The sequence below is a fragment of the Watersipora subatra genome, chromosome 7 (genome assembly GCF_963576615.1).
Source record: "Watersipora subatra chromosome 7, tzWatSuba1.1, whole genome shotgun sequence".
Classification (NCBI taxonomy): domain Eukaryota; kingdom Metazoa; phylum Bryozoa; class Gymnolaemata; order Cheilostomatida; family Watersiporidae; genus Watersipora; species Watersipora subatra.
The window spans coordinates 46,199,631-46,310,087 of record NC_088714.1 but is presented as its reverse complement, the minus strand read 5'-3'; the positions used below and the strand labels follow the sequence as shown (position 1 = coordinate 46,310,087).

At 36.3% G+C, this 110,457-nt stretch overlaps 2 protein-coding genes across 5 annotated transcripts; both read left to right on the top strand.

Moving 5' to 3' along the window:
• Window positions 1-4,998: 4,998 nt before the first annotated feature.
• LOC137399916 (serine-rich adhesin for platelets-like) lies at window positions 4,999-33,026 on the top strand. The gene is made up of 10 exons (XM_068086178.1): window positions 4,999-5,084; window positions 7,997-8,089; window positions 12,957-13,009; window positions 16,695-16,862; window positions 19,828-20,016; window positions 21,678-21,961; window positions 24,513-24,741; window positions 25,654-25,827; window positions 28,922-29,090; window positions 32,103-33,026. The coding sequence occupies exons 2-10, from the start codon at window positions 8,059-8,061 to the stop codon at window positions 32,783-32,785; spliced, it is 1,980 nt and encodes a 659-aa protein (XP_067942279.1). The 5' UTR covers window positions 4,999-5,084; window positions 7,997-8,058; the 3' UTR covers window positions 32,786-33,026.
• A 26,905-nt stretch (window positions 33,027-59,931) lies between these two features.
• Window positions 59,932-110,155, top strand: LOC137399863 (calpain-9-like). 4 transcript variants are annotated; one of them, XM_068086110.1, is made up of 22 exons: window positions 59,932-60,015; window positions 61,312-61,497; window positions 75,806-76,015; window positions 79,392-79,581; window positions 80,562-80,698; window positions 82,204-82,273; window positions 84,673-84,801; window positions 86,704-86,824; window positions 89,508-89,676; window positions 90,378-90,498; window positions 92,582-92,717; window positions 93,190-93,359; window positions 93,701-93,864; window positions 94,697-94,908; window positions 95,860-95,893; window positions 98,216-98,354; window positions 101,717-101,775; window positions 102,221-102,368; window positions 104,271-104,387; window positions 105,339-105,365; window positions 107,940-107,992; window positions 109,692-110,155. In XM_068086110.1, exons 2-22 carry the CDS (start codon window positions 61,312-61,314, stop codon window positions 109,716-109,718), a joined length of 2,619 nt encoding a protein of 872 aa, XP_067942211.1. In that variant the 5' UTR covers window positions 59,932-60,015; the 3' UTR covers window positions 109,719-110,155. The 4 variants fall into 4 exon arrangements, with proteins under 4 accessions (XP_067942211.1, XP_067942212.1, XP_067942214.1 ...); XM_068086111.1 differs by having other exon boundaries at window positions 90,378-90,502; window positions 92,586-92,717; XM_068086113.1 differs by lacking the exon at window positions 75,806-76,015.
• The last annotated feature ends 302 nt before the right edge of the window (window positions 110,156-110,457 follow it).

Genomic DNA, 110,457 nt, shown 5'->3' with positions numbered 1-110,457 from the left:
TGCAAAATTATTCCTTCTGCTTAGTGAAACAGTTTCAGACAAGGTCTCTCATTACCAATTTGCTTCTTTTAGTTGATTATGAGTTTAGTTGTACAGAAGATCATATAATGCTATATATAATTACCATCCACAGTTTTTGGCAAACTTAAACACGTCAAGGTTTATATCTGAATTAAGGAGACCTCAAAGCAACCTTGCGAGGTGATACATGTATATAGCTACTTGGTATTGAAAGTTTTATAACACAGAGACTGAGGTCAAGATTGTTTCATCACTGTGAACTAGAATTTAAATCTTTGATAAATAATATTCTTTCATATTTACATAAAACTAAGGTTTTAAGTTACATCGAAGAAGAGTTTGTCTGAAGCTCTCATAGCACAGAATCAATAAAATAAGCACATTCGAGCTGCAGCCTGGGGCTTAGAAGAGCAGCTGTCGGGCAGCCTATTGACTCTCTAGTGAAGTGATACATTAACATTATTGATTGACTGCAGTGTTTATGAAGCTCGGCATGAGTCACTCGGGGTGGGAGACTGAACACGTATTGATCTCAATCTATGTCTATGGGGCTAAATCGAGTCATTCTCATGCTTGGTGTTTACCGAGCTACCAGCCAGCCCTTTGTCTGTCGCGACGTTATATCACAGATAACTCTCAGGTATGTAGGCAGAATAGAGAAATGTATTTTCTGACGTGAAGGAAGTAGGGAGAATAGTATAACAGAACTGGGTTCGACTAAAGTTTACGCTTTTTAACCGCTAGAGTCATATGAGCCATTCGTAGACGCTTTGGCTGCACCTTTTGAATTATATGATGAAAAGGTGAATGTAATATAAAAACGATTTTTTTAAATAAGAAGTTGGCTGCTCAGAAAATAAAATACAATTAAAATAAACCATGTTAGGAAATACGATTGAGAGTATTTTTGTTCTGGTTTACGGCACATTAAGTCATGCTTCATCTTACCATATATGTTTTTTACAGATGCAGAACCTACTGCAAAAAGGGTTTATCTATATTTGCTAAGGTTGTATGTAACGGAAAAACAGAATCATGGAGGTTGACAGCTGTGAAGAGTTTTTGGCCAACAATTGGAAAAAAGACCTCTGCATCAACTGCCAGAAACATGTCAGCGAGCATAAAGCTGCCCGGAAGTTATCCACTTCGCAGGTATCCAACAACTTCCTTTGACGATGAGATGATTTGCCTTTTATGAATGTTTGTTTTTATGGCTTTGACGACGCAAGAGTGAGCAGTTAAAGGTGAACTTTCACAAATGTTTTTGTAGATTTTATCATAAAGTATCGGTATTTTTCTATCAGTTGTGATTGTTTTTTATATTTGAGGTGATCTGATTGCCGGGATGTTTTAAGATTAACAACGATAAAACTGGATCACAGTTCAAGGACTCAGAAGAAAAATATGTACGACATGATGTCACTAGTTGTTATCATTGTGATAGTTGATATCAGCGCTTGTGTTCAAGTTGGATCGCAATGCGTCTCTATTCTGTCATCCTCTTTGCAATTATGTACGTCAAAATCGCACTTTCGATTGAGCTGAGCGGTTAATCGTGATCAAGTTTTATCGACTTTCATCTTAAAACATCCTGGCAATCAGATCACCTCAACGATCAAAAACTATCGCAAATGATTGAAAAATATCGATACTTTCTGATAAAATCTACAAAATTTCTGTGTAAGTTCATCGTTAAAGGTATTTCATTCAAGGATGCCAATTGGTTGGAAGTCATTTAAAAGCTAAACTCAAAACCATGTAATATAACTACAGCAAATTTTAAGATGAACCCTTGTAAACAGCCAAACTAGATTTTTGAATATTTTAGCAGAAGCCAGGAGTCAACAGTCCTGGTAGATCTAGGTTGCCCACAAGGACAGTTTCTAACACAGATACAAGTGGAATTAGCAAAACACTCCCGCCTGGTGCCTCTCCTCCCAAGCCAAATCGGTTCACTCCTGATTCAAAACTTGCTGTCAACAAACTGTTAACAACAACCATAAAACCACCCCCTAGTATTGGTACATTGGGAAACAAGCCAGCTACACTCAATAAACCACCCACCGCTAAGAAGCCTGGAGGTATAACTAAACCAGGAACATTGTTGAAACAGATTGAGAGGCCTAAAGCAAAGTCAGTGAATGAATGTTCCGGAAGGGGTGCAGGCACATCACCGCTGAAGGAGGATACATTGACTGTTGTAGAAAATGTAAGAAATCCGAAACCATTTCCCAATGAGACCGACAGCTCTCATTACCGTAAACCAAAGTCAACACCTGTTAAAGGTAAAGCCTTCCCATTGCAATCAGTAACTAGGTCATGGATGTTGTTAGCAACTAGCCATAGTATAACAAGATCATAGAAGTAGCTAGTAATTTGTCAGATCATAATAAGATCATGGAAGTTATTAGTAACTAGTCGTATCACGACCAGGTCAGAAAGGTAGTAACTATTCATACCCCATATCAAGGTCATGAAAGCTGTTAGTAACTAGTCATATCATAACATGGTCATAAAAGTAGTTAGTAGCTAGTAACAAGGTCATGAAATCTATTAGTAACTTGTCGGATCATGACTACATCATAAAAGCTGTTAATACATTAACTAGTGATATCATAACAGGGTCATAAATGTAGTTACTTTCAAAGTTCTCCCTAAAAGTATAAAACTGCAGAAGGCTACTTTGACATTGCAACAGTGAATCAGCATTTGTCAATAAAATGCACAATATATAGGTCCCACAGGATACAAAAGAAGTCCATTTAACCCCTAGTTGGAGTTGTTCAAATGTCCAACTTTTTTCTCCAATAGTATTTTGGATAAAATAAGTATCAATAAATGAAAGACTGAAACACATTAAAAGTGAATCATTTTATTTTTCTTCAAAAGTATAGTTTACCTGTCAAAAAGCACTAAAATTACTTGATGGAATTTTAAACCATACCGCATAGGCTTTGTAAACAAACAATGCAAATATCAAAGACAGTATTTAAGGAAAAGTGGATTTGAGCTATTAATTGACTGCATAAAAAGAACCATCCAAAACCTCATTAAATTTGATGTAATAAATGGTTCCAAAATCTGTTACTAATTTTAAGGACAAACCATTTTTATTTTTATAAATATTAAAAGACTTAAACTGCTGACATTGGCTTTACTCATCTTAATCTACTGTTATCTGCTGACAGGTCTTCACTGCTTAACAATGTTTAATGGAAGTTTTTGAGCCACAAAGTAGACAGATGACTGGCTAACAAACATAATTAACTTATGTATTGATCTTCTTATGTTATTATATAGTAAAGTACTTATGCTGCATGCCAATACTGTATAGAAAGCATTTATATAACTGATGCCAACACCAATTTCCTTAGCTCTGGTGCAAAGATCTTTAGTTGAACTTGTCTATATGTCTATCTGACAATTGAATTATACATCTTCAACGCTGGAGCACAATCTATATATATATATTTCTCAGTTTGTGTGTTGTTCCAGCTATAGCTATTAAAATCTTGGAATAAAGAATCCGTTTTGCAAAAGATTTGATCTCGGATCCACCGGTTCACCAGTCTGATGCATTATCAATTCAGCCACACAAGCTTAATATATGCCGCTATATGGGAGCAAATACGCTAGCGATTTCGGTCACGACGCAAAGCGATGGCGTAATGTCCTGAGAAGCTAGTAGCTCTTATTAGTAAGCTTACTCCAATTATCCATTGACAGTGTGCCAGGCTGATAGAAAGTGGCAAGCAACTCCGATTACTTCTCATTGTTTATAAGCTGGTTTTAATACCCGGGCAACGCCGGGTAGCACAGCTAGTCTATATATATAAATTGATGGGTCTGTCTTTTCATACCTTTGTTAAACCCTGTGTCCAGCTACAGCAATTTAATCTAGCAATGCAAAATCTACACGGTACTAAATTTTATCTCAAGACATCCATATCTAGAGGTGGCAAACTTAACCATTTAAGATGTAGTTGCGTCAAATTTAAGTTGATCATAAAAGAAAGCATTTTTTTTTCTCTATCAGTTGATATGTTGTTTGTTGTGTTACGCGATCGCATTGCCAAGATATTTGAATCTTCGAGATCACAGACAACGCGTTTTACGAGTGATAACATTTATTATGGCCTATATAAAAATTTCGCACGCATGATTGGCTAACGAATCGACCTCATATTTATTGCTCGTGGTTTCGTTTCAGATACCTTGCTTGTGACGTCACGAAATAGGCACCCGCTGGAACGTGAGCTTTTTAAAAGAGGGCCTCATTCAAACGCATATATCTCTGGACAGGGTTGGTCTACAAAGACAAAAATAGCATCAAATTGTAGCTGATGTTTTAGCCTTTTATGGGTCCTAATTGACTTTTTTGACGCAACTACACCTTTAAGCTGTGTGAAATACAATGGACACGTTGAGCAAATAGCCATTGCTTGGGGTTAATAACTTGCATTGTTGGAGCAAATAGCCATTGCTTGGGGTTAATAACTTGCATTGTTGACCATTACAACTAACCATCGTTAAGCTGGCCCAAAACGAAGGTATTGTTTTAGTAAAGATTTGAGTAAAGGTCTTGCTTTCCAGGTAAGTTACTTAAATTTATTAAGTAAATTATTCTATTGCCCTTACAATGCCAGGTGTTCGGCTAGTAGAATTATATTTTAATGTCATCTTGTTATAACAACTAATAGCCATCTTAAATCATCTAATTGCAGATAATCCAATAGAATTCATAACCCAGAAGCATGCTGCTGCATCAGAAAAGTCAGCCGATGGCAGCGCTCGCCTATCTGATGATATACAAAACGCTTTTCTATATGACAACGCTTCGCCTAAGATTAGCGCTGATACAGATCAAGATTCCAACAGTTTCTCCAATGGACAGTCTAGCCCTAAATATGACCTGGTTGCACAGAGACCTGACAGTGCTGTTGCCTTCGTCCCCGCAGAGGAGGTGATGACCTGCTCGGGAGAATCTAACAAAGCTGAAAGAATCTATGCCGAAGTCACAGAAGAATATTTACGACCATCCAATAACCATGGTTACGCAAATGGTAAGTACGATAATCTACTCTTTAAAAAAACAGTGTAGATTGAAACATTACTCGATAGGCATTTAATGGCTTCAACAATTGAAACATTACCCGATAGGCATTTAATCACCTCAGCTTAGTCATTGAAACATTTTGTCTACAAAGTTAGAAAATGGTTCAGTTAAAACTGCAAAATATATATCACTATAAAGACCCTGAAACCTGATATTTGCAGTAACACATTTTGCAAACAAACACAATCACAATGTTAAAAGGTGTTGCCATGTTGACAATTACACACAGATCAACAATTTGATTTATGTGGGAATTAACCGTATTTAGAAATTGACCATATTTAGATGTGACCATATTTAAAAATTGTTCATATTTGGACATGATCATAGTTACACGACCATATATGACATGACCATTTTTGGACATGACCAAATTTGGACAACCATATTTGTGCATGACCATATCTATACATGATCATATTTATACATGATCATATCTCTCCGTCTCTCCGGCTCCCGCCTCCCCCTTCCCACCTCCCCACCTCCTCGTTTCTCCATCTGTCCATCTCTCCATTATTGAAACTGTTGGCAAATTGGCATGTTATTTTAGCATCTGAGCCACCATTAAATAAGAAGGACTATCTTTTAAACTGGACATCTCTATTTTGTAAAATTAAAAGTAAAGTTTAAATAAAAATACTAAATCTAAAATAATTTAAATAAAAGCCAAAATTACTGCCCACTGAATGCTTCCGTTACATGATCTATCTAACTGCTTCTAGCTTAGAAAAGCCTCTTATAGCAAAAGTAAACTTAAACCTTTGCATACGGCACATGAGGAGCCAAAACATTTACTTTTCATAGTCTTGGTCGGCATGCCATGAAAACCATAGACATCTTATTCAAGTAAGAAAATAAATCAAATAACGTGAGTAACCAGTAAGTAATAATTAAATTAATTAATCAGTTGATAGCTATGTTTGATGCTAGCGCATCGCTCGTTGATGAAGTATCCATGTAACAGGCACACAAAGCACTATATATTTAGGTTTTATGTTTTATGATCTTGTTATATTAATCATATCCGTTTATTAACTCTGACATTTGAGTGAAGTGTACGGTTATGAGCAGAGCTACTGCATGCTAATCTCCCAACTTACCTCTAAGCAACAATTGGCTCATGGCTCTAAATAAATAACTCGAGTGGCCACTCTAAAAACAAGGCGTAGGAGTAAAAAGTGTTGTAAATAATATGTATAAGCAAGGAAGTCTCAAAACACCCGTCTGTATTCTTCAGATCTATTCAGTTCATCCGCTGCTGAATACGAGGAGCTGAATGACTTTAGACTTGAGAGTAACATCAACAGCAAGTCGCTGAGTTTGCCCCAGGGCTGTAAGTTCTTATACCGCATATGTGGTAAACTCATGCTAGGAGTTACCTTCTCACAGGAAGTAACTTGACTTTTAAATACTGCCAAGAGCAGACAAGTTCTCTTTTGGCTCATATGTTTTAATTAAGAACTAAATAGTTTTGAATTAATCAATCCTGGTGCTAATATTAAAGAATACAGAGATATACGTATATCATGATGGACAGCTACTTATCTGTTCATCGTCGTCACATGTACATTCAAGTCACGTGGTCAAGTGTTAATCAGACTGAGAAGGAACCATTAGTTCTTTATAGCATAATTGGTTTTAAAATACAAATACATGTATAGTATAATAAAGATAAACATAATTACACTGAAATATACTTCTAGAAACGATTTTACACAATGAGTTACAATCAATTAGAGAGCTTAACATATCAGATTAACAAAATTAAGCCTCTTTAAGCGCTTGCAAGTTGTATAATCATCAGCGTGTTTTATAAACTAAAAAAATAACAAATTTCATTATGTTGTTTCTAAACAATTATTTTAGAATTTTTTAAACTGCCATCATTACCTAAACATAAAAACTGATTGTAATTTTTTTCCATTTTAATTTGCGTACTGAAGGCTACTCATCGGTTGTCATGCTTCCTCTATAACATGTTGTAGCAGTTCACTGTCAACACATTCCCAGTTGTTTTTATTAAGTAATCAAGTATTAGAAAACGGAAAATTGGTAGTAATAAATGTGATTATTTTAGCTGTCTGACTGATTAACTTGTTCTTTATGGTACTTTTCACATTCAGCAGTTTATCCTTCAAATGGCACATGAAACCGAATTCAAACGATGCTGTAACATTAAAAATCATTCCTGCTGTCTTAAATATGCTTTTGACAAATTTGCGACTTGAATCGTATTGTAATGTACTGCAAGCAGTTCAAAACATACTTAACATGTACAAGTATAACGTCAGCTAGTATTAGACTTTCTATCCGAAGAAATTTCCATCATGTGACCTTCACAGATTGGTGACACATTACAATTTTTGAATTGAGAGTGAAGTGGCTAGTGGAAATTATTAAAGAAAATGCAAAGAAATGCAACAGTAAGTCAAGTTAGGTTAGACTTTTGAGTGTAAAATACACGTGTATTTCTATCACCATTTCTAGCTCCCAACTATTTGCCTGTTTCTACTGTACACAAATAATTATAGAATATTAAAAACTTTTCATTTGCTATAATGTTATTAATTTGTTGTAAAGTTTGCATTATCATCACCGATTGTAGCGTACGAAGCAAATCTTGGTTTCCTGAACTCAGACTGTGTATATCTTTGGTCTAAGAACTCGTTAGGCTGAGATGGCATATGGTAATAAATTTCACCATATGTAGATGAGGTAGCCTTAGGCCCTCGAGCCAACTTCATTACAATGTAACAGTATAATGCATCTCTACGGGGTAATGACATTTTAATAATGGATTTGGGCGTCATATATTAGTGTACAAGATTAATTCTCTCTCTGTTGTTCATCTGCATATAGACAGCGGAGCTGGTGTGGATGCAGAATCTCAGCTTGGAGTCATTCCTAGTCAAGGAAAAAAGATGTCTTTTCTAAAAACTCTGCTCAAGAAAGGTGAGTGTAGCATGCTGTGAGAGTGATAAAGCATGCTGTCATAGTGGTATGGTACGCTGTCACAGTGCTATGGTATGCTGAAACAGTGGTATGGTACGCTGAAACAGTGGTGTAGTATGCTGAAACAGTGGTGTAGTATGCTGGAACAGTGGTATGGTACGCTGTCACAGTAGTTAGGTATGCTGTCACAGTACTGTATTATGCTGTTGCAGTTGTCTTCCAGGGATTATTAACAAAAAGGTATGAAGGGTTTGAGTTGATATGCTGGTTGTAGCCATTATTGTTAGTCGATAAATCAATAAATCAATACCTAAAAGCTTTTCTTAGTGAAGTTGTAGTTTAAAGTTTAACACATCTCACGGCAAATTTTTGAAGTTTTTTTGTTTCTAAAAATCAAATACGCTCTCTTATAGTCCCAGATATCATGTCATGGCATTAAAAGTACAGACAACATGAACTATGAAATTAACTTTCTCTAGTTAGACAAAGGATGTAGCAATGCTTCGAGTTGTAAACCAATGCATTAAATGTTTTCATCTTTAAAAAGAGATCAGTGTTTGCCCACTGTTTCCTATTATTCGACAAGACTTGTAGGAAAGTATAAAGACAAAAACAAAAGCTTCTAATAGAGAGCATTGTGTGTGGTGATACAATAGTGGTAGTAAATAGCCTTTACCATACTATCTTAGTTTAGCTAGTGTTCTTGATAAACCATGAAGGTGTTTTTGTAAATAGTTGGTCGCTGCTCGCTGACTTTTAATGAATAACATCGGAGTTATGAGTAACCGTCTGACATTTATATTTTAATAAGTTGTCTTTCGTATCTAAGCTCCGCAATAAAGAGAAGAACCACAATTGGTGCTCCATTATCTTTAAAAAATAAACCATAATGTTCATTTTCTCATTTGAGTATGTAACTACCAATTGACATACTCGTTGAGTGAAAATATGATTTTTTCTTGAATAGAATGGGTTGAGTTGAACAATGAAACTATTATCATATTTAGATTGAACTAGTAGATTCTTGACTGCGTCACTAGATGAACAAATTCAACACAAAATAAGCCACAATTAAGTTTTAAGTAAGCTGTGTGAATGGTGCAGAACTACTCTTACAGTGAAAGTGAGGTCACTCGAGATGTCTGAGCTTGTTTCAATAAAATGGCCGCCATTTTTTATTATTTCTTACATATGTCAACTGTTCCTTCTTTTTACCATAACTAAAACTGAAACTGGTATCATTGTCACATCTGCCCTCGAAAACTAAAGTGCAGAGAAACACATCACCTTTTTCTCCCACAAAACTGCCCTGTTGATGAAGTACATTATTAGTAGTAAGCCAAATGGTTTGTTCATCCAAGAACATTCCAGAACAATTTTTTCTTCCAACCTGGTTCGTTTCAATTTTGACCCCTTTTGGATGGTCCAAGTAGTCCAGTTATATAATCATAACCCGTGAATGGACTCATCATCACTGAGGTTGAATATATATGCTCGTTCTTTGCAAATAGCGCTTGTCTTTGCGTAAAAAGCAGAAAGGATCGCTTTGTGACACTCCCTTGTATGATATCAAAAACGGATGTATACAGTACTTGTCTTAATTTTGATGTGTAAATGTCGAACAGCCCAAACATATGAAATAGCTTGATTGATGATCAAGATGTAGTGTATAGCCTGACTGGACTCTCAACCTCTACAAACTAATGTTGCAGGCTAAATAAAATGATCAATTCTCACTGATGCTAGTCACATTGTGTTTGACATATATCTTCAATTCACATTGAAACAAGGTTCAGCAGCAAATTGTTGTTTGTTCAAAGCTCTTTTGCATCGCTCGCACCTCAACAGTTAACCTATTTTGGGGCGAGTTTATATTGCGCACTTCAACTGTTTTCAACAATGGTAACAGCATTGTAGTAAGTTCACTAGTACATTCCTAGTCTAGGCAAATATATGTCATTTCTAAATACTCTGTTCAAGAAAGGTGAGTGTAATATGCAGTAACATTGGTATGATATGCTGTCATAGTAGTGCGGTATGCTGTCGCTGTGGTAGAGTATGTTATCGTAGTGGTACGGTATGGTGTTGCAGTAGTACAGTATACTGCCATAGTAGTACGTATTGTTCAAATGGTGAACGCGGAAAATAGTAGTAAAAATAGCCTAAAAGAGTGGGTTGTAAAGCAATTCATTTATCACCACAATTTATCTCACCAAAAATTGGCACTTTAAAATAATGGCTCATTTTGAAGGATTTTTACACTAAAAACAAAACAAAAACAACTCTGTAGAAGTTAGATAATTCTGCCTAAGTCCTACAATTGGCTCAATCAATCATTAGTTTGCTGAGATATAAATACATTCTTTAGATCAAGTTTTATTGCAGTCACTGTGTTGTACAGAACACAAATTAAGCCCATCTGACTCAACATTTCCACATTAATTATCCCTTAATTAAAGGCTTGGATAGTAGTTTTATCAGAAATACTTTTTAAAATTCCTTTCACTAAATGAATTCTCTATCAACTTCCAGTGCTATTTGGGGAGGAAACCGCCATACATTCTATCAGGCTTAACTCAAAGCATTCCTAATATAATCGTTGTACAGTATTGCAAGTGTAACATGCGTCGATGAGGCGTGGCATAGCTGAAAGCTTAGCGTGGAGCGATTCTTTTCTGATAAATAATGAGCCACATCGAAATCACTGCTAACGGAGTTGAAACAAGACTTACTTGGTGTTTTAATAAAAGTTAGATTAGATCATTGGGTCTTTTCATGTGATATCCTGCAGTATATAAAATGAACTTAATTTTATTAAAACATATTGGTATTTACTATCATTTGTGGTTGTTTTTTGTTTAAAGTGATCTGACTGCCAGAATGTTTTAAGATAAAAATCTACAAAACTTGATTATGGTTAAAACACTCAGAAAAAAACATGCAAAATGACATCACTAGTTGTTTTCGATGTGATAGTTGGTATCGGTTATTGTGTTCATGTTGCAGTGTCAAACGACTTTCTTCGGTCAGCTTATTTGCAACTATAGAGGTCATAATGGTTTTTTCGCTTGCTCTGAGCGTTTTCGCTGCAATCAAGTTTGGTCGACTGTAATCTAAAAACATCCTGGCAGTCCGCCAACCAAAAACAATCATAAATGATTGAAAAATATCAATACTTTTTGGTAAAACTTACTAAAATTGTCTGCAAGTTTATCTTTAAGATTGCTTTCGAACTTGCTAAAGTGTATGTGTATTGTATACGTATAAAGCATTCTAATGATGAACTTCCCACAGTTAAAAACTGATTTCCATAGATTTTTAATAATTAAGCTATAAGCAAAAGCATTCTTTTAAATGCACCAGTAAAATTCGCGACTTGACATTTTTGGAAACCGTTATGTTTATAAGCTATGACATCTGACAGCTCATGTATTACGTACACGTTTGGTAGATGCTGAGATGTTGTCATTGGATCTATTTGCAAATCATCTTTTAATGAGAGAATAACTACCCTGCTAATAACTTATCGTTAAACTTCACATTCATAGGTCTATGTTAGGTCCCACTCTATGATAGATCAGTTTCACTCATACTCTAAATAGCTGACTTTGATTAAATTAACCTTGACCCTTGGCCGCTCATGGATCACCCAAAGTTATCCAAGATGATTTGACTGAAATAGTAATTAACCTATACCAGTTTTGCAGTAGCTCATGGAACAATGGATAAAAAGTAAGCGTGTCTGTGATAACTGTACAGAGCTTTACCGACTTACTGACATGCTGGTTCTGAGACTTGATTTGAGTATTTTTGAAATAAACTTTTGATGAAAAAAGGACTCACAGGGTCTAGAATATAAGGTTAGATCTAGACACACTGGTTGAACTCAGAAAATAGGTCTGAAAATTTCGTTTTCGTTGTTCTTACTTTTGACAAACGTAAATGTGACATGAATGATGTAGGGTTTGTGATAAGTGCAACAATAATAAGAACGATGGCTGGTGATAAAATTAAATTGCTTATTAAAGATAAACTTACATAAAATTGTAGTCGATTTGATCAGAAAGTATTGGTATTTTTTTCCCATTTATGATCGTTTTTGACATTTGAGGTGGTCCGCCTGCCAGGATGTTTCAAGGTTAAAATCAACAAAACTTGATGGCAGTTAACATGCTCCGATTAAGCGAAAGTACGATTATGACGTCTATATTTGAAAAGAGACCGACAGAGTAGAGATGCGTAACGCTGCAACTATAGCAACATTAACAGCTAGTGACTTCGTTTTTCACGTATTTTTCTTCTGTGCATTTTCAATCTTGAAACATCCTGGCAGTCAGATCACCTCAAACATAAAAAACAATTGCAAACAATAGAAAAATGCTGATACTCTCTGATAAAATCTACAAAATTTTATTCATCTTCAAGTAGGGTACTTTTATTTCCCTATTGTACCGTGTAATAATTAACATTTGTTTTTCAAATGAGCATCTCAAACTTCGTGCACTTTTTGTTCATATATTGGTCATCTTCTGCACAGCTGTCCAAGAATGTCTTGAATCTTAAATATGCCAATTATCTTTTACTCATCATCGAAATTATTTTTCTTTATTATTCAGCATTTAAAAATCTCTCAGCATCAGTTTTAAGGCATGCACGACCTCTCATACTAGCTCTAAAAATAGTGCTAAATACGATATCAATAACATTCATAAGAAAAGAATTTTCACTGTACCACTCACTCTACCATTAGCCATCCCTGCGATCTTCTCTTGCGTTACTCCGCCTCTCCTATGCTTAGTATGGGTCGGCGCACAAGCTCTCGTACTGCTGATGAAATCAGAACCATGGCTAATTATCTTTTTTGTAGGAAAGAAAGCTGACAACGCATCAGTAGGTGCAGGACAAAGGCTTGAAGGACTGGTAAGTGCACATTTAAATTATTCGTAAGGGCATGATTGCTAGTTTACAGGTTCCTTCCTGTTTACTCTGAGCAAAAGAGTGGTCTATAGAGAGACTTGAAGTGTTTTAGATCTTAAAAACACAACAATGAAGGTGATTGTGAAAGACCAAAGCTTGGTAGAAAGGAGAACTTCAACTGAACGAATGTAGTAAATTCTCACTAGTTGTTGCAAGTGAATTTTCTAAATATCTTAATTGAAGCTACTATTCTTGGTCACAACTTACTTTGGGACTTAATTCTATGAGTTTCTCAACTTGATGTTATAACCTTTCTGATCCAGCTTGAGACATGTTTGTAACAGAAGACATGCTAAAATCAGACTAAAACATAGATGCTCTTACCCTGTGAACCAGTTATTAAATGTTTACTTTGACCTTGACCCATAACAGTGAGTAAGAAAAGTCTTTAAAGATAAATTTGCACAAAATTGTTGTTGATTTGATCAGAAATTATCGGTATTTTTCTATCATTTGCGGTTTTTTTATGTTTGAGATGCTCTGACTGCCAGGATGTTTCAAGATTAAAATCGATAAAACTCCATTGCGATTAAAATGCTCAGAGCAATCGAAAGTGCAATTATGACGTCTATAAATGCAAAGAGACCAACAGAATAGAAACGCGTAGGCTAATGCTACAACATGAACGCAATATCCGATATCAACCATCGCAGCGATAGCAACTAGTTACATCATTTTGCATGCATTTCTCTTCTAAGCAGTTTAATCATGATCATGTTTTGTTGATTTTAATCTTGAAACATCCTGACAGTCAGATCACTCCAAACATCAAAAACAACTGCAAATAATAGAAAATACCGATATTTTCTGATAAAATCTACTAACATTTTGTATAAGTTTATCTTCGAGACATCATTACAGTAACCACAGGAGATGTCTGTGTTTCTGATTGACCTTACGGATTTTATTTGACCTTTATAAATCATGAAGAAAATTCTTATGTTTCAACTGATATTAGCATAATCGTCTTTGTGAATGCAAATTTCCTAAGAGTTGCCAAAGAGACTAGAGGAGACATGTAACATATTGCGATACCACAAATGCGCTATTGTCATGCTATAACAATTTCCTGATGTTTTATTTCCTCCCTTTTAGCGTAACAATTGATCAAATTAAAACGTTATACGATAGAAAAGCAAAAATTAGTAGCGCCATGGCACTAGACTATCAAAGCCTATGTATTAGTGAGGAGAACTTGGTCGCAAGAGATCTTTTCCTAGAAAGCCAGCCCTAACTTATTTGGGTCAGATGGTATTTTTAGTGTGCAAAAAAGGATTTAGCTGGTTCTAGCTAGATGTTGCTAGAGAGAAACATTCCACCTTTAAGGCATCCTGATTGAAGTTTTATCAAAGGCTTTGATACATTTTTTAAAGATCTTTCCCAATATCATTGCGTTGGTTTAAATATATGACCCAGTTATATGACCCAGTTCCAAGAACAATTCAATAAACACTTCAGTATATGAAAAATGTGTTTAATATGATTTTAAGTACCATAATATAAAAAGCAATAAAGCAGAAAAAATTAGCCAATCAAAGAACGCCGACTAACGGCGCTGTTGGCGGAAGATCAGCAGCAATTAGTGAGATAATAACGGAATGTAAAATAGAGCCTCCCTTTACTAATTATGGGTGTCAGTCTATCTAGCTAGTCAACCAAAGTTTATCTAAGCCCTAAATGTTTTTCAGCAAGTGTAAAAAACTGCTGATGGGCCTGAACAAAAAGTAAAAACTCTATCTTTTCGTTTTTCTTTGCCATTTCACATCAGTATCTTTTATAAAAAAACATCAAAAAGAGTTTTTAAGCACCTCCGTGATAGAGACGATAGTGAACACCAAGATGTTATTGTTCATCCAGGCCAGTAATTGTGAAGGTATATGAGTTTAACCATCTTGCCAAAGTATACTATCGCGTTATCAATACCGTTTGATCTTCTACTGTCTACTGCAACACGAAAATTCATAAATAACTCCATTGTATGTTTTTGGGCTATTGCTGTTGATTGACTAGCTTGCTGGCTTCATTTTCAGGAATAGGCGTAAATAACTTTATGGATATTTAGCCAATGAGGAGTTCCTCAAATGGTTTTATAAATTAGGTATTTTAATGTATTCTTTACCATGATTGCCTATGGAGTAGTTCTACGTGTTCTCTTATACAAACATGTGTTGAATAGGTCAGTTGACAACTGACGTAATGCTTATCAAAGAAGCATACATAACATCTAAAAGCAAAGGAAATTGTTGTATTTCGTGTAAGCATGGCAACTGATGTGTAAGAACAATCCCCTTCAATATATTGATGTTGTATAAGCATTGGATAGACGAAGGCTTAATCCTTTTCCAGTTTGATATAATCAGGTACTTGGAAGGGACAAGGCCTCCTATAATCCTCAGATGGCCGTGACAGCTTAGAGGGGATTAAATGTTACGCATGGAGCTCAACAATTCGTTCATTATGTAGCGGGTCTCAGATGATGAGATTAGCTTCTGCTGGCTTCATTACATCTTATATCAGCTCTACTTTGCTGGTTCTTGCAAGAAATTAATTATGCTAAAATGCTGCCAAAAGCTGTCAAGCGATTAGATAAGTTGTTGGCAAATGAAAATTAATTGGGCTATACTAAAGAATTTTATGAGCGACATCTGCCAAAATGCGCCTGTTAGTTTATCGGCTAGGTTGGAGAAGCTCAAAGTTTGGCATATTCCTAGCTGAAAACAGTAAAAACATTTCATATCATGTTAACACTTCTATAGATGTCATCAGCTAAAAACTTGCGGTTAAAGTGATTGTCTAAAAACATTAGTCCAGCTACGTGACAGTAGTTACAAGATCAAGCTGGTTCATCCATCAGCAGTCAAGTTTCCCATTTGAACGAGAAAACGGTTTAGACATATTTAGTTTATTTTAATCAGAGTTTGGTAAGATTTTTTGAGTAGTCATGGCTCGGTGGCTAGTGCGTTAGCATACAATCAGTAGGTCAGCGGTTCAAATCCCAGAAGGACTATTGGTGGTGTTAGGAAGGGTATTCAGCCACAATTGCTAGACGGCCAAATCTCATGAGCAAATGGTTACAATATATTCTGTACCAAAATATATCATTTACTGTGGCGACTCCTAAATAGAAAGAATAATAAAAGCTGTAAGACGGTCATAAACATACATGAACACCTTAAACTAGATGTAGTTGAATATTGAATATATAAAAAAATTTTTGGTTTAGTCATGTATCGGCTTAATGAGCTATGTGCTGGAAATAATAATTTGTAAATAATATCGATAGTTCTCTCTTGGCAAAAAATATGTAGACTTGCTATATATTTTATTATTACTTTTATTATTTTTTGGTCATATATATAAACAGAAGCGACTGTAACGTGGTGACAATATGTATGTAGTGAGTACCTTTAGACAGGTCTTTCATAAGTAGAAAGCTCTGCAGTTTATTCAAAGTAATACATGTATCATGTTTTTAAACAGCTTCAGGCTCGTTTTTCGCATACTGAAACTTCTCGTTATAACATCTACTTGTGATGTGTTTTGTGAACATTATCTTCAATGAAAAAAATTCTGTGAGTTTCATTTGGCATGAATTATGAATTCGCTATAAGGTTCTGTATGTTAACAGGACTCTATGCCAGCCACAAGTAAAGGGAGACAAATGGCTGCTGTTGATAACTGGGTAGCTGAACAAAATAGCACCAATAGACTAGGCAGTGCTGCCTCTAGAGTCTCCTCCTCCTCAGCTCTACCTGGAAGTTCTAAAAGAAGCAGTCTGTCGGTGTCTACAGATAAGGTAAGGCTGTTAGCCATTGCCGAAGTTGTCTCATTTCTAGGTCTTTTGTGGCAGTACCAAAATGAAAAGAACTGAACCGATCGCATGATATGTAAAGAAAAAATTGCAAAAGTTGGCCATGTAAAGGATTTGCTGCGACCCTTTACTGCTCTACGAAGAATCACACCATTTGAGGATATAAAGCAGCATATATATAAATTTTTACAAGTATATAAATATGTACAGTGTATGTACGCTCAATAGACAACTGCATAAAATGAGTCTTTCCCGAGCTGTGCCAAGCTCTTGATGGGCTTCTTTTATATCGTAAGCGTTGGCAGGAATCGTCCATTTGCCGGGGAAGGCCGACTTGGTGGGTCGGTCCTCACAGGGCTGGCTCAGTAGCAGGTCGGTCTTTCTCTTGCGGGCTTAGTGTTCGGCTTAGCTGTCCTTACCGGTCAGCTAGGCCGGTAAGGACCTAGCTGGCTGTTCTACTGGCTGGATTGAGGGCCAGCTCAATCCCTCCTTGACTCAGCCCGTCAAGGCCTATTTGAATCTCTAGCAGCTTGAAGGGCGAGCCGCCTCTTGGCCTGGGTACTGCCGCTGCCGATAAACCTATATGACCCAAAACCCGGCTATTGTCCACCGCCACATAGGTTCTTCTAAAACTATAGTTAACTAATCAAACGTCATTTACTTGTCATGGTTTGTGGACTCATTTTTACAGACAGTTACAGATTTTCAACTCATTTCAACTTACGTAATACAAACAAATTGCATACAACCTTCAATAGTTATTTTGAAACTTATCGTTTATAGCTCCTGTAACAATGTTCTACTTAACACAGAAAGGTATCAAGTATCATATACCAAACCACTTATTTGTTTTGTTTGACTAACTGTTGCCCTTTTTTGTTTTATGGTTGCGGCATAGCATAATTTGAAAAACATTTTTGTTCGAGATGAAATTATACCCAGCAAAGTAAATTATATATAGAACTGTTTTGAAACCTACAAAGTTACCAATGTGACAGATTCATTCGGTTTGCTGTATCCTTTTCCTAAAAAGTGATAGAGTGTGTGTTATCTGAAGAGGATTTATTCTTAGTTTGTGTGTCTCCGCAAGAAGCTGAGATATGCTTAGCCTTCTTTTAGTGTTTTGCAACTTTCTTAGTATCTAAAAACAGACCTTAAAAAACAAGTAAATCTGCTAACATTTCTCAACCCACAGGTTTAATCTCTGCTTATGAAATATTCTGACTCTCTCGCTTATTTTTAGCTTTGCGATTTTTTTGGTCACTTTATAGAGTTTTAAGCAGTTTTGCAAGATGAATTACTTGTGAGTTGCCATGCACAAATATTCACTGTTGGAAGAGAGTTTTTTTACAAAAGAAATGGAAAGCTATAATATTGTACCTATTAAAAAGGAGCTGGTCAAACTTCTGGAGCCATGTCAAGTATCTTACATAAGACACAAGCTCACTTCAAGATGGACTTATACAAAATTTTAGTAGATTTTATCAGAAAGTATCAACATTTCTATCATTTGCAACAGTTTTTTATGCTTGAGGTGATCTGACTGCCGGATGTTTTAAGATTAAAATAGATAAAACTTGATCGTTATTGAAACGATCCGTTAAATAAAATCATTTTGCATGTATTTCTCTTCCAAGCATTGTAATCGCAATCAAGTTTCATCGAATTTACTCTAAAAACATCCTGACAATCAGATCACCTTAAACATAAAAAACAATTGCAAATAATAGAAAAATACTGATAATTTCTGACAAAATCTCCAAATATTTTGTCTAAGTTCATAAATAAGATATACTAAAAAGAATTGAATGACAAGTCCAAACTCTTCGGTTTCATTTCATTAAGGCTTTATGAAGTTGAGTTTTTACTACAGCTGTAACAGAAATACATAAATGGTTGTGGCACTCTGGTAGGCAATACAAACTGAACTACAACCATTTGGAATTGAAGACAGTGGACCATTGATCGGACTCGGTTTAAAACCTGATCGATAGCCAGCCCAAACAACCTTTTTTTATTTTATTTACACATGAAGTTCGGTTTATCTAAAGGCTTCAAATGTTTGCTTCCCAATGTCAGAGGTCAAAGGTCAGAGGCCTATTCTTGACAATACAGTCCTCATTAGTAAAACCTTAATCTAGCTACAGACAAATGGCAGACTGATCCATTTATGAATTGATCCAAATTTTCTTTTAACTTTTTAAGTCTAAATTTTTTTAAACCTTTTTTAAACCTTATTTTAAAAATGCACTAACAGTATTTTCTTGATCTAGCTTTTAGCTCAACTTTTAGTCTGTGTCTCTTAAAAGTTCACTCAAGTTGTACATGTTACCAATTCTGTACAGTACTGCTAGTATCACGGCATGTGAAAACAGGTTTTCGTCGTGAAAACATATAAAGAGAAATTTTGTTAGTTGGACTTGTTGTCCATCTTTAGATCTCTCAGGGTGTTTACATTGAACCATTACCAGTGTTATATGACCAGCTCTTCTTTAGCCTATAGCCTGGTTCCCATATCGATTGCGAGGCTCCGCGGTAACTTGCGCAGAAAAACGCTTGCGACGCAAGGCTCGGCGACATCTATTCACATACAAAGCTGCATCACTAATAATTGCGTAAAATGTTTGCTCGCCATGCCGTTTCGATAATGGTGACTTTCACTTGTACAGTGCATTTTGGGAAGGTTTTGCCTGCGGTTTTTCGCAAAATTTGAACAGCACTAAACTCTTGCGTTGGCCTCCGGCAACTACCGGCGGTACCCGACGTGTAGGTTCACACTTCACCACAATAGCCTGCGATGCTGTCAGCGATGCTGCCGGCGGTGCTTTGTGACGTATATGAAAACCAGGTTTAAGCCCTTGCTGCCCTTAATAACTCAAGTAAAACAATAAAAACAATTATACATTGAGCTTGATTATTTCTATGATTCTGATAACCTTTTCTAATTCAGCAAGTAGATGGCAGAGGCAGCAGTAGAGGCAGTGTGTCACCGAATCAGTCCATACAGAGACCAGATGAGAAACCTCCGCCTCCTCCAAATGCCCAGAGTAAATCTTTAATACAAAGTCTAAGTTCAACAGAGAGTGAAAGAAAACAGTCAGCTCTGCTCACTAACAATAACGTACCTCTGACTGATAAGGTAGGCTGGTCTTTGAGGCTGTCGGTCATACTGCTGACCAACAGATATATTACAGTACATGGACCTCTAAACTGATATATCAAGTTTGGTTGCTAACTAGTTCAAACTGTAAGTCCAGCGATGATTGGTATTTCTTTTATTCTCAAACAGATATCCAGCGGGTGGGTGTTTAGTAGGCTAGTTTTCAAGGACCAGATCGAATTTTCAAACATAATCTTTAGCGATCCGGTGAAAGGCACGGAGCATATGGGTGTGAAGTTTGAATGAAATCAGTCACAAAATGTGTAAACGCAAAGAGTTTTCGCGAACTAACAGACATGCACACATACTGACAAAATAATTCCATTAATATTAGTCTACATATAGATTACAAAAGAATTACAGCTAGCAAAGTGAGTTTCTGAGGCGTGACAGCCAAGTAAGACAGCAGTGAGTTAACGTCTTATGTTAACATTTGGATCATGTGTAGTTCTCTGATAGTTTGAAGTAGAAAGGTAAAACTACAACTCGTTTGGTCCGGTTGAAAGAGCATATTTTATCATCTACTACCATGTGCGCCAAAATGCATATTTTATCATCTACTACCATGTGCGCCAAAATGCATATTTTATCATCTACTACCATGTGCGCCAAAATGGTTTCTTAAAATTTGTTCAGGTAGGAAAATGACAAGATTAAGTATGACCTAGCCAGTAGCAGTGAAGTTCACAGACACAGGAAAAGAAAACAGCCCAATAGAGCAAAGCAGTTTTGAAATAAAAACAAAAACCAAACATATACTCCCCTCGAGACCTTTTTATTGACTCATCTACTAAACTGTTATACATGTTAGGAAAGCTTCATTTCGGTATCATTCTATTGGTCGTTATTTTTATAGATGAAAACTCCGGATTAGTACAGTATTTAATCGTATTAGAGGTGATAAAAGGATGCTGTGACTATGCTGTGACTTGTAACGACTTCTCCAGCTGAACATTTTAATCAACTCACAGCCACAACTCAACCACTGAGCTTGTAGATTAACTTGTACTTGATGTGTAAACCCTACCTACATACAAGGAACATTTCTAAAGAGTTTTGCGTATCAATCTATTTTGAGCAATGGTGGAAAGCCTGCAATTAAAGTCTCATTTAAGGATGAAGTTAACCGTGTTTAACCGTAATGGTTGTTGTTCATTTTAAGTATGGTTGTTGTTTGCTTGTTGCGTAATGAGACACTGATTTGCAGGAGATAGAAAGATAGATACATGATAAATGTTGTAATGTGATTTTTCATCATGGTTTGAACCAATGACTTTCAGCATAGATTGTGAACAATTTGTCTCATAGTCTACAGTCATCAAACAATCAAAAAGGAGCTTTGTATGACAAGTGCAACTATGAATATACAGACACGTTCAAGATATATTTCTAAAGGATCAATAATTTTACTCATGCTAACCCATGTTTTCTAATGCAACGGCCCATGCTGAAAAGTTTGGAGATAACAGGCATGTTTATTTTGCTGTCGCACGAAAGAGATTGCTAAGTAAAGGGCATTAACAATATATGATAACCAGAAAATCTATCTCTAACATTTTTGTCAATATGAATTATAGTGAGTGTATTGAGGTGAGGGTCTATTCCTTATGTAGTGTACATCTATTTATTTATTAATGCAGAAAGTGCAAGGGCTGTCCTCAAACCTGCACAAAAACGAAAGTGTTGGGCCATCTCTCTCCTCAAATATTCACAAAGTCAAAATGAAGACGGACAGCAGACCAGATGGCCTCTACGACACCCCTTGGGAGGATGTGGATACGGTTATCTCAAACATACTCAGTAAGGCGAGCAACAAAGGTATTCCTGGCAAGGAAGTTCAGCCCAAAACAGACGCGTCATCAAAAAGCAATTTAAAAAAATTACCAATCCAGCACAGCCGGCAGATCTCATTACCAGATTCAAGGTAAGATGTTTCCTTGTGCAATCCTTGTAGAAAGTAGAAGCAAGTTACTACTAGTTGTATTAAAATGGGTGTGTTATAACTTTTGGGTCTAAAAATGTGAATAAAGACTTAATATTTGACTCATTGCTTTTCTTGATTTGCTGACCTGATTAGAAGCAGCAACAGTAAAAATGATCAACAATTCAAAAAACTGCATCTATAATAGTGTAATGTTTAGAAAATGTTAATAATGGAAACAAAGTTTAGTAAGAGTAAGCCTGGTTCCCCTTTCCCGTTGATTTACCCTTCATTTGATAGAGACTGACAAAGAAGATATAGAGTGATTTCAAAATTATGTTTTAGTGTTATACAACCTGATATGGACAGTTATGACCAGCGTCTAACTGCAACTAATGCTGATGAGTCAACTGTATTACTAGATATTTGCTGTCTAAAATACTCATATCTGTCAGATCATTTATCACGTTCCCACTTTCTCCATTTCTCCTTTTGTTTCTCTAGCACAATTTTCAGTACTTTCTCCAGAAATTCTGCTACATTTAGAATATTGTTAAGTTAAAACTACACAATATATATCACTATAAGGATTATGAAACCGAGAAGGACTTTAGAAAACTGATATTTACAGTAAGAAATCCTGCAAACAAACGTAATCACAATGTTAAAAAGTGTTGCCATGTTGAGGATCACACACAAATCAACAAACGGATTTATGTGGCAGTTTACCTTATTTAAAATATGACTATATTTGGACATGACCATATCTAAAAATTGTCTATATTTAGACATGACCATATTTGGACATGACCATATTTGGACATGATCATATTTACACGACCAAACGCCAACACATTGCTAATTTACATTATCGTACAATGTTATGCAAAAAGAGCTTCTTCTTCCATAATAAATAATTTCACTTCGCTACGCTTTATTTTATTGTACTCTTTGTCTCCTGATCTAATTTGCTGTAAATAGCATTGACTGTTGATAATATACTTCATATCTATCAATCTCTCCCTACTCTATCATCTTTCTTTCTCTTTTTTATTTTTCTTTCTAGTTCCCCTTTGTCTTCTTTTCTCGTTTGTCCTTTCTCTTCTTCTTCTTCTTTCCTTGTTCTCTTCGCCTTACACAATCAAACCCCCTTGCATTAAACAGCGCATCTCTATGGTCCCCCTAATGAGATTCATTAGTATGGCTCGCACTTGGCATCAATAATTCTCCCCTACTAAATGTGTTATAATTAAATGCAATTGGGTCTGAGGTTGTCAACTTTGATTACCATCTGTGTGACACGCATTAATGCCTGTCTGTCTGCTCTTATCGATTAAAACTGTTCACTGACAGGCTTATAGTTAACAATAAAGAGGGCTGGCGGGTCTTTATTGTGCAGTACACAAAAAGAAAGACATAGACCATTCTCTTTTACATGTTACGGGCTTACCAACCAGTGTCCAACAGCTACGGCTTCTAAACAACCGTGGATGTAAGCTAACAGTTTAAGGCTAGTTCAGGTTTTATCGTTTGCGTCAAGGTTGTCCTCTCGCCGATTATTCGTCGACTTTGTGCATCGTAAAACTTATGACATGGCCGATACAGCACGGATATGTCGGAAAACACCGCAGCTGCCAAACTTTCTTAATATTTCGCTGAGCATCCACTACAGTCTGTGCACCGCTTTGACAATGCTGATTGGTCATCGCGAGTTGTGTAAGTTGTATTTCCTTTCACGATGGTTGCTGCCGAACTAGGATTACATAGTTTTAGCGAATGCTTTGTTTGATGGGAACACTATGCTGCTGACTATGCATTAATGCAAATGTAGATAGGTTTGCCATAGTTTAAACAATGTTATGACAAGTGATCACTGTTGTACTGTGGGAATAACACCGACATACTGCAATATAGTTTGTACCAGTCCTTAATGAACATGTTAGAATAACATACCAAAACTGCATCGACTTCAAACTTCTTTTACTCTCACCATATCGCATCAGCTCATATGGCTAGTTCCTCCTAGCATGATATAAGGCTTAATTTACGCTAGGCTCATATGGTAACTGAAAAACATAGAGTTGTCTTTAGTTACTTTTGGAATCAGCAAGCATCAAAATGGGCATTTTTATGCTTGCTGATTACATTGCTGCAACGGGGAGGGGGGGGGGGTGCGATCTGCATGAAATAGCAGTGAAGTGGAAGCTATTAATCCAACTTTAAGATGTGTTAACTTCATGATAAGGGGCGGAAAATAATCATTTGGTTTCGTAACTTTTTTTAACTTTAACAGGCAAGATTATGAAGTTATCATCAATTTTAGCTCGTAAAAAGGCACTCGCAAAATGTTCATACACAGGTGTGCTCGATTCAACAACATCGCTTCGATTTTACAGATATCAAAGACATAGAGTTATTATGCTTTAAACATCTAAGCATGAAACTATCTTCGCTTGCTTTTATGCATAGAAAAAATATTAAAGTTAGTGCGATGATTTATGATGTAACATCCTGTCGATGTTGTCATACTCAGGTACTGGTCATGTGTTAACAGGCATAGTGATCCCATGAGATCAGTCAGATCTGGTAAAGTTTCACCTACGAGTGCAACTGACTCAGGCTATGAATCCACATCCACAACTAGAACTATAAGTCGGGGACAGAGCTGCGCCTCTGATCAAATCAGCCTACGCTCCAGGGCTAACAGCACCAAACCTACCCCTTTAGATTCCGTATCTCTCTGCCTTGAGCAGATCGGAGCTATGAACAATCAGACCTTGCAGGTAGACTTTCTTGCAGGTAGACTTTCTTTCATCTCTTTTGTTAAACATGCCAAGAAGGAAAGTGAGTCTATTTTTTCCTCATGTGTAGTACTGGTAGTACTAAAACTTCCTTGTGGAAATTATTGTCAACTTTAGACTTCTGAAAAGTTTAAATTGGTGAAATTGGTTTTTAAAAAATTCTGAGAATAACTTGATGCTTGCAAAAAACATCAAGCATGCCTGTCACGCCTCACAAAAAGTATGTAGTCGTCTTACCGATTCTAAAACCTTTTACTCTGAATCACATAAAGTATCAAAACATGAATTTATTGGTTGAGCTGTCGCTGTCAAAAGTAAACAAGCTTCAAATCATTTAAATTCTGATAGGCAGTTTGGATAAAAAAAATTATTTATTTTTGTCCCATTGAAATATTTAAAGTCAAGTTTATGGAATCAGCTTATTTTAACCTAAAACTTTGCCTAAAAGTTCTCTTAGCAGACAGAAAAGATGATTCACCATTAAATATCTCATATTTAGTTTGTGGTTGTTTCTTAATAAATTTCGTATTGGTTAATTACAGTATAACACCTGCCAGCCATGTCAAAAAAGATTTTGTTTAAAATATATATAACTTGCACAAGTAACAAATTGAGATGTTCTAATTTGTATTGTAAATATATTTTGCTCTATATATTTAAAGTTCAACTAAATTAATAGGTTATCATAAGTGAATCATTTGAAAAACATCAAATCATAGAAATGTATGGATATAAATAATAATGTAACGTTTTTGCGGTTGCAAAAGATAATTCCAGGTCTCGTAGGCGGGCCAGAGCAAAGTGACTACTCATTGTAAAACTATGTGTAAATGAGGTATCAAACTCTGGCACACTGCCAGCACCATCAATTGAATTTTGTGTGCAATATTTCAGAAATTAGTCAAAGTATACCTTCAAAGAAAGAACCACCTGCTCACAGACGTCAAGGATTACACTTGGGATGACATTTCACTTGCGTCTGATGCTGCTCCAACACATCATAACAACAAATGTGTGTTTTACTCTATGCACCTTACAGATAAGCCTGGTCAACCATTGACAGCAATGGTAAGCTGATATATATATTCCTGTTTATGCTTATCTATTGGTACTTGCAGGGTTGAAATGCAAAACAAATTTAGTAATTGTCTTCTCTTACACTTTTACATAGATCAATTTCCTTATTTCATTCTATATAAAAATCTCAGTGTTTGTCTGTCTGCCATTTGCTTACTTGTCCAGTTATAGCGATAGAGTTTTAGTAAGGAAAAATTCAATTCACCAAGGGTTTGAACTCACATCACTCAAATTGCAAGTCAACAAACAACAGAGCATAACCACCAGGCTATGGCATCCTTATGGATATCAGCTATTCAACTGTGCCATTACACTCATATTTTTGGTTTTTCCTAAGGTTCAATTGCTAAATTCATAAAGACTAAATGCTTTTCACTTGGACGAGTGTATTATTTCAAATAGGAACTGCGTCTACATTTTCTCTTTGTTTGGTCAGACAAAGTACCAGACAAAAACAGTACGATATCTCAATTTACATTTGTACCAATATTGAGAGGTATCAGTATCGTCCATCAAAACTTTGAATACAACAGGCCTCTGCAGCAAAAATCACCTTGTTTATACACTCTTCCAGGTAGTAATTGCTATTTTTAATCCAGCATGTTCATAATTTTTATTTTGTTTTTTCGGTTTGTATTAAATGCATCAGTATCAAATCGTTTTATTGTAATCATTGTAGCAAAACAGACTATCTAACTATTACTTGCTAATTATTTCACATTTGAACGCCTTTACAGTTTTTTTATTTTTTTCCTAATTTATTCGAACGGCCCAAAACACTCTTCTTGTGATATGAAGTTTAAAAATTAGCATGGTAAATGTTGTAATATGTTGAATAAAAAAGTTTTATTACCCTGGCATTCAGCTAGTCTTCACTATAGTAGAGTTATGTTCACCTGTAAGAAGTAAGATTCAAACTCACGATGTTCAGTATAATAGCCTGATGCCCTACCAATTGCATCACTCAACCATACACCAATTGTTTTAACTAAATAGTTGTACATATAGTTGTTCTACCTGATTATCTCTTATGGCTCACTGGACTACCATAGTAACAGTAAACTATAAAAGATATACAATAATTGTTGAAAAATAACAAAACATTACAATATGAAGAGAACAACTTAATCTGAGGAATTGAACTATCAAAGTTATGTAATAAATACTAAAAAATTACAATAGAATTCCAATAAAATATAAAAATGCAATGCGAATAAAACAACCTAATCTGAGGAATTAGCTACCATATTTGTCTGACCTAATTCTAGAATATTAGGATACATGTCAAGGCACCTGTATGACTCATCACAAGCAAGTCATCAGTTTCCTTATTTGGCTATTTGCCAGTTATTCAGAATATTTGTGTAAGCTTTTTTAAATTTTCTATAAATAAACGAAACCAAAGTTCTATATACAGACAAGTTAATACAAAACAACAAATTCTTGATAACTCTATGCGCTTAGTCACATTATCTGTTATTATATTGTTAAACGAAGAACTTACATGTATGTCTGTAGCTGTTTTTAAAGTAAAACTCTAAAACCTTCCTAAATTTTTGAATAAAAGTTTTGAATAAAGAATCTGATGAGTCATTCTTAAGGTCTGACTAGACACAGTGATGAAATGCGTAGTTTGCGTAGGTAACACGTTGCTGACACGTAAGTAATGCGTGGTCGATTTGTTGATTTGAACATGTTTGTCTATGCAGGTAAAGGTAAAGATGACAATTGCCTTGTAATCGATCTATAATCGACTACAATTGTTGGATAAGTGAATACCCTGACAAACAGAATTGACAGTTTTTGTAAAATAACACAATTAAAGAATATGTGTAATTAACAAAATTGCTACAAATATTAGTTTTATACTAGACTAGCCAAATGCCCGGCGCTGCACGGGTATCAAAAATCAGCTTACACACAGCGGCAGGTAGTGTAGTTGCCTTCCACTTGCCGTTAGCCTGGCACATCGCCAATGACTAATTTGAGTACACTACTATCCGTATAGCTAAACTTACTAATAAGAGCCGTGAGAGCATGCTTAGGGCGTTGGGTAATCTAGGGTGCTATGCGTATTTTAGCCAGCATAACAACTCATATCGCTCAATGAAGCATTGCATCTTGCATAGCTCAATTGGTAAGGATATTGCCTTATTATTGGGAGGTTCTAAGATCAAATTTACCTCAAACCGAATTTTTTATTCCTAGTTTTGAATAGTTTTGAATCTGGACACACCAAACGATAGACTTTGAGATTTATATATATATGCGTAATTAACATCGATCACCTTATGTCCAGATCAGCATGTTTTCCTTCTATAACAGTCGTCATATCTCGACAAATGAAGTTAATAAGTTCTTTCATATCTTAAAGCAATATTTTCTATATAAAATAACTAAATACAAATTAATCCATTCCCACCCTCTGAAAAACCGCCTAAAAACAGGATAATAAGATGGAAAAACGTGTTTGTAACTGTTCCAATTCACCAATTACGCTTCAAAAGTAACAAACATTTATGTGGTGGTTATGGTATACAATAAAATGTAACATTATTATGTACACTACTGTATGGTGTTCTTACCTTCAGATGGTAGCCGCTAACGGCAGTGTGAGAGTGATTTGACAATAGCACATTCGGTACACTACACTTGTGTGACGCTAACATAACATGAACTTTGAATTTAATTTAAACAAATTTAGCTTACTTAACACACACTTAAAAACAAGTTTTAATCTTACACCAATCTTAATTATTATCTTGTCTTCGTTTCTATTTTTTATCATCCTCCTTCTGCTTGTCTTTTTTATGCTTCACTTTTAGCTGACCTTTTTAAATCTTTTCTAACTGGCCTGACGAGAAAGATCAAGCAATTCTGCTCGGGTACTCGGCCACCTAATGGCAGCATTAATGACCATCTCGTATGCTCATATCTCAAATTTGTCTCGTATCTCAAGGCGGAAACTTCCTCAACATTTTGTCCGTGCCTCAATTTTTTTGTTTGTTGGGGCACCCTATCAACGTATTACCGTATATATAGCCTGCTCATTAGCTTTCAATAACTCATAGTCTCTCTCTCACAGCTCTCTCTCAAAGAGCCTGTACTGTGTGACACCTACTCGCCCAATCAGCTGCCAGTCAGCCATAGATTTAAGGCTAACATAGAAGCCAGTCTGCTGCCGGCACAGATGATGAAAGCTGTGGCAGCGAATGAACCCCAGATCTGCAATGAAACATCGAGTAGCAGCGGAGGTATGGAAACAATAGATACACATATAATTAGAAGGGTTAAACAATTTATGCCGAGGAGAGGAGGCATTTTGATGAAGATTAATGTTGTTATAATATATTTTTTAGCATTTATATTGATTTAACAAAGTTATTAGTGGTGAACCACATAATTGTTTATAAAGAATGTTTTTGAGCATTCTGTGTTGGTATACACTGGTCAAAAATAAGGACATTTAAACTGCTCACCTGTTCTAAAAAAAATTGTCCAGCTAGTCAGAAATAAGTATACTTGTCTAGCAGGCCAGATAGAAGCATGTTTTGTACAGCTGTCCTAGTAAATGCGTACATTTACTGCTTGCCAGGTAGAAGCGCATCTGCATATGACCAAATGGAAGTGTGTTTGTACAACTGGCCTGATCTAGATGAATTTATACACTTGGGCTGATAAAAGTACAGTTGTATCGCTAACCAGATAGAAGTGCATTCGTGCAGCTGTAATTGCACTTGAATGTCTAGACAGATAAAAGTGTACTTGTATGGTTGCACAGCTGGAAGTGAATTTGTATTGCTAGCATGATAAAAGTTTATCCGTACAACTAGCCTGAAGAAAGAGTAACTGTATGATTGGTTTTATATAAGCGAATCTATATAGCTATTCAGCTAAGGGTTTATCTGTACATCTTACCTGATTAATGTATGTAAGCATTGTTGGTCTGATATACAACATACATAAGTATCAACAACTATCATCCACTACCTGGCTCAACATTTGCTTTTGGTTTTCTAGAAAAATCTAAAGAATCAGCCCTATAAATAGACTTTAAACTTGACCTCTGACTTTTGAATTCCTATTGAACAGGACAACCAGGCTAACCACTAGCACCAACAATGTGCATATGGTCAACTGCTATATTTAACTTGTATGTTGTGGGTACGAGGTGCCAGTGATCAGCCATTAGTCGATGAAATTGCTGAAATTCTTGGCTTTGATACAATTTGAAAAGCTTTTGAACAAAACTCCTAAATATGCTCATTTGGCGATGAACATAATAGATATATTTATGTAGAGAGCGAAGGACTAACAGATATAGGAGCAAGTGTACTTCTAGCAGAAACAATATAACTCATTCTTAGCCTCTTTTTGTTCTAATACTTTAATATTTATAAAGTTATAGCAAAGTATTGTTTTAATACTTTGTTAAAAAAGTAAAGTTACGCAGTTTGCTTCAAAATACATTTGATGTTAATAATTTTGGAAACCGTTAGTGTGATACAGAAGAATGTGAAAGGTTGACTTGCAACAAAATTCACAGTACAGTTATTTGGTATCAAAAGATTCACCATGTCTTACTCTGCTGTGTTGTAGGTGCAAAATATGTGGAAATATGATTACAAGCTCTTAAAAGCTCAAAAATGTACAGTTAATCGCAGCCATCACGAAAACACTGTAGATTGGAATCCCTTTCTAAAACGGCTCAAATGGGACGTAGTTGAACACAATGGCTTCTGTTTACACTTTCATGCAGCCTAATTCGTCGAAATATGTTAACAAATATATTTCACGCATTCAATAAAGCTATGTCTGTTGTTCTTACGCGTCTATTTCATCATCATTGTAATGTTGTCACTTTGAGCACTGATATCCTATAACCTACAGTGAAAATTTGTTCAATTTTTTAAACTTAGCTCGAAGGAGTACATATCATTATCTGATAAACATGACGAGCCTGTTGATTACCTGTGATAATCAAAACATGCTGCAGAAATTAATCCTGAAGTATGGGTCACATGATCAGATTACGACTAGACGATTAGACCAGGCTGAAACGAAACTGTAACGAAGCGAGTGTCTATATTTGATACAGTCTTTCCAATAAAACCCGAAGTGTTTGTCATAAACTAGTGCTACGAGACGTTTTATATTGAGCCTTATATTGGCCTGTAATTTCACGTGATAACATCACATGTCAAAGCAATAACCACAATGTTTGAGAATGTCGTCGAAATGAAGAGATTCCAAACTACAACGTTATCATGATGACTGCAATTACCTGTTCGTTTTTGAGCTTTTAAGAGCTTGTAATCACATTTCCACATATTTTGCACCTACAACACAGCAGAGTTAGACATGGTAAATTTTTTGATACCAAATAACTATAATGTGAATTTTGTTGCAAGTCAAGCTTTAAAGTTAATAATTTTGGAAACAGTTAGTGTGATACAGAAGAATTTTAAGCTTTTTTGGTTATGGCTGTCAATTTTTTATTAAACACATAAGAATCAAACCTGGCTTTTTCTTTCCACCACTTCCTTTTCTGATCAGTATTGTTTCTACTCAAATGAAAAATAATCAGAGCAAACAAGTAGCTAGGGTAATATGTATAAAAATTTATAAAAACATTTCTGATGTTTTCTGGCATATATAATAGTGCTTCTAGTGACACTGCATCAGTGTTTCTCAAATTTTTCTTTATTGCGCACCACCAATTTATATGTTACAACACTGCATACCAACTGGCTTCGAAATAATTAATATTGCTCAAATCTACATTTATTATACCAAAACAAAAACAAATAAACAAACAAAAACAATTTAATGTGATAGATCATTTACATCTTGGTTGTAAAATAATATGATCACATAAAGGCAGATCATATTGGAATAAACACTGCCAACTGATATGTTCATGTACCACTTATAAAACTATGGTGCACCACTATTTGGTAGCAACAGCTTGTGAACCACTGAGCTACATATTAGGTTGATATTAAAATAAACATCTTGTTACCATTTTGCAGCTCAGTAAGAAAGTTAGAGTATAGAAATTTTATCCTAGCTACGTAATACTGCTTGGATGATTTTTAAAATCTTTGAAAATTAATATGAAAACCACCTGCTTCCTTCTTTGGCTTAGAGAGATATTAACTTTCAGAAACTTGATGCAAAAATCTGTAACTTTTTTGTTCATTGCTAACTTACCAGTATGGACGTCTGGTAATAAATTTATTAATCACCTCTGTTGGGTCTTTTAGACAAGAACACTGGAGATAAAAAGCAGATAAGGGTCTGTGTGACAATCCTCCCTCACTATTCCAAACTGATGTCTGTCATGAGCTACGTCAGACGTCAAGAAAAGGAGGCCAAATCAGACCACCACCTCCTCATGGACTCACTGTTCATCCTTCTCCAAGTTATAAACATCGTGTTTTCACTAGCCGAGAGACACAAAGAACTGGAATCTTTGAGTGCTGGAGATTTAGTCGTCTCTCTGGATTCTGACTCTTTGAGCACAGTCTATTGTCACATGATTTCCGTTAGAGAAGGCGTGGCTGACTATAATCTGGCCTGTGAAAAACTAAAACTTTTTATGATTCAGCTAACTCACGCCTCCGAACGTCTGGTGAAGCTGAAAATATTCAGAACTGTTGATGATTTGGTACAGAACTCTTCAGATGCTGGAGATCTCAAAACGATAGCCTTGATCCTTCATTACCTACTGTGGGGGCCCAAGGATGATGAGATTATGGTTATGACAACAGCTGAGAATAAAAAACAGGCTTTTGAACTCTGGCTTCACCTTTGCAGGGCGACTCTATTAAACCAACTTGTCCTCCAACCAATCAACAGTCTCAAAACACAAATGATGGCAAACTTTTTGACGAATACAAGTGGTAATGAAATACACAAAATTACAAAACTACTCAGTACGTACTAGCCATGGGAGGGTAGCGCAGAAAAAAGCTATGTTTGTGAAGTTTATATCGCAAATTGATTATTTATTTTTAACGTCTATGATGTTGTGAAACGATAACAGCCTTCAAGGTCAAAATTATGGGGCTCGCATGTTGCATATGAACTCTAGTATTAGATTGCAGCTAAGTCAATATTTTTTTATTTTGTGATATCTTTGTCTTATATCTATTTTGTGGTGATTATTCAGAAATATAGTTCGCACTATCTATAATAATTATTACTTTCATATATAATTATTTATAGTTAGAAATTAGATTTAACAAAAATAGAGTTAAACTGAATAAAATAGAACAAGTCACAATGGGCAGTGAACTCCCACAAAATGAGTGATCTACTGTTCTCATACTCGACCTTGTCGCAATAAAAGCAATATTGTTTTGTCATCTTAGTGCTCCCTAGAGTACTTCAGAAATTGAGACTATATGACATTCTACAATAAAGAGCCAGAGTTTATTGCATTACAGCTCATATTTTTTTAATCTTCACATAAAAGTAAATTTAGAATTACAAGTTTGTTGAAAAGAGAAAAGTTGAAATAAAGAAAATATTAGCTTTATTATTTGCTTTATATCATCGGCCGACAGAACCTTTGTAGTTGTTTTGTTTGTAGAGTATATTTTCACTTTATGGAACCATTTTTTACAGTTTAATATGTTCATTGTTATTAAAAGCAGGTGTCTCACTATTTATTTAACTAGCAGTTTTTAGTTAACTCTAGGAGTTCCAATAGGTATGCTCTAATATGCTTAAGTAAACTTCGGTGCACTGAGGTACACTTGGGAACAGTTTGGTTTGAACAGATTGGAATTATCTTTTCTATTTATTTTGAGTACCTTTTTGAAACAACGATATCAAAGTTAGTCATACTATAATTGACCTGTCTGCAAAGAGAAATATAAATGGTGAGAAGCATACCTTCCAATGATGGCTCTAATATGACAATATGACAAATCTCAGTGAAATGGCTACACCATCAAACAGATAGGTATTACTCTCTACACCTAAGCAACTGACACACTTAAAAGTAGACAGACAGGCAGCTAGTCTAACAATGACACAAGGTGTTTAATAAATACTAAAGGCCCTAGGTAGAGCGTAACGTCTTTCAGCACGTACTGATGCAAATAGTTAGTCACTTCTTGAGACAAGATGATCCATGAACAACTTATCAGGATACTCGTATGTAGACCTATTCTTACTGTTGTTATCACTCTTATATTACAAGGTTAGTATTACTAGTTCAGTATACTCTAAACTTTAACAATAAACTTCATGATATACATGTAGTAGAACTACTTAGGATACCTGCACCTTGCTTGACTATGAGCTGTGAAGGAACTACCAGAAAATGCCTTCTATTAAGAATCTAACTTTGGAGAGGATAAGTATGTGTTGAGAAGACAAGATAACAATGATCTCTACTGGAAGTATCACTCAAAGCCTCATCAAACTACTGTGCAACACTGGACAACTCAGAGATGAATTAATGAATGTCAATGCCTACATCAGGTTAGTACAAGTATCAAAAGCTTATTCTCTCCACCCATCTGCTACAAACCAATCATGTTAAAATTTCGGAAATTTTATCGGAAGGACAACTCCAAATATATTCTTTGCTCCAGCATTAGAAAATGACATGCTTAATATAGGCCACTATCTGATGGCCTAACTCTGCTTCAACTCAAGTCTAAAAGAGAAGGGAATATAAGTGGTATACCTACAGTTATAACACTGGCTCTCACTCTACCCGCTTCGGACTTGAAATATAAAACACCTGATATGAAGAGGTTGGTACCACTTAGATGCATAGATACATCACACAGGTTTGGCTGTGTTTCCTGTATTTCTTAATACACATAACATGAAGACACACATTTTAACAAGCAAGTAATTTCACAAATTTTGTTTGCATAACTTTTGTTTTGAACAATAGTGATTTGAACTGTTGAGTCGGGGTCGAATCTCAGGCAACATGATCATTCTCTTCCGTACCTCGGCTAGACGATCTCTACTGAGCACACCTGGTAGTTATCTTAGTGCCAATTCTTACGAGAGGAACCCTTTGAGTCTTTAGAAGCGGGGTGCCACTTTAAAAGCATTTAGGCTCTCTATAGACCAGAAGTGTTTTGCCTCGAAGTTGCCTCTGGATACTTGTTCTCCCTGGGTTTCTTGATAATAATATTCCCTAGTTTTTGTGAGTATTTGATAGTCTCTGTTATTATTTCGTAGTCTCTTTTAGTAATTGATAATAAGATGATTTATGTTTTATACTTGATGATAGAAAAAATTTTATTTCTTCAGACCATACGAATGTTCTATTGAAACGCTTTTTTAACTTGCATGTACGATTTTGACACAATCTGATCATTAAAGGTTGACTTGCAACAAAATTCACATTACAGTTATTTGTAATTTGTCTTAGTATCAAAAGATTCACCATGTCTTACTCTGCTATGATGTAGTTGCAAAATATGTGGAAATGTGATCGAAACCTCTTAAAAGCGAAAAACGAACAGTTAATCCCCGCCATCACGAAACTGCCGTAGATTAGAATCTCTTTCCAAAGCAGCTCAAATGGGACGTAATTGAACGAGATGGCTTTTGTTTACACTTTCATGCAACCTCATTCGTCGAAATATTTTCACAAATATACTTCACGCATTCAATAAAACCATGTCTATTGTTCTTATGCATCTATTTTATCATCATTGTAATGCTGTCACTTTCAGCTCTGATAACTTATAACCTACCGTGAAAAATCGTTTAATTTTTTTAACTTTAGCTCGAAGGAGTTCATATCATTCTCTGATAAACATGACGAGCCTGTTGGTCACCTGTGATAATTGAAAAATGCTGCAGAAATTATTCACGCTGTTTGGCAGGAAGTATGGGTCACATGATCAGATTACGACTAGACGATTAGGCCAAGCCAAAACAAAACTGTAAAGTAGCGAGCATCTATATTTGATACGGGATCTTTGGTAAAACCCGAAGTGTTTGTCATAAACTAGTGCTACGAGAAGTTTTATATTGAGCCTTTTGTTGGCCTTTCAATTCAGGAGAGAACATCACATTTCAAAACAATAACCAAATGGATTGACTACGTCAGGCTTTTCGTTTTTGAGCTTTTAAGAGCTTGTAATCACATTTCCACATATTTTGCACCTACAACCCAGCAGAGTAAAACATGGTGAATTTTTTGATACTAAATAACTGTAATATGAATTTTGTTGCAATTTAACCTTTAATTCAAACAATACTTAATTTCTTACTTTTAATTGTTGTTTATCATTAACTATCTTTGCCATGTAATACTGCCATTTGCATTTTCTGAAGGCAGTAATCTGGCTTACGCATTTTATTCTATTTCTCTGTTGGCATGTAATCGATACTCTTGTTAGTATTTGACACGTTGCCTGCTACTTGTTCATTTATAACAAGCAACACATTGACTGCTCAATTGCATATAACAGCCAAAAATTAATTTGGCTGTCATCTATGAAAATGTTCACTAGCCGTTACAGCGATATTAAAATGCTAATACCCTGCTATTCTAGCGTTCTAGCAAGAAAACAGCTTATAACATTTAAAACTGATAATCAATAATATTATCGTCTCTTGGCATCTTCTGTCATATTAATTATGTAATTACAAGATATACATCAGAATATGAAAAATACAAAGGTTCTTGGTACAATCTAAGCTGCAGCAAGGCTCAGCAAGTTAGAATTGTAATCTAAGGCAGGAAGGCATCATCCAAAACAATGTGATTGTTGGAGAAGTCATTGGTAACCGTAATTATATATTTGACACTTGAAAACGAATGATTTCCATTGGGCTTTGACATTATCAGCAGCAATATTCAGCGTTGGTGCAAACCTTTTCTTGTAGGGTAATTTTATGCTAACCATTGCTAAAATTGAATTTTAACAGGTGTTATTTTGATTCAGTATATTTTATACCCTTAGATGACAGTTTTTTCAGTCATGTGTTATACTGTAACATTGTAAAGTAGTTAGAAAATTGTGACAAATGAATCATGCAAACTCAGTTACTGTCACTTGACAAGTTTAGTTAGAGCTCAAGCACATTATGGTTTTGGTCATCAAACGCACCTGTCCCAGCATGATGGCTCTTTATAAGAACACTAGCTGCATTACCCGTCAACGGGATCAGATTCTTGTACAGCAAGAGGTTTATTGAGAGTTGTCTTTCATACTGTAAAACAACGCCAACTATGCAGTTACATCTCCCTCTCTCCGTCTCTCCCCTCTCTCCCCTCTCCCTCTCTCCCCTCTCTCTCTCCCTCCCTCTTTCTCTCCCTCTCTCTCTCTCCCCCCCCCCCCCTCTCCTCCTCGCTCTCCCTCTCTCTCTCCTTCTCTCCCTCTTTCCCCTCTCTCCTTCTCTCCGTCTCTCCCCTCTCTCCCCTCTCTCTCTCTCTCTCTCTCTCTCTCCTTCCCTCTTCTCCCTCTCTCTCTCCCCCCTCTCCTTCTCGCTCTCCCTCTCTCTCCCCTTCTCTCCGTCTCCCTCTCTCTCTCCCTCTCTCCCCCTTCCTCTCCTCCTCGCTCTCTCTCTCTCTCTCTTCCTTTCTCTCTCCCTCTCTCTCTCCCTTAGTTCAACGCAACACATGCGGATAGACAACATTTTTGGTTTTTCTGTCGGGCGTATGAAGAAAAAGTTTTCGGCGTGTGCCTACTTTTGAGCAGGCGACGTATAGCTGATCATGGCTGATGCAGGGTGACAATAAGTCGATAGTAGCTGCTCTCTTTCTTTTCACAATAGCGTATCGCAACCCTCGGAGTACTCGTGAAAGTTCTGTAATAGTAAGTTACAGTAGGCCTACTCAGAGCTGGAAAAAAATTAGTAACTCGGCTGCTGAAGGAAATGAACATGACCCACTATCACGAACAGCGGCAAATCCAACGTTATTAAGTAGTGGAGATGTGGCAATTCATAGACAATACAACATCGTATAAGAAACACTTACCTTTTTGATGTGGAAATTTAGTAGGTGAGAAATGCGTTTTTCTAGTGGCTCCAAGAAACAAACGTTTATGTGACCTTCTCGGTACACGTTGGCAGTAAATATGAATTGCATGTAAATAACTACTCATTAATTTATTTAATTTAATGAATAGTACATTTGTATAGCTGTATAGACACCTTTGTATAGGCCGCAGAACTCAGGAAAGGTGCTTTTTAACACGGCAGAAAATTTGCTGTTTAAAAAGCGTGCTAACAGGGGATTTCGGTTAATGCGCTCGAGCGGTGAAAGAAAAACAACAGAACCGCCACACCTTTATATAAGCCGCTTGGCTCAAATCGTCAGAGAAAAGTAGCGGTTAATAGTCCATATTACGAAATTACGATATTACGAAATTATGATAATTAGTACTCATATTAATTCGGTTGGCTTCGTTCGACCGAATGGAAAAAGAAAGACCGCTCTATAATTTATTTACCGTTACTACACATATTAATTCAGTTCGCTTCGTACGACCGAAATTCGTACGACGATAAAAGAAAAGACCGCTCTATAAGGCGGACAGACAGATAGACAGACAGATAGACAGATAGACAGACAGACAACGATTGCCGTTTATATAGTAGATTTACGAATAGCAAAAGGTAGGGCTATTTATGATAATCTCATGACTTTGAATGAACTACATATTGTACATCACTACTAGTTGAAACTATAATATCCATTCATTATTGATATTATTCAACATGACAGCAACAAAATTGCTGTCGTTTTCAATTTCTTATTTTTGATTATGTTCTTGATTATATTTAACTAGGTGAATACCTGAGTAATAAAAACGTTTTTGAACAAAAATTTAATTTTATTTAACATATACAACATTTACCATTCTAACTTTTAGACTTCATACTATAAGAAAATTGTTTTTTTTTGTGCAGTTCAAATGAATAAGAAAAAAATATAAAACAACTGTAAAGGTTTCCAAACTTTTTCGAGCAACTGTAACTTTTAAATCGCACATCGTGAAAGAAGTGTTTGTTGAAATAAATTAGAAAAAAAACTGTAAAGGTGTATAAATTTAAATGTGAAATCATTAGCAAGTAATGGCTAAATATAGTCTGTTTTGCTACAATTACAATAAAAATTGTTTGGTATACAACTATTTGATATAAGTTCATGTCAGTGTTGGTATCATGAGGCCAAAATATTGTACAGACGTATTGAGTGGTATAGAAACCAATAGTAACTATCTAATGCAATCACCTCCTGGTAATCATAATCAAAATCATCATCATTAAAAAATAGTAACAAAACAATATGTTAACCTTAGTAACTATAGTTACTTACAATGGCTTTAGTGCATTTTGTGGTTATGATCTGCAATAAAATGTAACATTACAATGTACTACGTGCAGTACATACCTTAGGGAAGTCATACCTTCGAGACAGATGTATAACATAAACGATGAATTTAGCTCAAATGAATTTAGCTTACTAAACACATACTTCACAAAGTTTCAGTATGTATTGTAGTAAATTTCAAACTTTGAACTAAAATTTCATCATTTATCTGTTTGCAAATCGATGTTACCATAATGGGTAACACTGAACTGAGATACAATCGCCGAACTTTAATTTCGCGAGCAGTTTTTGTTATGTTGTATAGCGGAAAAAAAATTGGCCCCAGTATGGCGAGAACGAAAAAGCATCGTGTTTCATAAAGTTAGGCAAAAACAAATTTTATAACAGAAGCATCGTAACTCGTAGGCGCAATTATCAATGTATCAATTAATACGTCATTTAACAGGTGCAATCTAGAAAGGGGTATATTTTATATGATAAGAGCAAATGAATTTGAAAGACTGTGTAGCTCAGTGGTCAAATGTGTGGTTAGAAACTCGCAGTTGCAAAGTTTGTGAGTTCAAATCCTGCACAAGTCGAGCTTTTTATTCCAAGATTTTAATAGCTAAAGCTGGACACACCGACTCAAAGAATTACACACGACACACAAACTTTGAGATATATGTATATAGATTAGGTCATCAGAAAATTAACTGTAGAAACTCAGTTTTAGATGGATATGAAGCATGTATGGGTAATTAAATACAAGATAATAAACAAGGAGAAAAACACAAGGCTTCCATACACTCGACACTTTATTTTACCCTAGGACACTTATATTTCGCTAGTATTTAATTTCGTGAGTAGCATACAGAGTAAAATTTTGCTGCAACTTAATTTCGTATCTTTGATAAGTGCGAAAATATAGGGATGTAAAAATAAATGCAGTGGAACAAACGTAATTAGATTCCTCAGGTTCGGTTCACCGGTAAGAAAATTTTTTTTAATTTGGAGCTAGTTTGTAACGGTGAACCGCAGGTAGAATTGTGTGGACGAGATCGATAATGCAATTTGATCGCTTGCTGCCATTTGTTTCTTGGACTAACAATGAACAAAGCTATTTACTTCCGCGTTTTCGCTTGTTCGTTATGATAGTTTAGTTCCGTTCATGAAATTTTCGCGAGAGGATTACTTCGCGAAAACGCGAAAGTTAGATGAGGCGAATACATAAGTGTCCTAGGGTATGTGACTATCAATTTAAGCAATGCATGTCAACAATACTAAGCTGTTCAAATAATATTAACAACACAGCGACTGAAAGAAGAGAAATAACAAAATAGTAAGATTTATTTAGTCGTATTATTTGGAAAGTTGAGAATCTCATATAGATAATGCCAAAGAAGATTTACATTAATGAGTGACCTTCTTGCACGCCTTAACAACATTCATATATTAATTTACTATATTCCTCTGAATGTAAATTGGTACTTGAACAACAAGCCTTGTTGCGTTGACAATTTATGATATGTTAGAAAAGAGTCAATCATCCTGGCACTGAATTATTTTGGTTTTTATTTTGATTTGTTCTGCAGAAAACCTTTTTGACTTTCATCACACACTTTGGGTTGTTAGCAGCATAACACAAAATATTGCATATGCCAAACAGGTTCTGAAATGACCCAGATGTTTGGGTCATTGCGTAAACAATTTTTTCAGTTTCAAAAACTGAAATGGACTGTAAGAAGAATGTTAGAAGTAATGGCGCAATTGAGACATAAAACAAAATAAATGTAACAGTTATGAATCCAAAACTATTAGCCAGTTCTCTGTCTTCCTCTTTTAAATTGCGTCTTTTCTCCATTTTCTTTAATTCTTTGGAAGTTAAAAACAGAAATATTGTAGGAATGAGAAGAATGAGAATAGAGCTGACACTCATTATAACCAAAGCGAGTTTCATGTTGTTGCTGCTTGAGCTGATTAGAAGTTGTCCTCTCAAGACGCAGCTTACGCCAGGTAGAAGTTGAAACATGGCAATGGCATATGTCAAAGTGATGACCCAGACGAGTAGAGAGATTTTCCCAACGTTATTCAGCATCTTTGAAGACTCGTACTTGAACGGTTTACATATAGCGTAGTATCTGTCGTAGCTTGCTATCGCTAATAGAACATACCGACAAATAATAGTCGCAAAAAACAGTTCATCAATTATGTAGTACTCAGTTATCTTGTTGAAGTAATGGAGAAAACTCGGTAGAGTGAAGATGAAATGTATAGTTACTATACAGCTATAGACGACATCCGCGATTGACATGTGCAAGAGTATCCAAAAGTAATTTGTTCCTCTCAGTTTTCTTGATCTACATAAAATGAGAATATGAAATATATTCATCGAAATAGAAATAACGTTTACTATCTGCGTTGTCACTACTTGTGCGATATGATATTTTTCAAATTCGCACCAAGTCAGTTGTGTTGTCGTATTGTTCCGCTCCATTGCTTGTTGTTTAGTCCATGAAGTCGTTGTGAAAGTTGATTTTTTACCTTGTGATAAATATTATCCTATTTAAGTAAAAAGTATTGATTAAAAATGCCAAGCGTTACACAGGATAAGATGTACGTATATTCTGACGTTAGCAACACATTCATTTGGATGACTTGAGCAACGGTATGACATTAACTGCAAACCGAACCTTTGGAATAGATCATCCAGGAAATTTATTGAATTTTCTATTTACAGTAAAAATTTTATAAAAACGCATGACTTGAAACTGTTCATCATTAATTTAGGTTTCTTTATATTGTAGTATTATAAACGCTATACATATTCTAAACATTCGTATGTAATCCATTTCATATCAACTACCGTAAAACCTCTATTTGAACGCCACCTTTATTTGAACGCCACCTCTAACAGAACGCCACTATAGAAGAACAGTTGGAAAAAATACAATGCCTCCATTCAATGTAACACCACGCCTATCTGCTTGCCATTTTGACATTTGTTGATCTTTACGAACCCATAATAGAAAGTGATCAACAGAAAAGTATCCAAAAAATAGTACTAGTAACGACTCCGTTACATCAATAACAATTGATTTGTTGTTGTTGCTGTAGTGATGGCCATGACTTTAGTGATGGTGTACATGAGAAGATCGATCGTCACAATTATCAGAACTACACTTTAATTCAAAGTCACTATGGTCTAAAATTCTAAATCATATTCATTGTTTTCAGATTCGTTCATAATGGAGTTTACAATCTTACCTGAAGACTTTAAAGGGTTTTGATGATTGATGAGAATACTCTTCTGTAACGCCATATGACGTAATAGTAGCCATTGTTATGGCGTATTATTAAAAATGTTATGAAAAATTGAAAATTTTATGTCCATTTTTTAACTCCAAAACTTTTCGGTACTTTCTTTAAAACTTTGAAAAACACACCATCGAAATACTTAATAGCATCATGCTAATTTTATGATCAAAGTGGTTCTTTGTTTAAACCGGTCAGACGAATTCGACATGGATGAAAAACATTTTAGAAAAACCGGTGAGACCGACGGCATAAATGTCAGTTTTCCCAAAGGAGAATGTAAAATATAGATGACATTAGCATCGCTTCACCAATAAAAGAGTGAAGCGCTTTTATGGGTAGATTTATTTTTCTAAAAATAGGATGAGCTAGTCGAAAAATACCGCGCCATCCTTTATTTGAACACCACCTCTAATTAAACACCACTATAGGGAAAGGGCTGAAAAATAGAGCGCCATGGTGTTCAAATAGAGGTTTTATGATAACTCCTTTCCTAGAGTTGCATGCTTACTCATGCATGTATGAGCGACATGCGGCACCCTCAAGTAATGATATGAAAGACTTCTATATCCAGTTGCAAACTCACTTTGAGATTTATAAGAAGTTGATAATTATAATTTGGTTTTAAGATATTTCATTTATACTTTAATCAAGAGAAGATGGTTCTATGAAAAAAATACGCACACTTTTATCAATAAATTTTGACAATGCCACAATATTTAGTTTGTGTCTATTTGTGTTTATGCAGACAGCATTGGATTCAAAGATAAACCTAACTTCAGCACTTGTGAATATTATTCATGCTGGAATATTTGTCAGTCCAGTGCACCATGAGAGATAGTAATGAGTAGGCCTTAATCAGTATATGCAGAATCAATTTGTGGAGTGGCAAGGCGGTTGACTATTGTACTGGTTGAGCATTTGGTATGACTAGCATATGTACATACATATAGCATAGTATATAAGTACTAGTGGAATGCCCGGCGTTGCATGGCTATTAAAATTGCTTATAAAACAATAGCAGGTAATGTAGTTACCTGCCACTTGCTATTAGCCTGGCACATTGCCAATGACTAATTTGAGGAAGCTAGTGTTGCAAAACTTACCAATAAGAGCCGGGAGAGCAAGCTTTAGTGCCGTTGTACCGTAACATAATGCTATCCGTATTTTCACCCACATACCCCGCATATAGCTTAATTGGTAAAATATTTGCCTGGTGAACAGGAGGTTCTGAGATCAAATTCAGCATGATACGGATATTTCATTCCTAAATTTTAATAGTTGTAGCTGGACAAACCAAACTACACGCATACAAACACATAAACTTTGAGATTTATATATATATATATATATATAGATTAGTGTAATAATGATTGATCCAAATCCAATTCAGCTAATAGATCAATTCGTCTAATGATTTGTCTAAAGTTGCAGTAAAGACAATGATCAAAATACAAAAACTTAAATCAGAGACTTGTACTTAGTACACTAGTTAAAATAGCAAAACTTTTATTGGATTTAATGTGAATTCGAGTGATGTTTGTGTACAAAAAAATAACAATACAAAAAGGAGATAAAAATTCAAGATGACCAACTATAATTTTGTTAGGACATTTATTTATATTTATTGATTCTTCGTCATTCTGACACAGTGGAAGATGTGTTTGTTCCATATTCAGTTTCATAGTCGCCAGATCGTAGTTAACTGTCATTTTGTTACTCTAAAAAACTGTGAAAGGCGCATTTGTATATATTATAAACTGTTTTTGAGACTACCTTGTTTTTAAGTACATGTAGCTGGTATTGCTATTATTAATGATAGAGATTTTTGCTCTACGTTGTAAACCTGTGACACTTTTATCACTGAGATAAAGCTCAAGATATAATTGTATATGCTAATATGCTGGCAGCCCCATGAGCTGAGAGAGCTCATCATCAAGTGTAATAATTATGAGCACAATTATTCCATGTTACTGCAAGGTGGAGAAGTTGAACGTGTGCTTGGCAGCAAAACTTGTGTACCTGAGTTTAATCCCTGCTTTACGTGCATTTGCTTAACGCTTTAGGCGGAGCTTTGGACAGATGGACAAACGAACATGACTCCTATTGTAGGAAATATCGACATAGCAAACTTGTGTTGCAAAATTACAAGCAACTTGCATCAGTTTTTTTTCAATTTTTTAATTACACACAGTTGAGCTGCTGCCTACACAATAATTCTGATGAATAGAGGAAACCATTATTCTTCTAAAATATCTAGTATCAAGGAAAACTAACTGTTAGCTTTGTATGTATATGGTATTGAGGTGCAGCTTAAAATCACCTTGCTTCAATGAACTGTTTTACTAAGCATTAAATAAATGGTTTTTAGCTGTACATGATCGTACATGCATAACTTTGCTGAATACTCTCCTTAAATTTCTATTGCAGTAACGCGCTGCAACAAAGGTTAGATAACTCCCCACACATGAGGCCAGTTGACGACAAGCCATACATAAGAAACATTTTTACATAAATTTCAATTTTATAATCAGCACAATACATTGAAACATAGAAATTTTAGATTTTGGCATTATATCGCTAGGAAAGAAATATTTTGGAAACATAAAATAGAGCAGACAACTCTTTAAATCGTCACAAAAAATAATTGCTGCAGATAAAAAGACTTTTAGCAGACTATTTTAAAATGATTCAATAGACGTAGACTCTTCATAAACTTTAAAAAGGCAGAATATATGTTGTTGGCTCTGTGAACAGGCTACGCACCACCTCATACATGTGCAGTATGTGCAGTATGTGCAGTATGTGCAGTATGTGCAGTATGTGCAGTATGTGCAGTATGTGCAGTATATCTAGTATGTGCAGTATGTGCAGTATGTGCAGTATGTGCAGTATGTGCAGTATGTGCAGTATGTGCAGTATGTGCAGTATATATAGTATGTGCAGTATGTGCAGTATGCGCAGTATGAGCAGTATGAGCAGTATGAGCAGTATGTGCAGTATGTGCAGTATGTGCAGTATGTGCAGTATGTGCAGTATGTGCAGTATGTGCAGTATGTGCAGTATGCGCAGTATGTGCAGTATGTATAGTATGTGCAGTATGTGCAGTATGTGCAGTATGTGCAGTATGTGCAGTATGTGCAGTATGTGCAGTATGTGCAATATGCGCAGTATGTGCAGTATGTGCAGTATGTGCAGTATGCGCAGTATGTTCAGTATGTGCAGTATGTGCAGTATGTGCAGTATGTGCAGTATATATAGTATGTGCAGTATGTGCAGTATGTGCAGTATGTGCAGTATGTGCAGTATGTGCAGTATGCGCAGTATGCGCAGTATGCGCAGTATGCGCAGTATGTGCAGTATGTGCAGTATGTGCAGTATGTGCAGTATGTGCAATATGCGCAGTATGTGCAGTATGCGCAGTATGCGCAGTATGTGCAGTATGTGCAATATGTGCAGTATGTGCAGTATGTGCAGTATGTGCAATATGCGCAGTATGTGCAGTATGTGCAGTATGTGCAGTATGCGCAGTATGTTCAGTATGTGCAGTATGTGCAGTATGTGCAGTATGTGCAGTATATATAGTATGTGCAGTATGTGCAGTATGTGCAGTATGTGCAGTATGTTCAGTATGTGCAGTATGTGCAGTATGTGCAGTATGTGCAGTATGTGCAGTATGTGCAGTATGTGCAGTATGCGCAGTATGTGCAGTATGCGCAGTATGCGCAGTATGTGCAGTATGTGCAATATGTGCAGTATGTGCAGTATGTGCAGTATGTGCAATATGCGCAGTATGTGCAGTATGCGCAGTATGCGCAGTATGTGCAGTATGTGCAATATGTGCAGTATGTGCAGTATGTGCAGTATGTGCAATATGCGCAGTATGTGCAGTATGTGCAGTATGTGCAGTATGCGCAGTATGTTCAGTATGTGCAGTATGTGCAGTATGTGCAGTATGTGCAGTATATATAGTATGTGCAGTATGTGCAGTATGTGCAGTATGTGCAGTATGTTCAGTATGTGCAGTATGTGCAGTATGTGCAGTATGTGCAGTATATATAGTATGTGCAGTATGTGCAGTATGCGCAGTATGTGCAGTATGCGCAGTATGTGCAGTATGTGCAGTATGCGCAGTATGTGCAGTATGTGCAGTATGCGCAGTATGCGCAGTATGTGCAGTATGTGCAATATGTGCAGTATGTGCAGTATGTGCAGTATGTGCAATATGCGCAGTATGTGCAGTATGCGCAGTATGCGCAGTATGTGCAGTATGTGCAGTATATATAGTATGTGCAGTATGTGCAGTATGTGCAGTATGTGCAGTATGTGCAGTATGTGCAGTATGCGCAGTATGCGCAGTATGCGCAGTATGTGCAGTATGTGCAGTATGCGCAGTATGTGCAGTATGTGCAGTATGCGCAGTATGTGCAGTATGTGCAGTATGTGCAGTATGTGCAGTATGTGCAGTATGTGCAGTATGTGCAGTATGCGCAGTATGTGCAGTATGTGCAGTATGTGCAGTATGTGCAGTATGTGCAGTATGTGCAGTATGTGCAATATGCGCAGTATGTGCAGTATGTGCAGTATGTGCAATATGCGCAGTATGTGCAGTATGTGCAGTATGTGCAGTATGCGCAGTATGTTCAGTATGTGCAGTATGCGCAGTATGTGCAGTATGTGCAGTATGTGCAGGATGCGCAGTATGTGCAGTATGTGCAGTATGCGCAGTATGTGCAGTATGTGCAGTATGTGCAGTATGTGCAGTATGCGCAGTATGTGCAGTATGTATAGTATGTGCAGTATGTGCAGTATGTGCAGTATGTGCAGTATGTGCAGTATGTGCAGTATGTGCAGTATGTGCAATATGCGCAGTATGTGCAGTATGTGCAGTATGTGCAGTATGCGCAGTATGTTCAGTATGTGCAGTATGTGCAGTATGTGCAGTATGTGCAGTATATATAGTATGTGCAGTATGTGCAGTATGTGCAGTATGTGCAGTATGTGCAGTATGTGCAGTATGTGCAGTATGCGCAGTATGCGCAGTATGCGCAGTATGTGCAGTATGTGCAGTATGTGCAGTATGTGCAGTATGTGCAGTATGTGCAATATGCGCAGTATGTGCAGTATGCGCAGTATGCGCAGTATGTGCAGTATGTGCAATATGTGCAGTATGTGCAGTATGTGCAGTATGTGCAATATGCGCAGTATGTGCAGTATGTGCAGTATGTGCAGTATGTGCAGTATGTGCAGTATGCGCAGTATGTTCAGTATGTGCAGTATGTGCAGTATGTGCAGTATGTGCAGTATATATAGTATGTGCAGTATGTGCAGTATGTGCAGTATGTGCAGTATGTTCAGTATGTGCAGTATGTGCAGTATGTGCAGTATGTGCAGTATGTGCAGTATGTGCAGTATGTGCAGTATGCGCAGTATGTGCAGTATGCGCAGTATGCGCAGTATGTGCAGTATGTGCAATATGTGCAGTATGTGCAGTATGTGCAGTATGTGCAATATGCGCAGTATGTGCAGTATGCGCAGTATGCGCAGTATGTGCAGTATGTGCAATATGTGCAGTATGTGCAGTATGTGCAGTATGTGCAATATGCGCAGTATGTGCAGTATGTGCAGTATGTGCAGTATGCGCAGTATGTTCAGTATGTGCAGTATGTGCAGTATGTGCAGTATGTGCAGTATATATAGTATGTGCAGTATGTGCAGTATGTGCAGTATGTGCAGTATGTTCAGTATGTGCAGTATGTGCAGTATGTGCAGTATGTGCAGTATATATAGTATGTGCAGTATGTGCAGTATGTGCAGTATGCGCAGTATGCGCAGTATGTGCAGTATGTGCAATATGTGCAGTATGTGCAGTATGTGCAGTATGTGCAATATGCGCAGTATGTGCAGTATGCGCAGTATGCGCAGTATGTGCAGTATGTGCAGTATATATAGTATGTGCAGTATGTGCAGTATGTGCAGTATGTGCAGTATGTGCAGTATGTGCAGTATGTGCAGTATGCGCAGTATGCGCAGTATGCGCAGTATGTGCAGTATGTGCAGTATGCGCAGTATGTGCAGTATGTGCAGTATGCGCAGTATGTGCAGTATGTGCAGTATGTGCAGTATGTGCAGTATGTGCAGTATGTGCAGTATGCGCAGTATGTGCAGTATGTGCAGTATGTGCAGTATGTGCAGTATGTGCAGTATGTGCAGTATGAGCAGTATGTGCAGTATGTGCAGTATGTGCAGTATGTGCAGTATGTGCAGTATGCGCAGTATGCGCAGTATGTGCAGTATGCGCAGTATGTGCAGTATGTGCAGTATATATAGTATGTGCAGTATGTGCAGTATGCGCAGTATGTGCAGTATGCGCAGTATGTGCAGTATGCGCAGTATGTGCAGTATGCGCAGTATGTGCAGTATGCGCAGTATGTGCAGTATGCGCAGTATGTGCAGTATGCGCAGTATGTGCAGTATGCGCAGTATGTGCAGTATGTGCAGTATGTGCAGTATGCGCAGTATGTGCAATATGTGCAGTATGTGTAGTATGTGCAGTATGCGCAGTATGCGCAGTATGCGCAGTATGCGCAGTATGCGCAGTATGCGCAGTATGTGCAGTATGTGCAGTATGTGCAATATGTGCAGTATGTGCAGTATGTGCAGTATGTGCAGTATGTGCAGTATGTGCAGTATGTGCGGTATGTGCGGTATGTGCGGTATGTGCGGTATGTGCGGTATGTGCGGTATGTGCGGTATGTGCAGTATGTGCAGTATGTTCAGTATGTGCAGTATGTGCAGTATGTGCAGTATGTGCAGTATGTGCAGTATGTGCAGTATGTGCAGTATGTTCAGTATGTGCAGTATGTGCAGTATGTGCAGTATGTGCAGTATGTGCAGTATGTGCAGTATATATAGTATGTGCAGTATGTGCAGTATGTGCAGTATGTGCAGTAGGTGCAGTATGTGCAGTATGTGCAATATGTGCAGTATGTGCAGTATGTGCAGTATGTGCAGTATGTGCAGTATGTGCAGTATGCGCAATATGCGCAGTATGCGCAGTATGCGCAGTATGCGCAGTATGCGCAGTATGCGCAGTATGCGCAGTATGCGCAGTATGCGCAGTATGCGCAGTATGTGCAGTATATCTAATCTTTTTATAGATCTTATGTCTACAGTTGCTCATCAACTTCAATCCTCAGAAGATATAAAGGGCTTACTTTATTTTAAACAGCACAATCTAACACATACAAGCATGGTTCCCTGCGAGACCCTGGCGGTTATCTCACGCAGTAAAACATTTGCAGCCCTAGGCTCGGCAGCTTATGTTAATATTAAGCTGGGTCACTGGTGATCGCATAAAAATGGTCCCACACCATGCCATTTCAAAAGTGCTGACCTTTACCTGTACAGTGGATTTTGGAAGAGTTTTGCCTGCGGCTCTTTGCGAGAGTTGAACTGCGCTGAACTCTTGTGTTGACCACCGGTTGTTGCCAGTGCATAGGTTCCTATTTCACCGCCGATAGCCCTAAGATTTTGACATCGGTTCTTGAAGCATATCTGAAAACCAGGCTTAAGCAGTCAAATTATCCTCAAATCTGCCAAATAACCATGTTTTCTTGTCTAATAGTGCATTCACCATACACCACACAAATCAAAATCTGATTTATAAAGTGCCATCATTGACAGGTGGAATAAGGTGAGAATTTTTACCCTGCAGAATAGTTGTGCAAATCTGTGATTTTGTTCTTGACTAGTTTTTAATAAATACACTATTGTACTAGGAATTACTAACCTCCCACTCGCTCATTAATAACCTAGCCTGTGCTCCCTGTTTAGTTCTTATAATTACTTGATTATCCTTACATCATCTCCTGAGTTTCTCTGAATCAACTTGTAATATTTACCGAATAATTCTTTTTTTATTGCTACTGCTTAGCATTGAATGGATCTCATCATTTTAGATTTACTCTAGGGCGTAGGTAGGAAATACATGCCTGGCTCTACAAGCTTATAGTGAGAGCATAGCTTTTATCCTTGTCAAAGCTAACATGATTGCCTTACATACAATCACAGCTGAGGTAAGTTTTGCTAGTTTTGGTGGACTAGCTGCTACTACTACTAGCTACCTTCCAACCAATTATTTGTGAAATATGGTTAGTCTTCATTTGAATATGTGCTCGGCTATTGACAACTCAGAGCTACAACGGTCTTTAAAACTGCTTGAATATTTGTTTCCCACAAATCTTTAGTACCATTAAGTCTTTAGTATCAATTACTATTATGCGGAGTCAGCGCAGTTAGGATCGTAGCTTCTGTCTTGTATGTACGATAAGTCGGCCATGTTCAATACTCTTATACCCCTTTCAAATGTCGGAGAAAACAAAGTACTACTTCTCAAGGATCAATAGATCTATAGTAGGCCTATATATAAATACTGTATATAGTATAGAAAAAGTAATAAAAAGTAAAAAATACTATCTGTACTGTAGTACATCACCGTACACATCTTCGAATGATGGTAAAATGGCTAGGCCCATTCACTACTGATATTCTAGTTTAGCCTAGGTTTTTAAGATCTTTAAATTTAAGGCTAAAATATTAAATAAGACTTTAATATACAACTAAAACAGTAAATAAGGCTTTAATGTTTAAAAGAGCAAAAAAATAAAAATACCATATTACTAAAAGATTATAAGATGGCTTAACCTACTTAACAACGAAATCGTTTATCAACAGGCTTTCTAGAACAAATTACCGTTGCAAAATCGGACGAACTACCTCTCTGTACTTCAAACTTAAGTGCAAGGAACATCTCTACAGATCTAACAATACTATTTCTGTACCTCACCAGTTGAAGACATAAAACATAGGCCTACTTTAATTAATTTAGGAAAAAGAGCACATAACTCTAAATATATTTTTCTTATTTGAACTTCATTGTAAAAATCAAACAGGGAGTCATCATTGTTTACTACAAGTTGTTTTTCAAATAAGGCGATAATTTATACAGCCTTTCTTATGTTACTCGGACATTAGATGATAGGTTGTCATTCTGTAGACAATATAGAACACAGGCTACAGAATACAATGGTTTTGTCTCACTTACAATCTATGATAGACACTTTCGAATGCAACATTTCTGGTCTAGACAAAGCGCTATATGCAATACTGTATACTTGGTGAGCCTACAAGACCTTATATTTCACTGTAAAATACAATATGAGATAATTCCTTGTTGCACTACATTTGAGAAGTTGGTAAACAATGTACAACGGGAGCTCTACCTGTTACAAAACATTTTTTTGGCAAAATATTGTCTCTTGTTGTAGAAAAAATTTTAGGATGCGAAAGGCGAAAATTTTAAAGTGGGTGCTGCTACTCCCAATACAAATATAAGCAGATAAAAAGATAAATATGTTGTATTTTATTTTTCATCTTTTTATATATAAACCTCAATGTTTGTCTGTCTGCTGTTTGTCTGTCCAGTTATAGCAATAAAGTTGTAGCAATGAAAAATCCCCTCTGTACTGGATCTGAACGCATCACATTCAAATCTCAAGTCTACTAACAAGCGCGTAATCACAAGGCTAAACCAATCTTATCACACCAGTCGCTCTTACCATATAGTGCAAATCTTTTTTGCAACTGCACTCCCTAAACATAGAATTTTTATTATTAATTAATATTACCTTTTGCACTTGTTTTGCTTTTTAACAATTTTTAAAAGCCACTTAAAAGTTCATCACCTATTTTTTTAATTTGTATTTTTAAAATGCGGCATTTCAGTTTCCAATACCCTATTACTAGCTCCAATTTCCGAATCTTCCTCATGGCGATCGCTAAGAACTATTAAATTTAAAACTTTCACACCTGGACTATTATATTATCTTGAGTAGGAAATGCATCTACGTTTTCTTTCCGTTTGGTCAGACAAAATATTTGACAAAAAGAGTACGATATCTCATTTTCACTGTTTTCATTTTCTCGTTTGTACCAGTATCGCGAGGTACCAGTATCGAGAGGTACCAGTATCATCATATTCAAAGGTTGGGTAGATAGCTTTGGCTACAACAGTAACCTTTTTTTACACACACCTCTATGTAATCATTATCATTATTAATTCAACATATTCCTGATTTTTATTTATTTTTTTTTTAGCTCGTAATAATTGCATTAGCATCAAATTATTTCTCATTTTAATCATTGTAGCAGAACAGATTATCTAGCCATTACTTGCTAATTATTTCAAATTTAAACATCTTTACAGTTGTTCTATTTTTCTGAATTGACTTGAACTGCACAAAACTTTTTTCTTATAATATAAAGTTTAAAAGTTAGAATGTTAACTGTAGTTATGCATTAAATGAAAATAAGTTTTCTGTCCAAATAGTTTTTATTATCCGGGCAATGCTGGGCATTCAGCTAGACAGCTAATAAAGTTGACACATTTTGTAAAACAGGAGTTTGAGTTGGTTTGGTCTAAAGTCTTTCCAATAATGTATTTCAATTCAAAAACAGACTAAAAGCCAATCTAGCTTTCTCAGGGGAAACACAACTCCAACAAATCCTCCTGGTGTAAATGCACCTTCACATGTTTTCTCATCAAAATTTTAAAGCTTTAGTTATGGAACTATCACACAGTAGACTGGATACAATTAGAATTTTGGGCTGCTAGCTAAGCCTGTGTTCCACTTACAGATGCACCAGTCTGGAGAAATAATAAAGAAAGGCGATTTACCCTCAAGATCATCGGAGAATATCGTAAGTGTGAGTCGCATCTATTCTTTTTCGGAGTTGTCCCACTACTGTTAAACTATATTTTAGTAATATGATGTTTTTATCAAATGACATAATTGTAAAAATAGCCACAAAAACTCTTAGACAGAGTCCTAGCTTAACAGCTTTGAGCATCTATCTCAAAGCAAAGAGATACGTATGCCAAAATGTGACATGTCTTACCAAGTGAGTCATGAAGCATTTTAGTTGGTTGTCATTTTCATAGATTATTACATTATTAGAAACAATCTGTTATAGTTTAATGAATAACTACCAATTTGTTACCTGCTTTTACTTAATCATCCAAAACTTATCATTGATATCAGCCCACTGAGGTCGAAGTTTTTTACCCGAATATGAATCTAACAACAAATGATTTATAATATCTGAACAACTCAATGTTTATTGAAGTTTTATAAATATGCTAAAATGCATTTATGAATTGTACAATTTGTTATCGCTATTGTCTCTTTTGTCATTATTTTCTATCAATTTTCACTTTGGTACATAACTCACGCTTGCTGTTACTTTAGAAAGTTAAATTCTCAGAAAGGCCACTGATGTTGGCAAAAATAATATCCAGCCTCAAGTTGAATTTTTTAAAAAAGAGGAATATTCCAATTAAAAAAATTGCGTTCTACTAATTTGAACAATTCATGATAAAATATGTACTTCTAATTGATATTAATTTTTTAACTAATGCAATTTGCTTATAAAAAGTGGTACCAAGATATTTGCCAAATTCCCAATACTGTCTGTTGTACAAATATGATGCAGGAATAAAGTCAAGGTCATTTAAATAAATAAAATTTCTAAATAATTAATATTTGGTTGATATAATTCAGCCTCTTAGTTGCCTATGTTTTAGTTTCATAATAAATTAAATTACGCTACTTTGAGATGCTGGCGTAACGCATTTCAAAGTTCAAATACTCAAAAGTGAATGTAACTCCATAGCATCGAATCAACCCAAATTTATTGTAACTAGTAACCTGGCAGCTTCGTGCGCTGTGAGAGATCATCAGGTGTAGCCAGTATGTGCACAATTATTCCGCGATACTGCAAGGTGGTCCAATGGTGGAGTTAGCAGTGCGCCTGGCTGCAAAACTGGATGTTTGAGCTCAAATGCTGAGTGATGTATTCTTTTGCCTAACCTTTAAGCGTTGCTTTGCACAAACGAATGAACAGACAGACAGATACAGTTCTAAAGATTGCTATACGCATCACAAACGAGCAAAAAAACTAAATTTATTATATTGTTTAAATCTTTTTGCAGGCTCAGCCTAAGAAAAAGAAATTGCCATGGCGAACTCAGTACATAGTCAGTCTCGTATCAGCAGTGATTTGTTTTCCCTTTCCATGTGCCATCATAGGATTGGTACTCTTTGTACAAGCCCAGCTTTTGCAAGCGGGTGGACACACAAGCGAGGCTAGGGAGAGAAGAGAGAATTCTAAATGTTGGACTTGCTGGAGCATGTTCTTAGGAGTTGCTGCTGTCTCCTCCATATTGTTAATCGCTTTGATTCTGCACCTCAAGTAGATGAAATAAACAGTACTCTCTACTAGCAGCAGATATCTATTGACTAAAGAAATCACAGCATTGTTGTCTGAGTGGAACTTGTATTAAACACAAAAAAATTCATTTTACAGTTGATTATTTAACTATATAATAGTTTTAATCTAATTTTATATAAAATATACTATTTTTGATATATGTAAGTTATTTTAGTTTGTGTGGCGATTAGGGTCTCATTTGAAATTTGCAGTAATATCAATACGAAACATGAATTTTTTAACAATAAACTGTTTTGTGATGACTACTTAAGTATTAGTTGTTTGTTACGAGTCAGCGCCAATAATAATAGGTAATGTGCTGAACATGGATAACTTGTACTCATTGTACAACTAAACTATATGCGGTCCAAGTTACAAGTGACAAAACATACCGGATTACTCTTACATTGAGTACCGCATCACGTACAACGTAACGTCATACCAAAAATCAATGCGTCACGTACAACATAACGTCGTACGAAAAAGCAATGCATCACATACAATGTACCGTCATACCAAACAGATGGTAACACCTCCAGCAAGCCGACATGCACAAGGCAACGTCATGGCAAATGAATGGTAAAACAGAACTGGTATTTATTATGATTCTAAACTACAAAACGTTTCAGTATTATTCTTTTTAAGGTTTCAAAACATGTGAGTATTACTTTTTTAATGTTTAGAAACAAGCAAATATTAAAAAAAAATGTTTGAAAGTTTAAATATTAATAAATGCATTAAAACAATCATCAATTTAAATGTATTCATGATTGTTAGGATGGCTTTGCGGCTAACCACTGTGTCTCCAGACAGTGTGTCAATACAGCTTCTAATCACATACCTGAGTCAAAATCACTCCTTTGAGCCATAAGCTCTTACAACCGATAGAGACAAAGAAAAAAATAACCTAGCTTAAAATTATAATTTGTAATATTGGTCAAAGTGATCACTTAAATTATATCTTCATTGACAGAGGAATTGGCTACAATCTAATGCTAGGTTATTGGTTAGTGTACTGTAGTTTTCCAGGCTGAGAAAGCAACTCCTTATTTGAGGTGTACTACTTTTTCGGATTTTGTTCTGGCCGATATGCTACCAATTGAGGTGAATAACCACCAGATGCTATGATCAGACTACTTAGCAGTACAGTTTATGACAAAGGTTTTCTCCAGTAGCGGAGCATTCTTAAACATAGACTGCATTCAGAGGAATATAGCAGAGTATATTTCAAGATGCATCACAATTGTAACGTGTATTTGAGACAATGCCAAAATAACAACCACCACGTAATGTAATAATATTAAATATAATAAAATCCAAGGTATTTAATATACTAAATTATATAAAAGAGGTATATCTGCATATTCTATCTAGCTAGGATTATCTCGCTGTCGGTTATCTCGCTGTCTTTTACAATGAAAGGACAGTCAATAAAAAATAAAAGATACTGCAAGAAAATTAACCGAAACATTGGAAGACAACTATTCCAGTTTACTTAGTTTAGTACATAACAGACAGTACTTCATTAAGGCAACACTGCAGAAAGATTTAGCAGATGTAAACGAGGTAAGACAACTCTAAGGAAATGGAGAGAATTAAATTTTACTGTTAGCCCTTTGTTTCTGCCTCTTTATTAAAGAGAATGCAATTTAACATTTGCATCTAATCAGTATACCAATAGCGCTACACAAATTTAATTTGTTGTTTTATTAAAGGTTGACTTGCAACAAAATTCACATTACAGTTATTTGGTATGAAAAGATTCACCATGTCTTACTCTGTTGTGTTGGTGCAAAATATGTGGAAATGTGATTACAAGCTCTTAAAAGCTAAAAAACGAAAAGCCTCCGTTGATTGGAATCTGTTTATTTCTCTGACGTAGTCATTAAATTTGGTTAATGTTTTGTCACGTGATGTTCTCACGTGAGTTGAAAGACCCATAAAAGGCTCAATATAAAACTTATCGTAGCACTAGTTTATGACAAACACTTCGGGTTTTACCGAAGACCCCGTATCAAATATAAAAGATCGCTACTTTACAATTTTGTTTTGACTTGGTCTAATCGTCTAGTCGTAATCTGATCATTTGACCCAATACTTTGCAAATAATTTCTGCAGCGATTTTCGATTATCACACGTGACCAACAGGCTCGTCGTGATTATCAGACAATGATATGTACTCCTTCGATGTAAGGTTAAAAAATTAAATGAATTTTTACTGTAAGTTATAAGATATCAGTGCTAAAAGTGATGGCATTACAATGATGATAAAACAGACGCATAAGAACAATAGACATGGTTTTATTGAATGAGTGGAGAAAATTTGTAAAAATATTTCGACGAATAAGGTTGCATGAAAGTGTAAACAAAAAACCATCTCTTACAACTACGTCACATTTGAGCCGTTTTGGAAAGAGAATCCAAACTACGGCAGTCTCGTGTGGCTGTGATTAACTGTTCGTTTGTTAGCTTTTAAGAGCTTGTAATCACATTCCCAGCTATTTTGCACCTACAACACAACAGAGTAAGACATGGTGAACCTCTTCATACCAAATAACTGTAATGTGAATTTTGTTGCAAGTCAACCTTGAAATATTTGCCTTATGCTATTTTAGAACATGACAGAAAAGTTGTACACATGCCTAATGTTCTGTTAGATTCTTCAACTAAGCATGTTTGCCATATTTCTAAATTTGCTGAAACAATGGAACATACAAGTAAATGTTACTTCACATGTAAATCCTGATTCACATCCAGCTGCAACATAAAGAAATATAAATAACAGTAACACATAAAGTTCCTGTATCATTTATTCTCTGTGTAAATACTGTGGTCAGGAGGATTATAGGTATTGCTTAAAGGTTGACTTGCAAAAAAATTCACATTACAGTTATTTGATATCAAAAGATTCACCATGTCTTACTCTGTTGTGTTGTAGGTGCCAAATATGTGGAAATGTGATTACAAGCTCTTAAAAGCTCAAAAACGAAAAGCCGCCGTAGATTGGAATCTCTTTATTTCGATTACGCAGCCATGAAATTTGGTTATTGTTTTGTCACGTGATGTTCTCACGTGAATTGAAAGGCCAATAAAAAGCTCAATATAAAATTTATCGTAACACTAGTTTATGACAAACACTTCGGGTTTTACCGAAGACCCCGTATTAAATATAGATGCTCGCTACTTTGCAGTTTGGTTTTGATTTGGTCTAATCGGCAAGTCGTAATCTGATCATGTGACCCAATACTTCGCAAATAATTTTTGCAGCACTTTTCGATTATCACAAGTGACCAACAGGCTCGTCATGATTATCAGACAATGATATGTACTCCTTCAAGCTAAGGCCAAAAAAATTAAACGAATTTTTATGGTAAGTTATAAGATATTAGTGCTAAAAGTGATGGCATTACAATGACGATAAAACAGACGCGTAAGAACAATAGACATGGTTTTATTGAATGAGTGGAGAAAATTTGTGAAAATATTTCGACGAATAAGGTTGCATGAAAGTGTAAACAAAAAACCATCTCTCACAACTACGTCACATTTGAGCCGTTTTGGAAAGAAAATCCAAACTACGGCAGTCTCGTGTGGCTGTGATTAACTGTTCGTTTGTTAGCTTTTAAGAGCTTGTAATCACATTCCCACATATTTTGCACCTACAACACAACAGAGTAAGACATGGTGAATCTTTTCATATCAAATAACTGTAATGTGACTTTTGTTGTAAGTCAACCTTTAAAAATACACTTTAGGCTAACAAATCTGACTTTCATGAGAAGTTATATCACAAACATGCTGTAAAGTTCCCCAGCACAGCTCACAAAGTATGGTGGGTAAGTTTTCATACTTTATTTAGTGCACATGCTTCTTGTTTCCTCCTTGAACAGCCTTTGCGTATGAACGACTTACACACCTCCAACAGTTTCGAGTTTTCAAGTTGCATTTGGTTGATCTATGGACGTTTTGAAGTAAGGGATTGTGAGGTCTAGCGTACTCTACAGGTACTCTGAAGAAAAATTACAGATACTCTAAGATACACTCCGGCTACTCTAAGTCACGATACAGATAATTCTAAGGTACACTACGGGTACTTTGAGGTACACTGCAGGTACTTTAAGGTGAACTACAGGTCATCTTAAAGTACACTACAGGTATTCTAAGGTACACTTCAGGTCATTTTAAGGTACACTGAAGGTACTACTCTAAGGTGAACTACAGCTAATCTAAGACACACTACGGGTACTTTGAGGTACACTTCAGGTCATTTTAAGGTACACTAGATGTACTCTAAGGTACACTACATATATTAACTAAGCACATCAATGCTCATAAAATAAGTAAACACTTTATTGTGGTGTAGCTCCAATGACAAGACTTATTTTCCTACTGATTTGTATTATCTGTAAAATTTTAATGTTTTGTTAGGAAAAGAAGTTTCCTGCTTACGGGGTTTATTCTGTCGAGTTCTTTTCAAAGATTGAGAGTGCATAATTGGTTTCCAGGATATACTTGCCCTATCATACTAAATCAGGTCAACAGCTTCACCTGTGGTCCTGAATATAGGTTACAGATAAAATATGCAAACAAAATATGCATCTATAAATCTTTTTATGTTGATATGGTTGGTGATTTTAGTTATAGGAGTCAGTCATGAAGCTCATTTCTTCTTCACCTTCAGATTATTCAATTGACCTTTTCCTTCCTTTACGTGGTTTTACTCTATCTAATTGAATGATAAACCGCTATCCTCGTGCAAGTTTAATTATTATGGTACATGAAGCAAACGACTCAAGTATTAATTGTAAGTAGAAACAGAAAACACAGTCAACATGAAAGTTTGTTGACTGGATGATGTCACAGTTTTCTACCTGACAACATCAATGGCTTTTGGAGTTATCCAGTCTTACACTTGGAGGAAACGTGAAGGGAGCTAGCAGTACTGCATTTTCAATTACATTCCGTACTTGTAACTACGTACGAGCATTTGGCAGTCCGGAGTAATTTAACAAACCCGAGTTCAATCACGTGTTCATAAATAGTAGTTGCTGTTCTTTATTTTATTACCGAGCGCTTCTTGTATGCAACGTGCATTCATGCGTTGGGGAACTCTGCTACAAAACCGGCCCAACGTTGCTCCGCCCAGTCAGTAGCTGAGCACATTAGCCTCTCCGTTATAGGAAGCAGAAGGGCCTTGGATTGAGCTGTTATCCGAGTTTACTAAGGTATTAAAATATTTCTAGTGTGCACTGATAGTATATATGTGATTGGAAAAAATACCATTTGTCATTGATATTAAATACTGATCAATATAATTCAATTAATAAAATCCACCACTAACAAACGCATTCGCCGGCTCGTAGGCTGTTTGCAAGTTTTTTTATATCACGCCTAGTAGTTAGTACGTACTAAGATTGATTGTCTGTGAACGAATCAATAACTGCAGGGCGGCAGAGTGTACTTTACGCAGCTTGTCAATGTTAATTAATTTCGTGGGTCAATAAAGTTAGTATGTCATGGTGTAACGGGTAGTGTTATTTTTGTGATATTATCTTAGCTTCATTGGTGTTGTTGCATTAGCAAACTCTTTTAACCACTTTCAGCCAGGTGTTAGACAATTTTTAAAAATTACGTTTACGAATCTTTACTTTGAGCAGCCGCAAACATTTGCACCCTCGTTGCCACATCTCTCCTATGATACACACGAGAACCATATAAATATTTCGTTGTAAACAGCATGAAAGTGTTGTAACTTGTGACGCTATATTCACTATTTGTTTGTAGCTGATTAACTTAGAAGCAACTCGTTTGTGTTCTCCGTATTTTTAGCCAAATATCTTTGCACCCTGTACACCCATTAGCATGTTTTTTTGTTAAGGTATCATCACATATGTTAATTTGCAGCCATGTCAAGAAATTCTTTTTTTGCTTTTTCTTGTGCATGTTTCACTCACTGAGAGATTACCTATGCTTCTACAACACATTCTGTACTTTCATCAACTCCGAACACGCGGTCGCTTGACTTCCTCAAACTTACCCAATAGTAGGCCTAGTTCATTGTGCTATTGTTCCAAAAACACTGTTTGTTTACATTGAAAGCAATATATTGTTATAACGGCAATCACTATTGTTAATGCTATACTTGGTAGGTAGCAATTATAGTGTCTAGGCCATTGCTTGCTGTTGTCAAAACGTATCTATACATAGTTTTTATAGTGTTAATTCTCTATTATAATTTAGCGGGTTTAATCTATGTAAATCAATTGATGTTTATTCTTGAACTAGCTAAGGCTAGCAGACTTTACTACAATTATGTTCATATACTCTTATTACATAATGTTAACATCTCTATAAGTATTGATTAAAGAAAAAATTAAGCTAAGTTAGCATAATCTAGTGAACAGCCCAACTCATTGCAATGCCTGTCTCTTTTCTTGAGATGATTTCTAGACAAACGCTTATTGCTCGCTTATCCCTGGAAGCCTAACAAACTCTGTTAAAATAGTCATCCATCGTTTTAGATGACTCGTACTTCGCGCACCGTCAGAACCTACCGATATGTTGGCCCCGATGGGCGTGAGCTGAAGCGTGTGGAGACAACAACTAAAACAATCGATGATGACGGTACAGAAAAAACTGAAGTGCAAGTTACAGAAGACCCAGGATTTCCTCCAGAGGCAAGACCATCCGGTGCCCTCCCTCCTGGCGTGAGTTATAGAAACTGTTTATCTTGTATCTTATTTCGCAGTTATTACTCTAGTTTAAACATTGGGAGGTGGTAGGGTGCTTATAGTGCCTATACTGACAGCTGTGTGCATGCCAATATTCAAAGGGATGCAATTTTGGAGAAGAATGCTTCCTTTTGAGTCTAAGTAGACGATTTTCTAGTTCAAGGTTACAGTGAAGTGAAGGTTACAGGTTAGTGCAGCCTCGCTTGGTCAGCTGGAATTTATAGACATGGCAGCAGTGCTGACTCAATGCTCTGCACACTCCGCTCTACCTTGCGGTATTGTGTTTTCTGCTAGTCTGTGGTTTTATGTTCATATAGCATATACTTACTTAGCTCGCAATAACTGCTATCTAATGTAATCAGATATAAGTAGGCCATCGCCTGCTGCCGTTTAATTTTGCAGACTGGCAGCAATTATTGCATTGATCATGCTCGCAGTTAATATCCAGTACTGGCTCATTAACATTCTGTAGTAGAAGATGAAGTTCATTCTTCTCCAGATCAATACACGAACAACCCTCTGCTTCACCAAACTCCTCATGGGCGTGCAGATATGCTGCCCGACCAGTCCATAAAGATGAATTTGCACAATTCTTGGTAGATTTATCAGAAAGTACCGGTGTTTTTCTATTATTTACAATGGTTTTTGATGCTTGAAGTGATCTGACTGCCAGGATGTTTCAAGTTTAAAGTCGACAAAACTTATCACTGGTAAAATGTTCAGAAGAAAACGGTATGCCCAAATGACATCACAAATTGTGCAAAATATTTTTTTATAAAGACACTCTTGCAAACCAGTATGACTCCTGCTGTTGCCTCTGAGAGGCATCTATCGAACCCGTGAGACTGACTCACTGAACCCATAGGGTTCAATCAAGTCCAGTTAAACACCGCTGATTTAGAGTAAGAGAACCCTTACATTTAGCGATCTATTCTTCGTCTGTCCGATCTCTTATGTAGAATTTATTGCATGTCAGTTGACTTAGTGTTATTGTTTAACTGCAATAGTTTGAGCTAAGATGAGATTACTATCAGGACGTTACACCTCGTCGCTTGACTGACTCTCATGGTATAGAAAGTCTCGAACTGCAGACGGCGCAGGCCTCCCCTAGTTCACTGCTCTCTCTAATGGCAGCTTTATTATTATGCTTTGAAAGGTCTGCCGATTGGAGAAGTTTAATCTATGCATCGGCTTTAGATGTGTCTAGGTGATTGCCTCCGTCTGCGGGCTGCTGGGCGATATTGTTGTCCTGCTTTATTATCTGAGCTGCCGTTATGTCTGTCTTCAACATGGGTCTACCTACACTAAATGGTTTTCCCTTTTTGTAAATACCATCCTTCAATATCTTATAGATAATTAGGGTATTGCAATTTAATTCAACTGCGCTGGTGATCGATGCCTAAATCGATCGATGCCTAAATCGATCGATGCGCTGGTTCACACTGTATCGCTGTATATCAGTGTTAATCACACAATACTTTGGTAAACGTCTCTGATAACAATGTTCACACTATTATAAACCCATCTGCGAGTTACATCAGCGATAGTTTGCAACACAGTGTTCTCATTGTACGATGGGGGTCGAGGAAATGATGAAATACTAGTCCCGCAGCAACTGTCATAAAAGACAGTACAGTGCACCCTCGAGATACGATGTTAATTCGTTCCAGAGTTGGCATCGTATGGTGAAAAATTCGTATATCGGGGTATAAAGACCATTGTAATTATACAATGCAAACACCCCATGGTAAAAATCGTCAATTTTGTTTATAAAAATGTGTACATATTGACAATTAGCAACAAAATAGTATGTTAACTTTAGTAATTATAGTTACCTACAGTAACTGTATTGTATTTAGTGTATTTTAATGGTTATGATCTGCAATAAAACGCAAAATTATGTTTGTACCAAATGTAGTACGTACGGTAAGTTCTTGCCTTCAAAAGGTACGCATAACATAAACTTTGAATTCACTTCAAGTAAGTTTAGCTTGCTAAGCCTACACTTAAAACTAAGTTTTAGTATGTATTTTGAACTATTTTACTGAATTTCAACTTTTTATTACGAAATTTTATCCTTCAGCAGTTCCTATCTTCACTTTCACTATAAACTTTAGCCTACCTGGTTGAAATCTTTTTCGACCTAAATCAATAAGGCCGAGCGATGCAGTTATAGAAAGCGGCCTCTCGCACACTTGACCATTTAATGGCTACCGAAAAGAAAAATAAAATTATATTTTCTATACTGGACGTACATACCTTTGGAGTAACGTAGCTGGTACATGTAGCGGGTAAAGCAGAGAGGAGGCAAAAACGTATCAATGCTAATTATGGTGCTGTACACTTGAAAATAAATTTAAAACGTAATGAATTGGAATTTTTAGCACACTAAAAGAAGGTGTCCATTCCTGTCCAATTTTTCTACGAAAAAAATTGATGCTGCAATGCAGAAAATTGCTAGCTAGCGCTTGTAAAAGGATCCAGAGAATGTGGTACAGTAGTTTGTCTTGTATGAAATGTGCACAAGAATCAATGTAACCATACATACAAAGTTTGTACGTATTTATACCCTATGGGGGGGGACAGGGCTTTAGCAAGTTTCAGAAAGTAATGTGGATGCGGCAACTATCTTGAGTAGCTAGTTATATTAGTTACATACATACATACGATGAATTGTATTCACGTAGAAGATAACAAGCCCATATGTAAAGACATGGTTAAACAAGAAAATAAAACATAAAATCAAAAGGAAACAAATAAAATGAATAAAATATGAAAAACATGCCACACAAGAGATAAATAATATATATTATACATGCATTGTTTTAATGTACCAGTCCACATCAGTAAATTAAACACTTAAAACATTTCTGCGAATGTGGGATTTTTTGTATCTTCTACATCCTCGCCTTTACAAAATGGTTGCTCCTTTTGAATGCTGATCGCGTGCATGACCTAGCTCATTCAAATCTTCAGTCGGAAGCTCTTTCTTGTGCTTGCTTTAATGGAGTTCTTGTTTTAATAATAATTGCAATTGCTGATTGGTTGCGATCATATTCCGTGACAATGTTAATAATACGGGTCCCTTCTTTTTATTTACGACATCCAACTTTGTTGACATAGAAATCATTTTTCCTTCGTTTTGTAACGTTTGTATCGGTCTCAGATTCCATAGATAACGAATTAAATGTAGATAGTTGTAGTTATATACGTATGCTGACTTGAAAGTTTATAGTAAAAGCTATAATAACGCTGCAAATGAATATTTGCTCTCGCTTGTGTATTTTACACGAAATTTTCCACGCGGACATGAGAGAAGTCGATCATCGTGTCTCTTCTAAACGTTCTAAGAACGTTTTTGGCAAACTATATTTCGGTGTCTTTTTTATTTCGACGCGTGTTATGAGCACACCGGCGGCCAAATTTTTCCTCGGGCGAAACTTTTTTCAAATTCGTATGGTGAAATAAAATTCGTATAGCGAGGTGAAGATATCACAATATTTGACTTCGTAAGGTGAAAAAATCGTATATCAGGGTAATCGTATCTCGAGGGTGCACTGTATAGATCAAGTAATACGCTACAACCAATCATTACCATCCGAGTGGTAGACACGCTGTTGTGCATGCCCGGCGAACTACCGGGAGAGTTTGACAACTGCAATCTTTCCTGACGGCTTACGGGAGACATAGACGACAAATAATTTCAGGATAGGACAACTCTGATGTACAGCGATGTGATGTTAACCAGCCTTAAAATCCATTTCGCTCGGCTGACAGATTTGTTATAGAGACGATTGACCAACAGCTGAACAAGGTTCTTTATTTTGTCGCTTTGGTTGGATGGCTGATTCTTCCTATGAACATTTCAACTCTTTTAAAACCAACTTGTACTTACTTTTTCTGAAAAGATGACAGACAACGCTGAGCGTAACTCTTTGTTACTATTGACCGCTTGTAAGTGAATCCTATCGGCTGATGCCAAAAGTAAACACAGCTCATAACGGGAGAGTCATGTTGATTATTAGTTTTCAATTTTTATTTACAAATGCCAATATTATCTGAGGTTAATTACAGGTATTTTGAACCCTAATCTGCTTGGGTGCATGAGGATCTGCAGGCCAGGTTTATAGCAGGTGCTTGCTATGCATAACAAAGCAGTTGGTTAGGCCTTCTGTAACTCATTCCCTAGGGTGTGATATGCTTGCTCAGTGCTCAGAACTAAACTCCAATTTCACATCTATTCTAGCTCAAGAGTTACTCAATAATATAGTTTATAATAAAATTCATTCTTCTGATAAAGCTACCGTTGCAAAAGTATTTATACACGAGTACATCATCTCATTCACATCCATTTCAAAATTTATTTTGGCGAAATTATACTAAAGCTGTACTGAATGTTTCATGCGTTTTTAAGATGTGCGCATGCGAGCCAATGACCTGATATTAGGGTTCTGACAATTTTTATGACAGAAGTTTGTTTCGTGATTTTGTTTCAGCTTTCAGATAATTCTTGAGGTGATTGAATCTGTCACAGCCCTATTCTTTCCTAGTTCAATTTATTTCATGAATTAACACTTTTGTACTTATCCGATTTTTTTGAGCATAAGCGTTTAGAAATACAATTCAGTGCACAAAGGTTATTGCCATCACGAGTTCATGCAGATCCATATTAGATAGTTATTATGTTGACAATACATTAATAATATGGATTAACAATTCTGTAAGGAAAGCAATGTGAACTGAGACCAATGACACCCTGATGATTTATTTTGTAGAGCCGGTATGTTAAACCACTGCAAATATCTACAGTATGTGTGTCGTCTGCTATGCCTTAACCACCATGTTTTAATAGCTAAGTAGGCTAATGGTGAAATGCTTGCTATCACAGTGACTCAGTCTAAGCTGTATCGAGTTAAAGTCGATCCTGTGTTTCTCATTATCAGATAAAACTTGGCTTCTTTTTTCTCTCTTGCCAACTGTAAACCTTAATGACTCCGCCAGCTCTGATCTCGATGAGCCTTCAAGGGTGTAGGATACGCCTAACTAGTTGAGAGTTGGCATGCTCAGATTTTACAGTTTGATATCGGTTTAGTTCAATGGAGAGGCCGTCAGGCATTGGCTGAAATTCCTTGGAAGAGGAGCTACGGTTTTTTGTAGCGTCCAATTAATAAATTGTTGGGTTGGTTGTCAATATAGTATAACGAGAGATGGAATGATACGCAGCTATAGTTATATGTGATTTATTATGTAATTAGTATGTCAATGCCCTCCACATTGTCAGCTCATATTATGATTACTGGGAGCAGCTGAGCGATGATGCGTGAGAGAGGCGCTCTCTCAGCAACTTCCTAGAAGGTACATCACTTGTTTACGCTAGTAAGTCTGGTACTAATGCTGCTGCCAAGAATTGAGCCGAGTCATGCAAATAATGAACAGTACAAATTCCTCTGGGCTGCATATTTTTACCGCATGGTTGGCATACATGTGTTACCATTACCGCAGTAGTACGGGTGGCATCTTTGCACTGGTGAGGTCATTCTAGTCTGTCATATTGTGGAGACACAAGTCTGAATTAATCAACAATGACCTCCGAATGAAGGCCTAAACATATTCTGCTTAATAGTTAGTCAATTTTTAGCCTGCATTGAATGCATTTGTGATCATGTAAGCATTTAGTTACCGCAGTCTGACATAGTAAAGTATTTGTACAAATCTCTGGCTTTTGCTGACAACTAACCCTATCTGACTCGCTATTGTGCACGACCGTATGCCCAAGTCAAGGCAAAAACTAACATATTTTTCATAGAAATGTGAGGGTATGTGATCACCAGACCAGGCAATTTGAAAGCACTCTCACACAATATATTCAATATCATGTGTATTAGAAATTTATTGGCATATATTTACCCAATAAAGCCAGCATATAATAAATATTTCTGATGAAGCCAGTGTAGGGTAAATATTTGTAATGAACCAATGCTGCATTTCAGTTAAAAGAGCCTTTGAAATGTTGCTCTATATAGGATGTGTTGGCAATAATTGCAGGTTTTTTAATCTTATTGAATAAAAGGAGCAGCTGTGATTCAGTAGTTACAGCGTTGACATACAATCAGAAGGTTTGTGGCTCGAAACACAGAAGGACCATTGATGGTGTTAGAAGGGTATTCAGCCAAAATTGCTCCTGTGCTAAATCTCATGAGCAAATAGTCACAATGTATTCTGTTTCAGGATATATCATCTGCGGTGGCGACCCTTACATAGAAAAGGCCGGAAGAGGTCGTGTTGTTTTAGCTTTTTGAATATAACAGACAATTTTATTATTTCAACCACCTCATTGCATCACCATAGCATAGCTGACTTGCTCAGAGCATCCAATTGAGACCTTTAATACGTAGGAGTTGTCATTCACCGTTTAAAACTGCCTATCATTCCATCAGTAGTACCATTTGCAATAGCTGGTTCTCCTCTGTAACTAGTTTTGACATCTCGCTAATTATATTTTCTCTACTAGGAATCTGTTTGTCTTTGGTAGATCCCTGACGTCACTGTCAGCCGTAGCAAAAATGTGACATTGTTATTTTGTGGTTACGTCTGATGTGTGACAGGTGTCCTAGTTTTCTATGTCAGAACTCATTGTCGTCAGGGAAGGTCCTCAGCTATCACTTGTTGCAACAGATCAACGGATAGTGACACACTGTAGCAGGTTTACATATGCATAAGATTGGCCAATAATACAATACTTATCTCCTATTGCTTGTTTGACCAAGCCATTATCATGGGTGGATATGCAAAGAAAAAGTGCGCAAAGGTGTTTGCTCCCCCGCTTATCATTGAATGAGTTGCAGGCAAGTATCTTTAGAGTCCTGTGATAGTGATTGGATTCCTTTTGTGCAGTTTTCATCTTCCTATTCTGGTTAATAAGCTTGTGCTTCCATTGTGAAAGATTGAAAGTGTATCTGTTACACTGGCAATAGCTGTATGAAAGGTCTAAAGGTTAAAGCACCTTGATGAAATCTGGGAGAACTCGCTGGTCAACCTGTGGCTCTTCATGCCAAAGTAGAAAGTTATATTAAATGCTAGTGAATTTGTATTAGTTACGCCCATTTAATATTTGTGCTTCCTACTTTGTTGTGATTGGCTGATAATCGATTGGGTAACCAATCGCGACAAAGCGACAGGCATTAATATCAAGTATGTGTTAAAATGAACCGCGAAACACTTGAAGTAGTCAGACTTATTTAATGAGAACTTTGTCACTCTGAAATAGTATAAGGACATCAAAAATTAATATTGTGTTACCAACAAGTTTGAGGAAAGCAGATACTAAAATATGCTATGTATATTAGAAACGTTACAATGAATCGCTTTGTATTAATCTCAAGAACAAGAAATTGTTCTTGTCTGACGCCCCTTCCCCTGCGATGTTATCAAAAAAATATTGCTTCTGTTAATATTTTATTATTCATATTAATTCTATTAATATTATTGTTCTCTAATTAATATTTGCTCTATAACATCGATCTTCAAAGTCGTATTGCAATCGTTTTATCGTATCGTAATCGTATTTTATCAACCCTTTGCCTATCCCATTTGTATCATGTACCCTAGAACACTTATGTATTCGCCTCATCTAACTTTCGCGGAGTCGTCCTCTCACGAAAACTTCATGAGCGAAACTAAAATATCATAACGAACGAGCGAAAACGCGGAATTAAATAGCTTTGTTCATTGCTAGTCCAAGAAACAAATGGCAGCAAGCGATCAAATTGCATTATCGATCTCGGCCACACAATTTTACCTGCACTTTACAATTACAAACTAGTCCCAAATTGAAAATGTTTTCTTACCGGTGAACTGAACCTGAGGAATCTAATTATGTTTGTTCCACTGCATTTATTTTCACATCACTATATTTTCGCACTCATCAGAGCTGCGAAATTAAGTTGCAGCGAAATTTTACTCTGTATGCTACTCACGAAACTAAATACTAGCGAAATATAAGTGTCCTAGGGTACACATGTACAATGAATAGTTCATTAAGATAGTCCTAACATTGTAAAATGATGCTATTGGTCGCAACTATTGGGTGTATGTAGTTATTTCTGCTAAACAAATGAGCTGCATTTCATATTAGAATATTTGTGCAGTCAAAATACAAAAATGTATATGTAAGCTAATACAACACAACCACTAGCATGTAGGCTGTATTCTGATTGGCTTTGATCTGATTGGCTGTCACAATTGATTTTTTTCATTAAAATTACTCAACGCTGTCGATTCTTCATCATGATCGTGGCTTTTTAGCTTTTTGCTGTACTAATACTAGTCAAAATCTATCCGACGTTCTGAATGTGCAAATGCATCTTCAAATTTGCATCGGTTGAGATTATGGCTGTTGATAGAGTGGTGAATTTATATTACAAATTTTATTTGATATTTCTACAGCAAAGTGGTAAAAGTGTTTTCCATGGACATTTTCAATCTCACATGCTTTTTTCTGTAAGTTATGCTGTAGGCGGCAAAGTAGGATCATGCTAACATAGTGAGCTGTACATATAAAAATATCTGTTCTAATTATTATTACAGTAGACTCCAGCCATGTGACATTAATTCCTTCTGGTGTTTTGATCTGCTTATGATTATGATTATGGTTATGGTTCTTCTTTTAATGTCGGTATCAATCATATGACCCATGGCTATCGAATTAAAGTTATTAACGTAGTTATACAGTTATATGCGTATAATTAATTACAGTTTATAATAAATATTATATTAAACACTAAAATGCACAATAAATTTTCACTTTGGCTAACTTTTCACTAATTTTAGTTTCACTCATACAACATGAAGCATTTACGAGACAGACAGAAAGATTGCTGAACTTAGAGAGAGCAAGTGTTGTACCTCTTTTAGGCATTGTGGGAAGGATTTCGCTGAATAGCAAATCAGCATCTTCGTTATTCTGATGTATTCAGAAGCACGCCAACCGCCAACTTTGAATTTCAAGAGACATTGTATTCCGAGACAGTGCTGTAATGAGGGGACGAAAAAACTTAGTGTTTCTCATCCTAAGGTGAAAAATGTAAAACAGGGACGTCGTAACCTGGTTATGCACTGTACTGTAAATCTATCCTCGTAGCTGCCGATGGTACCAGCTAATTATTAAGATTATATAATGCTGTCCGTAATATATGGAGTTCTCATTGATGATGAAGATTCTTCACCTTGCCACTATATCTCTCTATTTTAGAGTATCCATTTTTGCCCATTTTCATACGCTAATCCCTCATTACTGCGTGGCTCGGCTTTGGTGGCATAACTACTTCACGGGCTAAAATTTATCACAAAAATTAACAAACAAATAAAAAATAATAAAATACATAAATTTTTCTCATACTCTGGCCCAGTGAGATCCCTCAGTGAGAGTCATTGTGATCCGCAGTTGTAGTGGTTTGCTGTTTTCTTATTACTGGTTTCTGAAGTGTAAAAGTACAAAGTGGTTACACATCATCACATCATCTTAACCCTTTGAACCCTAACGCTGCGTTCTGACCCTAACAGTGTCAGAAACCCGAATGGCCGGAATACCGGCATTCGCATGACTGTTTACAGTTGCTGTTTTTAAGTAACAACATACATAAACTAATCAAATTGATTCTTGCACAGGGCATTAGACCAGAAATTTCACTTCCATTTTTAATGGTTTTCAGATATCTTTATCTACTTCCTTCATTATAATGACAATTTTTATTGGAACGGTATCGTGCAAAAAATTGATACGACTCGTCTGGTGGGTCATGGATGATTGTGATGCAAATGAAGAATTATATGATACTAACTATCATTTTCCAAATTATTTTGAGTCATGAAATGATGATGAACTTGTGTTTGATAGATGTGATGCTATTGTAAAGATTTTTACAAGTTTTTAAATCGTACAAATTTTTATGGTTTAGCCCGAAAAACTGTGAAACACTAAACTGTGGTATTTGCTGTGTGTTGCGGGACCTTTTTACTAGTGTTTCACCAAATGTCATTGTATTATAAGCATATATATATAACAAAAGTTAAAAACTTCCGATCGTTAGACAAATTGCCCAGGGATACTGACACACATTGACAAGGTCGTCCAGGGTTCAAAGGGTTAAGGTGCTCGACTCTCGAAATTGTTTAATGAGCTTGAAAAAGGGGAAAATGCCTTATGAAATCGTAACTTTATTAGATATGGGTTTATAGTTTCTATTTCCTAAATGTTCACTTATCACGGGAGCACTGGGCCCGATTAACCGTGAAAAGTGATGGAATACTGTTACCGATGTTTTGGAGCAAGTGACCGCTCTTATGTGTGTTGACTTGAGTTCTCAACATCAGCAACAAAAAAGTATTTAGTTCTATTGGCTGACAGATCGGGTCTGTTGTTTCTTTTCCTCTCTATTGTAGCAGTGGACACCCGAGGTGTCTGGTTGTTAGTGAGTTAATGCAACTAGGTCAATTATATGATTATTTAATCTAATTCTCTGTTTAGTCTACCGACCATGACAAATAGCGCAATTGGAAACTTTATGGTGACAAAAACAGTTTAAAGACATTTAATTAGTAATTAATTAGTAAGACAGTAATAAAAAAACATACATAGTTTGATACGTATGTTTTTAAATTGCCCGCCAAATCTAACAATAAATATGTGGCTCAATTCGGTTGCCATGGTCACACGCGTTGCATAACTCATCCATCAATTTGATATTGCCAAAATTGCTGATAATGATAAAAGTTTTGGCAATGGCTCGGGCATATTTGTCAGTTTGCTGTAATTACGTCATCCAAGTTAGCTCTGCCTTATATGTTTAGGGCAATTCTTTATTTTCATTGTTAGCCCTATTAATAGAATGTAAATACACCTGGTTAAGTGATAAAACGATTTGTTTCATGCATTTCCTGTGAGATATCTCAGTAAATATGTGATCGCCCACCTGCATGATATTTCATTGTTTTATTTACAGCATCTGGCTTTCACATGTTTTATTCTGCTGACACTGTTGAAGTTTCATACAAACATGCTACTCTTTGAATCTCTGCCTGAGTACACGCATATATGCCGAGTACACACATATATGCGTAGGCGCTCTTTTGTGTGATCTCTAATTACATGCTTCTGAAGGTTGCTCATTGATGTTTATCTAGGTCACCCCTCGTTGTCGACAGTTGTCAGTTCAGTCCATTTGCAGACCCATGAAGCTGTTTGTTTGTTCAGCAGCTGTTTTACTGGTAGAGTTGTCTTGACCTATTTGTGGACGACCTTTTATTTAATTGGTTTCGTTTTGTTATTGTACAAATAGTGGTTCTGAATCTTGGTGGGCTAGCTTTGCCTTTGAAATATTGCAGTTTTGTTGCTATGTATTAGCGCATAACACAACATTTAAGTTTACCTTTAGCAATGCACAACAGAAACATTTCACTTTTTCACTCTAGTGTCTACACAACACAGCAGTTTCACTTTGTTGCCATACTTAGTGTCGGCACAGCACAGCAGTTTCACTTTGTCACAACCTTGTAACAGTTAGTGTCTAGACAACACAGCAGTTTCATTGAACAATTACACGTCTAGTAACTTTATACGACAGCAGTTTCACTTTACCGCTATACATTTGGTTACATTCAAAACGTACTTAACACATTGATAGCATTTTGAGGTTTTGTACGGGTACATCTTAACTGGTACAGCAAAACAAGTCGTCTGACAAGCTGACTAGCTGACTAGCTTGTTGTTTTACTAATTCCATATTGTACTCAGCATCAGGAAATTGAATGAGCTCACTCGTATGCCGTGAACCCTCACCATACGACATTAATTCATTCCAATACTGACATCATAAGGTGGAAATGTCATATAGAGGGGTATAGGAACCCATAATAATTATATAATGCTGGCACCCTTGGTGAAAACTTCAAAATTTTATATACATACTGTACATATTAAAAACTGGCTACAAAATAGTATGTTAACCTTAGTAACTATAGTTACCTACAGTAACTCTAGTGTATTTAGTGGTTATGATCTATAATCTGCAATGAAATAAAACATTACTACAATGTAGGCCTACAGTATGCGCCACACGTACTGTAGAGAGTTCTTACCTTCGAGGCAGACGTATAACAAACTTTAAAGTTAACTTAAATGGATTTAGTCTGTGCAGTGATTGGCTCTCGCAAATGATTCTGTTGCTCCTATTGGTCAGTGCTATGTTCTTGACATTGCTGTTAGTTGCGCACCGTTTTAGCACCTACTCTAAAGATTTTTTCAGTGTTACGATAGATGACCGTTCCTCGACAAGAAGGCTCAGAATCGTCACATTTATGCACCTGTAAACGGCTGCAGTCTGCACCCTTCTTGAGGTTTCAAGGTTCAACTGGGGATATCATTTTATGCTAATCAGGTTTTTGTTGTTTTGAAGTTTCATCAGGACTTATCTGTTCATGTTGGTACATGAATGTGTGTGTTTCCTAAGCTAATGCCAATCCTTTTAAATCATCTGATCAAAGAATCCCATGAGATAGTAGTAGTTTTCTTAGAAGTATATATGCCCTCGGACACTTATGTATTTGCGTCATCTAATTTTCGCGGAGTCATCCTCTCGCGAAAATTTCATGAGTGAAACTAAACTATCATAACGAACGAACGAAAACGCGAAATTAAATAGCTTTGTTCATTGATATCCACAATAAAATCATCATATTAGAAATGCAGGTAATTTTCGTGTGTGGTTGGGTTCATTGGGAAATTTCTGCTAAACTCGTTACCCCGAATGAGCAGCATGGCTAAGCAAATTAAGATAACGAGTTTTTTTGGAAAAGCCAAGACTCTTGAAGAAGATGATGACATCAGTTTAGTCAACGTATTTGTAACTGATGAGGATGAAATGAAAGTCTGGTAGGTGAAGTCATAAAATTGAATAACAATTATTGTAGTGATGAATTTTATTACCAACCAAAAATAACCCTCACCAGGTCCAACCATGTTATACAGTTCTGGTTGTGAAGTTGGTTGTTATCTATTTTCTTCTTCTTGGGACTTGAGTGTGAAAGACATGTGAAAGTCACAGCGGGAGGGACCTAGACGTCATTGATAGTCCAAGAAACAAATGGCAGCAAGCGGATCAAATTGAATTCTCTATCTCACCCACACATTTGTACCTGCGGTTTACCAATACATACTAGTCCCAAATTGAAAATTGTTTCTTATTAGAGAACTGGACCTGAGGAATCTAATCTGTTTGTTCCACTGCATTTATTTTCACATCACTATATTTCCCCACTCATCAGAGCCGCGAAATTAAGTTGCAGCGAAATTTTACTGTGTTTTACCCACGAAACTAAATACTAGCGAAATAAAAGTGTCCTAGGGTACATCTGTTCTCATCATTGAACTGAACTGCACCACCGCAGAGTAACATGTTTGTTGATACTTGATGTGGAAAACCTCTTTGATTGAAAAGCTCATTCCAAAAACATGTCTGCTTATTAGGTGATAGCATTGCAATAGCAAAACAAATGTCCCATCATATTTTGTCTGTGAAGGACACAGAGGAAACTGCAGATTACTGTTATAGCCTTATTTCCATGGTCTCACACACGATGCCCTGCTGGCTCTTTTTTGTAACAGACATTGTTATAAGCCCAAAATACATGTTGGATGAGAATGTTAAACTAATATTATGAATTTATTTTTCAGAAAAAATTCATACTAACATAGAGCTAAAGCTAATTCACTGATTTATTCCTCACCAGATGTGTCATATTATTATGCTGGAGAAAAAAAAGGCTAATTATGTGCTAACCTCTTACCAAATGTTTCATACTATCTTAGGGAGCTAAGGCTAATGATTCAGCCTTAACAAAGGACTGGCCTGACAGTTATCATAGAAAGGAGGCTTTCTCACTGCCAGCTTTGGTAAACACTTTGTAGATGTACTGCTTTCTTAAGCAGAGATTATGCATGTGGCTCCACATAGAAACACATTATTCATAGAAGTACAGTCCTTTTTGGAATTGTGTGCCCCTGAACAATCCATTTTATTAAGTGTTTTGTTTAGTGCAAACCAGTGTGATTAGACTAGCACATCATTATGTATTACAAGTGAATACCTACCGTAGTAGCAAAATACTCCAGGTTTTACTCTGTTTGAACAATGAATGGTAGTATTGAATGTAGTGTGACCTCCTCTACTTACATATTCAACCTGTCACTCTTGATTACTAACGATTCACTGTGTGCTCCATGTTGCAGTGCTGGGACATGTCCGGCCAATCAGATGCCACTGACCAGCCCACAACCCAGCCAGATTCTGGCTTGTCGGATGATGCTTTCGGTTCAAATTTTGATTCTAAATTCTCACATCAAGATTTCCCCGACAGGCCAATGGGTTTTGGGCTCTCCGGTGGGTCAGGCTGGGGTTTTCCGGGTAGAGACATCGACATCGGATGGCGAGATAGCTGGGTAACGTGTGCGTTTGTGTGAACTCCCTTGTAGTTAGTAACGGCTCTAACGTTTTTGAGTCAGCGGTAGCTATATCTTTTCTATGCTTATCGCTTCATAGCAGCCCACCCATACGTGTGAGCAGCACCTCATGTAGCCTCAGTGTCTCATGTAGCCTCAGTGTCATAAGCGATGACCCGCTTCTCTTTGTTGCTACTTGATGTTCATGTAATCTTTTTTAATTTTACTCTTTTGCTACCAAATCGATTTCTTTACCAGGACATAATTACATATTAGGTAAAACCTAATATTTGACAAGGGAGCATATAAGTTGTCATAACTTGTGAACCACAGTCTATAAAATGTTTTGATACGAAATTAATCAACATAAAATTTCACATCAGTTGATGCCGTAACAAACGTAACAAATGCCACAAATGCGTTGCAGAATGAGGTCGGACACTTTTCTGGCCGGTTTTGCTAAGACCATGAGCGTGTAGTGCTGTGCGATATGACACCACATGCCAAAACGATAAATTGGCCCTGTGAGCTATCGATATCATTCAGTATCGAAACTTTGGAGTTATGCTCTCTCGATATAGATTATTGTGCCGTTTCACCAAAAAAAAATACAAAGGCGATAATCGTGTGCAAATACAAAACAATTATGAGTTGTATTTTCTCTCTAACTTTATTGAAGAAACTTTTATGAAAGATTTTTTCCACCTCGCCGGTCTGTTTCTAGAGGGTTCTCAAAGATAAAGGAAATCCGCGGGCTCGCAAATAAGTTTTCAGCAACTAGTGCTGTGCTGATATTGAGTCACGAAAGCCAGCGATAATCGATGTTGGTTCTGCCAATTAAACAGATATTTATCCTCTTGACATGTTATCGAAAACGTCGATACACCTGATTCCAAAATCGACCTACAAAACACCCCAAAATGATCTCGTCCCACACAAAATCGACACCTATCGTGCAATATCGTTTTATCGTGCAGCACTACGAGCGTGTCCGAGTTGGACGAGTTATCAATGTTATTACGGGTAATAGCATTTTTGCCGTAAACTGTAATAATATTGCCGTTGTGTTTGAAGCCTACTAAAGCCGCACCACCCGGCTCTTGGTTATACGGAAACACTTTGCTGAGTGCTGGTGTTACACAGCTTGTGGTAGCGAAAGAGTTAGTTTAGACAATGGCCATCGTGATTGGTCAGCATTTTATCATGAGGTCAGCGGTCTAACGACCTGTATCAGAAGTCATTTGTTCATTTCTTGTCATTTTTAGAAACAATTTCTGATACTTTTTAGACCTATTATAAACAAAGATTATATTCTTTGTGAGAAAAAATGTTTCAAGGTTCTGTAAAGCTAGAAAAAGTTGTGAATCTAAATATTTGTGTTGTTATAAAACTACTTGATCAAAAGAATTTCAAAGCTGAAGTGAAGTTCATTACATTCATGTAGGAGTTATCTTCTTTTCATCTCTCCGCAAGGTTGAGAGTCCTACTCATGACAAACCGACATCCCAAACTTTTGTTGTACATACATCATTAACACATTGCGGTTTAATGACGACTTTGGACCGTGAGTTGTCCTCTCTCTGATGAGTATGCTAATCTTAGATCGTGTGATCAAATTTGGTTAACTTTGATTGGTTACGATGGTTAAATGACAAGTCCTATGGTAGAAAGAAGCTACTCTTTACATTGTAAATTTTCCTGATAAGCATAATTTAAGCAGACTAATTGCCAAAAAACTGGTCTTCCCCAACACTATGTTTCCATGCTTCGTATTGGTTTGGAGTTGCTTTCACTCCGGGCTAAATAAACGGTAAAATTGCTTCGTTACATTAGTGCAAAGGCATTCGCTGGCGAGTACATTGACATCATAGAAATGCTGACTGCTGATGAATCCAAATTGATAATACTCGAGTAAGCTCTCCCCAGTGGAGGTAAAAAGTTTGAGCATATTTTAGCCCACAACCCGTGGGTCCTCATCACATTGAAAGACTATATTATGTACCTGAAACATAGTAGCTGCTGGGAAGTGGACAACTAGCTAGCGATGAGACTGCAGTATTTATGCTTATGTCTATGTTTCGTTCACTTCTTACCTTCTTACCAGAAACCTGACTTGAGTTTATGGCTTTGGACAGCAGCTGCCTCTCCTCTTTTCCTCCTCTCCCTTCTTTGCCTTTTTCATAGTTCAAAATGTTTATAAGTAGCGAGCAATAATTTTAACCTGCAAAAAATTATATGTAATAAAACCTGAAAACTGCTATTATGTAAGTATTTTTAGTATATAAAACCATCACTTACGAGTAAGTTTTTTTCACAATGACAGCAGTGTGTAAAGTGGGCAGAGATGAAAATGTTGTTGAAAACATCTGCTTTTTCTTAGCAGCTATAGAAAATTTTTATATAACGCTTTTGGTCAGTGTTACGCCCTGTTCTTTTTATGACAAGAAAAAGTAATTTCTTCAAAAATATCCTTTACAAAAATCGCAGGTAGAATGTCGCAGGTAGACTCAATTGTCTGGTTAATTAAAATTTAGAGTTTGCATGAGATCGTCATTAATATTTGATGATTGCGGGCAGTGATGGCCTGCCACTAGTCAAATAACAGAGTTCAGTGACTGCTAAAAATTTTGTTGACAGATTTGTCTATAGCTCATTCTCTGATCGCTTATTGTTGAAGTGATCTGGGGAAGATGACTCTAAGTGTATGGGTACGCGTGGGACTCAATGCTTACTAATCGCGTATCTCCTTGTCAATGAAAAGGTATTTTACCTGCATTCCCCAGGTGGTAGCTTAATAGACCTGACAGCACCTTAATAATCATTGTATGTTACAGTGCGCATCAACCTTTTCAGAATTTTTATTTTCGACAAGCAATCAAATCGACAGAAATGAGCCCAAGTTTTTCGATAATACTCATGTGATGCCTGTCACAAATACTAAGGATTCCATTCATTTTTCAGATTTTTAATTAAACTTATCTTTGGATAGACAAAACAATAGTTTGACGCTGCAAAGATAAAAGCAGGTCCATGATCCATGCAAATTTCAATCTGTAATGGGCAGTGATTCATCAATTCACTACGTTGTGCCAGCTCCTAGTGCACTATGTAAAACAGGCTCCTCTCATTCATCCAGCCAATAACGCATCTCATTTATCAATGACGCCCACTCGTGACCTACTTAAACTCCGTACTCTCTCCGCACCATTGCACATTTTCTAGGGCATACACCAACCTAAATCTGTGCGTTTGCTGCGTTCTGTTTGGAACTTTATGTAGTAAAGATTAGGCATAGTAGCTCTGCTGTTTTTCGATCTCTATGTAAGCCCGAAAGCTTGGCTACGCACTATTATACACTCTGTTGCGAATCTTTCAGGACGGAGGAAGTTCTGGTGGCGATTCCCGAAGACCATTCACCAACGGAGATCACAAGCCACTGCCTTCAAGAGGCATGTCAGATCGGTCGATGAAGATTCATAATGGCCTGCCGGTTGCAGAGAAGAAAGGAGCCAAGAGTGGTTGGGGGCAAAGAGAGAGCGTGGTAAAGCCATCCATTGCTGTGCAAGGTACGTTTATAGATCTGGAAGTTGCAAATTTGTCAGTTATGTACAATGTCTATGTTATGTTATGTAGATGTCTATTAGCAGCGAGCAACTGAAAAGAGCTTATGCAGTGGCGAAACATTTGATCTTATAAGGGAGTTGTGTACTCCTAGCATTATTCTCCATAGGGTGGTTTGACTATTGCTGTTACATGGAATGTCCATGGTTACATCAGTTGACGTATCCATTCCAAAGCCAACTTTTTGTTAGTTTTGTTAGTCCATCCATTCAATCAGAGTCGACAAAACTGGAGTCACTCCTCTCTTCTTTGGTAGTTTTTGGTTTTGTTAAGCGAAAGCTGCTTGTAAACTAGCTAACGAGCTGGTAGTAGTTTTAGTGCAATTTCATGGCAACCAATAGGCATCCCGAGTCAACCCTCTGAGTGATATAGAAGCACTGTAGTCCCTTGCTACTTTGGAGTTCAGCTTAAGTGGCTTCAGTAGTTTGTGGCGTAAAAATATTCATTAAAAATTTAAAAATTAGAGTAAAATTCTATGGCTAAAAAACGAAAAAAGACTAAAATACATAGAGTTCTCTCATACTCTGACCTAGTGAGATCCCTCAGCGAGCGTCATTGTGATAGCGGTTCACTGTTTTTATTTTTTTGTAAAGTACAAATGTGCTGTGCTTGTGATACTCTTTACCTGCCGTCTTAAATGCCCTTGACCTTCAAAATTGTCTAATGAACCTAAAAAAAGAGGAAAATGTTCACGGTTAGTAAAAAGTGACTTGATTAGATATGAGGGATTTTAGCTCATATGAGAAGCTTCTATTTCGCAGATCCTTACGTTTTGCAGCAGATGCTGATATCGATTAACTTCGCAAAATGGTGGATTACTGTACATTGCTGGTAGATATTACTTGCATCAACACATTCTGTAATTCTAATGGTTATAGTATTTTTTATTTACATTAGCGGAATAAAATCCTCCTGCTTGTTACAGGCAAGAACTATGATGATATCAAAGCGCAATGTTTAGCTAAAGGTGCATTGTGGGAAGATGATGAATTTCCTGCAACCGATCGAAGCCTTTTTTATAGCCGAAGACCTAACAAGAAGTTTGAATGGAAAAGGCCTGGGGTAAGCATCCTCTTTCAATTCTCTTGCAATGATATGACAGCCATATTGTCAGTTTTCCCACCGGATCTTTTTCATTAGAAAAGCTAGAATATATGCTCTGTTGACGATCACAGCATTGGAAGGATATCCCTGATGAGAGACATTATTCTATTACAGGAATATTGTAGATGGTCTGGGGTTCTTTGCAGTACAATGGGCCATTGCAATAGTATTAGTTCCATTACGGGAATATTGCAGATGAGAGGGGGAGAGTCATTGCAGTAGTATTAGCACCATCCGTCTTGACAATAATAATAATAATACTGACAGTGTTTCCGATAGTAACAATACATTTCAAATTATGACCCTACTTTTTGTAATGCGAGGATTTGTCATCTCTTGATGTTTGAAGGTAATAGTCAATAATCGAGGTCCATGTTTAGATTTCATCTCTTCCTTTTATGTGGAGAACAAGGTGTTTACAACTCCTTGTCTACGCGTTTTAATAAGATATTCTCGCTTCTTTTATCAGTTTAGAAATATCCATAGTAGTCAGTCTGCAGGCAGCGTGCTAAAAAATATGAAGTCAGAATGAATGCTTGTTAAGTTGATAGTACCTCAACTAATTTTAACGGTGTTGCCCTCTGCTTTCTCAGAATCCACAGAATTAGCAGAGTTGCTCTAAAATTAATCACTCACGACATGGAATGTTAATTAGTGATTTACAGTCCTGACCTCTGCTTGTTTATGTATAAGAATTACCATGCAACTGTGCGCTTGTTTTTCAGTACCACCAGCAGTGTAAAGTTGTAGGTTTCTCAAAATTAAACTATGAGAAAGTACTTCGATGCAAATGCTCATGATATCATTGGATAGTATAGCTATGTCTAGGATGCTATATAGAGCCAAGTCCTAGAAGAATGTTCATGTACCATCATACGGATCGAAACTTGCCTGGTGGCAGAAAATATTTATTATTTGATTCTTGTAAATTTTCGCATACAATCATATCATCGATGAAAAAGATTTCCTTTACAGTGGTTATAAAGAAGGATTGGTTAGGCTGCAGTTTCTCTGTCTAGGAAACGGCATGTTATATTTTTGTTCATTTCCTATTAAATCTTTGCTCTGCTCATCGCTCATAGTTAGTAACGACTAGTTGGGCTGTTATTGGATTTATCAATTCTCTAATGGTCTGATTTACGTTTCGTTTCAGTTTTTGGATCCATTGAAATATGTCTGACAAAAGTAGTTACATTTCACTATTTTTAAAAGAGGCTTTGGCTGTTGTTCTGTGAGGCCAACGAGTTTAGATAGATTTTAGTGACTTGCTGTTTGTTCTGGATGCGTGGGATCTACCAGCATCCATTTATGCATACCGGAAAACCTCTATTTAAAGCCATCGTACTCTATTTTCAACCCTTCTTCTATAGTGGCATTCATATAAAGGGGGTGTTCAATTAGAGGTTTTGCGGTAGTTATACAGAGAACCTTTCTAGCTGAATAATGTATTTTGTAAATGGCAGGAGATTTGTGATGACCCTCAGCTGTTTGTGGAAGGAGCTAGCAGGTTTGACGTACAGCAGGGAGAACTGGGTAAGTAATGAGACTGGGCTGTTAGTAGGACATTGACCTGGTTTCATTAAAAGTTGCCTGCCTATTGGCTCAATTGGTTTCATTTCTTCACGCCATCTTTATGCCATGTTACACTAAATCGCCCGTATGTCTGTGTTAATTATACAATACTTCAGTGATCGTCTGTAATAACAATGTTCACACTATCACAAATCCATCCAGTCCGCATCAGCGAGTAGTCCGCGTATAGCACTCTCATTATACAATGCTGTCACGGAAATGATGAAACACTAGTCCAGCAGCAACTGTCATGAAAGAAAGTATAGATCAAGGGATCCTCGCCGACCAATCGTCATCGCCAATGTGATGCACATTGCACAGGCTGTTGTGGATGCTCAGCGAACCATCAAAAAAGTTTGACAGCTTTAAACCTTCTCGATGTATCTGTGTTGCATCAATGATGCCATCAGTTACGACGCCCATAGTCGACGAATAATTGCCGAGAAGACAACTCCGGCGTGCTATGATAGTGCGAACCATCCTTTAAGCGTTGGTGATTTTCATGTGTTTATAATGTATGACGGCTTCCATGATGCATAATTGTTTGGAAATTGATGGTTAACTGAGAGATCAAGATTCTTTGATCTCTCTAATAGCCTTCAACATAAAATGAGTGAGTTCCCTTCACAGTTGATTGCACAACGTCATGGGTATATTATTAGGAAACAAGTTGTAAGTATTTCTTCTCTGAACCAATAAACTCACATATAACAAATAATCTTTCTTTTTAATAGAAAAGTTTCTTTCTAACGACAGCCAAACTGTCACGATCATAGGTCAAGGTTAGGAACAACCATTTGTAGCAGTCATGAGATTTATCCTGAACATGTTAGTAAATTTCCTCTCTGTTAGGTAAATGATTCAAAAGTTCTCTTATGGTAAATAAAACAAGTGATGTTATAGCATATTCTTCATTGTTTAAATGGTATTGTAATGAAAGGTAATTTCTATTACTCTCCGAAAGGCACGGAAAAGCTGCCAGACTCATCGTTGAACATAAAAGTTTATCATCACTCAGGGTAATGTTTGTGTAATGGAAGAGCACTTCATCATTGATGGCGATTATTTGATATCTAGCATTTTAGAGCAGAGCTATGAAGCAATTAATATATGTCAGTTGATTAACATGAATGCTACGGTCAATATACACACATAAGTATTTCTTGTTTGGTGATGTACATTTATGTGATGAGTGTGTACTTTATTGCTGGTTGCTTTATGGGTTATAGCGAAATGTTTATGGCTACAATGAGAAATATAGCATAGCAATCACAGATTATAGGTTGTACCCCCACACGCCTCTACCAGTATATCTGACTAAGTGCACAGGTTTGTGGTGGAAAATGAATTGTCATTGAATAAAATACCAATGGGTTGGTGAGTTCAGTTTGCCCTAGATATTCATTGTGTCCTTAATCGTTATTGGTCGAGAGTTAAATGCCCATGTTTGGCATCACCAGAAAACCTACGTGGAAGCATACGTGTTTAGAACATACCTCTGATGGAAATGTCAGAGTCTAGCTTGTAGATGTATGCTTTTTTAGCGGAGGATCGTGAATTTCCTGCATACTGTAAATTTACGTATTATGTACTAATACAACCTCCCATCTGGAAGTAATATCATTTAAATGGCCTTGCCAATCAAGCCTTTTATAGGCTACAGGTGCATTTGCCCAAAGGTTGGTACAGTAGACGCTCCTATAATGTATATCTCCTATAGCTTAAATTCCACATAACTTAACAATTTATGTCAAGTTTTTGCTTTGTGCTACGTAAAAATTTTCATATAACGTAACGTAAACTGTCAAATTGGGCAAGTTTTCAAATTTGATTTGAATACGAGAATCTTGTAGTTAGCCTTAAAATATCCCATTCTTCCTTGCCACTCACTCGGGAGAGGAAACGGTATATAGGGTTATCTATATTATACATGTATATACTAGTACCATGGCAGTCTAGTTTGCTGTGAGAGATTGTCAGGCATGCCGATTTTCAAGAATACGAGAATCTTGTAGTTAGCCTTAAAATATCCCTTTCTCCCTTGCCATACTCGGGAGAGAAAACAATGTGTAGGGTTATCTCTATTATACATGTATATACTAGTACCATGGCAGTCTAGTTTGCCGTGAGAGATTGTCAGGCATGCCGGTTTCTAAGTTATTCAAGTTATTTTTATGTGTATTTAAGTTAAACTATCAGGAAGGACATTCAGCACTCTCAGTTATTCTATGCTGCCTTTAGACATGTTTTAAAGCTGCAAGTCCAAATCCCAATGGCGGAACACACTTTTGTATAGAAGTCTGAGCACGCTAATAACTAACTGAAAAAGGAGTAGAACAAGGGTTGTCCTCTCGTTATAGGTGACTGCTGGCTTCTAGCTGCTGTAGCTTCACTTACCTGCAGCAAGCAGCTGATGCACCGGATTGTGCCCAAACAGTCATTCTCTGATGGCTATGCTGGCATATTTCACTTCCAGTTTTGGCAGTATGGTGAGTCTACGCTCACAAGCATCAATAGACCTTCAATTTAGTCTAGTGTATACCTCTAGTAGTTATTTTGGGCTGCAAATTGTTTTTACCTGCTTTTACAGTCAGCAATATAAACTACATTTTATTAAAAAGGGAAAGTTTCACTTTTACAACCACTGCGTTAGCATCACACTTGCTGATCCATTAAAAAATTGTTTTATTAGTAAGTTTAGAGCATTAGAAAATAATAATGGTACAGATTTTGTTAGAAATTGCGGTATGCAGAATCATCTAGTGCTGTTTTAATGACTACTGCGATACAGGAAGCAGAGTTCTCCGTAGATCACAATTCTTGTGGAGAACCCTGGTAATAGAAACACGAAAGCATTTGAAATACTGTATCCAGATGGGTTCTGATGAGTATAATAATTATAAAAATTGCACAAACAGTTACTTTTATTACATATATTTGATTATTTATTTTTACATCTGGTTTTTTGTTTATGTATACAAATTATATACATCATTCCAATATGGCATATGCCAAGATCCACTGCGATCACACACAGATTTGCTCACTAATGTGTTTCCAGATCGCCCAAATTTTACTTACCACTGCTATTTTATTCGCTTAGCAGACATCACATCCGATCTAACATTTTGTTAAACCGTTTGTTTTCACATAGTTTTTGAAAGTATTAAAACTTCTAAACTGAAGTTTATGTTTATTTAAATATCGGTGTACTAAAAATAAATTTCAAATTCATAGATCTTACAAGCTCACCTAGTATACAGTGGAACTTCAGTTTACGACCCATAATCCATTCAAGAAGACTGTTCAAAAGGCGATTTGTTCAAAATCTGAAACTACTTTTCCTATTATAACTAATGTAAATAATTTTAATCTGTTCCAAGCCTGAAAAACAATTTTTTAAAGCATGTTGTTTCTAACTTACATCGTAAACTGTACATGCGTGTAATAAGATAGCAGGGAATATACTGTACATGCGTGTAATAAGAGAGCAGGGAATATACTGTACATACGTGTAATAAGAGAGCAGGGAATATGTAAATACAGTAATTGATAGTCTATGTTGGGTAGTGTACTGTACTACTGTATCTGTAGCAAATTGTACCTGAGCCTCGTTTACTGAGAGTCTTGTATACCATGATCAAGTACACAAGTTAAATTAGTAAATAAATAAATAAGTGCAGAAGTAGACTGCGTTTCATTTTAATAAAAGCTAAATTGATAAAAAAAATTATGTTTCGTCTTATTTGTTCTAACATAATTGAAAAAAAACTTCTGCCAATGTTTTATTTTTACCAATCTTAACATCAAAGTTGCAAAGGCTGGAGGTTGAATGCTGAAAGTTTGTGAGGAGGTGTCACTCGGTGCCAGTCAGGACCTGGGTGACGTCAATTTGCGTATTCAGGTTTACTCGTCTGTTATCGGTTTTGGCCGAAAGCTGAACCTTTTGGTCGAAGTCTGAGGCATAAAAATCTCAAATTTTCTGGTCAAAATCTGGATTGGAAACATTTGAAAGCCGAGTTATGACTGTATTGGTATTTCTAGGCCAGCGTAAGAAGGAAATTTATTTAACACGCCTGCTACCTGGTATCTTTAATAGACAATAACTGAATACCAGGAAAACTTCAAGCAAATTTGTAACCTTATTTGGATGGAAGTATGTGACTTGTTAACTCGGTGCATTAAATAATAGTTGAACCGTTTCCTTCATAACACAATTGAAAATGGCACTCTGGTGAACTCGTGGTATGTGTTTCTTGTTACAAGTATGGGCGGGCTGTGTTTGAATCGCAGAAAGTTGAGACACTTGTACTAAAATATGTGTCACAGAATAGAAGCTCCGTGAGATGTTTGAGAATGCATTTTTTCCTACTCTCTAATGCACTCTACAGGTGAATGGGTGGATGTAGTGGTCGATGACAGGCTTCCAACCTACTACAATCGTCTCGTTTTCCTCCATTCAAAGGAGAACAATGAGTTCTGGAGTGCCTTGCTAGAGAAGGCCTATGCCAAGTGAGTGTCAGCGGAAATGCTTGGTTATGTCTGTTTTTATCAGAACGTTGTTTGGGAGAGGTTTAGGCGAGTCATTTTAGACTGACTCTGGTATCGTTTGTATTTTATACATGCTTATAGTGGGATTGTTGAGGCTTGTTAAGAGCCTGATTACATTGTTAGTATTATATTGGTTAATTTCGGTAACAGTGAGTGCACTTTTTGCCTTTTAATTTGATTTTATATAATGCCAACAAAAACAAATCAGGCTGTAGAAAAAAAAACAATAACATGGAATTCAATAGTATTTAAAAAGGAAATTCTTATGGTATAAGAATGTTCTAGATATAGTACATATCTAAATATGCATTTGGAACGCTACCAGAAAAATAACCCCAACTTGGACTAATACGTATTTTATTTGATAAAAATTGAGGATTACTGACAATGATGTTGAATGTAGGACTTGTTACAAATCTTAACACGGTATTATTGAAGCTGCTGTTTCAATAATGCCAGTGCAAGCAGTATTGAAACATACTAGTTCTCTGTAAAGTATCACGCTGAAGGTATCAGTATACATGCGTAGGGTGTCTAGCCTCTCGCTAAGCATCGTTGCTCAAGGTGCCCTTTAATTAAAATTTGAATGTAACTGCAATGCTCGTCTGCAAGCTAACTAGCACATAGCAACTGCACCACTTTCAGCACTGCCACTAATGAGGGATGCCTAGTTTAACATCACTGATCACAGAAAAACTCATGAATTGTTCGCTGATCCACTACATGTATTTGAATAATAACATGGCAGTGTTTTTGTAAGCCGAAGAACATGGTTGAGATTTAACATGATTTGTCTGCTCTTATTCTTACAATTGCTTGTGGAAAAGAGAAGACAATTCGTTAGGTCTTGCTTTGTAACTAACAATGTACATTTTTTCAAGTTATGAAACCTCTTTTGATAGAACTTTTGCTTCGACTTAGGCAAGATATTTCTAGATACGAAAGGCCTTTTGTACTTTGTCACGCTTTTTTAGTTTCGTGTCTTGGCCAGTTTGCTTCCTGTGAATTTTTAGAAATATCTTTTGTAAGTCAAAGCAAAACTTCTACCAAAAGACATTTCATGGCTTGATAATTCAGGAGTAAGAGCTTTGTAAGTAGATGTTCTACTGTACATGTATTGTATCAAACCCATCAAGTGAAGGAGTATATTAATCGTAGGTGTCACTGTTTGTGACTGGTTCCCTAGCTTGCTTATATGATGAGTAGTGGCAAGTTACAAAGACTAAATAATTGGTTTAACCATCGTGTTGCTGGTCTACATGCTGGTTAATCTGAGTCTATGCGCTGTTGTGTGACCTTGAGACTTGCTACAACCATGCACTGTTGTGTGACCTTGAGACTTGCTACAACCATGCACCATGGCTGTTGTGTGACCTTGAGACTTGCTACAACCATGCACCATGGCTGTTGTGTGACCTTGAGACTTGCTATAACTATGCACCATGGCTGTTGTGTGACCTTGAGACTTGCTACAACTATGCACCATGGCTGTTGTGTGACCTTGAGACTTGCTACAACCATGCATTATGCGCTGTTGTGTGACCTTGAGACTTGCTACAACCATGCACTACATTGCTATTGTGGGGATTATGTGGATTTGGAATTGTACCCGAGTTGAGCCACCGTGCGATAAGTGATTCAATAGGCATTCACACATTTTGGATTGACTCGCTAGAAGATGGAAGACTTGATGCTTCTGTTGAAGAAGATGAGGAATTCTAGGCCAGAGGTTTCTGGCATAGAATTTCAAATATTGCAAATATTTGTAATTCTATGCCAGAATTGAATATTTGGATTATATTTGGAAAGGAATATTCCAGATAGATTCCAAAATTGTTCTGAAATAGAACATAGGCCTCTGTCTCACTTAGCAGCACATTTTTGAAATAAGAATGAATTGAGTGTAGAAAATGTTTGAAATGGAATAGCTTGCTGCATTCTTTTGCTGCATTCTTTTGATTTATATACAAGTGTCGTTTTTATGATGGAAACAACACTTGTATATAATCATTTGCAAGTACCGTTTCCATCATTCACAAACATGAAAAATTGAAAAAGAAATTGTAACAAAACTCGTTTTTTGTGCGGTTTTTGTTGTTTTTCATCTTACGGAGGACGCAAACCCGTGAATTAACCGCTTAATGGAAACATAGTGATAGTCTAAGCATGAGATACACAATATAGACCATTCCTACCAGTCTTCACTAAGTTGTGTTATTTTATGTTTCTTACCTTTCTACCAACTTGACTTGCACAGTATTATATTTAGTGCTATAATAGCACTAAATATTTACCTCTGTAACAGGATGTTCGAACTGCTGTAAGGTTTTCATGCTAATTCTCTGTGTGGAGACTAGTTTTTTGCTAATTTCATCAGTTAATTTAAGCAGATTCAGGCTCTACCTACTGTCATATAATTGTTGCAGGTTACACCTACTGTCATATAATTGTTGCAGGTTGCACCTACTGTCATATAATTGTTGCAGGTTGCACCTACTGTCATATAATTGTTGCAGGTTGCACCTACTGTCATATGCTTGCTGCAGTTTGCACCTACTGTCATATAATTGTTGCAGGTTACACCTACTGTCATATGCTTGCTGCAGTTTGCACCTTCTGTCATACACTTGATCATTTTCACTAGATTGCATGGCTCGTATGAGGCCCTTAAAGGTGGGTCGCAGGCAGAGGCTATGGAGGATTTCACCGGAGGTCTCACCGAGAGGTTCGACCTCAACAACCCTCCCAAGAACCTCCTTAACATCATGCTCAAGGGCTTCCAGATGGGTTCCCTCATGGGATGCGCCCTCGATGTAAGTCTTAGTTTTATATTCCTAACTCTGTGATACGAGCAAAACGCTACTATTTCATGGGGTTGCATTCCAGTCCAGACCCAAAAATGGGAATTTCTGTAAAAAAAAAAATTTTCAAGTATGAGCCATAATTCTAACACTTACAATGCTGTCTAAACGTATTGTATTTATTGTGTGAGTTCCATAAATAATAAGTATGTAATTTGAAGTTATCTTGATTGGTTTTCAGTTTACATTAAAACTTCAGTCCCGGTATTTTAAGCCAGAGAGTGCACTTACGCTTTACAATGGACTGCAGTCTGAACATTCCTGCTGCGCTTAAATTGATGAGAAAGGAGAGAGAATTCACTGTTGTGAGAAAGAAATAACGTTTGTAGACATAAAAGAGATGGGATAACTCTCAGTTGTCACAATATATAACATATGAACGGCTTCATTGGTGTGACTGAAACTCTATTGCTTCATGTATGCAAATGAAGGTCACCAAAAAATTGTGAGACAACGAAGCCATGAAAATTGAAGCCATGGTGTAGGAGGAATCACTGTATTGACTGTCATGAGATCCTTTGGAATATTTGAGGGAATTGAACTGGAATTTTTTTGTTTAGTATTTTGTGGCATTTTTGTAATCTTTGCTGTTAAGAACAGAAAACTACTATTTAAAGACACGGTATTCCATGTTTTATACCTTGTGAACACAGGCAGGTGGTGAGATTGAAGGAAAAGGTCCTATGGGGCTGATTACGGGCCATGCTTACAGCATCACATCTGTCAATATGGTTGACATCAAGACTTCTCGAACTGAGGGCAAGATACCTCTAGGCAAGTTACTGTATTGGTAATTGTAAGACTTCAGATGTCTAATTACTACATTGGCAGATGTCTATGTACAACATTGGCGGATGTTTATGTACAGCATCGGCAGATGTCTATGTACAACATTGGGGCATATGCCTACGTACAACATTGGCAAATGTGTATGTACAACATTGGAAGATGTCTATGTACGACATTGGAAGATGTCTATGTACTACATTGGCAGATGTCTATCTACAACATTGGCAGATGTTCATGTACTACATTGGCAGGTGTCTATGTACAACATTGGCAGATGCCTATGTACTACATTGGCAGGTGTCTATGTACAACATTGGCAGATGTCTATGTACTACATTGCGGTTGTTATCTGTTAGTTAGTTATCTACCAGTGAATCACCATCTTTATTTTACTTAAAGTACATTTCCAAACTTAGAAGATTGGCCTTTCATAATATTCTTCATTCAAATTAATAAGTCGCAGAGACAAACAAATCGCTCGGAAAATGCAGGTGGTTGTGTCATCGACCGAACAGGATATATAGCAGGTGCTTGAGCAAACGTTGTGTAGCAATAAAAATAGTCTGTGTAAATTAGTTCTGGCAGACGAGGGAATGGCCTCCACCTAACTTATTATCTCAGCTATGCCTCCCTTCTCAAGGATCCTTCACCTAATGGCCTTGCTAAAGTGTCATCACAACCGCAATAATAGCCCAATACATCCGACTACCTGGTTGGATTATTAATAAGGAAGTCGCTGTCAGAGCACCAGGGAATTTATCTGTAACCACTTGCACATTCGTGTCTGGCGGCAATAGGGCATAGGACCCACTGCACCGCATCATAGGCAGTAGATAACATAGAGGTGGTGTAGCGAGGCCATTATTTATGGATCAAAAAATAATAAACAGTAGGGTGCAAAATGAACTGGACCTCTTTGTTGGTAAACTAAAATTCTCATGTACAACATTGTTACTTATTGTGAATTTAGTCAATAGCCATTAATTATATGTTAAATTAATCCTCATTTTGTCTTGATTTCAAATATGTAAACCAAACAGTTGTATTATGTTTTTGAATGATTATGTAGGCTAAATTCTGAACATTTTATATGTTTTAATGGTTGGATATAACAACCTGTACAGATATCATCAGACCACATCTATTTTTATTCCCTTTTTCAAGTCATTTATACATGTATAAAGCCTTCCATAGATTCTTATGGAAGACTCACCTTAAATGTGTCTTTTAAAGATCAGATTTTACAATTAGGCTTCAAGTTCCTTAACAGCTATCCGCAAAGTCTGATTGGCCTGTGAAGTTGAGTGTTGCAGTTGTTAATAACTACCGACTTTGTGATTTGAACAACTAATAAAAAATGTTGTTGACATGGTAAAGCTTTGTTACAAATAACTTTCTTGGCTCACAGCAGTGTAGTATGGCTTAGAGATTAGTTGGCCCATCAACTTATTGTGTTTTTGGTATGGTGATGGTCTCACAAGGTAAGAAATTCGTGTCACATGAGTTCTCTCTCTGCATGAAAATGTCATTCAAATACCTTATTGGAGGAATGACAACTCCATGGAAAGATATTTTCTGAGCATGGGATTTCAGTATCTATAGTCTATTAATTAGTATCCTGGCGGTCTGGCGTGACGTGAGAGATATTCCGGTGTAATAAATAACTGCACAATCATTCAGATTAGGGCTGGTGGTAGAGTGTCAGTCTAGTAAGATGAAAGTCGTGAGTTCAAGTCTAGTTGAAAGCAATCTTTTTTGCAACCTTTAAGCGTGGCTTTAAATAGACGTATTAACATGGCTCTTATTATAGTAAAGATAATTATTGTTTTCCTGTTTTCTTCGGAGATTATTATCATTGTTTTCACGTGAACATATGTAGTATCTACTAGAGTGTCCAAACGTGCCTCGTCTTTTTAAAGTTAATTTCTCTAAAAAAAACTTTCCTTACTCAACAGAAATCAACTATGTCACGGTGCTAGCGATAAGTTACCAATGCTTCTAACAGTTTACTGTTGGTCTTGTTTGTACAATATTACCGAGTATACTCATGTGTTTGTACATGTTGCAGTGAGAGTGCGTAACCCATGGGGTAATGAGGCGGAATGGACAGGGTCGTGGAGTGACAAGTCCCGTGAATGGGCTCTCATTTCTGAATCACAGCGCGAGGAGCTCGGCCTAACCTTCGATGACGACGGAGAATTTTGGTGAGTCATGCTTCCACCATATATTTATTTCTTCTAAGCAACTGATTATTTTGAACTAGGATATGATTTGAGTTTGAAGGATCTAGCCTACAATTTTTTAAATATATTATCAGTGCTTGTCAGTGCAATCACCTCAGTGCTTGTATGAACCATAGTAAGTGTTAAGTGTGTGATGCAGTTTGAAAAATTCAAGATTTTTTTGTGTTACGATGTTTTACTACTACACAACTGCTAATAGCCTGCCACTTATGCAATTACTGCAGAAAAATTTGATTCGGTTTAATGTATACACATGTGTGTCTTTCTTAAACCACATCTGAAAATGAAAAGAAAATGTAGTCATACACCCCCACTTGGCTTAGATGCATTATTTTACATGTGCAGCAACATTCTTGGGTTAAGTTAGTTCATTTTTGTTGCCTAATATGAAATATCTTGGTTAAAGTATATGTTGAGATTTCCCTTCTTTCAGGATGTCATATCAAGACTTCTGCAAGTACTTCACCACATTGGAGTTGTGCTCTCTTGGGCCAAGCTCGATGTCGGCGGATGATGAGCTAGCGAAGAACAAGTGGGCGACTAAACAAGAGTCTGGTCAGTGGATGAGGAGAGTAAATGCTGGCGGCTGCAGAAACTTCCTTGGTGAGTTTATTGGAACTTTCATAGTAAATCTGGTTTAGCCAGCTAGCATCTGATATAATAATCAGTCACTTGGATTAATACATTACATTGACTTTGAGATAGATGGATGCAAACTTGTGAAACAATTATAGTCCATACGACTCAATGTTTGTTAGAACACATTAAGGGAATATAATACTAGTATCATCAACTATCAACAGTCAAACATGCAATGCCTGTGTCTCCAAGAAAAGCTAGTGATACCTAGATAGACATGTGTGGTTGAGTGAGAATATATATACCGGTATATATATATATATATCTTTCGGTTCAATATATTATCAATGTTGTATGTTCCTTAGACACATTTTGGACCAACCCCCAGTATCATGTGGTGACTATTGATCCGGATGATGATGACGACGATGATCTGTGCACAGTGATTATTGGTCTCATGCAGAAGGACAGAAGGAAGAAGAGAGAAGAGGGGCTGGACATGCTTACAATTGGCTATTGCATTTATAAGGTGTGACTCAATTGGTTATTGTATTTATAAGTTGCGGCTCTATTGGTTATTGTATTTATAAGGTGCGACTCGATTGGCTATTGTATTTGTAAGGTGTGGCTCTATTGGTTATTGTATTTATAAGGTGCGACTCTATTGGTTATTGCATGTAGATATGTACTGCCTTTTTACCTACAATAAAAAGGCAGCATATAGAAATATGCAGTCTATTGCAATGCATCAAACTTATGTAAACTTTCATTTCTTGCAATCATCAGTTAAATCGTTAAGAAGCTTTGCAAATGTTTTGGTGTGTTATAATAGCCTGAGAATTATCTGTGTTACAAGAGTTGATAGGGGCTAGGGGGTCTACTAACTCGGTCTAGGATTTCAATTACGACTTGAGTTTACCTCTCAGAGATATTCTTCTACTCCACGGAGGGTTCAGCTGATGTGTGTTGGAGAATAATTGTGGATGAAACTGTCTTAAAATGTATCCATTTCACTACTCACACTCTTGATAACGTGGTGCTCTTCGGTCTTTTGAATAACAATATTAAGTGGTGAGGTAGGCCTACTCCTAAAAGTGACATCTCAGTCTGTTCAAAAGGCAAGTTGAAAAAGTTCTTTTTTATCGACCTTGTATTTCAATCGTTATGATACTTATGTACACCATTGTCAAATATTAGGTTTTATGGAATATTTAATTATGTTCTAGTAAAAAATTACTTGGGTAGCAAAAGAGCAAAGGCAGGAAATATCTGGCTCTGCTAAAAATCTCTCCTGCATCACATTTGCTCTCAGGCCTTCAAAGGTAAAGTACACGTGATGTATGATGTTGTCTCATTTCCAGCTCAAAGAACCCGTCTCCGGGAACCTAGATCTGAACTTCTTTAAGTACAACGCATCCTTTGCCAAGTCACCAACATTTATAAACACGAGGGAGGTTTGTGGCCGACACAAACTGCCACCGGGTGAATATGTCATCGTGCCTTCTACTTTTAGTCCCAATGAAGAGGCTGACTTCCTCCTGCGAATCTTCTCGGAGAAGGCCGCCGATGCCAAGTACGTTTGTTTCACTCTTTGTGGGTTTTATGTAAACTTTACCTTTTTTATTACAAATTATGGTTGTACAGGGGTAGGCAAATAAGAAAATAAAATGCATATAGTTTCAAGCAATAAAAGTCCAGTATTTATCTGGAAAAATTTACTTCGCGGTTATCTTGTTTTAAGCCACAGCTCATTTCTGAAGTACTCTCCTCTCGTCTGCTTCAGCCTTGAAACTTGCAATACCATACATCTTCTGTGATATATTAAAACTAATATGATTGTGCATGACAAGCTATACAGGTTGGTGGCTGACCACACACTCGTGAGTAAGGAGTGTTAGTTCGCTCGTATCAAGTTGTTATGCCTTCAGCAATCACTAGACACAAAAAATCAATTGAGAGTTTTGTGTTACTGATAAAGTCATTATTAGTTTATATCATATCAACAGCTATCATTTATTTACTGAATTATATTATATATTTATTATATTATTACAATCATGAAGTTTATAATGTAAATTTTGTTACTTTATTCGGGATGGCTGACTACAGCAGATTAAATCTACCAATGATTGACCTTCATTGAATTGCTGTCTCCCTCTTCGAAATGTTGAATAAGGATTTCATTCATATGCTTAGCCATTTAGTGCTGTTGGCTGGAGTTTCTTTCATTTCTATGTAAACAATTTATTATTATTATGAGTACCTGGGCAGCCTGGTGCATCGTGTGAGAACATCTGCACAACTATTCCTAAATATGGCAAAGTGGTCGAGTGGTGCAGATGGTAGGGTGCCTGGCTGATAAGCTGAATGTTTGAGTTTGAATCCTGGATCATGTAATCTTTTTCCAACATTCAACCGTGGCTTTGGATGGGCAGTAATTGCTCTTATGATAGTAAAGATAACATGCAATCATGGCACTCAAATGTTACCACATTTAAACCAGTTTGCACTATTCTACTTGCAGCTCTGTGGATGAGGATACAGGCTATGACGAATCGGTGGGTATTACAATCCCATTAGCCAATCACAATATAGATGAATTTGCTGTGTTTGCCATCATTTATATCTATCCATTTACACGAATTGATGCTGTATAATGCTTGCAGGGCTTTAGCTCAGTATGTATATCAGAGATCGGGTATAGTTGTACATTGTATACGGAGACCCACCCACTCCTAAAATATAAAAACCTTGACATCTGTGTTTGATTAGCGTTTGGTCTTAATTCTAGGTGTCTGGTCCAATACTGTTTTCTCGTCTTATAAATTCTTGAAAGTAGCATGATCAGCTCTGATACCGAGTGGGTGCGTGTGCCAGTGTGTCTTCAGAGTTGCACTTCTGCCTGTCTCACTCAGCTCCCATCAAGCTGTGTCCCGCAATGCACGTTTGGCTTCTCTTGAGTGATCTTTTCTTATATAAGGAGTTGTCAGTACATGGTATTCATCTGAATATTTCCAAGAATTGGCTCGCTGGTTATAATAACAGTAATCAAGAATATTGAACAGTAAGAAGGTTGCTGACCAGCCAAATTACAGATCTTGGCCGAGTTGTCAGTCTTCTTGTTTCTTTTCTCGTGACCTTCACCCTGAGTTTTAGGCCACCATTTTTTTAAATTTTTTGCATCATTGTATATTTTTAGTATTTTTCAGTTAGAATCATGAGTCATTTTGAAACAAATATTGATGCCTTATTGCAGAAAAATACAGATTATTGTGCAGAGCATGAAAGTAAAAATACATGGAATTGACTTGCTGTCAATGTGTATATCTTCAAATAGGTATATCTGCAGTAGATCAATATATATCAATATATCTGCAGTAGATCAATATGGTTTTGCTATTTCTACTCGAGAGAGGTTCTGACAACATAATCAATTGTTTTTATAAAATAATAAAAAGTGTCGTAAGCGGCCTGCTATAGCCTCTGATCTGGCCTCTGTTGGCTGTTTTCATTTTAATTATTGAGCAGTGACAGCCTTTTCTGTGAAACTTAGTTCAAGTAGAATTTGTGTTTGCCTCTCTTGATCTGTAATACCTGTATACTGAGAATACACTCGCTTACTACTGCTCAAACATGGCTACCTGCGTAGTAGCTCATGTAAGAGTATACAACTCCTAGTAGCTTATGTAAGCGTATACAACAAAACCTGCAATGCTAAAGTTTTTTAGGATAAGCTGAAGTAAGAAGCTTTACATTTTCATTTTCTCAATATTGAGCATGTTCAAAAAAGGTTAGGTTTTTAAAAAATTGGTAACATTTTCATTAATTAGAGGGTTACTAATGTCAGATTTTAAAATATTTTGTCAGAAAGTATAAATATTTTTCTATCGCTTCAGATTTTGCTTGTTGTTGTTGATGATCTGGCTGCCAGGGTGTTTCAGTATTAAAATTGACAAAAGCTGGTCGCGGTTAAAACTCTCGGAAGCATAAGACTTCTCTAAAAATGACATCAATAGTCGACACTTCCTATTCGTCTCACACATTATGACATCAGCTATTCCGTTGATGTTACAGTTACACGTCTCCATTGACATATATTCTATTTTGCATTTGCTCATGATCGTTGGAATAAAACTTCATATATAGCCTCAGATACATTTCTATAGATGGTTCAAATGATTTAAAGATATGTTGATTGGTGATTGTCGCAGTGTTTTCTTCCAAATGTTATGTAAATACATGTATTTGTGTATCTGGTGCTGATTAGAGTGTATATTTACCATTTATTCACAATATGTGCAGCTATTAACGTTATCTTTGGAGAATTCTGGTCACATCGTTTCCCTCTGAGCGTTTTAACCGCTATCAAGTTTTTCCAATTTTAATCTTGAAGCATTCTGACAGTCAGATCACCTCAAAACTACAAAAACAATCGCAAATATTAGAAAAATATTTTTAATCTCTGATAAAATATTTTTAAATTTCATGTGAGTGACCCTTAAAATGTAAATTGTGTATATATTAATGGGTAGCCAGGCCTGGACACACTGACCGATGTTTTCGATTGAAAGTGCGGTGTTGACACTATGCTTGTGGGAGTTGTTCTCTTTATTTCATGAGTGAGCACTGACCTCTTATGGAGGTCGGTGCTTTGCTAACTGTGGTTCTTCCTTACTAATCTTCCAATTAGTAGGAATCTTGTGTGGTTAGACTTTAGTTGTCCTTCAGTAGTGGAGCTTAGGCTATGACCGTAGCCATCAGCACAGTTGAACAATGCTTGCAAAAGTCATGCTTGGAATGCCATTGTTGGTGTGTTCTTTACGATGCGTTAGATTGGAATGGTTTTAGTAAGCGTTACACGAATAACGGTGTTCTTGCAGAAGCGTACCGTCAGCGTTCCACCAGCGGATCCTGCTGTCGTAGACAAGCTGAGGTCAACATTTGAAAAGATATCAGGAGATGATATGGAAGTGGATGCCTATGAGCTTAAAGACATCCTCAATGCTGCCTATGGCCAGGGTGGGTTCTTTGCTGCCATTCGAGTTGCAGAAATTCTCAACTATGTTAATTTTATAGGATATTTGTTGTGTGTAATATTTCGTTTCCGTTTATACTGCATGTGTGTATTTTTAATTGTTTTAATTGTTGAAATTAGCAAGAGGTTAATTTAACGCAACAAGTTATGTTACACAAAAAAGGAGATCACTAAATCTGTTTGTGGAACAGCTTTAGTGATCAGCTAGACAGCAATTCAGCTTGGAACAACCTGAATTGCTGTCTTTTAGAACAGCAATTCAGGTTGTTATGTTCAGATTTGCTGATTTAGCAGATCTTCAAACTTCAAACCCCAAAACTCCAACACTGAATTCTAATAAAAAATTCTAGTTTAAAACTATGTTTTGTTTTCCTTGGCTATACATGTTAGGCAGCACAGGTGTTGAGTGCCATAAACTAGAATATTTGCAAAGGCAAAAACTTTGGCAGTATTAAAATTTTTAAATTGCGGTTTAAATTTTATCAATAAATTTTCATGGTTGCCCAGCTGCTCGCCACACCCCGTATTGTTAAACATAATTCCAACTGGACCTGCTCCAAATAGTTCCATTTTCATTTCAATAATTCCAAATGAATTCCAAATTTGGTATTTTGGATATATTAATGTGCTGCCTAAACATTTCTCCACTATTTTATCACTGTGTATTTCATCACTGCGTATTGCAGCGTATACAGATGACTCGAGTATGTATGCTAGTAATCTATGGTTTCTTTGCTAATCAATCGCATGTAACTTCTGGCTAATCACAAGATCAAAACAAGCGTAGCGAAATTGTTCTTTTGCTAAGGCAGCGTTGTAGATACAGTAAATGTGATTCCCTTCTGTTCACTGTCATATCTTGTACGTTTATAGACGCGGAAGGTGAGTAGAAGCTAGTGCGTTTGGTCTGCCTCTGTATTCCTCATCTCCTCGCCACTCTTTGGCACCGTAGCTTGACTGCTAGCGGCTAGTAATATAATCACTCTTCCCTCTCACACAGCATTTAACTTTGCTGGCTAGGGTATAGCTACACGTATTCAAGTTTGTAGATTCAGTTTTTTGGGTAAGGCGGGGAGGTTTCACAGCTAAACAGTGGAATGTAGGCCAAGGACTCTAGCTTGTTTTTAGAATGTGTATTTTTTTGGATCTATTGCAACTCTATTGCAACTCGGGAGGAATGATCTTGTATAATGAAGCATGCTGTTGCTGAGATTACTCTAGCATAGTCTAATCTAGTTGTCTGAGTTCATGACCTTTCATCATGCATGGTCTGGTGACAACTGAACCCCAAAGTGCTTTCCATGGGTGTTTTAGTGTTTAAAAGCGCAGATATTTTTACAAGTTTTCCAGAAACTTTATGATTCTTTTTAGATGATCATTTGCCTATGTTACAGCTTTAATAGAGAAAATTTTGCTACGATGTATGAACCAAACTTGAGAAATTTTATTTTATTAAAATGTGTTAATATTTGATAAGAAACTTTCACGCAATTTCCTATTAGTAGTTAAGTAATCACAGCAACATGTATTTAAAACAAAGACAGTTTTAGATCATGCTCTACGTTTGTTAAATGATGAAAATTTATGTTGTGTGATTCCGCTCATGGTAAGATGTTGACATTCAAAGAACCAGCCTATGCACTATGAAAGGTCTTGGCTCAGTATATTAACTCATAGATAGTTGTTAGCTCTTGCTCCAGGCATGTAGTCACAACTCCAAAACATTCAAGTTATACGTAGTATAGATTATAATACATGTTGATCTTGTTTGTTGAAGAGATCGGTAAACATCATTATACAGCATTATTTGTCGCTTCTGAATAACTCGGTGTTGTCTCTCCACACGCTCTTCTCTCTGGTGCTTAGCTGAAGTAGGTCACCGCACTCACGTTAGATCTTGCTATAGATGTGCATACTTTTATAGATTGTTTGTAAAGTTTCTAATTTATATATCCTAAGTGTATAACACTCTAGTTTAGACTTTCCTAGCCATGTTTCTTCTAGTTTGTAGACTTTGAATGTCGCCTGTGCACGCGTTATCTTTCTCAGCTTGCATATCGATAAAGACACTGCCATTTTCCTGATATCTCTGCATCACTATTAATAATGCTTTGACTATCTGTAAATCTGTTCTGATTTCGCTCAATTCTAATTACTAGTGCGGAATACCCTGAACTTTTGTATCTTGCACATAATTGGGTATTGATAGATTAATTTGATCGACATATATGTGTCAGAGTAAAGGTTAAGCGCACTGGGGATAAATTTGAGGTATTTGTAGAACCAGCTTTAGCCTTCTAGCAATCACTTTATGAAACATCTCGTAATCACTTTATGGAACGTAGCGTGATCACTCTAAAGATAAAGCAATCACTCGATAAAACAGCGTGATCACTCTAGATATAAAGCAATCACTCTATGAAACATCTCGTGATCACTCTAAATATAAAACAATCACTCTATGCTTCATAGAGGAATCACTCTATGATGCATAGAGCGATCATTCTACGAAGTATAGAGTGATCAATTTAAAAAATAAAGAAACATCTGTACGTACTTGTATTTTTGACATTATTGTATACCCATTGTGTAAGGAAATTACAATTTTCTATATTCTTCTATTCTAAACAGTTTTTGTTGAGCTGCTCCATATTCTTATAAAGTGGCCTGCTTTTTATGTTAAATCTGCATCTTTTAAGATTTCGTGTTAAAATACAGTTGGGGGACAATCATTTGTCTAATCATGGCAGAGAACTAAGTGAAAATATAAACCGCTACTGAATTCAAATACAAATTTTCTGTTGTACACTGTATCTGTTGAATTGTTTAATCTAATGAAATCGCTGATAAACTCACACAAGGTTTCTTCAGTTTGCTCGCCTTAGAGAAAGTAAAGCGCGCTATGTCCTATAAATTGAAGTTTGCACAGCCAGTGTTTCTAGTGACCCCTCTGCCGAAGCATCATCTGATCCTTGCCTTGTTGATTACGGTTGACGGGATGGCAACATTGGCTTATTCACTTCCTGTGCTTCATCATCTATAATATCTGCTGGAAGTAGTACATCTATTTCTACAAAGTAATACATCTATTTCTACAAAGTAGTACATCTATTTCTACAAAGAAGTACATCTATTTCTACAAAGTGCTACATCTATTTCTACAAAGTCGTACATCTATTTCTACAAAGTAGTACATCTATTTCTACAAAGTAATACATCTATTTCTACAAAGTAGTACATCTATTTCTACAAAGAAGTACATCTATTTCTACAAAGTAGTACATCTATTTCTACAAAGTCGTACATCTATTTTACGAAGCTCACTATTAATGTTATCATGTTTTAGATTTCAAATTCGATGGTTTCAGCCTGGAAACATGCAGAAGCATGGTGGCTCTGATGGATGTATCCTTTTAGCACAGATAAATAACTGGTTATGCTGAATGTCTTTTCTTTGTTAGCGCACTCCTACAAAAGTGCTTAAAAATGCAATTGATTAGTTTATTTACTGCGGACTGATCACAAAAAGACTTTTTTACGAGTGACAGGAAAAATTGATTTTGGTTTACAAATGGCACAAAATGGATTTATTTTACAAATAACGCAAAAAACTTGACAACTTTGTTTAGACTTTAATATTGGTAAACAGGATGTTGAACTACTGAATATCAAACCTTTTTGAGCCATATTTTTGATTCAAGTTTCGTTGCATTTTACATTCACGTGATGCTGGTGGTAGAACTGGTTATAGTTCTGGAATGTTTTACTTACAACAAAGAGCTTAACAAGAATAAGTTTTATCAATACAATCGTTTATGGTCAGTTGTGGTTCCTCAACTTCCCTCCGTAGTATGATCACTCTGGCAAACTTGGATTCGATGAGTTCCAGGCCCTGTGGAACTCTCTGAGAGAATGGAAGGGTGTCTTTAAAAAGTACGATGCCGACAAATCTGGATACTTCAATTCCTATGAGCTGAGAAAAGCGTTGGGAGCATCAGGTGAGTTGTCTATTTTTATTAGTTTTCTATTTTTAGTAGTTGTCTACTTTTTATAAACCGGTTTGGTTTTATAATGTATTTAATCTTTTACATGTATTTATCAGGTGTTTTCCTTTATTTTTTGCTAATAAAACTATTTTTTTCAAACCATTTTATGCTTTAAGATCTTTTAGCCGACTTAATATGAATCAAACATCTGAGCAGTTTTCCAGAATTTTCTTATTGACGTGTTTTAATTTTCACTGCCAATAATTACATGCCTCTCTGTTCAGGGCTGTTTGATTTTTTTTGTATTATTCTTGCCTTACAGAACAAGAGTCCATAAAATATACACAAGTTCCTACTGTACATTGTTTGAAAGTAGTTTATACTTGCGCTTATGTCATGACCATGAATAGTAAAGCAGTCTTCACCAAGCCATTGATCAATGCACTCTATTTATTTGTTGCACTTGTTGCGCTTGTCAAACTTTATTGACTTATGATCGATTACCTCTACGCATGAATCACCCAACAAAATTCAGCAAGTGTGTCTCGGCATACATAGGGATTTTTTTAGAAGTATCGCGGTTTTGTAATTAACAGCAAAAATTAGTAGAAATTGAAAACTTTGTAAAAAAATTAAAAGAAATATATAAATTATATTACTTTAAATGCTCCACATTATAAGTTACGGTAATTTATGAATCTTAATCGAACCTTGGCATTGCTGAGCCATACGCTTCTATAAAAATAAGTTATAAGCTTATAATAAGCTATAAGCTGTCATATCCCAATCCTCCAAGAGTCACTGTAAAAGAATGAGTTACACATTTGATACATGCTGCCACACTGTTTGATGAGCAAATCACTGTTTTATTTTTTCCTTCATTGACAGCAATCATCTTTGTTTTATCATAACTTCTATGACCTTTTTGGCTTCGTGCACGGGTTGTAAATAAAGCTCATATTCAGTTCAATAAATACCACTTTTTATTGCTTTTTATTTCATTAATTTAGTTTTACATATAATGTATGTTTATAATTTTAGTTGTTATCACATTTTATATAAGGTCTTTGGTTTAGTACTATATTTAACGCCTTTAGATAGATACTTGTCATAGTTTTGGGATGATGAATCAATTAAACAAAATATGATGTATTCCTATATGAACCTTTGTTCCAACATACAAACAATGACAAACAAAGCAATTATTGGAATGGATTAACTTTGTTTGTCGATGTTTGACTGTAGATTGATGACCCAAAATTAAAAAATCTATATTTAAGGGTTGTCTTCTCATAGAAATATTCAACCTCGTTCATAAATTGTTAGATTCATATTGTTTATCGTAGCTATTGCACGTCATAAATTTCAAAGCCATAAGCAAACGATGAATCAGTGTTATTGTAGTGATAAGATTATAAAATGTTAATTCGAGAAATAAACTCATTATCGGTTAAATAAGTATGTAAGTACTACCAAAGGAAACATATTCGTATGTGAAACAGGGATTTATCTTATGTTTTCATGTTACTCTATTTGTTTAATACTATACTAAACAGATTTATTAATATATATATATATATATATACATAAAAAATATTTATATACATAAAAAATATATATCCTGCTAGCTACCATTTTATGTATATATATATATATTTTATGTATACATATTTCATGTATATATATTTTTATGTACATTATAAGGTGCTTTACATATGCATTGTTGTTGTTTAAAAGTGGTATATTGGACCTCACGCGGCTCTGAACTTGAAAGCCACATGAATGATTATTTTACAACGTACATTAGTACTAAAAGAAATAACATTTGTGAGGAATAGGCTTGCGCATACCTAGATTATTAATCCTGCTGAAAGAAAGAATATCTGTTTATAAGATGATGTGCTGTTATTGTAGGATTTACCCTGAGCAATGCGACATTCAGGTGTCTCGTTCTCAGATTTGCCAACCAGAAGGGAGAAATTGAATTTGATGACTTTGTTCTATGCGCTGTTAGACTCAAGTCTATGTATGGTAAGTGTTGCCAATAAAAGTAATTCTTCAACCAGTTAGCTTTGTTTTAATGTCTGCTAGAGTTCCTCGTCTGCTGTTCGTATGGCAATTGGTCTTTGAACCCAATCAGGCTAGTTTACCGTTATCATTAGTGGGACAATTTATCTCTGTTTCTTGTAGGCAACTTGTTTTCATTGTTTGTAGGGCAACTTGTCTTGATTTCTTGTAGGGCAACTTGTCTTCAATTTTACAAAGCAACTGGTCGTCAGTTTTACAGGACAACTTGTCTTCAGTTTTACAGGGCAACTTCTCTCCAGTTTTACAGGCAACTTCTCTCCAGTTTTATAGGGCAACTTGTCTTCAGCTTTACAGAACAACTTGTATCAGTTTTACAGGGCAACTTGTTTTAAACCTTACTGGGCAACTTGTCTTCAGCTTTGCAGGGCAACTTGTCTTCAGCTATACTGGGCAGCTTGTGTTTAGTTTACAGCGCAACTTGTTTTAGCTGGAAACAAGTTTCATCAAACTGGTCTTCATTTGGTTTGCACCCTGTATTTAAGCTTTAATAATATGGCTTGCTATAAAATTTGTTAGGGCAGTTTGTCAGTGTCATCAAGGCGAGCATAGCCAGATGCAGTTTGCACAGCTTCTCTGTTGGATAACTCTATGTTGCGCTTTGTCTACCACCTTTTGACTAGCTATTAATCCTAATCACTTCTTCAGTATCATTATGTCATAGTCTATGGCATGACAGGTAGGTACTTGAAAATCTTATTTTTGACTTGAACAATCGGGAACCTCTTTAGGAGAGCATTAGCATGATTTATTGTGGCAATTTGACTTGTGTCTATCTCTGCCCATAAGATTGATTTCACAATATCATAAGGAGTTGCAAGTTCAGAGGTTTTTTGCTATTCGCCATTGTCATTTATTTTTTACCTATTCCATTAATATTTTGGCCATTTTAACCAGATTTCTACAACAATCATCTCTCCAATAGTAAGTGTGTCGACAATCTCTATCTATCCTCCTCGCTCTACCTCACCAGTTTAGAGATCAGTGCAAAAGACTCTTCTAGTGGGAGCATGCGTAGAGATCAGTGCAGTTCAAATAGTAGGCTATAACGAAATGGTTCAATTAAACTGTCGCTCAGTAGTTGCCTACCCACTAGGAGTTGTCTGCACAGTTACTGTCTGCCAGTTAATCATTTCATCATTGCTGAGGGAGCTAAGGATGAAATGGTTAAGCTTAATTTTTCCCTTGTGAAGAAAAACTCCTGCTTACAGCAATATTGTTGGGCTGCATGATTGGACTTAGAAGGATCGTGCAGGCCTATATAGAGCTATGGAAACCCATTTTGCTTGCCATTGGTTTTCTACGACGTTAGGTCTGTCAACTCAATACGATTTATTTCAAATATTTGTTTTTAATGACTGAACTACTGACGGGAGAAGTCTGGATACGATCACTACATCATCGATACATAAAACCAGAATTATTTAATACAGCAATCGTAGAAATATTTCTAATATTTGATGGCTCAACTTTTACTAGCCATCAAATACTAGGAAGAACTCGTTTATTCCTAACACCCCTATCTGGCTGCTGTTGGGATGAAAACAGAACGTTTAGAATGGATGAGTATATTTGATATTGGCAAAGAGGCTGACGAGTTTACTGTTTGTTCACTGTTGCCCCTCTCTGTAACTTGTGTGTCCGTGAAGAGCTTACGCATTAATTGGTTATAAATCACAGCCCAAAAATATGTTTATTGTTGACAACATTAAGGTTATCATGGATTTCTTGAAGATATGTTAGAGATCGGTTTAACCTGTATCTCTTGAGTTCACTGCAACCTCATTTGTAGGTATCCTCATTTTTTTGTCAAATTTAGAATCTCACAAAACTGTGTTTATATTTTTATGTGCATTCACACAAATTTTAAATATTTTTATGTTTTTATCGAGAACTTAGGAAAGGTCTCATGGACATATATGTACTAATCGTTTAGTTTTAACTGGTAACGGGAGAGAGGCTCTAGGGATAAGGGAACCCTATACATGGTGCAGGGTTGTTTGTACCATCGTGATATCTCTTGCAAGTTGTCTTCTCTTTCACATTCATTGTTACATTTCCACCTCCACTCACATAACGTCTCTTTGTTATGTAGACTGCTCAGGGGCAACTGAGATTGTGTAGAAAAAATTTTTCCCAGCGTTCTACTGGTGGGTTGCTCCATGTGGGAAAAGAGGATGGGTGCATGCCGCTGCTCAGCTTTGTAAGGCAATTTTTTGCGCTCAATATACAATTGAAATTCTTTTGTTGATGGGTTGTTTGTTTCAGCTGCAAATACACCATTTTTAAGTTGCTGACAATACTATACCAATAGACTATGAAAAACACGCATTTACATGGCTGTAGTGATTGCAATATTTTTACTATACAATGTCAACATAACATTAAGTAACAGAGTGTAAGCAATCTCTCATGACTGTAAATATTGTATTATTTCTTTAGATACTTGGGCAACACTCAAATTATGTTGTCAAACTCAGCTCAAAACATTAAAACTTATTCTGTCTGAGAGCTGAAGATGAAGATGGAAAATTTGGATGCACTACTAAAAAAAAATTAAATAACTTGACAAAGTTGCACACATTCAACTATAGATCCTTCGTTAGAACACTTAATTGATGCTTGACGTAATTTTCACTGTCAAACTCGACACAAAATATTAACAATTGCGTTCAATTTTAGAGCCGCATGTATAAATTTGCGTTAAGAACAGAGAAGCACTGAAAGTACCCTAAAAGGTAGAATAGCTCCGTGCAAATCGACTTATTACAATAAAAATTAGATTTTTTGTTGAAAATGTACATTTCACCGTCATACTCATTGCTAAATGTTAATAATTGTAATTCGTTTGAAAGAGTTCGCTATGTGACATTTTAGAAATCAGGCATAGAAATCGGTGTAATCAGTTTTGTTATTAAATGTGCCGACAACTCCTGTCATTCTTGTGTGGTGACTCGTATAAGATTTTATCAAGTTTATAGGCCACTCAATATCCAGGGCACTCGTGAGCTGCGCATGTAGCGATATTTGTAGGCCACTCAATATCCAGGGCACTTGTGCGCTGTGCATGTAGCGATGTTACTGAAACCATCAGACCTCTTGTTTGTATGGTTCTTTTGGGTCACATAGCTATCTATATATAGCACCATTTAAATGTTATTGGATGTCTGTTTTGCCTTAAATTTGGGGTTCTTTGTCAATTTATATTCATTGACAAATAACTAAACTAACAGGAAAAACAAAAATACATTGTCTAAGGATGCAGGGGAATAGGTAGCAAGTAGTTACTGGTAAAAAGGCCGTGGTCTACAACCAAGAGGTTTGTCAGTCAGCTTTTAGCGATAACTAGTTTATGTGAACAAAATTGTAGTATTTTGGTTTTCTGACAGAGTTAATGTATAACTGTATTGTTAAGAGTGATATAATTGGTTAGGAGGCCTTGTGATAGGAGGCCTTGTGATACTGCTCATCTCTCAATTGGTCCATATTCTTTTGTAGATACATTTAATGCTGCTAAAGATGGCAGCAAGGCTTCCTTTGCCTTAGATGAGGTAAGTTTGTCATCAAATCGCTGTCTTTTTGTGTAGAAAGCTGTGTTTAAGTCACCAGCAAATCAAATTTGAAATACAACTCGTAATAACTATTGATTTCTTGAAAATCTAATTTTAAGACACCTTTTGATTCTTTTGTAATACTACTTGTATGTCCGTGTCTGGGGAATATTTGCATTTACATTGTCATCGCAAACAATTACCTACCCTTTCGCTGGCCAAGCCCTGCATAGGTACGCTAACATAGGTGCCTGTTTGAGATGTCTTGTTGTAAGCTTTTCTGATATTCTTTAATTTTTGTGTACAAAAAATTTAGTATTATCGTATATAGTTAGATATATAGTATATACATATACTATAGTATATATACTATAGCATATATATATATATACATGTATATATGTTATATGGTGGGAGTGTAGAAGGGTAGGAGTGTAGAAAGATGGGAGTGTAGAAGGGTGTTTATTTAATTCATACTCTAACAATTTGAAAAGTTATAAAAATGATTATATTAGTATTTAGCAAAAAGTCACAAAAAGGCGTTTTTTCTTATAATTTAAACCTGTAATATATTTAAACATAATTGTTTTTTTCTTATGACTACAGAAGCTCTTCATGTTTATCTTCCCATAATCTGACATATCGTACATCTACTGCATTAATATTGAACGACTCAAATTCACATGTCAATTTATATTGGACAAATCTTTTAGCTTATTTAATTCTTGTCGCAATATCAGAAATCAGATTCATCAATCATGTCTCTGTCCACAACCATGCTAAGGCCGTTTTGTGAAAAGATTTTTACTGCAGAGGAATTGAACTCGAATATCCGAAGTTCTTATAGTCTTATATAATATATGATGTATCATTCTTCCTTGACTAAAACATTTTAATTTGATGGTTGATATCTTTTCACAAACTCAACATTATATACTAATTTCCGATGATAAAACTCAACACAGTGTATCTATGTGACCGTAAACGGGTCTCAAACAAATTCTGATGATATTTCGTTGGATAGTCATGTTCATTGCACTTATAATCACCCATAGCAACAGCTAATTGCTTGACAAAAGGAGTAAATGCTGCGTCTGATTCGCTCATGGTATTTTGACTTACCTTGAAGTATTAGCTTAGAGTTAACCAATTGGCTACCTTCAAAAATGAATTTACACTTAATTTTTGTAGATTTTATCAGATACTATCCGTATTTTCCTATCATTTGTGTTAGTTTTGTGATGTTTGAGGTGATTACACTGTCAGGATGTTTGAAGGTTAAAATCAACAAAACTTAATCATGGTTAAAATGCTCAGAAGTAAAATATGCGTGGAATGATGTCACTAGTTGCTATCATTGTAATAGTTGATATCAACTATTGTGTTGAAGTTGCAGCTTTACTTCTCGCTATTTTATTGGTCTCTTTTTAACTATAGACATCATAATTGCACTTTCACTTGATCTGACTGTTTCAACTGCAATCAAGTTTTGTTGATTTTAATCTTGAAACATCCTGCCAGTCGGGTCACTTCAAACATCAGCAACAATCGAAAATGATAAAAAAAATGCCAATACTTTGATAAAATCTACTAATATTTTGTGCAAACTCATCATTAAAAAAATGTTTGGAGACGATAGTAGAGTACAGCACACAATCATCGGTATTCTTTACTAGCTTTGAGCTCTTGATTTTTGCAGTTTGTACAGAATGGAATCTACTCCTAAGACTTTTGCCATTGATGGTTACGGTACACCTGTCTCATCTTGCCACTTGAGAGCACTCGTTTCATCTTGCCGCCAGAGAGCACTAAGCTCTTTGTTTAACTCTGCTCGCAGCCAGCATTGACAAGGCCTTGTGGTGGCCATGACCTAGTCTGCTTACAATGGTTGCTAGGGTTTTATCGATATGCCTGTCTTTGCCTTCACTCAATGTCGGGTTATGTTTGACTGCAAAGTTTTCGTCATGGTGTTACAAATCATTTCTCATTTTCTATTCTTTTATTTCATTTATTATTGTGCTATGTTATTGTTATTCGCATTGATGCTGTATTTTTATATTATTGCCTAGTGAAAAGGAATATGTAGATTTTTAGTTGTAACAGTTTATAGACCCGATCTGTACCTGCATTTGCCGTTATTGAATACAACTAACAAATATTGTATTTGGAGAAGCTTGCCAATGGCTCGATCTTGACTTGAACACTTTTAGGCTAAATGCTCATCTGTTTTACCTTACTTGGTCATACGGCGAGCACCTATTTACTTGTCGTACTAGCTTGTCAACTGTCACCATGTTCTCCACGACTCAGTAAGTGAATGGAGATACTTATCACAGTTCTGTAAAAGTTCACAACCATTGATTGTCAATTATTTAAAATGTTTACTCATAATAAGTTGTGGCATCCCAGAACTTATTGCAAGTTAGCATTAACCTGTGAAAGACCGCCATATAATTTATTTATAC

Coding starts and splice junctions, on each gene's coding strand:
- LOC137399916 (XM_068086178.1), top strand. CDS start 8,059: ATGTCTTTTCTAAAAACTCTGCTCAAGAAAG. Junction 20,017..21,677: donor ACGTACCTCTGACTGATAAG/GTAGGCTGGTCT, acceptor TTATTAATGCAG/AAAGTGCAAGGGCTGTCCTC. Junction 24,742..25,653: donor TGAACAATCAGACCTTGCAG/GTAGACTTTCTT, acceptor GCAATATTTCAG/AAATTAGTCAAAGTATACCT.
- LOC137399863 (XM_068086110.1), top strand. CDS start 61,312: ATGACTCGTACTTCGCGCACCGTCAGAACCTACCGATATGTTGGCCCC. Junction 90,499..92,581: donor TGAGGGCAAGATACCTCTAG/GCAAGTTACTGT, acceptor TACATGTTGCAG/TGAGAGTGCGTAACCCATGG. Junction 93,360..93,700: donor CGGCTGCAGAAACTTCCTTG/GTGAGTTTATTG, acceptor TATGTTCCTTAG/ACACATTTTGGACCAACCCC.